At 38.4% G+C, this 143110-nt stretch overlaps 9 protein-coding genes and 1 long non-coding RNA gene across 17 annotated transcripts; 9 read left to right on the forward strand and 1 right to left on the reverse strand.

Annotated features, from left to right (window-relative positions):
* Nucleotides 1-3764: 3764 nt before the first annotated feature.
* LOC125023054 (alpha-N-acetylgalactosaminide alpha-2,6-sialyltransferase 1-like) lies at nucleotides 3765-34270 on the reverse strand. Of its 4 annotated transcripts, none has more exons than XM_047610131.1 (9): nucleotides 34086-34270; nucleotides 13915-14227; nucleotides 13566-13728; nucleotides 12961-13123; nucleotides 8557-8695; nucleotides 8375-8478; nucleotides 8053-8136; nucleotides 7723-7822; nucleotides 3765-4925 (listed from the first exon to the last, which is right to left on the reverse strand). In XM_047610131.1, exons 1-9 carry the CDS (start codon nucleotides 34184-34186, stop codon nucleotides 4722-4724), a joined length of 1371 nt encoding a protein of 456 aa, XP_047466087.1. In that variant the 5' UTR covers nucleotides 34187-34270; the 3' UTR covers nucleotides 3765-4721. The 4 variants fall into 4 exon arrangements, with proteins under 4 accessions (XP_047466087.1, XP_047466086.1, XP_047466089.1 ...); XM_047610130.1 differs by lacking the exon at nucleotides 34086-34270 and adding an exon at nucleotides 14361-14619; XM_047610132.1 differs by lacking the exons at nucleotides 3765-4925; nucleotides 7723-7822; nucleotides 8053-8136; ... (3 more) ...; nucleotides 13566-13728; nucleotides 13915-14227 and adding exons at nucleotides 27113-27596; nucleotides 28118-28217; nucleotides 28335-28418; ... (3 more) ...; nucleotides 33343-33505; nucleotides 33692-33941 and having other exon boundaries at nucleotides 34086-34267.
* LOC125023055 lies at nucleotides 16365-22810 on the forward strand. The gene is made up of 3 exons (XR_007114521.1): nucleotides 16365-17603; nucleotides 18599-19369; nucleotides 22043-22810. It is a non-coding gene; the product is annotated as an uncharacterized LOC125023055 (long non-coding RNA).
* Nucleotides 34271-43119: 8849 nt separating the features above from the next.
* Nucleotides 43120-54038, forward strand: LOC125021976 (alpha-N-acetylgalactosaminide alpha-2,6-sialyltransferase 1-like). Its single transcript, XM_047608203.1, has 9 exons — nucleotides 43120-43242; nucleotides 43335-43636; nucleotides 43822-43984; nucleotides 46686-46848; nucleotides 49874-50012; nucleotides 50090-50193; nucleotides 51354-51437; nucleotides 53051-53150; nucleotides 53388-54038. The coding sequence occupies exons 2-9, from the start codon at nucleotides 43508-43510 to the stop codon at nucleotides 53589-53591; spliced, it is 1086 nt and encodes a 361-aa protein (XP_047464159.1). The 5' UTR covers nucleotides 43120-43242; nucleotides 43335-43507; the 3' UTR covers nucleotides 53592-54038.
* Nucleotides 54039-57065: 3027 nt separating this feature from the next.
* LOC125022803 (alpha-N-acetylgalactosaminide alpha-2,6-sialyltransferase 1-like) lies at nucleotides 57066-60814 on the forward strand. Its single transcript, XM_047609745.1, has 4 exons — nucleotides 57066-57333; nucleotides 58321-58483; nucleotides 60075-60237; nucleotides 60658-60814. The coding sequence occupies exons 1-4, from the start codon at nucleotides 57244-57246 to the stop codon at nucleotides 60812-60814; spliced, it is 573 nt and encodes a 190-aa protein (XP_047465701.1). The 5' UTR covers nucleotides 57066-57243.
* A 2998-nt stretch (nucleotides 60815-63812) lies between these two features.
* On the forward strand, nucleotides 63813-64340 carry LOC125021978 (alpha-N-acetylgalactosaminide alpha-2,6-sialyltransferase 1-like). The gene is made up of 2 exons (XM_047608204.1): nucleotides 63813-63911; nucleotides 64054-64340. The coding sequence occupies exons 1-2, from the start codon at nucleotides 63819-63821 to the stop codon at nucleotides 64270-64272; spliced, it is 312 nt and encodes a 103-aa protein (XP_047464160.1). The 5' UTR covers nucleotides 63813-63818; the 3' UTR covers nucleotides 64273-64340.
* A 487-nt stretch (nucleotides 64341-64827) lies between these two features.
* On the forward strand, nucleotides 64828-91507 carry LOC125021970 (alpha-N-acetylgalactosaminide alpha-2,6-sialyltransferase 1-like). Of its 4 annotated transcripts, XR_007114393.1 has the most exons (11): nucleotides 64829-65172; nucleotides 65324-65627; nucleotides 66902-67064; nucleotides 68380-68542; nucleotides 68963-69101; nucleotides 69180-69283; nucleotides 71209-71292; nucleotides 72131-72230; nucleotides 72373-72697; nucleotides 90719-91225; nucleotides 91337-91507. XR_007114393.1 is itself a non-coding variant. In XM_047608195.1 (10 exons), the coding sequence occupies exons 1-10, from the start codon at nucleotides 65072-65074 to the stop codon at nucleotides 73310-73312; spliced, it is 1263 nt and encodes a 420-aa protein (XP_047464151.1). In that variant the 5' UTR covers nucleotides 64828-65071; the 3' UTR covers nucleotides 73313-73483. The 4 variants fall into 4 exon arrangements, 2 of the variants coding, with proteins under 2 accessions (XP_047464151.1, XP_047464150.1); XM_047608195.1 differs by lacking the exons at nucleotides 90719-91225; nucleotides 91337-91507 and adding an exon at nucleotides 73274-73483 and having other exon boundaries at nucleotides 64828-65172; nucleotides 72373-72438; XR_007114392.1 differs by having other exon boundaries at nucleotides 90719-91507.
* LOC125021974 (alpha-N-acetylgalactosaminide alpha-2,6-sialyltransferase 1-like) lies at nucleotides 73203-84418 on the forward strand. Of its 2 annotated transcripts, XM_047608200.1 has the most exons (10): nucleotides 73203-73392; nucleotides 74099-74324; nucleotides 74460-74646; nucleotides 74833-74995; nucleotides 75443-75605; nucleotides 79933-80071; nucleotides 80150-80253; nucleotides 81117-81200; nucleotides 81910-82009; nucleotides 83064-84418. In XM_047608200.1, the coding sequence occupies exons 2-10, from the start codon at nucleotides 74224-74226 to the stop codon at nucleotides 83265-83267; spliced, it is 1245 nt and encodes a 414-aa protein (XP_047464156.1). In that variant the 5' UTR covers nucleotides 73203-73392; nucleotides 74099-74223; the 3' UTR covers nucleotides 83268-84418. The 2 variants fall into 2 exon arrangements, with proteins under 2 accessions (XP_047464156.1, XP_047464157.1); XM_047608201.1 differs by lacking the exons at nucleotides 73203-73392; nucleotides 83064-84418 and adding an exon at nucleotides 82096-83004 and having other exon boundaries at nucleotides 73621-74324.
* Nucleotides 91255-101764, forward strand: LOC125021972 (alpha-N-acetylgalactosaminide alpha-2,6-sialyltransferase 1-like). Its single transcript, XM_047608198.1, has 10 exons — nucleotides 91255-91416; nucleotides 92133-92358; nucleotides 92494-92680; nucleotides 92867-93029; nucleotides 93475-93637; nucleotides 97275-97413; nucleotides 97492-97595; nucleotides 98462-98545; nucleotides 99247-99346; nucleotides 100401-101764. Exons 2-10 carry the CDS (start codon nucleotides 92258-92260, stop codon nucleotides 100602-100604), a joined length of 1245 nt encoding a protein of 414 aa, XP_047464154.1. The 5' UTR covers nucleotides 91255-91416; nucleotides 92133-92257; the 3' UTR covers nucleotides 100605-101764.
* A 7226-nt stretch (nucleotides 101765-108990) lies between these two features.
* LOC125021975 (alpha-N-acetylgalactosaminide alpha-2,6-sialyltransferase 1-like) lies at nucleotides 108991-118215 on the forward strand. Its single transcript, XM_047608202.1, has 9 exons — nucleotides 108991-109175; nucleotides 109311-109497; nucleotides 109684-109846; nucleotides 110292-110454; nucleotides 114830-114968; nucleotides 115047-115150; nucleotides 116019-116102; nucleotides 116776-116875; nucleotides 117897-118215. The coding sequence occupies exons 1-9, from the start codon at nucleotides 109075-109077 to the stop codon at nucleotides 118098-118100; spliced, it is 1245 nt and encodes a 414-aa protein (XP_047464158.1). The 5' UTR covers nucleotides 108991-109074; the 3' UTR covers nucleotides 118101-118215.
* An 8752-nt stretch (nucleotides 118216-126967) lies between these two features.
* Nucleotides 126968-139328, forward strand: LOC125021973 (alpha-N-acetylgalactosaminide alpha-2,6-sialyltransferase 1-like). Its single transcript, XM_047608199.1, has 12 exons — nucleotides 126968-127116; nucleotides 128003-128157; nucleotides 128270-128349; nucleotides 129063-129288; nucleotides 129420-129606; nucleotides 129793-129955; nucleotides 130401-130563; nucleotides 134937-135075; nucleotides 135154-135257; nucleotides 136125-136208; nucleotides 136930-137029; nucleotides 138086-139328. The coding sequence occupies exons 4-12, from the start codon at nucleotides 129188-129190 to the stop codon at nucleotides 138287-138289; spliced, it is 1245 nt and encodes a 414-aa protein (XP_047464155.1). The 5' UTR covers nucleotides 126968-127116; nucleotides 128003-128157; nucleotides 128270-128349; nucleotides 129063-129187; the 3' UTR covers nucleotides 138290-139328.
* The last annotated feature ends 3782 nt before the right edge of the window (nucleotides 139329-143110 follow it).

The following is a 143110-nucleotide window of genomic DNA, read 5'->3' on the forward strand; positions in this document are numbered from 1 at the left end:
TGTTTGAGGATAATAGGAGGGTTATTTATTTAAAACACTTCAAAAGCAACTGGTTTGTCAAATTGCTGTACATGGACATGAGAATGTATAAAAATGAACCCCTGGGAATGAGAAACAAGATTAAAATCATGACACAACAATAAAAACAATAAGAATTCATATGATCAATTGTCTCTCTCATATAGGGCATAAACTCAGCTGGTCATATGGAGGAGTCATAGAATGGGGGACTAACGATGTAATGCTCAAAACCTTATTAATAAAGTTAAAAGGCCGTGTTTTCTAATAGGAATAGTGACATGATGCCATGGGGGCTCTCAGGCACAGAGCAGCGATCTGATTTTAAACATCTGTATTAACTGTATAAACGTCATCACCAGAGTCTCCTCATTAACACCCTCTCTCCTCTCATTCACAGGACATCCTACAAACCCCACCACTGTTTAACGGAGATTTTGGCTTAAATAATGGAGAGAACATGACCTCAAAAGATATAAAACGTCCTGATCTCAGTCCTGATCTCAGAAATAAATTTCTTACCTTCACACAGTCAGCATTATCAGTCATCCAGCTCCAACAGGTTAACAATCCACTGATACTATTATTTATGCATTTCCCACTTCCTCTCATCTATTATTATATTTTCACTTCACAATTGCCAAAACAAAACTGGTTCTGGGGCTAAAATTTTCTATGCTTAGTCTATTCATTTCATTATTTTTTTAAATTTTTTTTTAAATTGCTGATGATGTCTTTTCTAATTTGCTTTTTCTTTGGAAGCTACTTCAACTTCTGCTAGAACAGGTTTGTTAAGAAAAACCACAAACAGGCCAAAAACAAAACAAAACACAACCCTATGACCACAGAATTTGTCACATGTGTCTTAACATATGTTAACAAAGAAAACACGACCTAACTTCTGGATTCCATTGCTGCCATTCTTTTTATATTAAAGTTGCTTCAGCTTTTCTGTCTCTGATTCAGATTTCTGATATTAGCTTTAAATATTTCTGTCGTGAAGACTTTTTCCACAAATTTTTCTCCAGAATATAGTTGTGGTTGCTGTAGAAAATGACCTTGGTTCTTAATGTACTTCTCATAGTAGTAGTTGGAGTATTTTCTGTAGTCTTCCGTCATGAAACCCGTATGCACTCACCTGAGGGGACGGACAGAGACAAAGAAAACATGGGGACAGGTGAAGGTTTAGAACTTCTTTCATTGTAATAAGAGTTCAATGTGCAGGTGGTTTTTTTCCTTGTAAAATGTGGATTACATTTCGATTACATTTCAACATATTGAAAGCAGCAGGTTGCCAAACCATCGAAGCCCTCGACACTGTGGATTTCATTTGATTGTTTGGGACCTGCAGAACAAGATCTGTGGTTGACTGTAAACAGTTTGTTGGGCATGTGTACGTGTTTTTTTTCTTCTTTTTTTTAAAGAAAATACCTGTTTGAAAATGTGTTAGTTTTTAGACAAAGGTAAAGTTAAATAATGATGACTCTTTAATTGATAGAGCAATAAAATAAAACAGTGCACATCTTTCTTATTTTATGATAGAAAAAGATTAGTTACCCTTTTAAACGGTAACTAATCGGGTATCGCCGTTTTGATAAAATTCCCCCCGTTTAGTTTGGCTGCATTTCTCCGTAAACTGGCTTCAGAATTCATTCTGCTGTTACCTTTATAGTGACTCATCAATAAATATTTAATGAGCCTGTTCCAGAAGCGCCCATGCCGCCCAAGCCATGCACTACCTCCACCGTGCTTCCCAGATGAGCCTGTATGTCCGGATCATGGAGCAGTTCCTTTCTTTCTCCACACTTTTGGCCTTTCCCCACTTTGGTAGAGATCAGTCATGGTCTCATCAGTCCATAAGATTGTGTTCCAGAACTTTTGTGGCTCATCTCTGTATTCTTTGCAAATTTTATTGGCCTTCTGATTCTTACTACTGATGGTTGGTTTGATTTTTTTGCTATGGCCTGTATCTCTGCTCTCGGAGTCTTCTTCGAACAGTGGATTGTGTACCCTCATCAGGTTGTTGGTGATGTCGCTTTCTGATGTTTTGGGGATTTTCTTCACGGCTCTCGCAATATTTCTGTTATCAGCTTAACCGTTGTTTTTCTTGGCTGACCTTCGACGTCTGTTGCTCAGTTCACCAGTGGTTTCTTTCTTATTCAGGACGTTACAAATTGTTGTTCTTGGCTATGCCCAATGTTTGTCCAATGGCTCTGATTATTTTCCTTCTTTTTTCAGCTTGAAAATGGGCTTGCTTTTTCCTATAGACCCGCCCCTGGTCTTCATGTTGGTTTATCCTCTTATTTATTTTCCTCCACTTTACAGGTTCAACTCAGGGGCCCTAAAGTTGACTAGTCATCCAGAGCTATTTAATGTTTGAACAATCCACCTTAAAGGCAACACCTGGTCAACAAGAAACGCCTGTCAGTCACATTTTTCTATAGTTTTGCTCACTTGAAAAATGGGTGGGTTCAAATAAGGGTGGTGTGTCCCGAGTTGTTTAACACACTGTAAATTTCCAGGAAATAAAGCTGGACATTCTGAACTCTTGTCTCATATTTTAACTTACTGATCCTTAAACCCAAATGTTTTTGATTGAACAACAGAAACAAGGGAATTTGCCTCACTGTTCCAATACTTTTGAGGAAAACTGTAAAATCTCCCATCAATTTCGAATACAGTCTTAATTTCTTTCATTCACACCTCGAGACTGGAGCCTCTGACTAGGACTGGGCAGTATGACCAAATATCTATATCACGGTATTTTTTATTTATTTATTTCCCCCCCACACATAATCAGATGTCCAGCATTTTCTACTGGTTGAGAGTGGAATTAATGCAGTAGATTGACTAAAGGGTGGACTATTTTACTGTGATGATGGGTAAATATTGTAGAATATTTCACAATAATGTCCACTGTAGAAAGAAAAAATAATAGACACTGATCCCCATCAAGCCCCACGTTTTGATATATAACTCGAAAGATTTAAGGGACAAAAACGGGGAGGAAACGAAAAAAAAAAAAAAATTAAAATGAAGAAGAAAAAATGTGGGATAACCAATTGGGCCTTGGGGCCTCGGGTGAAGCTCCGTAGCCCCTAATAATATTATCAAGATGAAAACTCAAACTCAAAATGAAAATGGGGAAATTAAGATATTAAACAGAGGTGCAGCAGAGATGGAAGATATCTACAGCCGATGAGTCGTCCATCCTGGAAAGCAAAGGAGCAGCATTTAGGTCCAACTATCATCACACCCGTCTGATATGATGCCACATCCTGTTTTTTTATAGATAATACTATACTACTATATACTACTAATAATAATAATACTACTTTATTGATTCCCCAATGGGTGAATTGAATTGAATCGAATATCGTCAGAATGCCTTTATTGGCACCAGTTTTCTGGTTCCAACAGAAACAAGTCAAGCAAGTGTCTGGCGGACTATACCCACAGAGTTTTCTTTTTAACGCTCAACTTCAAACCAGTCTCTTAAAAACTGAAGCTACTTGGATGAGTTTTTCAACAAAAAAAAAACACCTTTTGGATGCCTTCAGGTACTTTCTTGAAATTCTGCGCAACCTTTTAATCAGAGTTTAATTGTCTGAGAAAGCAAATGGTCTTCAACACATTGCACTCATAACGTGACATGGCTTTCCACAATTATCAAACAGGATAAAACTTTTGCAAACTGTTGTCGTGTGTTGATGTTTTATATCCAAAAAGTCACTGTGTCAAAAATGTCAAAATGTTCTGCAAAAACATCTTTATTAAATTCCTTCAAAGTCTTTGTACGCAAATATTACCAGTCTTACAACAACCATGCATATAGCCATACAACCATGATATTACTTCAAAAATAAAAGCCCACCAACTCATCAATCAGAAACCAGAAAAAAATAAGTAATTTGTAATAAATAATAATCTCCCCCCTCTACACCACAATGCACCTTATTTCTCAAGAGCAGACTCATGTGAATGGTGATTAGTGCATAAGTGTATAACACTTAAAAAGTGAAAAACCGCTTCCATAAAAAGGAAAGATATAGACAGTTCTATTCAACTGAATAGAATACATCCCCTCCACCACCTCCACCTCCACCTCCACACTCATCTGACCTAAAGACAGGCACCAATACTTTGGATAACATACGTACATCAATGCCTGGGGCACAAACAACAGTAAACAAAGGAACAAGGAAACCAAGGATCAGCGAGGAAAAAAGACCAACAAATAAAATTCACTAAGCAGCACTTCTCTCTGAAAGTGCAACACAATGATATACATCCAGGTGTAAACTCAGAAAGTGCCATGCATTTCCCACTTCCTCACATCTATTATTATATTTTCACTTCATAACTTGTCATACAAACTGGTTCTGTGGAATAGATGTCTAATGCTTTGCCTATTTATTTTTAATGCTATTTTCATTTACTTTTTTTTTGTTAAATTGCTGATGATATTTTTCCTAATTTGCTTTTGCTTTGGAAGCTACTTCAACTTCCTGCTAGAACAGGTCTGTTAAGAATAACCACAAACAGGCAAAAACTAAACAAAACACAACCCCTTTAACCACACAATTTGTCACATTGTGTCACATGTGACAAATGTGATATGACAGCCTCGCTTTGTCTGAACATATATTGACACAGAAAACACGACCTAACTTCTGGATTCCATTGCTGCCATTCTTGATGTATTAACGTTGCTTCAGCTTTTCTGTCCCTGATTCAGATTTCTGATATAGCTTAAGTATTTTCCTGTCGTGAAGACTTTTCCACAAATTCTTCTCCAGAATGTAGTCGTGGTTGCTGTAGAAAATGACCTTGGTTCTAATCTGCTTCTCAAAGTAGTAGTTGGAGTATTTGCTGTAGTCTTCCGTCATGAACCCGTATGCACTCACCTGAGGAGGACGGACAGAGACAAAGAAAACATGGAGGACAGGTGAAGGTTTAGACTTCTTTTCATTGTAATAATGAGTTCAATGTGCAGGTGGTTTTTCCTTGTAAAATGTGGATTACATTTCAACATTTTGAAAGCAGCAGGTTGCACAGCCATCGAAGCCCTCGGCACTGTGGATTTCATTTTGATTGTTGGGACCAGCAGAACAAGATCTGTGGTTGACTGTAAACAGCATTGCCATGACGACTCTAACTTTGGTTTCCTTTTATCTCCCATGATCAGCATAGAAACTGCAGGCAGGTAAAAACCACAGGAGTCCTACTTGACATGAGTTTGGCCCAACCTCAAAGTAAACATCTATGTTACAATCTCACGATCGAAGCTTTACGGCTACTACAGCTAGCAAATAAGTGAAGCATTCCACTTTAGTACAACTTCTACTTTAGCATTCTACTTTAATATTCTACTTTAGTGTTCCCCCCTGGTGGTCTTGCAAAGTCACATTTTCTACCACACCTTCATTGGGCTGCTGTGAAGGGGTGGTGAACACATCACCAGACAGCCGCCTTCTTTGCAAATCTACCTCATTAACTATTATAAGATGAGAAAGTAAACACTGAGCGGCACAAACACCTAAATGTGGAGCCAAATCCTATCAAATCCTGTATATACAGTGGGGGAAATAAGTATTTGATCCCCTGCTGAATTTGTAAGTTTGCCCACTTCCATAGAAATGATCAGACTCTGGTTTTTATGGTTGTTTACTGGTTATGGGTATAGACAGAATATCAATCGAAAATGCATAAAAAACACACAATCTAAAAGTTATAAATTGTTATGTAATTTATTAAGGGAAATAAGTATTTGATCCCCAACAATTCACTTAGAATTCAGGCTCCTACAGATTGGCTGGTGCGCATGTGGCACACAGCTGTGCTCAGTCAACTAATTACCAATACTCCTGATCTTAACTCGTCATGTATATAAAGCACACCTGCTCTAAGAATCAGTTTCTTACATTCCAACTTCTACAGCACCATGGGCAAGACCAAAGAGCTGTCAAAAGATGTCAGGGACAAGATTGTAGACCTGCACAAGGCTGGTATAGGTTACAAAACCATCAGCAAAAGGCTTGGTGAGAAGGTGACAACTATTGGTGCCATTATTCGCAAGTGAAAGACCCATAAAAGGACCATCAACTGTCCTCGGTCTGGAGCTCCCCGCAAAATCTCGCCTCATGGAGTGAGGATGATGATGAGAAAGGTGAGGGAGCAGCCTAAAACAACACGGCAGGAGCTTGTTAATGATCTGGAAGCAGTTGGGACCTCCGTCACCAAGAAAACAGTTGGCAACACACTGCGCCGTTATGGATTGAACTCTTGCAGTGCCCGCAAGGTCCCCCTGCTCAAGAAGGCACATGTACAGGCCCGCCTTAAGTTTGCCAGTGAACATCTAAATGACTCAGAGAAGGCTTGGGAGAAAGTGCTGTGGTCTGACGAAACCAAAGTTGAGCTATTTGGCATTAACTCGACCCGCCGTGTTTGGAGGATGAAAAAACGTGAGTATGACCCAAAGAACACCATACCCACGGTTAAGCATGGAGGTGGAAACATCATGTTTTGGGGCTGTTTTTCAGCAAAGGGTACAGGGCAACTTCACCGCATTATGGGGCCAATGAATGCAGCCATGTACTGTAACATCTTGGACAAAAACCTTCTTTCCTCAGCAAGAACACTGAAGATGCCTCGTGGGTGGGTTTTCCAACATGACAATGACCCAAAACATACTGCCAGGACAACAAAGGAGTGGCTCAAGAAGAAGCATATTAAGGTCATGGAGTGGCCTAGTCAGTCTCCAGACCTTAACCCGATCGAAAACCTGTGGAGGGAGCTGAAGCTCCGAGTTTCCAAGAGGCAGCCAAGAAACTTGAAGGATTTAGAGACTGTCTGTAAAGATGAATGGGCCAAAATCCCTCCTGCGCTGTGTGCAAACCTGGTGACCAACTACAAGAAACGTCTCATCGCTGTGCTTGCCAACAAAGGTTTCTCTACAAAGTACTGACTTGTGTTGTGCTTGGGGATCAAATACTTATTTCCCTTAATAAAATACATAACAATTTATAACTTTTAGATTGTGTGTTTTTTATGCATTTTCGTCTATACCCATAACCAGTAAACAACCATAAAAACCAGAGTCTGATCATTTCTATGGAAGTGGGCAAACTTACAAATTCAGCAGGGGATCAAATACTTATTTCCCCCACTGTAAACATCATGGGAACAAAGTACTTTGGCTGCACAATAGATAGGACTACATTTAGCAAATCATAGCAAAACTGTAAGTGAAGTAAGTATCATAATGATCTGTGACTAATCCATGTAAACCAGCCTCTAAAAAATGTAGTTTCAGTCTCGCAGAAGCTGAATCTTTTGTAACTTCATGAAGCTGATGACATGACATGAGTCACAACCAGTTTGATCACTTACTCTTTGTTGAAGTGCACCCGACTGTGACATTTAAATCCTGTAACTACCATGGGAATAATGTCATGTCATGCCATTATTAATCCTGTAACTACTATGGAAATAATGAAATGTCATGTCATTATTCCCATAGTAGTTACAGGATTAAAAATGTCACAGCCAGGTGCACTTCAACAAACACTAAGTGATCAAGCTGGTTGTGACTTCCACACTTTGTCGTCACTGGAAAATGTGAAAGGAAAAACCAAACCACAAGCACTAGTGGGTGATGTTGTGTTAGCTCAGATTTACTCATAGCTTGTAATATGGACTTACTATGTCACAGGTGTGCAGAGCCAGCAAAAGAGTGAAAGCCCCATTGGTTGGTCTGACTATCGGCCAGAATGAAGCATTAAGATTAGGAGACAACAGGAACCTGGTGGGAATGAAAACACAGAAAATGACCATGGACGTCCAAAAGTCAGATGATGTCATTTGAAACGATAGACGTCTATCGTCTCTCATATTATATTATACCAGAAAAATGTCTTTAAAGCCAATTAATTTTGACTTGGCACTTGAGTCACCTGTCACCATTATAGTTGAAGTGATAAGAGCATACTGTTTCCCACAGACAGTTTGGATGGTGTTTGGGAGGAGGCTGACCTGTTTCGTACGTATCGGAGGAAGTCTTGGTGCAGAACGTAGAAGCGGCTCTCGTTGTACTGCCCTGAGTAGTATGTTCTTGGCCTGGAGGGTCAAAATATGAAAGCAATTTGATAAAAAGATGTTCATTTATGTTTGTACAATGCTGAAGCAGGACTGGAAACACGTTGCAGGTTGCACATTGTGTAAGAGCTCGGCAGAGTTTGAACTGAAAGTCTATTGAACGACAGAGTCTGATGTTGTAATTCTGTTTTTAAATTCTACGGATATAATATATATTCAACACCAACTAAAGACCACAGGACACCAGTGTGATATTTACTGTGATTTGTGGTACGGGCCGGCACGGACACTTTCTCCTTTCAGAAGACCCTCCAGCCACTGGTAGTCCCTCAATCCTTCAGGAATCATGACGTACTTTATCCCCTGTCAAAGAGCAAGACAGACATGATCTTTGTTTTGAGCATAAACAACATCACGTCACCTTCATTTAAGTTTCATTACCTCATCATGAGGGGCAGCCGTGTAGCCATATTTCTTCAACAAGTATCGCGATGTGGTGATGGAGTGGGCCGTGTGAACGTACACATCTGTTCTGTTTCCTACGTCTTCCTCAAAACCCTTTGTCAAGGCCCCGTTCATCCTGCAGATGAAAAACAGAGGATTGTCAAGCATAACAGTAGATCTACACACCAGATGTGATGTAAATTGTTAACGCCCGCAATTTGATTTCATTTATATTTTTTTAAATTTCCACAATTAAAACACACATTGTTTTATGTTTATAATATGCATCGCCTGCGTTGTGCTTTTAATCACTGCTACGATTTTAATGGTGGATTTGGTTACACGTTTGTGAATTGTTTTTACACATTTGTGGATCGAAATACACATTTGCAAATACTTTTGCTACAAAAATGGCCCATAACCGTTAACAAACTGTAACACGCTTTGAATAAAAGGGCCATAACTTTTGTACACTTTTGTACAACGCGTCATAATTTTGGGCTCCTCAGAAAGATGACACTCAGAGGAATTATATTTTATAACCAAATTTACTATTAGAGTAACTGATAGTGTGAACAAAGTACAAATTTTTTTGAATAGTTTTTTTTTTGTTTGAAAAATGAATCTTTTTCATGAAAACGGCGTTAAAACAAGGCTGATTCATTGGCTTTTGAAGGCTGTTGACAGGACAAAGTAGCTCTGAATAGTTTCAATGAGGTGTCAATCAAAAGGTCAGAGTTCAGTGGCCATCTTATCAGTAAACTCCAGCAAAATGTATGTGTACTTTTTGATAAAACAGAAGACTGCGACGTATCTCGCAACGTTAAGATGCTAAATAAAATGAACTCATACCCACCGCAAGGAACAGGAATAACACACACCCATTAATGTTAAATCTGTGACTGTTTTTCCTCCAACTGTCAACTCTACTTTTGGAAAGATAACAGGTGCTCTTTTAAAGAAAAAAGAAAAAAAAAAACTTGCACAAGATGTGGTAACAAGGCCTAGAAGTGAACTGTTCCATCTCTGTTAGGACAAAACACATACCAGACACACACTACCAGCCAAAAGTCCGGACTCACCTTCTCATCCACATCAGTGAGCAAGTATGTACTTTTGACATTGCACAAACATAAAGTACTGACTTGTGTAACAACATGAGGAATGGATACAAAGCACAATCATTCAAGTCATTCATTGTTCATATGTGGTAGATAATCTTTGATCAAGTTTTGCTGGTGTTGTGAGTCATAGGACCTGACGAGTTATAATTATAAACAAGTCAAAGAATGTTCAGTTTCACCCTCCAGGCAGAGACAAATAACCGTCTCCAGTATCAATATATCATCATTTCATGGGTGGACTTTGGCAGACTGGTAGTGGTGGCGTAATCTTTGTGGAGCAGATGTAAGTTTTTGGTAGTAGTAGAAACATATTCTCATTATGCCATTGAAGAGCAGCATGTAATATGATGCCCATTTTATTATCATACTAGCCGATATGTTCAAGTGATTAGCACGTTGATTCATCCACGTTGATCGCAAGCTTCAGGTAACCTGCGTCTCCAGAGGCGATCCCAGTTTCCCAATCTGTATGCAAATAAACAGCGACATGATCCGGGGCACAGTAGAGTATCTTAACATCTCTAAAATTTTCTAAATGAATGAGGTAAAACCCCTCCTATTGGGTGGGAGGTCAAAAGAGAGACTCATGTCCGGGGGTTGACCTGGTCACTCTAAGACCTGGATACAGTGCTCCTGCAGCCAAGTTCTGAAGAAACTCTTGGGTGGCCAGATCTTGGTTTGTCTTCCAAACTGTTGGTTCATCTGTGTTTCTGCAGAGTGGATCCAACTGCTGAAGGACTACATTCGCACTTCCTGGTGATCTGGCAGTAGCTGTACCCTTCCTGGCTGAGAGTCTGTTTCTTCAGGCATGTTTCCTGTGTTAGGTTCCTTGTTTTAGCTGTTTTTGTCTCTGAAGAACTTTCAAATGTACTGGCTTTATATGGCCATGAAGCACGGCAACGGAAAAATGTGTCTTTTAATAAAAAAGCGCAGCCATCCTTGGTGGATCACTGAGTGATTCTTAATGTAATATTTTGAAAAATGCATGGGGTTTCCGAAAACCCTTTTCCACCACAGTAGATCCAGAGACAATAAAACTTGTTCTACACATCAGCATTTATGCGAGGACTTTGAGCTGGTTTTTACAGAGGGGTAGGCATAATAATCAGGCGTGAGTATGATGTTGAAACGGAAACCTATCCCTTTCTTATCAAATTGACAAAGAGAAGGTGAATCACTCAAATATCAAACGTGTCACTGAATTTTAGCTCGAACGGCACCAGAGACAAATGAATTAAAATAAAAATGGGATCCACTTTCCCATAAAGTCTGCTATAAAACATCCTACAGGAAAATTTCTTGATTCAAACTTTATCACAAGAGAAATTTGTTCTGGAGAATTTTGCTTTTGTTTGACACAGAGTCGTAAAGACAGAGGAAGAGGGTGAGATACTGCAGGTGTGTGACAGATACAACCCGTACAATGAGTCACTGTGTTGCCCAACGAAGCTAAAAATAAATAAATAAAAAAAAAGTTATTTAAACACCATGGACTTGGTTCCTGGTGTAGGCAAACACAACGCTAGACACATTTTGGTATGCACACACCTTAGCTGATGAGTGATGATGAGGCAAGTCTATGAATGGTCTGTCAATCAGTTAAAGAGGGTTGTAAGTGTATTCAATGACAAATGTTGAGCTTTTCAGCTGAAACCAATGAATCATGCCAAGAAATAAACAGCTGTTTAAGATCTTTTGAAAGAAAAAGGTGTGGATGCTCATGAGACTTGCAAGGAATTTTCAATAATACTAACTAATTTCCAACTAATGCAAACTAATATCCAAAGGTTTGCATGGAGTTTGCATGCTCTCCCTGTGTCTGCGTGGCACTCCCACCATCCAAAGCCATGTTGGTTAGGTTAACTGCTGATTTTAAACTGGTTGTAGGTATGAGTGTGGTTGTCTGTGTCTCTCTTAGCCCTGGGACAGACTGGTGACCTGTCCAATGACAGCTGGGACAGGCTCTAGCCCTCCATCCACCGTCCACAGGACAAGCAGTAACAGAGAGAATGAATGAATGAATGAATGAATGAATGAATGCACACATTAGTCCTGCATGGGAGGTGTGTCTGAATCACTCAAGTCATTAGTCGATGCAGCTTATGGTTTCCAGCCCAAATTTTATTTAAAAAACACCAACACGCACACAAAACCATGAAAATAATAGATCCAGATTTCGTTTCGTACTTTGATCCCTCAGATCAGTCGTACTAGTGTAAAAAAACAAAAAACAAAAACATACTAATAATAAAGTAGTCTAGTAATCCTCTGTATTCCCTCATTGAGTATAGCTCTGTTGGAATGTGTGACAGCTGTGCCCTTCCTCTGTACAGATGAACCTGCAGCAGGCTTCAAGCCCTTCACCATCTCTCACCTTCTTCCTTTCTCGGAAAGATACTGAATGCATCCAGTGCCCGTGTTTCTTCCCAGAATCTGCCTGTTTACTGATGGAAGGCTTAAGTTTCCACAACGAATCAAAGAAAGCAACCAGACTCGAGATGCAGCTACCAACCATCTCAAACATTACGGGTGGCTGGGACTCAGTGGGTGGAACGATTCGGTCCCCTGCACGTGAACCACATGCCGAAGCGTCCTTAACCTGTTATAGGGCTCTCTTTGAAATACATCACATTATCACATTAGACAACATTAGGCCACTTCTGCGTGGAGTGTTGCCTTGATCTTGGGTAAAAGCCCCAAATGCTTCTTGACCTCATTAAAATGTCGACTGAAGTTACCAAATATGGCTCCTTGTCCTTTAAAGGGTTAAACAAGACACTGAACCCTGTGTGTGAATAAAAGGGTAAATCCCAGTGGATGTGACACTGTGACTATGAGTACCAATGGTAGAAAAGTCCTACATCAGGACACCATGAAACCACTACACTTAGACCACACACACATCTTAGAAATCTGATCTTACAAATCAAAACTAGGCAGAAAACCACCCATTCCAGCTCACTTTCAACTCCCAGTTGTACATTTACTGGTTGAACAGGAAACCACTCATAACTATCATGTAGACATGTTTAATGAATCATTGATACATCATTATATCATCTCTTTAAGTATCTTTCTTTTCCAAGACAATACTTCCTGTTATTTTTGGGATCAAACCTCCACCATGGTTAAATATTGGTTAATACCAATAAGGGTGTGACTAATGCTGTAGCTGTGTCCTCATATTTAAAGTAGACCACATTAACTGATACACTTTACATGACACAAGATACTGACTGTTTCTCTCAACAGATTTTCTTCCCACACTCTTTCTTACCGGAAAACATAATCATGAGAGTCGATCTCTGCACCAGCTTTGGATGCATTGAGGATTCCTGCGGTACCCACCACGGCACAGCGCACACAGCCATCACCTCCTGGTTTTGGAAGGAGCAGAGGCTCTGTTGGCTTTGGAATCAGCTTCACTGAAGGCATCACATCTAAAAAGAAAAAGAAAACACATAGAAGAAAGTAAATAAAAGTAGAATGGGTTACATATCAGGGCGTTATCTGTTTAATCAGCTTATCTCAACTTGGCAGAGAATATTAATTAAGATATGTCCTTATGAAGAGATCAGTGTCGGCAAACGGGAAAAGTTTCCTTCCTTGAGACAGTGTCAAAACAAAAAATGTTACAGCCAGAATACAGAGTTTATGGTGTTTTCTAGTACAAGCTCCACTTTGCACATTACACAAACTTCAAAAGCCTTATTTATTGGACATAATACAATGGCTTGGTGCACATCTAGGAGGAAACAAGGGAGACAAGCAAAGCATTTACCATCCCGGGATGAGATCTGGTTTATTTATCTGGACCTATGTTCTTTATCATCAGTTTCAGCTCATAATACTGCTTTGTCACGGACACACATAGATACCTACCGTCGTACTTGTGCTCCATAAAACCAAAAGGATTGTTAAAATGTGAAAGTCGGTTCCATTCGCTCATGTTGATGTTGTCTTTGTGCAGAAACAAACGTATGTTGGGAAGAAAAGCCTTCTTGAAGCTCTCATCCTTTGAGTTTCTCAGAGACTGGGGACAGGTCTAAAAATGATAAAGTCTTAAATTATGAAATAAGATAAACCTTGACAGATGATAAAGAAGGAAAAAAAGAAAAAGGTGGACAAACAATTAGAGAAACAATAAACGCATGCAGTGACGCTAAAGCTGCTGATTCTTCTTTACATTAATGCATTTAAACAGATTCAGTTCTATCTTGTCTCAGCTTACTCTCTGTCCAGGACGGCCATCCTGGTTATAAACATCCTCAAAATCCCACTTTGGAAGCTTCTTGAAGGATTTCTTGTAGAGGATGGGCATTGGCGTCTCAGCTGCAGGTGCATTTGTAGAAGTTTTCATTTGATGTTTTTTTGGAGTTGTCACTGGGTTTCCTTTGGTTGAAGCAGCTTTTTTCATCTGGGGTGTTGTGGTTAACACAGCAGGACGTGGAGTCGAGTTCCCTTTGTTTCCAGAGAGTGTAACGATATTTTCATGTGACCTGTTTCCCTTTATGTGTCTGACTTTCCCTGACAAACTTGTCCAGCTGAAAAAAAGTGTAACATAAGAGACATTTTATAAATGTATGAAAAGAAAGTAGTTTCATAATGTATATGCAAAAAATATAAATGTTCCTTTCTGTGTGCTATTTCTGGGCAAAATACAAAAACACAACTTACCTGAAGTTTGTTACTGAACCTTCCCATGATAGAATAAAAAGAATAATGCTAAGTGATATCACAATTAACAGGAAAAATGTCCTGGTGACTCGGACTGCCATCGCTGAGAAGTGGAGCCTTTTTAGTTGAATGAACCAGAGTCAAGTATTTGGACAGGAGTGTCTTTCTCTCTGATCCATCTCGATCCATTTGATAACATAAGTGGGCAGGGTTATATGACATGAAGAAAGACATCAATCTCACACACCTAGTTTTACAGGTATCTGAGTTATTACACAGCAACCACAGAAGTTATCATGTGGGTTTTATACAGATTTAATTACTAGAACGTTGATGTTTTTATTTATAAAAACGTAATAAATGAAACTCTTTTTGATTCATGAACAAAACAAAAAAAAAAAAAACAGCCCTCCTTTGTACCTTTGACGCCATGTTTGTATCTAATTTGAATATTTCTATTAATCTTTAACTTGGTGTGTACCGTAGGGGGATGGGACAGGAGAAAAAGGGTGATATATTTATGCACCACTGAGAGCGGTTGCTGTACATCTGTGTTGAATACTGCCAACAAGTTCATGTGAGTATTTGGGGAAGTTCTTTCACCAAAAAGTACAAAAAAACAAAAACAAAAACAACCTGTATTGACATTTTTTAAATAGTAAAAAGATAAAAATCATAGACGTGTGCTGGGGGACATGTTTTCCATCTTTATTCATTCTTAACGTTTAAATTCACATATTTTTCACTGTAACATGATCATCAAACTGTAGACGGGTTGTAGCTCTTCTTGCTGTTTATCTACTGCCACCTGTGGACCATTGCACCGTAGGACCTTCATAAGTCTTAGGGGGCATTATGGTTGTCATGTCCCCTTCCTCACAGGCCTCCAAACAGCGTCTTTGTTCACCTGTCCTGACATTGTGCTCATGATTTGTTGTCATGTGTATGTTTTTTTTTTTAAATACCTGGTTTGGAACGTCAGCTTTCAGACAAAGTTGAAGTTAAATAATTTTACTTTTTAGCTGATTGGGCAATATAAATAAAAATCAATTTTATGACAGATATGAGTAGTTACCTTTTAAATTGTATACACATTTATTATATATGTGATATAGGGGCTCAGTTGTTTGTTTTCTCCTGTCCTGATGGTTCATCTCTGACAGTACTTTATCGCTGGTTTGACATGTCTGAACCTTTACGTTATTTACATGATAAAGATGTCGTGACTAAAAGGTCAAGATGATGAACAACATGCAATGTTTATGTTGTTAAAAAGGTTTAAAAAAAAAGTACATGAACAGAAATAAATCCTTCAAACAAAAATTGTTCACCCGTGTTCTGTTCACCCTTTCTGTTCCTGTATGGATGAGCAGTTTTGGAGCCAACTGTGTTGTGCACAGATTCTGTTGTTGTGTTACACTGACTCCTCCTTGTGGCCGAGCAGAAGTGAGTCCTCAGACTGTGAGGGCAAATACACTGTACACCGTAAAAATACATACTTAAGATATTTAAATATACGAAGCAAGATATATGGAGAAATGTATCAAAGAAAATAATGTTCTTCTTTGTTGATATCGCTGCAAACCCTTGGCCGTCTCTCAATGAACTTCATGATGTAGTCACCTGAAGTGGTTCTCACTTCACAGGTGTGTCTCGTTGTGGAATTTCTTGTCTTCTTAATGGGACCATCAGTTGTGTTGTGCAAAATTCAGGTTGGTGCACAGCTGACAGCCCTATTTGACAAATGTTGGAATTCATATTATGGCAAGAACCAATCACCTAAGTCAAGAGAAACAACAGTCCACCATTACTGTCGTCGTAAAACCCACCAAGCAACAGTTTTTGAAGACTACACGTATCATCGTTTGACGTGTATACACATCGGCGGTTTGACGCGCAGTTAATGACGTCACTGCTGTCACGTCATTACTACGTGTCAGACTGCGGCGGCGGTGATGATTTTGAAAATCAATATGTGTGTGTGTGTGTGTGTGTGTGTGTGTGTGTGTGTGTGTGTTTTAAAAAATGCTTCATATTTTCGACGCTTAACTTCAAAAACGTGCCTCGCGCTGCGTACAAACTGAAAACGCGTCTTTCAACGGAAAGCTTGTTTCCTTTTTCGAGCTTTCCTTTTTTCCTGAGAGCTCTCAGCGGTTGTACTTTTTATAAATCACATGATTTTGAGGAGAAGAAACCGACTGAAGGTAATTACGGGAGAGAAGACTGCGCCGTGCCGTTCTTGAGAAAGTCTACATGCAAGACGTCGTCAAGTTGTAAGTGAAAACTACAAACAATGTCGGGCATTTTTATTAACGGAAAATTCATCACTTTTCCCATCAATTTAAAATACAGTCTTAACTTCTGTCCCCAAGATGTTTCAAACATTCACACCTTGAGACCAGAGTGTTTGACTAGAGCTGCGTGGTATGAACAAAACTCTATATCACAGGATTTTTCTAAATTCTGATATTCAGTATTATCAAGATGAAATGAAGAAACAAGATTATTAAGATTTCAAGTTAGGAGCCGGACCTTTAATATACTAATTATTAATGTTAGTAGTAAAATCCACCAGTAATTAGTCTAACCTGCTTTTTTATTACAAATGTGGCAGGTGATTCAGGGGTTTTGGGTCCTTGAATAATCACACACTTCATTTTTTGTGTGTGTTTTTTAGTTGTAGTTTAGCATGGTTACTCTTCATATTTCATTAATATGTCTTTATGAACAGTTTATCATTAAAGAAAAGAAGTATTATTGTATAATATAACAAACTAAATGTAGCCATTATGCAGATTGTGACTTAATTAATTCAAATTAATCAATGCTCCAGCAAAATTTTACAACGATCAATGGAAGAAAACAGTGGAAAAGGTGAGCTGAAAACATACATTAATACATTTGTTTTACTTCAGTTACGTTAATGAAAATATGATAGAAGTGTTTTTGTGACAATGGGCCACTTAGACAAAGGGGCTTAAACCCCTGATCATAGCGTTAAAAAATAATTATGTTAAGCATGAAAAAACGTTAAATTAAACTTATATTCTGTAACTTAACTAGTATCTAAAATTGTGCAAAAAGTACAATATTTCCCTCAGAAATATTCCTCTGTATAGTCCAAGCGCCTCCAACCTGTATTTAAGTCCAGTCCCTGATGAAATGTGATGGTGTCACAGCTCTAAAGAGGCAGCAGGTGGTGCTATTAGCTTCAGGATCGGTCGATCTCAGATCAGAATCCAGGTAAGTCTATTAATTACGTGAATGCACTGAAATACGCACAGATACAACACGGTTTAATTTAATCATTACATTTTTCTTTTAAAAACGTACAACATGACAATGAAATATAGTTTTCTTGGTTCATCATGTTTTGCCTTTTACTGTGTGGGGACAACATGTGCTATGAAACTGGAATAATAATGACAATAATAACAAAAAATGTCACTAACTAAAAAATGAACAGCACTATGAAATTTGTTTGCAAGTTTATTTCCACATCTATAACATTCTAAAAATAATTTAGCTCAAATGAAAGGAGCATTTTCTTTCCATATTTGCATTTAAATTTCCCCACTGTCTTTCCTTTCACTATTTCATTTGTCAGTCAATCAGTCTTTATCCCTCCTATTATCCTTGGGGTCAAATTGACCCAAATCAATGTTCATCATTCAAAAAAACACAGTAGAGATAAGGTCAACTCACTGGTAGCAAGGGGCTATTTATGTAGTCAACAAATAAACAAAGTGCCTGACACAAAAACTTGGTCAACAAGTTTATGTAAATAATTTTCTTGAGGGTAAAATGTGTTAGTAATGTTTGAGGATAATAGGAGGGTTATTTATAAAGCACTTCAAAAGCAACATGGTTGGTCAAATTGCTGTACATGGACATGAGAATGTATAAAACATGAACATGAAGAATGAGAAACAAGATTAAAATCATGACACAAACAATAAAAACAATAAGAATCTCATATGATCAATTGTCTCTCTCATATAGGGCATAAGCTCAAGCTGGTCATATGGAGGAGTCATAAGAATGGGGACTAACGATGTAATGCTCAAAACCTTATTAATAAAAGTTAAAAGGCCGTGTTTTCTAATAGGAACAGCGACATGATGCCATGGGAGCTCTCAGGCACAGATCAGCGATCTGATGTAAACATCTGTATTAACTGTATAAACGTCATCACCAGAGTCTCCCTCATTAACACACCTCTCTCCTCTCATTCACAGAGACATCCTACACCACACCACTGTTTAACGGAGATCTGGCATAAAATAATGGAGAGAACATGACCTCAAAAGATATAAAACGTCCTGATCTCAGTCCTGATCTCAGAAATATTTCTTACCTTCACACAGTCAGCATTATCAGTCATCCAGCTCCAACAGGTTAACAATCCACTGATACTATTATCATGCATTTCCCACTTCCTCTCATCTATTATTATATTTTCACTTCACAACTTGCCATACAAACTGGTTCTGGGGCTAAGATGTCTAGTGCTTTGTCTATTCATTTCATTTATTTTTTAATTTTTTGTTAAATTGCTGATGATGTCTTTTCTAATTTGCTTTTTCTTTGGAAGCTACTTCAACTTCCTGCTAGAACAGGTTTGTTAAGAAAAACCACAAACAGGCAAAAACAAAACAAAACACAACCCCTATGACCACAGAATTTGTCACATGTGTCTAAACATATATTAACAAAGAAAACACGACCTAACTTCCGGATTTCATTGCTGCCATTCTTGATGTATTAATGTTGCTTCGGCTTTTCTGGCCCTGATTCAGATTTCTGATATAGCTTAAGTATTTTCCTGTCGTGAAGACTTTTCCACAAATTTTTCTCCAGAATATAGTCGTGGTTGCTGTAGAAAATGACCCTGGTTCTAATCTCCGTCTCAAAGTAGTAGTTGGAGTATTTGCTGTGGTCTTCCGTCATGAACCCGTATGCATTCACCTGAGGAGGACGGACAGAGACAAAGAAAACATGGAGGACAGGTGAAGGTTTAGACTTCTTTTCATTGTAATAATGAGTTCAATGTGCAGGTGGTTTTTCCTTGTAAAATGTGGATTACATTTTGATTATATTTCAACATTTTGAAAGCAGCAGGTTGCACAGCCATCAAAGCCCTCGACACTGTGGATTTCATTTTGATTGTTGGGACCAGCAGAACAAGATCTGTGGTTGACTGTAAACAGCATTGCCATGACGACTGTAACTTTGGTTTCCTTTTATCTCCCATGATCAGCATAGGCACTGCAGGCAGGTAAAAACCACAGGAGTCCTACTTGACATGAGTTTGGCCCAACCTCAAAGTAAACCTCTATGTTACAACCTCACGACTGAAGCCTTACGGCTACTACAGCTAGCAAATAAGTGAAGCATTCCACTTTCGTACAATTTCTACTTTAGTATTCTACTTTAGTGTTCCCCCCTGGTGGTCTTGCAAAGTCACATTTTCTCCCACACCTTCATTGGGCTGCTATGAAGGGGCGGTGAACACATCACCAGACAGCCGCCTTCTTTGCAAATCTACCTCATGAACTATTATAAGATGAGAAAGTAAACACTGAGCGGCACAAAAACCTAAATGTGGAGCCAAATCCTATCAAATCCTGTATATAAACATCATGGGAACAAAGTACTTTGGCTGCACAATAGATAGGACTACATTTAGCAAATCATAGCAAAACTGTAAGTGAAGTAAGTATCATAATGATCTGTGACTAATCCATTTAAACCAGCCTCTAAAAAATGTAGTTTCAGTCTTGTAGAAGTTGTTTTGATAACATGTCAAACTTTAAAGACATTTTTTGTAGCTTCATGACATTAATCCCATAGTAGTTACAGGATTAAAAATGTCACAGGTGCACTTCAACAAACACTAAGTGATCAAGCTGGTTGTGACTTCCACACTTTATCATTGTTGAAATGGTAAAACCAAACCACAAGGACTAGTGGGTGACGCTGTGTTAGCTCGGATTTACTCATAACTTGTAATATGGACTTACTATGTCACAGGTGTGCAGAGCCAGCAAAAGAGTGAAAGCCCCATTGGTTGGTCTGACTATCGGCCAGAATGAAGCATTAAGATTAGGAGACAACAGGAACCTGGTGGGAATGAAAACACAGAAAATGAGCATGGACGTCCAAAAGTCAGATGATGTCATTTGAAGCGATAGACGTCTATCGTCTCTCATATTATATTATTCCAGAAAAATGACTTTAAAGCCAATTAATTTTGACTTGGCACTTGACTCATCTGTCACCATTATAGTTGAAGTGATAAGAGCATACTGTTTCCCACAGACAGTTTGGATGGTGTTTGAGAGGAGGCTGACCTGTTTCGTACGTATCGCAGGAAGTCTTGGTGCAGAACGTAGAAGCGGCTCTCGTTGTACTGCCCTGAGTAGTATGTTCTTGGCCTGGAGGGATAATATATGAACTGTTGTATAAACTGTTGATGATGAAGGAACAAGGTGAGGAAAGATGTTCATTTATGTTTGTATAATGCTGAGGCAGGACTGGAAACACGTTGCAGGTTGCATATTGTGCAAGAGCTCGGCAGAGTTCATAGAAATTGCACTTGATGGAAGCAGGATGCAGACTGACACACACACACACACACACACACACACACACACACACACACACACACACAGTTATGGAAAAAATATGGAATATGGAAAAATATCAAGAACAGCCCAAGGTGTTGACCTGACCTCCAAATTCACTATATCCCAAACTGATCAAGTGTCTGTGGGACGATCCACTGAGGCCCCTCCCATCAACTCATATGACCCAAAGGCCCCCACTAATAACATTGTGTTTCCAGACACCACAGGACACCAGTGTGATATTTACAGTTTGTTGTGGTACGGGCCGGCACGGACACTTTCTCCTTTCAGAAGACCCTCCATCCACTGGAAGTCCCTCATTCCTTCAGGAATCATGACGTACTTTATCCCCTATCAAAGAACAAGACAGACATTATCTTTGTTTTGAGCATAAACAGCATCACTCCATCTTCATTTAAGTTTCACTACCTCATCATGAGGGGCAGCCGTGTAGCCGTACTTTTTGAACAAATAAAGCGATGTGGTGATGGAGTGGGCCGTGTGAACGTACACAGATGTTCTGTTTCCTACGTCTTCCTCAAAACCCTTGGTCAAGGCCCCGTTCATCCTGCAGATGAAAAACAGGATTGTCAAGCACGCACCTGTGGCAGAATATTCCTTTGCCTGATTGACACAATATTCAAGTGTACTGACTGATTCAGAACAACAGGTAACTATTACGAATTGAATTTTAAGCCTTATCCTGAACTGGTGCTTAAGGTTTCCTTGTGTTCAGACTTACATGTAGCGTCATCTGGCTAACAATACAACAACAAAAAGAGAGCATGGCAAAACAAAGAACACTGCATATGAGTTAGATAAGATGAACTTGTAGCCACTGCAGGGGAAGAATAGGGAAGAACAACGAAAAGTGGGTATGAGTAGTATTCCAACCTTTTTGCAAAAACGTTTATTCATGAACAGTGTGGAGTTCATGCATGGTCTGATCTTGGCTGGATAACGCAAGATTATCAGAGCATAAAGTCTTACCTACTTCCAATTCAAACAGCGTATAAAAATGACCAAACTGTGTTTTCTATCCTTTTTTCTAAGGGTATAATCAGGTGCTTCCAAACTGTGCCATTTGGAGACTCCGAAGGGACCTTTGGACATATTTTGGGCTCCACTGAAAGGTGACAAAGGAATCATATTTGGAATCAGACAAATAACTGTCTCCAGTATCAATATATTATCAATTATATTACTACTACTTTGGCAGACTGGTAGTGGTGGGGTAATCTTTATGGAGCAGATGTTGAACCAATATGGTAAGTTTTCGGTAGTAGTAGAAACATATTCTCATTGTGACATTGAAGAGCAGCATGTAATATAATTTCATTATCATACTAGCTGATACTTTCAAGTGATTACTACATTGATTCATCCACACACTGATCGCAAGTGACCAGCGTCAGGTAACTTGACTTGCGTCTCCAGATCCGATCCCAGTTTGTGCTGTGACTCGACCTCAGTACTTTGTCCCTTTTTATGCATCTCATGTGTTGGAAAGATAAAACAATGAAACCTTCTCCAGATTTTATGCTGTTTTTATGCTGACATGTTTAATGAAGACCATAGACAACTTTAAACCAACCACGAAGCGTATTATATGTATTAGACTGTCAAAGGGGATTAAATGTTAATCCAGTCAGTCAATGGAGACAATACTTCCGGTTGTTTATGAAATCAAGTCTCCATCATGTGGTTCAGTTGACTAATGATGTAGCTGTTACCTCATATTTAAAGAACATCTTAACTGATACACTTTACACGACACATGATACCGCCAATTTCTGTCAACAGATTTTATTCCCACACTCTTTCTTACCGGAAAACATAATCATGAGAGTCGATCTCTGCACCAGCTTTGGATGCATTGAGGATTCCTGCAGTACCCACCACGGCACAGCGCACACAGCCATCACCTCCTGGTTTTGGAAGGAGCAGAGGCTCTGTTGGCTTTGGAATCAGCTTCACTGAAGGCATCACATCTGCAAATAAAAAGAAAACAAATAGAAGAAACTAAATAAAAGTAGAATGGGTTACATATAAGGGTGTTATCTGTTTAATCAGCTCATCTCAACTTGGCAGAGAATATCAGTAGGTATGTCCTCGTAAAGAGATCAGTGTTGGGAATAACTGGGCAAACAATCAGATCGGGAAAAGTTTACTTCCTTGAGATAACATCAAGGCAAAAAATGTTACAGCCAGAATACAGAGTTTATGGTGTTTTCTAGTACGAGCTCCACTCTGCACATTACATGAACTTCAAAAGCCTTATTTATTGGACTTAATACAATGGTTTGGTGCACATCTAGGAGGAAACATTTACCATCCCGGGATGAGATCTGCTTTATTTATCTGGACATATGTTCTTTATCATCAGTTTCAGCTCATAATACTGCTTTGTCACAGACACACATAGATACTTACCGTCGTACTTGAACTCCATAAAACCAAAAGGATTGTTAAAATGTGAAAGTCGGTTCCATTCGCTCATGTTGATGTTGTCTTTGTGCAGAAATAAACGTATGTTGGGAAGAAAAGCCTTCTTGAAGCTCTCATCCTTTGAGTTTCTCAGAGACTGGGGACAGGTCTAAAAATGATAAAATCTTAAATTATGAAATAAGATAAACCTTGACAGATGATAAAGAAGGAAAAAAAGAAAAAGGTGGACAAACAATTAGAGAATCAATAAACGCATGCAGTGACGCTAAAGCTGCTGATTCTTCTTTACATTAATGCATTTAAACAGATTCAGTTCTATCTTGTCTCAGCTTACTCTCTGTCCAGGACGGCCATCCTGGTTATAAACATCCTCAAAATCCCACTTTGGAAGCTTCTTGAAGGATTTCTTGTAGAGGATGGGCATTGGCGTCTCAGCTGCAGGTGCATTTGTAGAAGTTTTCATTTGATGTTTCTTTGGAGTTGTCACTGAGTTTGCTTTGGTTGAAGCAACTTTTTTCTTCTGGGGTGTTGTGGTTAACACAACAGGACGGGGAGTCAAGTTCCCTTTTTTTCCAGAGAGTGTAACGATATTTTCATGTGACCTGTATCTTTTCATGTGTCTGACTTTCCCTGAAAAAGTTTCAAACCTGAAAATATGCAATATGTGCTATTATATGCAACAAATATAAAAGAACATTTTTTTTCTGTGTGCTATTTCTGGGCAAAATACAAAAATACAACTTACCGGATATTTTCTACTGAATGTTCCCATGATAGAAAAAAGAAAATACTGCCAAGTGACATCGCAATTAACAGGAAAAAAGTCTTGGTGACTCGGACTGCCATCACTGAGAAGTGGAGCCTTTTTGGTCAAGTAATATACTTGAGTCAAGTATTTGGACAGGAGTGTCTTTCTCTCCGATCCATCTAGATCCATTTGATAACATAAGTGGGCAGGGTTATATGACATGAAGAAAGACATCAATCTCACACACCTAGTTTTACAGGTATCTGGGTTATTACACAGCATGTTTTTATTTATAAAAACGTAATAAATAAAACTATTTTTGACTCAAGAACAAAACAAAAAAAACAGCCCTCCTTTGTACATTTGACGCCATGTTTGTATCCAATTTGAATATTTTTAGTACAATCTTTAACTTGGTGTGTACCGTAGGGGGATGGGACAGGAGAAAAAGGACGACGTATTTATGCACCACTGAGAGCAGTTGCTGTACATTTCTGTTGAATACTGCCAACAAGTTCATGTGAGTATTTGGGGAAGTTCTTTCACCAAATAGTACAAAAAAACAAAAACAAAAACAACCTGTATTGACATTTTTTAAATAGTAAAAAGATAAAAATCATAGACATGTGCTGGGGGACTTGTTTTCCATCTTAATTATTCTTAACGTTTAAATTCACATATTTTTCACTGTAACATGATCATCAAACTATAGACGGGTTGTAGCTCTTCTTGCTGTTTATCTACTGCCACCTGTGGACCATTGCACCGTAGGACCTTAATAAGTCTTAGGGGGCATTATGGTTGTCATGGCAACATATGTCAAAAAGGTAGCAGTTTAGGTGTCCCCTTCCTCACAGGCCTCCAAACAGCGTCTTTGTTTTTACCAATAAAATAAAACAGTGCACATCTTTCTATTTTATGATAGAAATGATTAGTCACCTTTTAAATGGTATATACATTTATTATATATGTCATATAGGGGCTCAGTTGTTTGTTTTCTACTGTCCTGATGGTTCATCGCCGTATGATAAAATTCCTCCCGTTTAGTTTGGCTGCATTTCTCCGTAAACTGGCAGACAAAATGCTTCTGTACACTTCAGAATTCATTTTGCTGTTACCATCATCAGTGACATCATCAATAAATATTAATGAGCCTGTTCCAGAAGCGTCCATGCACGCCCAAGCCATGACACTACCTCCACCGTGCTTCACAGATGAGCCGGTATGCTTCGGATCATGAGCAGTTCCTTTCTTTCTCCACACTTTGGCCTTTCCACCACTTTTGGTAGAGATTAATTGTGGTCTCATCAGTCCATAAGATTGTGTTTCAGAACTTTTGTGGCTCATCTCTGTACTTCTTTGCAAATTTCTATCTGGCCTTCTGATTCTTACTACTGATGAGTGGTTTGCATCTTTTGCTATGGCCTCTGTATCTCTGCTCTCGGAGTCTTCTTCGAACAGTGGATTGTGATACCATCATCAGGTTGTTGGTGATGTCGCTTTCTGATGTTTTGGGGATTTTCTTCACGGCTCTCGCAATATTTCTGTCATCAGCTACCGTTGTTTTTCTTGGCTGACCTTCGACGTCTGTTGCTCAGTTCACCAGTGGTTTCTTTCTTATTCAGGACGTTACAAATTGTTGTTCTTGCTATGCCCAATGTTTGTCCAATGGCTCTGATTGATTTTTCTTCTTTTCTCAGCTTGAAAATGACTTGCTTTTCTCCTATAGACAGCCCTCTGGTCTTCATGTTGGTTTATCCTCTTATTTATCTCCTCCATACTTTATAGGTTTCAACTCAGGCCATAAAGTAGACTAGTCATGCAGAGCTATTTAATGTTTGAACAATCAACCTTAAAGGCAACACCTGGTCAACAAGAAACGCCTGTCAGACACATTTTGCTATAGTTTTGCTCACTTGAAAAATGGGTGGGTTCAAACTAAGGGTGGTGTGTCCCGAGTTGTTTAACACACCTGTAAATACCAGAAAATAAAAGCTGACATTCTGAACTCTTGTCTCATACTCTAACTTACTGATCTTAAACCCAAATGTCTTGAGTGAACAACAGAAACAAGGGAATTTGCCTCACTGTTCCAATACTTTTGGAGGAGACTGTAAAATCTCCCATCAATTTAGAATACAGTCTTAATTTCTTTCATTCACACCTCGAGACTGGAGCCTCTGACTAGGACTGGTATGACCAAATATCTATATCACGGTATTTTTTATTTATTTATTTCCCCCCACACATAATCAGATGTCCAGCATTTTCTACTGGTTGAGAGTGGAATTAATGCAGTAGATTGACTAAGGATGGACTATTTTACTGTGATGATGGGTAAATATTGTAGAATAATCACACACTGTTAGTAAAACTGGTTCGCATGGCCCTGTGTTCCAGAAAATGGCTTAAACCCCTGAATATAGCGTTAGAACAACATGTTTGTTTTAAGCATGAAAAAATGTCAAACTTATATTCTGTAACTTAACTAGTATCTGAAATTGTAAAAAGTACAAAGTATCGTCCAAACGCCTCCAACCTGTATTTAAGTCCGGTTCCTGATGAAATGTGATGGTGTCACAGCTCTAAAGAGGCAGCAGGTGGTGCTATTAGCTTCAAGATCGTCAATCTCAGATAAGAATCCAGTTAAGTCTATTAATTACGTTGAGCTTTAACCGTACAGGAGTGAATGCACTGAAATACTAAATATCCACACAGATACAACACGGTTTAATTTAATCATTACATTTTTCTTTTAAAAACGTACAACATGACAATGAAATAATATTTTTCTTGGTTCATCATGTTTTGCCTTTTACTGTGTGGGGACAGCATGTGCTATGAAACTGTAATAATAATAATAATAATAATAATAATAATAATAATAATAATATGTCACTAACTAAAAAATTAACAACACGAACCAGCACTATGAAATTTTTTTGCAAGTTTATTTCTGCATCTATTCATCTATAACATTCTAAAAATAATTAAGCTCAAATGAAAGGAGCATTGTCTTTCCATATTTGCATTTAAATTTTCCCACTGCCTCTCCTTTCACTATTTCATTTGTTAGTCATTTTCATTTGTTTCATTTGTTAACAAAATTAGTCACATGTAATGTGACAGCCTTGCTTTGTCTTAACATATATTGACACAGAAAACACGACCTAACTTCTGGATTTCATTGCTGCCATTCTTGATGTATTAACGTTGCTTTGGCTTCTCTGACCCTGATTCAGATTTCTGATATAGCTTAAGTATTTTCCTGTCGTGAAGACTTTTCCACAAATTCTTCTCCAGAATGTAGTCGTGGTTGCTGTAGAAAATGACCCTGGTTCTAATCTGCTTCTCAAAGTAGTAGTTGGAGTATTTGCTGTAGTCTTCCGTCATGAACCCGTATGCACTCACCTGAGGAGGACGGACAGAGACAAAGAAAACATGGAGGACAGGTGAAGGTTTAGACTTCTTTTCATTGTAATAATGAGTTCAATGTGCAGGTGGTTTTTCCTTGTAAAATGTGGATTACATTTTGATTATATTTCAACATTTTGAAAGCAGCAGGTTGCACAGCCATCGAAGCCCTCGGCACTGTGGATTTCATTTTGATTGTTGGGACCAGCAGAACAAGATCTGTGGTTGACTGTAAACAGCATTGCCATGACAACTCTTTGGTTTCCTTTTATCTCCCATGATCAGCATAGGCACTGCAGGCAGGTAAAAACCACAAGAGTCCTACTTCACATGAGTTTGGCCCAACCTCAAAGTAAACATCTATGTTACAACCTCACGATTGAAGCCTTATGGCTACTACAGCTAGCAAGTAATTGAAGCATTCTACTTTCGTACAATTTCTGCTTTAGCATTCTACTTTAATATTCCACTTTAGTATTCTACTTTAGATTTACTCATAACTTGTAAAATGGACTTACCATGTCACAGGTGTGCAGAGCCAGCAAAAGAGTGAAAGCCCCATTGGTTGGTCTGACTATCGGCCAGAATGAAGCATTCAGATTACGAGACAACAGGAACCTGTTGGGAATGAAAACATAGCAAATGAGCATGGACATCTGTCACCATTATAGTTTAAGTGATTAGAGCATACTGCTTCCCACAGACAGTTTGGATGATGTTTGAGAGGAGGCTGACCTGTTTCGTACATATCGGAGGAAGTCTTGGTGCAGAACGTAGAAGCGGCTCTCATTGTACTGCCCTGAGTAGTATGTCCTTGGCCTGGAGCGATAATATATGAACTGTTGTATAAACTGAAGGAACAAGCTGAGGAAAGATGTTCATTTATGTCTGTACAATGCTGAGGCAAGACTGGAAACACGTAGCAGGTTGCATATTGTGCAAGAGCTTGGCAGAGTTTGAACTGAAAGTCTGTTGAACAGCACTAGAGTCTGACTTTGTAATTCTGTTTTTAAATTCTATGGATATAAAATATATTCAACATCAACTAAAGAATGTTTCCTTATATTTATTATCTTCTTAAATGTAAAAGCTAACATCATAAGAGGCAACACTAAATTTACTTTACACATTAACTCTCTACTGACTGGAGAAGTAAATAACATCGACCAGCTTGTGACAATTCAATGTTCTGCTGAGAAACTTTTGGACATGGCATTCATGTGGATGTTACTTGTACACAGGTACCACCCACCTAGACCAGACCTAGCACCCCCACCCCATAGAAATTGCACTCCTTGCAGCCATCCCCAGCAGTATGCAGACTGACACAGACACACAAAAACAGTTTAGGAACAACTAAAAAAAAAAAAAAAACATGAAGAGCAGCACAAGGTCAGCACCTTGTGCTGTTCTTCACTTGATCCCAAACTGATCAAGTGTCTGTGGGATGATCCACTGAGGTCCCTCCCATCTGACCCAAAGGCCCCCACTAATAACATAGTGTTTCCAGACACCAAAGGACACCCATGTGATATTCACATTTTTTTGTGGTACGGGCCGGCACGGACACTTTCTCCTTTCAGAAGACCCTCCAGCCACTGGAAGTCTCTCATTCCTTCAGGAATCATGACGTACTTTATCCGCTATCAAAGAACAAGACAGACATGATCTTTGTTTTGAGCATAAACAGCATCACACTCCATCTTCATTTAAGTTTTATTACCTCATCATGAGGGGCACCCGTGTAGCCATACTTCTTGAACAAATAAAGTGATGAGGTGATGGAGTGGGCCGTGTGGACGTACACAGATGTTCTGTTTCCTACGTCTTCCTCAAAACCTTTGGTCAAGGCCCCGTTCATCCTGCAGATGAAAAACAGAGGATTGTCAAGCACTCACCTCGTCTCATTTCGTCTTGTCTTCGTCCTCTAATCCGGGTCTCCGTCTCCCCAGCCACTTCCACCAGCTCCTCTCAGACAAAAGTTAATGACCATAGGTGAGGGTTGGAACATAGCCCGATGCTTAGCTCTCTCTTCACCACAACAGACCAGTTAAGTGCCCGCAACTCTGCGGACGAAGTCCATAAAAGTTATGAACAGAACCGGTGACAAAAGGCAGCCCTGGCAGAGTCCAATCCTCACTGGGCAGAAGTCCGACTTACAGCCGACTACACGGAACGAACTCGCGCTCCTTTGGCACAGGGACTGAATGGCCCTTAGGAAGGGGCCATCCACACCATACTCCCAGGTCTTCTCCAAATCCACAAAACACATGCGGACTGGTTGGGCAAACTCCCTTCTCCCCTCCAGCACCCTAGCGAGGGTAAAGAGCTGGTCCATGGTTCCACGCCCGGGACGAAAACCGCATTGTTCCTCCTCGATCTGAGATTCAACTATCAATCGGACCCTCTTTTCCAGTACCCAGGCATAGACTTTCCCAGGGAGACTGAGGAGTGTGACCCCCTGTAGTTGAAACACACCTTCTGACCCCTTCTTAAAAATGGGCGCTGAGGCACTGCCCCCGATGTCCATGCAATATTGTAGAGGCGTGTCAACGAAGACAGCCCTCCAACATCCAGACCCTTGAGATACCCAGGGCGGAGCTCATCCTCCCCTGGGGCTCCACCGCCAGGTAATTTCTTCACCACCTCAGCAACTTCTTCCCCAGAGATTGGACGGCCCAACCCCAGGCCCTCCGGCTGAGTTTCCCCTAAGGAATACATGTTGGTGGGATTGAGGAGCTCCTCAAAGTATTCCTTCCACTGCTGGACAATAGCCCAGGGTGATGTCTGCAGCTCCCCGCCCCCACTGAAAATGGTATGGGCAAGTTGCCATCTTCCTCCCCTGAGGAGCCGGACGGTTTACCAGAACCTCTTTGGAGCTGATTGATAGTCTTCTTCCATGGCCTTGCCGAACTCCTCCCACGCCCGAGTTTTTTCCTCAGCCACTGCCTTGGCCACAGACTGTTTGGTCATCTGGTACCGGTCAGCTGCTTCCGGAGACCCACAGACCAACCATGCCCTGTAGGCCTCGTTCTTCAGCCTGACGGCTCCCTTCACCTCTGGTGTCCACCAGCAAGTTCGGAGGTTACCACCACGATCAGCACCAGCAACCTTGTGGCCACAATTCCCAACGGCCACCTCGACAATGGCGGAGCAGAACATGGCCCATTCGGACTCAATGTCCCCCACCACCCCTGGGTTGTGGTTGAAGCTCTGTCGGAGGTGGGAGTTAAGGACCATCTTGACAGGTTCTCCCGCCAGGCGTTCCAAGCAGACCCTCACTATTCCGTTGGGCCTACCAGGTCTGCCATCCCCTGCCATCTGATCCAACTCACCACCAGGTGATGACCAGTTGACAGCTCTACTCCTCTCTTCACCCGAGTGTCCAGAACATACGGTCACAGGTCAGATGATATAACTACAAAGTCAATCATCGACCTATGACCTAGGCCGTCATGATGCCAAGAGCACCGATGAACAACCTTGTGTTCGAACATGGTGTTAGTCATGGACAGACTGCGGCTTGCACAGAAGTCCAATAACTGAACACCGCTCAGGTTCAGATCAGGCAGACCACTCCTCCCAGTCACACCCCTCCAGGTCACGCTGTCATTGTCCACAGTCCCCAGTCCCCAGTCGGGGCACCGTCCAGCACCCAACCTAAGGCCTCCAAAAAGGGGGGGTACTCTGAACTGCTGTTCGACACATAAGCGCAAACAACAGTCAGGACCCGTTTCCCGGCCCGAAGGGAAGGGATGTTGTATGTTGGGGTTCCAGGAGAACCCCAACATACAGACAGAGAGTCTTGGGGCAAGCAAAAAGCCTACCCCAGCCCTGCGCCTCTCAACCGGAGCAACTACAGCAAAGAAGAGAGTCTTTGGGTTCCAGAGCCGACACTATGTGTCGACGTGAGGCCGACTATATCTAGTCGATAACGCTCCACCTCTTCCAAAAGCTCTGGCTCCTTCCCCACCAGAGAGGTGATGTTCCATGTTCCAAAAGCTAATTTCCATAACCATAACCAACTCAGCTGAAAAAGTAGACTCAGCCCTCAGATACCTTGAGTTATTTAAACACCATGGACTTGCTTTCTGGTGTAGGAAAACACAACACTAGACAAAATCTTAGTATGCACACACCTTATCACAAGAGAAATTTGTTCTGGAGAATTTTGCTTTTGTTTAACACAGAGAGTCGTAAAGACAGAGGAAGCTGGCGAGGTACTGCAGGTGTGTGACAGCTACAACCCGTTCAATGAGTCACTGTGTTGCCCAACGAAGCTAAAAATAAATAAATAAATAAAAAGTTATTTAAACACCATGGACTTGGTTCCTGGTGTAGGCAAACACAACGCTAGACAAATTTTCAAGAGGGCTGTTGTGTAATGACAATAGAGAATACAGACTTAAATACAAGTGTATTGGGTTTCCAGATTTCATTTTGTACTTTGATCCCCCAGATCAGTCACACTAGTGTAAAAAAAAACAATGGAGTTGAAACTGTAATGGAAATGTACTAATAATAAACTAGTCTAGTAATCCTCTGTATTCCCTAGTTGAGTATAGCTCTGTGGGAATGTGTGATAGCAGTGCCCTTCCTCTGCATAGATGAACCTACAGCCCATTATACGGCTCTCTTTGAAATACAACATTAGCCCACTTCTGTGTGGAGTGTTGCCTTGATCTTAAGTAAAAGCACCAATGCCAATGAAGTTACCAAATATCGCTCCTTCTCCTTTAAAGGGTTAAACAAGACACTGAACCCTGTTTGCCAATGAAAGGTAAATCCCAGTGGATGTGACACTGTGAGTACCAATAGGTAGAAAAGAACAACCTACAGCAGGACACTATGAAGCCATTTAATAACTACACGTAGACATGTCTACTCTTAAGAAAATGACATCATTCACATTCAGTGTGCTCCCAGAACCACACACACATGTCTTAGGAAGAGTAAATAAATGCACCTTAGTTTGGTTTAAAATCAAAACTATGCAGAAAAACCAGCCATACCAGCTCGAATTTCAACTCCCAGCTGTATATTTACTAGTTGAACAGGAAATGACCCATTACTACCTTGTTGGTTTGATGAAGACCAAAGACAGCTTTCTGGGAAAATAACTTTAAACCAACCACAAAGCATGTCCCTGGGACTGTCCCTCCAGTTACTGATTAAACTACAAACTCTTCATCTGCACTGAATATAATTTATACATGATACTGACAATTTAATTGAAAATATTTTCTTCCCAAATTCTTTCTCACCGGAAAACATAATCGTGAGAGTCGATCTCTGCGCCAACTTTGGATCCATTGAGGATTCCTGCGGTACCCACCACGGCACAGCGCACACAGCCATCACCTCCTGGTTTTGGAAGGAGCAGAGGCTCTGTTGGCTTTGGAATCAGCTTCACTGAAGGCATCACATCTGCAAATAAAAATAAACAAATCGGGAAAAGTTTCCTTTCTTGAGACAGTGTCAAGACAAAAAATGTTGCAGCCAGAATACAGAGTTTATGGTGTTTTCTAGTACAAGCTCCCCTCTGCACATTACACAAACTTCAAAAGCCTTATTTATTGGACTTAATACAATGGCTTGGCGCACATCTAGGAGGAAACAAGGGAGACAAGCAAAGCATTTACCATCCCGGGATGAGATCTGCTTTATTTATCTGGACATATGTTCTTTATCATCAGTTTCAGCTCATAATACTCCTTTGTCACAGACACACATAAATACCTACCGTCGTACTTGTACTCCATAAAACCAAAAGGATTGTTAAAATGTGAAAGTCGGTTCCATTCGCTCATGTTGATGTTGTCTTTGTGCAGAAACAAACGTATGTTGGGAAGAAAAGCCTTCTTGAAGCTCTCATGCTTCGAGTTTCTCAGAGACTGGGGACAGGTCTAAAAATGATAAAATCTTAAATTATGAAATAAGATAAACCTTGACAGATGATAAAGAAGGAAAAATAGAAAAAGGTGGGCAAACAATTAGAGAAACAATAAATGCATGCAGTGACGCTAAAGCTGCTGATTCTTCTTTACATTAATGCATTTAAACAGATTCAGTTCTGTCTTGTCTCAGCTTACTCTCTGTCCAGGACGGCCATCCTGGTTATAAACATCCTCGAAATCCCACTTTGGAAGCTTCTTGAAGGATTTCTTGTAGAGGATGGGCATTGGCGTCTCAGCTGCAGGTGCATTTGTAGAAGTTTTCATTTGATGTTTCTTTGGAGTTGTCACTGAGTTTGCTTTGGTCAAGTTCCCTTTTTTTCCAGAGAGTGTAATGATATTTTCATGTGACCTGTATCCCTTCACATATGTGACTTTCCCTGAGAAACTTGTCCAAGTGAAAAAAAATGTAACATAAGAGACACTTTATAAATGTATGAAAAGAAATGAACAGAAGTAGCTTCATAATTTATATGCAAAAAATATAATATCTGTGTGCTATTTCTGGGCAAAATACAAAAACACAACTTACCTGAAGTTTGTTTCTGAACCTTCCCATGATAGAATAAAAAGAATAATGCCAAGTGATATCACACTTAACAGAGAAAATGTCCTGGTGACTCGGACTGCCATCGCTGAGAAGTGGAGCCTTTTTAGTTGAATGAACCAGAGTCAAGTATATAGACAGGAGTGACTTTCTCTCGTGAAATTCACTAACTTGATCCATTTGATAACATAAGTGGGCAGGGTTGTAAAGCCTGAAGCAAAGAACAAAGACATCAATCACACACACACCTAGTTTTACAGGTATCTGAGTTATTACACAGCGACAGGGGCATTATGCAGAAGTAATCATGTGGGTTTTATACAGATTTAATTACTACAATGTTAATGTTTTTATTTATAAAAACTTAATAAATAAAACTATTTTGACTCAAGAACAAAACAAAAAAAAAAAAACAGCTCTTCTTTGTACCTTTGAGGCCTTATTTGCATCCAATTTGAATATTTCTAGTACAGTCTTTAACTTGGTGTGTACCATAGGTGGATGGGACAGGAGAAAAAGGGTGATATATTTATGCACCACTGAGAGCGGTTGCTGTACAACTTTGTTGAATACTGACAACAAGTTCATGTGAGTATTTGGGGAAGTCCCTCTGTATGTGGGAGAGTGAAGTCTCAGATTGAGTGAATTAATTAGTCATGTCTGTGAAGGTTCTCAGTCATCCAGCTCATGGTAATCCTCATCTGAGTAGCTTCATCAGTTCTGAGAGACTGTTGCTATCTCAGTTCAAGATAGTAACGTCAAAGTCCTAGCCAAAGAGGACAGATGGTTTGAGGGAGGAGTAAAGGAAGCCATCTACGTCAAAGTGGAAAAACCTTCTTTAAACAGAGGTCTACAGGTTTGACTTCTGTCACCAAGAAGTTTCAACACTGTTCACGCCTTGAGACTAGAGGCTCCCACTGACAATGGCTTCAATAGAGTACCATTCATAGGGTAGGTAGCCTAGGTACACAGTCGCCCTCCTTAACGACAGGTAAGCCATTGTGGGAATTAGTGGCACCAGTTTCTGGTCAAGCAAGTTTCTGATGGGTTTTACCTGCAGAGTTTTCCCATCTAAAACTTCCCAACAGTCTCTCAGAACTGAAGAAGTTGCTTGGATGAGTGGGTGAAACATCTTCAAGAAATTCTACAAGTCCAGTTGCCTTTAATCAACGCCTTTTGAAAATGAATAATTCAAAAACACACACATATTGAAAGTTTTTAATTATACATTTTTTTTTTTAAAGCAGCGTTGATGTTTTTATTCATAAAAACATAATAAATAAAACTATTTTTGACTCAAGTACAAAACAAAAAAACAGCCCTCCTTTGTACCTTTGAGGCCGTGTTTGTATCCAATTCAAATATTTATAGTACCATCTTTATGCACCACTGAGAGCGGTTGCTGTACATCTGTGTTGTATACTGCAAGTTCATGTGAGTATTTGGGGAAGTCTCTCTGTATGTGGGAGAGTGGAGTCTCAGATGGAGTAAATTTATTATTTTTTTCACCAAAACAAAACAAACAACAAAAAATCTGAAAAAAAACTGTACTGATATTATTGTATTGTAATGTATGTATTGTAAAAACATAATTTACAATATAATTACATAATTTGTTCTCCATCTTTATTTATTCTTAACGTTTAAATTCACATATTTTTCACTGTAACGTGATCATCAAACTGTAGACGGGTTGTAGCTCTTCTTGCTGTTTATCTACTGCCACCTGTGGACCATTGCACCGTAGGACCGAAGTCTTAGGGGGCATTATGGTTGTCATGGCAACATAGGTTAAAAAGGTAGTAGTTTAGGTGTCCCCTTCTTCACAGGCCTCCAAACAGCGTCTTTGTTTACCTGTCCTGACATTGTGCTCATGATTTGTTGGCATGTGTACGTGTTTTTTTTAAATACCTGGTTTGGAAGGTGTCAATTTTCAGAGAAAGTTGAAGTTAAATAATTATGACTAATTGATAGAGCTATAAAAGAAAACAATGCACATCTTTCAATTTTATGACAGAAATGATTAGTTACCTTTTAAATTGTGTACACATTTATTATATATGTCATGTAGGGGCTCAGCTGTTTGTTTTCTCTTGTCCTGATGGTTCATCCCCTGGACTTTTACGTTATTTACATGATGAAGATGTCGTGACTAAAGAGTCAAGGTGATGAACAACATGCAACGTTTATGTTGTTAAAAAGATTTTTTAAAAAAAGGATATGAACAGAAATAAATCCTTCAAACAAAAATTGTTCACCTGTGTTGACTTCACCCTTTCTGTTCCTGTATGGATCAGCAGTTTTGGAGCCAACTGTGTTGTTAGCACGGGTTCTGTTGTTGTGTTACACTGACTCCTCCTTGTGGCCGAGCAGAAGTGAGTCCTCAGACTGTGAGTGCAAATATACTGTACATCACGTTGTGCAAAAGTCAGGTTGGTACACAGCTGACAGCCCTATTTGACAACTTTGAATTCATATTATGGCAAGAACCAATCAGCTAAGTCAAGAGAAACAACAGTCCATTGTTACATTCAGGGTTGAAGATCAGTCAGTCTGGAAAATTGCAAAAACTTTGAATGTGTCCCCAAGTGCAGCTGCAAAAACCATCAAGCACTAAAACGAACCTGAGGACCTCACATGAAGACCTCCCCAAGACAGGAATACCAAGAGTCACCTCTGCTGCTGAGGATAAGTTCATTAGAGTCACCAGTCTCAGAAATCACAAGATAACAGCAGCTCAGATTAGAGCCCAGAAAAACACAGAGTTCTAGTAGTAGACACATCTCTACATCAACTGTTCAGAGGAGACTGTGTGAATCAGGACGTCATGTTCAAATAGCTGCTAAGAAACCACTGCTAAGGAAAAACAACAAGCAGAAGAGATTTGTTTGGGCCCAGAAACTCAAGGAATGGACATTAGACCAGTGGAAATCTGTGCTTTGATCTGATGAGTCTAAATTTGAGATCTTTGGTTCCACCTGCTGTGTCTCTGGTGAACAGATTGGTCTCTACATACATGGTTCCCACTGTGAAGAATGGAAAAGGAGGAGTGATGGTGTGGGTGTGCTTTGCTGGTGACACTGTTTATGGGGATTTAATCAAAACTGAAGGCACACTGAAGCAGCATGGCTACCACAGCATCCTGCAGCGACATGCCACCAACTGTCAACTGATTTCTCCCTATAATGTGGGGTAAATGTCAATTTCTCTCTTTGACGTTTGTTAAGATTTTAGGAAAAGTAAAGTCATACCACCCTTCCAACCACCGTGAGTGCGTTGGAATCGGCAGACTGAGAGAGCACGGGGAGGAGTGCTTATTTCATATGCAAATGTCGCATGAGACAATAACAATAAAAAGCGCATGCCTCAGAGTCGGCAGTAACAGCAGCCTGAAGGAGGGGGAGGACTGTCTGTCGTCGTTCTGCAAAATGAACCAAAGAAAAAGGAGACGCACTTTTCACTTGAGGCAGACAGTAAGGCTAAGTGCAATATTTGCCAAAAGATAATTTCATTTAAGTCTGGCTCCACAAACAATTTGCACACGCATTTTAAAACTCAACACCCCACTGTTTAAATATCAGAGGTGAGGAGAGAGCATGACTCTGATGATGAAGTGGAGAGTGCCAACACTTCTGCCTCCACATCAGGCAGACATCATACCGGTGCCATAGTCACTCAAGCCACAGCTACAGCAGCAGCCTCTGTTACCACTGGGCCCACATCTTTGCCTGGTCAGGCACCCGGTAAAACAAGTCCTGCTGCTACCACAAAATCTAAACAAACATCTCAGTCATTACTTCACAGGTCCTGTCACCCCATTGAGACAGGGGAAGATAGATGAAGAGCTGGCAAAGATGATAGCCACTGACTTCCAGCCATTCAAAATTGTGGAAGACAGAGGTTTTAAAAACTCCTGCTATGCTCTCAACCCCTCCTACATTCCTCCATGTCGGAGGGTACTGACCCAGAAAGTCAGATATATATGAAAGAGAAGCAGCACCACTCAGGAGAAGGATGTCCAACGTGTCAGCAGTTTGCCTAACAACTGACTGTTGGACGTCAAGGGCTACAACTTCATTCATGTCTGTAACATGCCCCTTCATTGAAGATTTTCACATGTCCTCCTGCCTCCTGGACTGCTTTGAATTTAATGAGCGGCACACAGCAGACAACTTGGCACACAGGCTTCTCAGTGTTGCAGCAGAGTGGGAGGTTGATAAAAAAAGTGGTGTGCTGCTTAACAGACAATGCTGCAAACATCACAAAAGCCATTCAGATAACGAAAACTGAAGGAAACACAGCTCCAAATGAAGATGGACGAACTATGACCCAAACAGGACTGTGTCACAAAATGGAACTCAACATATTACATGTTGCAGAGTTTCCTCACCAACAAGAACCCCATTGTCTCCACCCTGGCCATCACCAATGCACCTGTCCACCCTTTACCTCCAGAAGAATGGACTACATTGCAGGAGATATGCACCCTCTTGAAGCCATTTGAAGAGGTCACTCTTGAACTCTGTGCAGAAAGGTATGTAGTTCAACTGGTCAGCGGTAGTTTTCTATAGCATGCATGCAAATTAGGTGATACTAAATTATGAATATTTGATACATAAAAGATACTGTGTACTACATCATAGTATTTATTGTTGTTGGTACAACTTATAATTATATCATTATAATAACATTTATCTTTTTTCTCACTAGCTACGTGACTGCCTCCAAAGTGATACTGCTGGCCAGGGGACTGTAGAGAGCCACGGTTGATTTCCAGAGGAGGGCAACAACACAGGCAGCAAAAGACATGGTCAACTCGCTTTCTTCTGGCATGTCAGCCTAGATTCTATAGAATGGAATCCAACCACATCCTTGCGGATGCTGCAGCGCTTGACCCAAGATTCAAAAGGATGGCATTCATGGATGGCAGAACTGCAGAAGAGGCTTTTCAAAGAGTATCGACTGCAGCAGCAAGACTCGCATTTAGCAGCAAGCGAACCCATCCAGCAATTGGTCCAAGAGGAAGGAGCAGGCAGTGCTGCTCTGGAATCAGTTGTTTGGGGCTATTTCCATGAGGAAGTAAGGATGGCAAAAAATCATCACAATTTTTTCTCTAAATCTTATCAGTCTAATATCACAATCTCATAATAAAATTGTTTTATCTCCCACCTCTATGAGCAGGTAGCTGGAACAGTGGCAACTCGGAACCCCACAGCAGACGCTGTAATGGAGGTGCAGGCGTACCTAGAGGAGCTTCTTGTTCCAAAACATGAAGATCCTCTCAAGTGGTGGAAAAGTTGGGTGCCTGTGTACCCCAGGCTTAGCAAACTCATGGCTAAGGAGCTTTGCGTTGTGGCCACATCAGTTCCACCTGAGAGAATTTTCTCTAAAACTGGACAAATAATCACAGAGAGGAGAAGTCGCCTCAAGCCTGCAAAAGTGAGATCACTTGTCTTCCTCAATGCAAATTTGCCAAAGGACAACAAGGAGAGGCCATAAAGCATGTGACTGCTTTATTATTTTGGGGATGTCATTGATTTTGTTTACACTTTATTTTGTTATTGGGGTTATGGTTCAGAGTAAAGGGACTGATCTCCTGTTTTTGTAGGTCAGGTATAGGCTACTATTCACTCAAGGATAGTTCAGGAGTCCTCCTCAGGGTTTAGCTCTATTTTTATTTTATTTAAATTTTTTACAAAGCAACTGTATGCACCTCTGGACAGTTGACTAGTCCATTGAACAGTTTGTATTAGTAGTGCCAGTGGGCTGTATGCACAAAACGAATTAACCCCAGGCTGGCTTCTTAAAAGTGAATAAATATAAAAATGAGCCAGTCTTTTGAATGGCTCTTTGAAATGAACAGATCCCAAAGATCCAGCTCCCTTCAAAGAGCCATAAATCCCATCTGTATTCCCCTGACAAAGGGGACTAGCTTCCTTTTATACCCTCCTGTGCTCCAAGTGCTTAACAGGACTGATCTATGTACAGGGGATAGATTCTAATTAAACACTTAATATTTACACCCCAAGAACCCCACCTAAACAAAAAGACAACATTAATTATATACAAAAATATATACACTCATCAACATAGCACTAGCATAAATCATCCCCACGAAATACTCAAATTAACACTGATTATAATGCTTTGCTCCCCGTCTTGTGGAAATGGTTTAACCCTGGAGTTTAAAATCAGGTGATCGGTCACGACCAATTCTTTTGCGCCACACTGAGGAGACGACTGAGGAAGGTAAGTACTGACGCTGAATGAAAATGTAATTAACAAATTTAAACCCACAAACCACCATACATTTAATTTAACGCAGGAAATACCAAACTATACTGATAAAGTTTCCATTTCCTTACACAGGCAGGATGACCAGTCCCCCTGTTCTCTCAATTTCATCTATATCTGAACCTCAAATGTTAATTTACAGTAAACCCAATAAAACAAATTAACATGTGTGGAAACATTAATTTATTCACTAGGTATGCTTTTTATACATGTGAAGGAATGAGACCTGTGGTCTCCATTGCACATTAATGTATGTTTGAAGTTAACCAACCTTATGCTAGCCTTATACTAGCTAGTTACTAGCTACCATCATATGCACTGCGAAACTCATGTGTACATGTAATTTATGTTGATGTAGATAGCTAAATTTAGTTGACACGTAACTATGCCTGGGTTACTAAAGTTATTATGGCTAGCATGCTAATGTTCTAATGATAATAGGCCTACTAAATAACAGTAAGACTAGTTTAATTTTCACCATTTCTTCGCCTTGTTTTCATATTGTGCAACCGGAAGTTTTCAAAGTAAGAGCATGTATGAGGACGGCGCTGTGAAACAAGTTGATGGACATGGATCACTAGGTTGTTTATCGAAACAATTAAAGAGTGTCTCAGGGAAGACGACGTGACTGCGGATAAATCAAGCCACATATTTCAGGTAAAAACTAAAAGTAACCACATATAATCAGGGAATAGTTGTCTACTAGTCAACATTGCTCTGACGTGTGTGCAGAGAGAGGACAACCCTAGTTTTGCCAAAAAAAAAACAAGTCAGAACAGTTCATAAGACATTTTAGTCCGGGCTAGAGAAACCACAGATAGAAGTCAGGTACTTGGTTGAACTTCGTACGTGCTCTTACTTTGAAAACTGCAACTTCCGGTTGCAAAAAGAAAAACGGGCGCTTTTTTGTTTCCGTCTTCTAACGATTTTAATTTTAGAAACAGAAAATGAAATAGACCGGGTTTTATTTTTTATCCATTCTCCACTCTGATTAACAACAATGTCTTAAATTTCAAATAATTGAACATTTCAAATGAAAATGAAATAACCTTTTTTTTCCCCCATATCCAATGACCAAAACATACACGGACCTCAAAAGAGAGAGGAATGTGTAGACTGATGAGGGAGAAGAATGGAAGAGGTTCAGAGATGAACGCAAAGAGTATACTGGGGAAATGCTCTAGTTCCTGAACCTACACTGTTGGCCCGGATTTTATATCTAATTTAAGATTGAATTGCAATAAACTTAAAAATCTAAGTTAGATGCAATTACTATAAAATACTGAGTAAACAGTAATTGGCGAATATACGAATAATTTTAAGTCAAACGACCTTTACATTTATACGTTTATGTCAGACCACACCTCTTTTTCCAGTCCACTGAGTACTGGACCATCTGCTTTTAAAACTATAAGTAAGTTGTCTTTATTTTTTACTTTCTATATGGCTACACATACTAATTCAAGCACATGTACGATCTGATAATACGATAATAAATAAATAAATAAATACTGTGAGATTTTGTTTCGTGACGATTTCTTGTGGCCTGATGCACGTCGGGAACGTCAACGGTTATAACCGCGATGGCGTCGGAGGCAAAGTTCAACCCAGACAGCCGGGCTTTCCGACAGTTAACTTAACCGTTACTGTTGCAGGAAGTACTGCCGAAGAGCTGGACTATTTGTTTTTAATCAGTGGGGCTTAGCCGTTTAACGTTAACGGGTTCGACGGACATTTTAAGGAGCTAACGTTAGCCGGCTGTCCACTAAAGTTACTTTCACTTGGCGGGGGAAGTGGTTGTTTGGTAGCAGCGGAAATGTCCGATTTTCAACGCTCAGCTTTAGTCTGATATCCGTGATAGAGCTAGCTTTCTCACTTTTATAGCTTTTTGTGAGCACTAACATATCACTGCAACCGCTTTCACCGTCTTACCAACACCGGGATCTCGACTGAGAGGTGACGGGTTTCAGCGAGGCGGGCTCTCTGCCTACAGAGATGGAGATGCCGTCCAGTCGCTTTACTTCGCCTTTTTTTTTCTTCGAATTTGAAGCTAAAACTTTTTAAATAAAATGAAACACAAAAGCAGTGCCACTTTGTTTTTTCTTTGTCCTCACCATTTAAAGGTTCCCACAGCACCTTGTAGACATAAACTGGACTAACTGGGGAAATAATTGAATATTTCAAGTGAGTTTGAATTAAGTCAACTTGGACTTAAGTGCGTTGAACTTAAAGATATTAAGTGTAATAGTTGTACAAAATAACTGACATTGTAAACGATTTAAAGTTAAGTCAGCTTGGAATTTAGTGTATTTAACTTACAGATAAGTGCAATAGCTGTGCAAAGCAGTTGACCTTGCAAAAAATGTGTTGAGTCAGCTTGACATTTAGAGTACTGAACTTAAAACAGAAATTCCAGTACCTTCAAGCTTGTAAGTTAGATGTACTTAAGTTTTCGTTATACATTACTTCAAATTTTAAGGCAAACTGTTTCCTAAAAATTTAAGTAAATTCAACGTATCCAGGCTTAGAGTGTACATTATAAACAATGTCATAACTGAAATATGTTTCTTGACTTTGGGTTTTGAGGTTTGTGTAATAAACCAGATACCTGTAAAGTCAGGTGTGTGTCATTGATGTCATTTTATTGTTTATTGCTCCATGTCATGCAACCCTGCCTACTTATGTTATCAAATGGAATCGAGTTAGTAAATTTCAAAAGAGAATACTAAAAAGTCCACTTCTCAGCGATGGCAGTCCAAGCCACCAGGAGTTTTTTTCTGTTAATTGCGATATCACTTAGCAGTATTTTCTTCTTTCTATCATGGGAACATTCAGTAGAAAACGTCCGGTAAGTTGAGTTTTTGTATTTTGCCCCAAAATAGCACGCAGAAAAAATGTTTATATTTGTTGGATATAATATCGCATATTGCATATTTTCAGCTGGAAAACTTTCACTGGGAAAGTCAGACACATGAAGGGAAACATCTCGCATGAAAATAACGCAACACTCTCTGGAAACAAAGGGAACTCGACTCCATGTCCTGCTGTGTTAACCACAATACAACACAAAAGTTGTTTCAACAAATCCAGTGACAACTCCAAAAAAACATCAAATGAAAACTTCTACAAATGCACCTGCAGCTGAGACGCCAATGCCCGTCCTCTACAAGAAATCCTTCAAGAAGCTTCCAAAGTGGGATTTTGAGGATGTTTATAACCAGGATGGCCGTCCTGGACAGAGAGTAAGCTGAGACAAGATAGAACTGAATCTGTTTAAATGCATTAATGTAAAGAAGAACCAGCAGCTTTAGCGTCACTGCATGCATTCATTGTTTTTCTAATTGTTTGTCCACCTTTTTCTTTTTTCCTTCTTTATCATCTGTCAAGGTTTATCTTATTTCATAATTTAAGATTTTATCATTTTTAGACCTGTCCCCAGTCTCTGAGAAACTCAAAGGATGAGAGCTTCAAGAAGGCTTTTCTTCCCAACATACGTTTGTTTCTGCACAAAGACAACATCAACATGAGCGAATGGAACCGACTTTCACATTTTAACAATCCTTTTGGTTTTATGGAGTACAAGTATGACGGTAGGTATTTGTGTCTGTGCCAAGGCAGTATTATATGTAGAAGACTAATGAGTAACAGACGTGAAGCAACACTGGAAACTAATTTATTGTTGAATTGATGTTCCTCGTTCTTTAGCCACACTTAACCCAGAAAGCCAAATGACAAATGTGAAAATTTGACACTAGTAAGTCTTTTATGTTCAGATTTAAATGTTTTCTGTAAAATACTGGCAAATGCTTACCTGTTTGTAGTACTCAACCATTTGGTAACAACTATCAACGTTTTCCTTTTAATTTTATAGTTCAGTACCAAAATGAAATGAAACTTGACGAATTTCTCATAGAAGTGCATACAGATAGAAGGAACACTATTAAAAAGTAAACCTAAGTATCGTAATGCTGATTTCTTGGGCTATGGATGTTATGTCGGTTACAGTTTTGAATCTTCTTTAATCATCACAAAACAGGATGATAAATCCACAATTGTGTCCCTCCAATAAACGTGATATACTGTCCCTCCCTGAACAAAGACAGATAGTAACTAAGGCTATCAGACATCTGCTGAAATGATATAAATATAAATAACGTGCAGAAGCTGATAAAGGAATAAATATATAATAAACTCAAGTCCTAAAATAATATTGCACAACCTATTTGTGCACAAACTATTATAATAAAATGATATCCTCAAAATATATATTTTTTAAACACTAACCTGTGCAGTAACTGAGGTTACAGTATAAATATAATTTCCATACATGCATTTTTACACAATTAAAACACATCATGCACTGATTTATCAAACTATCGGATCTATTTCCACGTATGCCTATAAGAGTGCGTGCAGGCATGAGGTGGCGTAGTAACAGTACAACATCATCAGCTAATACTACCTCACCCCCAAAATGTCACAAAAGGTACAATCCCCCAAATTAAATGATTATCTCATTGAACTCTGCACCACATCAACAGCACGGATCATTATAAACACAGTCTGAAATATATATAATGTCCAGTTGTGTAGTATATCCAGACTGAATGCAAACTTTATAGGGAAAATATGAAGTCGAACATAGTTCGACTACCCATTCTAGTTCATTATAACATGCATAATATCATCATACTCAGAAATAGATGACTTCAGTATAACTTTATCTTTAGCACATTTCCTCCTGTTTTATTTATTTATTTTTTTTTTCTAAAATGGGCATCGGATGATTTGACTGCGTTAATTTGTCAGCGGAAAACACTACATTACCCATCAATGAACAGTCACGACTAAACCCCTTCATGTTTGTAAACAAACGGCAGGCGTGACTTATCCGGAGACATAACACTATAGCTAAACGGCGGTCAGCATATTTCAATGGACTGTTTTGGCAAGAATGGACGATGAAAACGCATATTTTAGAGAATATACTAATACACTCATGCAGTGAAATACTGAGTGTTTTAAAAAGTTGACTGAATAAATACACCTACCCCTCTGAATGGACGATTTGACCAAAGGAGGACCAGAGAAGACAAAGATATTATAAGTGGAACTACGGTGGACGGTAACATAGTAAATGCAACTTCTACCTGGACACTGGAACACGCAACTAATATGCGTTAGCCCGCGGTTAGCATTAGCATTCTCAAGAGGATGATGATTAAAAAAAAAACTTTCCTAGTACGTGACTAATCTAATAAAAACATGAAAATGCGTTTCAGCCAAACATGCCTACGTCAGAGCAAGAGCAAAATGTTAATCAGTCAGCTCAGTTCATTGTTAAATGTTAAATAGGTAATCAAAGACAGCTGCTGAGCGCGAGCAGTTAGATGGTCACATGATTAACATGACCTACTAATGACAGCAGAGAAAAGGTCAAACACATGGCAGACTCTGTAAGGCAGAAGGGAAATCTGCACCACTCAATTTAACACAATAAATTTAACAAATAATCCAAAAACTAAATACACATACGTACTATATACACTCATCAGTCAGCGTATACTGTAAATCCAAAATGACTCTCTTTGCAGGAGTCTTTTGGGAACTGTCTCCACCCCTGATTGAGTTTTCAATATTCTCTATACCTGATATCTTTAAAGAATTACAACTGCCATGATTTGCATCTTTATAATGAACAGCCATAAGATGTTAGGGATTGCCAGGTCTTACTGGATGCTTCTGCTCAGTCAATCTTGACTAGCCACATACTAATAAAGGCTTTGGCTTTTTTATTATTACCGTCCTGACTGCCTCAGATCTCTTCCTATAAGTTCAACTCTAATCCCAAAACTGAAGCGCCCTTTCCCGAGTAGCACTCCATGCATTTAGTTTTTTTTTACTGTAAATCTGTAGGTATTTTGGATAGATTACACCTTAATGTGTAAACTGCTTCAGTATTAACTGAACTACTTATTTGTGTAGGTCCATAAATTCTGTGTTATTGGCCTAAATTAACTGAATAAATTAATTGATTTGTGGTTTATTTGACAGCGTTTTGTCGTCTCATTTTAAATATGTAGCTGTCCACTATTTTACAGTAGTAGTAGACTTTTTTTCTGAATTAGACTCTGGGTCCATTCAAAAAGGGACCAACAAATACACACCTAAAAGTTACAGCAGACAGTCACACCAGTGTTCGATCTGTATTCCTTCTATGATTCAAATGCGTGCATCTCTGTCCTTAAAGGACTTTCCTTCGTCCTTCATGTGTTTTCTTTTTATTTGCAGATGTGATGCCTTCACTGAAGCTGATTCCAAAGCCAACAGAGCCTCTGCTCCATCCAAAACCAGGAGGTGATGGCTGTGTGCGCTGTGTCGTGGTGGGTACCGCAGGAATCCTCAGTGGCTCCAAAGCCGGCGCAGAGATCGACTCTCATGATTATGTTTTCCGGTAAGAAAGAACGTGGGAAGATAATCAGTTATTGTTTTTTTGTCAAGCTCCACTGACTATACTGTAAGGGTTCAAAGCCAAACGACTGATTGAAACTGTCAGTAATATCAGTATCATATCTGTCAGTGAAAATGTATTAAATCGTAATAAAATACCAACACATATTCTCCAGTGCAAGCAGTAACCAACCCCTTGACTGTACCTCTTTAATTCAACATGGAATCTAGAAGTTTAGTCTCTTCACTTAAAAACAAAATCACTATTCCATACAAACAGTGCGTTCGGACTGATTTCATGGTGTTGCGCTTATACTTTTGTATAGTTTGGTGCTGCATTAACATACATGAGCTGGACACAAGCCTTTACCATAAACATGATTTTTTTCAGGTTTTATTAAAGGTAAGTGTGGACATTGTCGTCACTGCAGCAGTATGATAAATGCCAACTACTTTACTGACATTACATCTGGTCGTAAGTTTGACATATTAAATTATTAAATTCATTTATAAATTGCAATACCTCATGCGTTGTTTGCAGGCATGAATGTCCATGTGGCCATTTTTAAGTTGGGAGAACAAAGCATAAACTGAAGGCAAGATTGGCTGAGCATCCAATAAGAACTGGCAATCCTCAATGTCCTACGGCTGTTCATTATAAAGATGCAAATATTTATTTAGTTATTGGATTGTTTGTTAAATTTATGGTGTTAAATTGAGTGGTGCAGATTTCCCTTCTGCTGTACTGAGTCTGCCATGTGTTTGACCTTTTCTCTGCTGTCATTGGTAGGTCATGTTAATCACATGGTCGCCTACCTGCTCACACTGAGCAGCTGTCTTTGATTACCTATTTAACATTTAACAATGAACTGAGCTGACTGATGAACATTATGCTCTTGCTCTGACGGAGGCATGTTTGCCTGAAACGCGTTGGCATGTTTTTATTAGATTAGTCACGTACTAGGAAAGTTTTTTTTTTTAATCATCATCCTCTTGAGAATGCTAATGCTAATCGCGGGCTAACGCATATTAGTTGCGTGTTCCAGTGTCCAGGTAGAAGTTGCATTTACTATGTTACCGTCCACCGTAGTTCCACTTATAATATCTTTGTCTTCTCTGGTCCTCCTTTGGTCAAATCGTCCATTCAGAGGGGTAGGTGTATTTATTCAGTAAACTTTTTGAGAGTCTCAGACCTGTTCCTATAAGTTTAACCCCGATCCCTATATTGAAGAGCACCAGAAGGACACAATTTTTTCAACAAGTAACACTCCATACATTTTGTTTTTTGACTGATGATTTATTTTCCGTTTGGTGTCTTTTCATACCACATTATGTCTTCTTAATCCTGCTTGCTGTTTGGACTCAAAGTCCACTGCACCTGTACCTCATATTCCACAGTTGTTTTCACTTCATCTTCCTGGTGTTTTGTTATTAATAGACACATACAATCAGTTGTTAGCAGTAACCAGAATACACCTCCTAGACATGTCCCATTATGTTACAATTTCATGCAAAAATAGATGGATGTATGAAGTCAATGAATTAATCAATAATGACACATTTTAGTGTGTGTGCACTACCCCCTTTGAAAATCAAATTTTACTGGATGTACTGTAATATCTTGCTATTTTTATTTGGGTCACCAATTTTATATAAAATGGTATTAATAGCCAGATTTCCATCCATGGCCTACCTCTACACCACTCCACACTGCCCACTTTAAATCGCAGGTGCAAATCAGGATGTTTTGACTAGAGTGACGAGTTTCGTTCACTGGTTGTTGGAACATAACTTTACTGTGTAGCCCGCTGTTGCTACTAGCAACAAGCGTGGGTGTGGCTAAAGCCTGCAAAACCAGGGGGAGGGGCTTATTCCTCTAAAAAAAAAAAAAAAAGGTGGTTCGGTGCGGAGTGCTTTAGAGGTAGGCCGTGTAAGTTAATGGGGCTATATATACTCAAATCATTAACTTATTACTGTGCCTTATTTTTCATAATAACTAACAGCACAGCAGAAATAAACCCGTTTATAGTCTGGTATAAAACGTTTATTGTTTGAGGCTGAATTTTTATATAGCGTTACAATTTAACACTTTACACAGTTTTACCGCCTTGTGACCTTACCAGAAAAAAAGGTCCATGTCCAAAAACTGCAATAAGAACTTCAGACTCTCCTTCTGAGGATGTTTCACTTTCCTGCATCCCTCTGGGAGTTACAAGTTGCTTGATTTCATTCTGACCAGTTTCCACAGAGAAGAACATCTTTATCTTTTTCCTTGGTTGTCAAAGGAATAAAATCACAATCAATCACAAATCACAAAAAACAGTTTGACAGGACTCTAGTATAAACTCACTAACCACTGTGTTTTCTCCACAGTGAAGTGCAGAAGGAGAAGGGGCCAATGTTTTTATTTTCTTGAAAAAGAGTGCATATATGGCTTTGAATACACATACATATAGCCTTAAAATAGCCTGCTAAGCTCAATAATACAAGCACAAAAACAAATGAAATAGCTATTTTTTTATTTTGTTTTTAGTAAAAACTACTTTATGTAATTGACCTATTAGAAATTTCAAACATTGTGTATAGAGTGGTTTGTTACAAAGAGATTTGCCACATGCACCAACAGAGCCACAATGATGGCCAAGTCAAGAGGAAAAAAATGCCCAAATGGACAAAAATGTCCCTAATGATGCCTGAAGGTTTTAAGTATGTATCAAGGATCAAAGTTACTGCCAAGATGTTGACAGCCACTGCCAACACACTGACCTTTGAAATCTGCTTAGATGCTTTATATAGGAAAACGACAAGCTTAATATCAGTGTACAGACAATGTTATATATTGGTTTCCTGTAGCCTATTGTGTGGATTTATTGTCAACACCATTTCTTCTAGGTGCTGGGGTTCACAGTCTTATACAAGATGTAAAGAGAAATGGTAGTGCTGGCCCAGAAGTATTATGTAAATAAAGCAAATGAAAACCACCAATCAACACCTGCAAATCCTCTTGTTTTAAATTGTTTGTGAGGCAGGATGAATGGGGCCTTGACCAAGGGTTTTGAGGAAGACGTAGGAAACAGAACATCTGTGTACGTTCACACGGCCCACTCCATCACTACATCGCTATATTTGTTCAGGAAATACGGCTACACATCTGCCCCTCATGATGAGGTAATGAAACTTATACAAAGGTGGTGTGATATTGTTTATACTCGCAATAAAGATAACGTCTGTCAAATTTTTGATAGGGGATAAAGTACGTCTTGATTCCTGAAGGAATGAGAGACTTCCAGTGGCTGGAGGGTCTTCTGAAAGGAGAAAGTGTTCGCGCCGGCCCGTACCACAAAAAACTGTAAATATCATTGCTTTGCATATTTTTAGTAAAAGATTTAGTAAAATAATACACATTGTTCATTTGAAAAGAAAAAAAAATAATGGACACTGAAAGTCTGTTTTATCATTGAATTTCAAAACAAAATACAAAATTGAAACACATGTATGGCTAAGCAAATGTACAATGTTTTCCTGATTTCTTATTTTTTGCATATTTGTCACACCTAAATCTTTCATGTCATCAAACAAATTTAAAAGCAGTTGAAGTTCTTTGTTTCATAAACGAATCACATGATGGGATTCAGTGTGAATGGTGTGTGTGGTGTTCATTGTTTATTTGCAGAGTAGGTTTGTTGTTGCTGTTGGTGTGAGCTGCTTTGAGAGTTAGTAGTGTTACAATCCCTTGTGCCAAGATCCGAGGCAAAACGCATTTTTAAGCCCAGTCCAACTGAAAAAATGACCAGCAGGCTAGCAGTCAGCTACTACTATCAACCAAAAAGAAGACACCAGCTAACTAGCCTAGCCAACAGCAGTAGGTAAGACGTGATGTGATATGCGACTACATGCAAACCAACACTTCTCTCCTCTACAAAACACGAGGAAATACTTATTTAGAAACCCAGTCCAACTGAAAAAAAAGGCTGACCAGCAGGCTAGCCATCAGCTACCACTATCAACCAACAAGAAGACACCAGCTAACTAGTCTAGCCAACAGCAGTAGGCAGTATGCGGCACATCACTGAGGTTTTTAAGTGGGCACCTCTCTTCACGGATGTTTTGTTAAGTTAGACCCACGACACCTCCAAGAAGGCTTAACAGTCAGTTCCCCCCCCAATGCTGCTCCCACACAACCGTGTGACTTTCAACCGAGAGGTTAGCTTAGCCCTACTACTAAAATTCGTCAGCTAGCCTTACCTTTAGCATCCTCCCCAGCTAGAATGTTTCCTCCTCAGCCACTGACTTGCTCGCTCTGGTGCCACGGACATGTTATTTATTGCGACCCTCTGTTCTCTCCTGTGAATGTCCAGATCGTACAGGAGCCAATGGTCTTGAAAGCTGAAGAACAATGTGCCACCTGCGACATGTTTCCATTCCTGCCTCAGCCTTGTACAAACATAAACAAACATCTTTCATCAGCTTGTTCTTTCATTTTCAACAGTTGTTTTTTTAACCCTCCAGGCCGAGGACATACTACTCAGGGCAGTACAACGAGAGCCGCTTCTACGTTCTACATCAAGACTTCCTCCGCTACGTACGAAACAGGTCAGCCTCCTATAAAACACCTATCTAAACTTTGTATAGTTTAAACTGTATGCTTTAATAAACATATCTGTTATGGTAAGAAAAGTGGCACAAGTCATTTGTCTTTTACAAAATTATTTTCATTAAATGTAAGTTTTTTTCATGTAATAACTCTCCATTACTCGACCTTTTCAACATGTTACGGCTATGTAGCAGTAGGTCCTAAATACAGGGAACAAAAAAAATAAATAATTTAATAAAAACTTACAAAATGATTGGCAGGATAATCTGAACACACGAATTCAAAAAAAGGAACATGAGGAAGTTATAGTGTAAAAGAAGTGCAGAAGTGTGCCACCTGGAAAAAGTTGCCACCTGGATGTAGCTCGTAAATAGGTTTGAGCCTCCTATCGGATAATTATTGCATAGGTGATTATCGTTCAGCTGACAACAAGTTATTTAACTCCAGCTGATGCAATTAGTAGATTCCCATTTCTTAAACAACCTGTAGTCGTGGAAAATATGTAAGTCTGTTTGAGAAAGTTCAGACTATTGGCATGCATCAAGCAGGGAAAACGTCTAAGGAAAATGAAGCAGAAACTACTAAAGTTGGGTTAATGACTGTCCAATGCTTCATTAAAAACTGGAAGGATAGTGGAAACCATCATCTTCGAGGAAGAAATGTGGTGTGAAAAAAATCCTGATTGTGATTGATCACTAAAACGTTCGGTGAAATCAAATAGAAGAAAACAGTAGAACTCAGGGCTATGTTTAATGGTGAAAGTAGTCAGTCCTGAAGTCACCCCCCTCCATGCAGCCACCATGCCACCTTGTGACTTTAAACTGAGAGATTAACTTAGCCCTACTACTAACTACTAAAACTACTCACTTAGCCTTACCTTTAGCATGCTTCCCAGCCAGGATGTTTCCTCCTCAGCCACAGCCACTCACTTACTTGCTTTGCTGCCAGGGACATGTTGTTTGCTGCGACCCTCTGTTCTCTTCTGCGAATCCCTAGCTCGCACAGGAGAGCAATGGTGGATGTTGCCACAAATCCACAGCAACCCACCTCCACCGGCCCCACGCAGGCGCTCCACCCTCACTGCTCAGCTTCTGCTGCCATCTCTGCATATCTAGCTCTCTTGCACTCATTAGCCTCCTCAACTCCTGTCTTCCCATGGGACAGTAAGTTCAGTAAAATACACTACCTCTACTTCCGACCACAAGAGCAGGTCCGGTCTGAATCAGGTGCTCACTGTCTGCACTGGATTTCTTCTTCCCTGATTGCATGGGAATATTCCTTGATGACAATATCAGGATTCATCGGGCTTAAATAGTGAAAGAGTGGTTCAGGGAGCATGAGTCCAGGACTTAACCCCTTTGAGAACCTTGGGATGTGCCGGAGAAGGCTTTGTGAAGTGGTCAGACTTTCCCATCAGTACAAGATCTTGGTGAAAAATTAATGCAACACTGGATGGAAATAAACTGGTTGTGACTTATTTTTGGCCAGGCATTGTAATTAACGATGAACCTCAACAAACGTTGTTACCATAGTTTAAACTACACTCTCCTGGGCTGGTATTTAAAGTATAATCTATGTGTACTTTCATTTGCTGTTTTTTCATTGCCAACAGGTTCCTGTTGTCTCCTAATCTTAATGCTTCCTTCTGGCCAATAGTCAGACCAACCAATGGGGCTTTCACTCTCTTCCTAGCTCTGCACACCTGTGACATAGTAAGTGAATGTAGTAAACACTGATACTGATAAAGACTAAGGCAGCTGTAGGTCTGCCATTTAGGTATGAGAGCTTTTTTTTTTTGACCCATTTAAGGAGTTGCAGTGTTTCACCCAGATTTATGTCAAACTGCAATATCTTTTTCTGTTAATTGGTTTAATTGGTTTAATCCATATTCTAAGTCTAAACCTTCACCTGTCCTCCTTGTTTTCTTTCTCTCTATCTGTCTTCCTCAGGTGAGTGCATACGGATTCATGACAGAAGACTACAGCAAATACTCCAACTACTACTTTGAGAAGGAGATTAAAACCAAGGTCATTTTCTACAGCAACCACGACTACAATCTGGAGAAGAATTTGTGGAAAAGTCTTCACGACAGGAAAATACTTAAGCTATATCAGAAATCTGAATCAGGGACAGAAAAGCCGAAGCAACGTTAATACATCAAGAACTGAACATGTGTTAAAGAGTTATGATGATATTGTGCATGTAATAATGAAATTCATCTAGGGCACTAAACAGACTAGAGCCGCCTGTGATTTCTGTTCATCTAGCAAGTCCATTCAATCTGCTGAAGAATCTCTGCTCTGGAGAGTGTCTGTCTGTTGTTGGACAGTCTTATACTCTGTACTGTTGAGCTATTTAATACAGGGGATAGTACACCAGTGACTTCTTAATGTAATTAATGAACTTATCTATAATACTACATAAGCAGTAGCTAATCATTTCCAAGAGACAAGCTACTGCAGACTTGCACATTGTGTCTTTACCTGGTTCAAATTTTTTTAATCAAATATTTTCAATCAAATGTTTTAATCAAATATTTGAAATAGGGAAGTTTCATCAGAACCAAAAAGAAAACATGTAATTATCTGTAAAAATAAAAATAAACAATTAAATAAAGTGTGAAAACTGCCCTAAAGAGTGCCACGTTTTTCAGGCCAAAGACCCACAAACTGACAGTATGCCTTAATGCTTCATAGCATACTTTCAACAAGGTGTTGGAAACATTCCTCAGAGATTTCGGTCCATATTGACAAGATAGCGTCACACAGCTGCTGCAGATTTGTTGGCTGCACATCTACATATGATGCAAATCTCCCATTCCACCACATGCCAGAGGTGCTCTATTGGATTGAGATCTGGTGACTGTGGAGACCATGGGAGTACAGTGAACTCATTGTCATGTTCTCGATCACCTCTCCATGCCTAAATGCATTGAACTGCAGTCATGTGATCGGCTGATTAGCCATTTGTGTTAACAAGCAGTTGAACAGGTGTACCCAATAAAGTGGCCAGTGAGTGTAATCTTCATGATTTGGACATGCTCCCATCTTAGTTTTAAATTAAACAGCTAAAACGCAGTTGAAGAGCAGACTTTCATGTTTAATACAAGCTGTTGAACAAAAATGTCCTATTCCAGCGTCTCTTCAATCCGAGCCCCAGCCTGGAGAGGGTAGTACTTCTCTGGAAGACCTCCTGCCTAGTTCCTCCACCCAAGATGCTGTCCAGTGGCCCTTACATCCCATGTGATGAAGGTGCTGGGTGATGGGTGGTGCTGTGATGAGGTTGGTGGTTGCCCACCTAAGGCCACAGGTGAGATCCCCTACAGTTTGCCTGCCAGCTGTTTCGGGGGATGAATGACACTGCTGCAGCTCACCCACTCACCTGGATGGTGGTGGGGGCTTAGTGCAAATCACATTCTTTGATTTCTCCAGTGCCTTCAAAACCATCCAGCCTTTGTTGAAGGTTCAATTCGGAACACCATCGAATTACAGCTGAGAGTCAGCATGTTGAGGCCATAATGAGTATACAATATGTATCTTGAACATATTTGATAAAGAGCTAAAATACCAAAACGTGTGTCCTGTCCAAATACATATGGACCTAACTGTGCTTTGTAATTGTGCATTCAATACTCCGTCCATCTGTTTTCTCCTGCCTGTCCAGGTCCAGGTCCTTGCAATGTTGCTGAGGCGCGTCAGCCAGGAAAGCCCCACATCATCCAGAGCCTTAAGATACCCAGGGCAGACCTCATGCTCTCCTCCTGCTGCCGTGGAGTTGTTTCACTACCTTTGCAACCTCTGCCCCAGAGATTGGACTGTCCAAACGCCTCTGGCTCCATTTCCTCTACGGAGTAAGTGTTGATGGGATTGAGGAGCTCAAAGTAGTCCTTCCCCCACCTGATGATATCCCCAGTTGACATCAGCAAAACTATTAGTTTTCACTCTTTGCGTGGAAGGTGAACAGATGACAGATGTCTCCTAACTAAAGTATTACATTTAGGACGTGAATCAAAACAATCACATGTATTTTGAACAGAATCTTAGTTAAATAGTCTATATATCAAACCGTTAGCACGCATGTTGGAGCTCGATTGAATCCAGTGCACTAGCATGAGGAGCTAGCCAGCTTTAGCTTCAATTAAGTAAAATTCTCCATTGTGGTGACCCACAGTAGTTAGCATAGTAAAGACATTCACCCAGATCCAGAGGCCCTGTACCTTTAAGAACCTTAAAGAGTTGGAGTTTATGGTTGCTTAGCAACCAGAGCATTTATGCCGGTTTAATAGCAAACTTACCTTGTTCAGTGTATGAATTGTGAGGACAGTAAACGGACTCAATTCACCTCAGTCTCCGGTGTGATCATTGTTATTTACATCTCCACATCAGGGTAAAAAGCTCCCACCGATCTTTAAGTCTCTCCAGCAAACAAATTCCCTAAATCGTGCAGGCAGGTACCTAACTAAATCACGCTAACTTAAAACATTGTAGCTTACTAGACTAAGTTTTAGTGGTGACTTTCTTTTTCACTCCGTCTCTCTCCTCTCAGCTCCACCCACTTGGAAACCAGGTAAGTTACATCACTAACTAGCTAATCAAACAGATTGACACCTGACCGTAAATAATGATTGTAAACGTAAAGAGCAAGATAATAAGTGTATATGACTTTCTGTGTCACCAACTCAACTCAAAATCATCGTCAGGAGTCCAACATCACCAACTGGCTAATCATTAGCTTGGTGTGTCCTTTACAGAGCCCGTCTGTCATCATTTATTATTATTTGAAGAAACGGTTTAACAAAGACCACACCTTAAATGATGGAAATAAGTCGTGAGACAGGTAGATGGAAAAATAGAAAATAAAAAGGGGTCGAGAGGAAGGGATGAAGGGATGAGAAGGACTCCAAATACTCACATGAACTCAACACTGATGTACAGCAACACTCTCACTGGTGCATAAACATGGCGAGATCTCTTTGTTTTGTTTCGCCACTATTTTTTTTCCTGTCCCATCCACCTATGGTACACAACAAGTTAAAGACTGGACTGGAAATATTCAAATTGGATACAAATAAGGTCTCAAAGATACAAAGAAGGGCTGCTTTTTGTAAGCTTGGTTTTGTACTTGAGTCAAACAGTTTAATTTATTATGTTTCTATAAATAAAAACATCAATGTTGTAGTAATTAAATCTGTATAAAACCCACATGATTACTTCTGCATAATATGTCTGTTGCTGTGTAATAAACCAGTTACCTGTAAAACTAGGTGTGTGATTGATGTCATTTCATTGTTCTTTGCTTCAGGCTATGCAACCCTGCCCATGTATGTTATCAAATGGATCAAGTTGGTAAATTTCAGGAGAGAAAGACACTCCTGTCCAAATACTTGACTCTGGTTCATTCAACTAAAAAGGCTCCACTTCTCAGCGATGGCAGTCCGAGTCACCAGGACATTTTCTCTGTTAAGTGTGGTATCACTTGGCATTATTTTTTTTATTCTACAATGGAAACGTTCAGTAACAAACTTCAGGTAAGTCGTGTTTTTGTATTTTGCCCAGAAATAGCACACAGAAAGGAACATTTATTTTTTTTGCATATAAATTATGAAGCCGTGTCTGTTCATTTAATTTTTTCACCTGGACAAGTTTGTCAGGAAATGTCAGACATGTAAAGGGAAACAGGTCACATGAAAATATCGTTACACTCTCCGGAAAAAAAGGGAACTCGACTCCACGTCCTGCCGTGTTCACCACAACACTCCGGGTGAAAATAACCACTCCTACAAATGCAGCAGCAGCTGAGACACCAATGCCCGTCCTCTACAACAAATCCTTCAAGAAGCTTCCAAAGTGGGATTTTGAGGATGTTTATAACCAGGATGGCCGTCCTGGACAGAGAGTAAGCGGAGACAAGATAGAACTGAATCTGTTTAAATGCATTACAGTTTTTCTCAGCTTTGGTACATTTCTCACATCACTATTAACATCTGCACAACAGTTAGTTCAAGCTCCACAACATTGTCATTTGTGCAATCATCACAGTAGCAGTGTCATTCCTTCCAACAGATTGCAAATGCTTTGGATGTGCATCAATTGCTGCCATACAATTCTCTGCTGTTTTATGAAATCATTTGTTTATGTTATGTCAGACAAAAATAACTATATTTGTCAATGTTGAATAGCCATTCCCTATAAAACTAATGGTCTTCATTTCATTGCTTGAGTTATTAAATACAAAAATGGTTAGTTGTCTAAATCTGTCAAAAAAATATGCTTTTGTTTATAATTTTTTCCCCTAAAAATATCTCCTAAATGAGGACGAATGTCTCCTAAAAAAAGAGGACAGGTACATAGGTGGATTCCTGATGGAATTAGGCTGGTCGAAGGGTGCACCTAAACGTGAGAGAACCACCGTAAATTCAGTTATTCAAACATTTTGTCTGGAGAACAGGTTTGTACATATATTGTACAGTAATTCAACTCGAAACAATTTGCACATCACTACTGTCATTGTGTCATACATGAAGCTTGCAGTGGGACTTGTCACTTTTTACATTTAGACTTGCAGCTTTACTGCAGCCCAGATTTAGTTTATTGTATTGTACAGTAGTGTTACAGTAAAGATCTGCCATATTTACAGCACTGCAACTCGCAGAGTTGTTGTTGCTGTTATGGGTTCATGTAGTATATCTCAGGTTTACTGTACATTACTGTAATTTTAGCCATTAGTGCAAAAAAATGCAAATGCAAATAGTGATGTGAGAAATGTATGAAAGCAACTGAGTGTCACCTGCATGTATTCATTGTTTGCATTTTTCTATTTTTCCTTCTTTATCATCTGTCAAGGTTTAGCTTATTTCATAATTTAAGATTTTATCATTTTTAGACCTGTCCCCAGTCTCTGAGAAACTCGAAGGACGAGAGCTTCAAGAAGGCTTTTCTTCCCAACATACGTTTGTTTCTGCACAAAGACAACATCAACATGAGTGAATGGAACCGACTTTCACATTTTAACAATCCTTTTGGTTTTATGGAGTTGGAGTACGACGGTAGGTATTTATGTGTGTCTGTGCTTGGGCAGTATTACATGTAGAGGACTAATGAGTAACAGACATGGAGCAACACTGGAAACTAATTCATGTTCCTCGTTCTCTAGATATACTGTAAGTCAAATGATAAATGTGAAAATTTGACACCAGTAAATCTTATATGTTTTCTGCAAAATATTGGCATAAGGATTAGAGAGAGAGAGATTATTCTCTCAGGACTTATTAATAACGGATTGAACGCATTAATTATGAGCATAGATGGGATTTAAACATACTGTAAATGCCAGGAGAGAAGAACCAGACCCTGCCTCCTGTCTTCAGATCCAGAGAAACTTTTAACAGAGTGGTAAAGGTGTACCTGTTTGTTCTACTCAACCGTTTTGGATTTTTTTTTTGTTTTTTGTAACTGGGTGTAGCTTTTGTACAAAGAACCATATGCAGACATAATCACTATCGTCATTTTCCGTTTAACTTTGGTGCATTTAAATAACCCTTTATTACCAAACTTTAGTCTTGCCATGCCCAACCCCAGCCCCCATAAATAACAGCTCCTCAAATTGACGCCAAAGCAAGCACAGCTCCCCCTGGTGTCTGGCTGCTGTATAGGTCATAAGCTCTGCCCCCTTCATGTTAGTGGATGGGACTTGGGCCAAAATAAAACATTAAAGTACATGTCAAATATTTATTTTTCAGGGATCTTTTCGGTCATATCGGGTAGTTAATATAATGTTATTTGAAGATATAGAAACAGGATGTGACATGACGGCACCATGAGTATCATAACCCTGATTTCTTTGCGTGGCATTCTCCACACTCTCTGGGCTGTGGGTGTTATGCCGGTTACAGTTTTGAATCTTCTTTAATCATTCCCAATACGACAGGATGGTAAACACACACTTTATTCCTCCATTAAATTGTCCCTCCCTGAACAAAGACGGACAGGAAATCCTGTCTTTGTGTCAACTAATAAAGGGTATCACATAACGACTGAAATGGTAAATACAACTTGTTTAAGAAATAAATATACTGTATAATAAACTTAAGTCCTAAAATAATATTGCGCGATCTAAAACACAACACACACTATTATAATTAGATTATAACCTTACAATAATCCAAAACCTAATGTGTGCTGCCACTGAGGTTACAGTTTATGTAACCTAATAAAATTTCCACACATGCATTTCTGTACAAATGAAACACATGTCATTATGCACTAATTTACAAAACTACGCTAGTTACACGATATTGATATAAGTTATAGGAGACACCGTATTCTAACATTTTAACACTTTAATTAGCTACCCAAAGTCAAACTAACACTTCAAGAGCTTCTAAAAAGTGCGGCAACTATTGTTACCAGTGGGATTAAACGGGTTAATGTTCAGAATTGACCAGAGTTTGTTCAAAGTCCTTGCCTACGTCAGATTACATCTCAGTCCAGCTCCCTTGTTCAGAGAGGGGTTTTCCAGTTTATCATGTGGCTTATTTTAAATCATCTGTCCTCTCTGGTTTAAATACGTACACCTGTGTCCTCAACAGAGTGTCCTTATCCTTCATGTGTTTTTTTTTTTTTTTTTTTAATGTGCAGATGTGATGCCTTCACTGAAGCTGATTCCAAAGCCAACAGAGCCTCTGCTCCTTTCAAAACCAGGAGGTGATGGCTGTGTGCGCTGTGCCGTGGTTGGTACCGCAGGAATCCTCAGTGGCTCCAAAGTCGGTGCAGAGATCGACTCTCATGATTATGTTTTCCGGTGAGAAAGCGCACTATTTGAAAACAGTGTGAGTTTGACCAGTTCATTCTTTAGGTCATCAACATACTGAAAGCGTAAAAAAAAAATACACCATGCTGTCCATTGTTTATCTCGTAGTGTACTGTACTTAAATGTGTAATGATGACGTTGTCGATGCGATGACCTGTGAGAGGGAGGATAAAACAGTCATGCAGCCTCACAGCAGGAGGTCAGACCTGGGGCTTCTGGTGATGTGAAAACACACCAAAAGCTTTTCGATGTGAAAGGGGTATTGGTCTGGATGCTGGGGCTCAGTCTTCCAAAATATGTAAATAGGGATGGTAGTGCTTGCTCAGAAGCATTATGTAAGTGAAGGAAATGAAAACGCAAACACAAATCAACATTTGAAAAGCCTCTTGTTTTGAATTGTTTGTGAGGCAGGATGAACGGGGCCTTGACCAAGGGTTATGAGGAAGACGTAGGAAACAGAACATCTGTGTACGTTCACACGGCCCACTCCATCACCACATCGCTTATTTTACTGACGGAGTACGGCTACACGTCTGCCCCTCATGATGAGGTATTGAAACCTGTGTGACGATGGTGTGATGTTGTTTATGCTCAAAACAAAGACAACGTCTGTCTTGTTCTTTGACAGGGGATAAAGCACGTCTTGATTCCTGAAGGAATGAGGGACTTCCAGTGGCTGGAGGGTCTTCTGAAAGGACAAAGTGTTCGCGCCGGCCCGTACCACAAACAAATGTATGTAATGTAGGTATCATTTACGTATTTTTTTGCATATTTTTAGCAAAATATCTAATATTAATAATATCAACACCTCTCTGGAATGGGTGATTTAAAACTCTTCTCTTAGTCCTCTTAAAGAAGAAACCGGCTGATGGCCTCCTCTAGAGCCTCTACTTGTTGTTATTGGTACCTCAAATACTGTCAGGTGCCAGAGTATTCTTGGCAAGACTCTGTGCTGGTAGATCCAGGCTATGAATTTTCCAGGGAGGCCAGATTTGTCAGTCACTGTGAGCCAGGTGGACAGGTCGAGTCCTTCAGGGAGCTGTCAAAGGAACTTCTGAAAGCTCTTGACCGGTTTCTCGGCTACTGATGGAATCATGGTCTCTTCTGGGGCAAAGTGAAACCGGTCGTATAGTTTACCCTTTTTCAGGACCAGAGACTTGGACTTAGTGGACTTAGAGCTCATTCTTGCCAAGAAGATGAGCCCTTGGGTCCTGTGCAATCCACTTCAGTAGACGTATCAATCCAGTCAATGGCCAGGGAGAAGAGTGTTACAGAGATGGTAAAGTCTGTAATTATCCCCTTCTCAAGGCAATGCCAGGCAGATGTTACTTGGCCTGAAGAGACTGTGACTTAGCAATAATCACATCAATATTTGGTGTTCCTACCCTTTGCCTTCAAACCAGCACCAATCCTTATAGGTACACTTGAACAAAGTCAGGGACTTTGTAGAAGCAGTCGTCGGCCAAAGAAAATTAGTGCAGCAGATGAAAAACACATCATTCAGATGATACCCAGTAGAGCCATCAGCTCAGAACTGGCAGAAACCAGTGGGACCCAGGTACAGCCTCCTCTGGCCAGGAGTGGTCTTCATGGAATCCATCCCTCTGACATGGAAACAAGGCCAAGAGACTCAACTATGCATGAAAACATGGGAACTGGGATGTAGAAAAATGGCATCAGGTGCTGATGAGTCAAAATCTGAAATATTTGGCTGTAGCAGAAGGCAGTTTCTTCACCGAAGGGCTGGAGACAGCTACAATAACGAGTGTCTGCAGGCAACAGTGAAGCATGGTGGAGGCTCCTTGCAAAGTTGGGGCTGCATTTCTGCAAATAGTCTGGTATTTGATCAGAATTAATGGTGTCCTCAATGCTGACAAATACAGACAGATACTTATCCATCATGCAATAGCATCAGGGAGGCGTAAATGATTGGCCCCAAATTTATTCTGAAGGACCTTAAACATACAGCCAAGGTCGTTAAGAACTATATTCAGGGTAAAGAAGAACAAGAAGTCCTGAAGTGGTGGCATGCCTCCCTCAGAGCCCTGATCTCAACATCATCAAGTGTGTCTGGGATTACATAAGATAGTACTTCATTGATCCCCATTGGGGAAATTCAGATGTTATAGCAGCACAACAGGGACCAGAAAGAAATTAAAGAAATTAAATAGGACAACCTTCTCCAAGATGTTTGGAACAACCTACCAGGCAGGTTCCTTCAAAAACTGTGTTCAAGTACTGATAAGAATTGATGCTTTCTTGAAGGCAAAGGGTGGTCTCACCAGAGTTCTCATGTTCATTCACTGCATTTTGTTAATTGATGAAAATATTAACACTTCTATTTTTGAAAAGATTCTTACTTTACAGCATTTTTGACACCTGCCTAAAGCTTTTGAACAGTATTGTATGTATATGACTAAGCAAATATAAAGTTTAATAGTACACTTTTGTTCTCCAATCTGTTATGTTGGTTGACTCACTAATGCTGTTCATCAGCTGCCAACAATCTTGACAGTAAATAAGTCAAAGAGAAACCTACGACATGTTTCCAGTCAAGCCTCAGCCTCGTGCAAACATAAATTATCATCTTTCCTCAGCTTGTTCCTTTATTATCAACAGTTGCTTTCATATTTTATCCCTCCAGGCCCAGGACATACTACTCAGGACAGTACAACGAGAGCCGTTTCTACGTTCTGCACCAAGACTTCCTCCGATACGTAAGAAACAGGTCAGCCTCCTCTCAAAACTCCTATCACCTATCTAAACTTTGTATGGTTTAAACTCTATGCTTTTATAAATGAATCTGATATGGTAAGAAAAGTGGCATTCTTTTTCAAATTAATTTTCATTATATGTATGACGTCCTTTTCTTTTTCAATGTCTTATGGTTATGTAGCAGCAGGACCTGAACGCAGGGAACAAAGGAAATGAACAAAGCTACTTTAGCTAATGCGAGCCAATGAAAACTTACATATTCATATACAGTCTGTGGAGCAGAGAGACAGCAGGAAGTTTAAACCTAAAACCTAAATTCAACAGGAAAACTGATTACAAAATAAAACAGGAAAAAAAGGTGGCCCATGACACAATGGAACGTTAAAACCTTATACCATTAATATGTTTTTGTTTTTATATAATTTTGAAGTCAGGTCATCTAAAGAGTATTTTATGATGGACCTCAACAAACGATTTCATCATCAATCATAGTAATATAGCAATATACACATAATATACACAGCTGTAGTTTAAACTATACCATCTAAATCCAGGACTTTATATAATTTTACAAAAACTAAGAAGATTATTCAAAGGCCTGCTGTGAAACAGAGATGTATCACCATCTATCATTTATCTAACACACAGTTACAAAAAGCATTTAATCCTATCAAGCTGTCTATTGATTAGAAGTCTGTAAGATTAAAATGTCCAATTGTAACAAATGCTGAACACAACAGAAAAAAAGGGAATTTTTTTCAGGAAAATTATAACAAAGCTTCGATTTGTCAGTATGAATCTAAGTCTAATCTATGTGTATGTTCACTTGATGTGTTTTCATTGCCAACAGGTTCTTAATGTCTCCTAATCTAAACGCTTCATTCTGGCCAATAGTCAGACCAAGCAATGGGGCTTTCACTCTCTTCCTGGCTCTGCACACCTGTGACGTAGTAAGTTAATGTAGTAAACATACTGGTTTAGGTCAAAACTGCAGTATGTTTTTCTGTTAGGTTTAATTGGTTTAATCCATATTCTGAGCCTAAACTTTCACCTGTCCTCCATGATTTCTTTGTCTCTGGCCTTCATCCTCAGGTGAGTGCATACGGATTCATGACGGAAGACTACAGCAAATACTCCAACTACTACTATGAGAAGCAGATTAGAACCAATGTTGTTTTCTACAGCAACCACGACTACATTCTGGAGAAGAATTTGTGGAAAAGTCTTCACGACAGGAAAATACTTAAGCTATATCAGAAATCTGAATCAGGGACAGAAAAGCCAAAGAAACTAAAATACATCAAGAATTGAACATGTGTTAAAGCAAATCCTTGACTATAAAGTAATGTCATTGTTTCTGGGTGGGGGCTGCTTTTTGTTTTGTACTGTACTAGTTTTATTTATTACATTTTTATAAATAAAAGCATTAACGTTGTAGTAATTAAATCTGTATAAAACCCACATGATTACTTCTGCATAATATGTCTGTTGCTGTGTAAAAACCCAGTTACCTGTAAAACTAGGTGTGTGATTGATGTCATTTCATTGTTGTTACCACCAGGCTCTGAGGTGGCAACAAGGAGCGAGGCACACAGACAGATTGAGCTCAAAAGTAGCTTTTGTTTAACATAGCTAAATAAACTTATTTACAAATGAATGAGGTATGTAGGAAAGTAAAGTGTCAGTCATGTCAGCAGTGTGTGGTTGCGTGGTCAATGTGGTGAGGTGTGTGTTGTATGGTGCAACAAACCAAACAAAAGAAGCCACAACGGCAGGTCTGGAGCCTGCTGGGAGAGAGCTGCAAGAGAGAGAGAGAAGCTAAACAGAAGGCAGTCTTTTATGCCCTCTAGATAGACCAGCCCACATGGGTAGGCAGAAGTACGGCCCTCCCACTCTACCCCTTAACCACTCCCGTACCTGCAACTGACAGCAGAGGTAAACAGGTGGCAGACTGGGAGGGGTTGTCACATTGTTCTTTGCTTCAGGCTTTACAACCCTGCCCACTTATGTTATCAAATGGATCAAGTTAGTGAATTTCAGGAGAGAAAGATACTCCTGTCCAAATACTTGACTCTGGTTCATTCAACTAAAAAGGCTCCACTTCTCAGCGATGGCAGTCCGAGTCACCAGGACATTTTCTCTGTTAATTGTGATATCACTTAGCATTATTTTTTTTATTCTACAATGGAAACGTTCAGTAACAAACTTCAGGTAAGTTGTGTTTTTGTATTTTGCCCAGAAATAGCAAAAAGAAAGGAACACTTATATTTTTTGCATATAAATTATGAAGCTACTTCTGTTCATTTCTTTTCATACATTTATAATGTGTCTCTTATGTTACACTTTTTTTCACTTGGACAAGTTTCTCAGGGAAAGTCAGACACATGAAGGGAAACAGGTCACATGAAAATATCATTACACTCTCTGGAAACAAAGGGAACTCGACTCCACGTCCTGCTGTGTTAACCACAACACCCCAGATGAAAAAAGCTGCTTCAACCAAAGGAAACCCAGTGACAACTCCAAAGAAACAACAAATGAAAACTTCTACAAATGCAGCAGCAGCTGAGACGCCAATGCCCGTCCTCTACAAGAAATCTTTCAAGAAGCTTCCAAAGTGGGATTTTGAGGATGTTTATAACCAGGATGGCCGTCCTGGACAGAGAGTAAGCTGAGACATGACACAACCGAATCCGGTTTAAATGCATTACAGTTTTTCTCAGTCACTTTGGTACATTTCTCACATCACCATTAACAGCTGCACAACAGTTAGTTCAAGCTCCACAACATTTATTCATTTGTGCACATCATAGTAGCAGGTTGTCATTCCTTCCAACTAATTGCAAATGCTTTGGATGTGCATCAATTGCTGCCATACAGTTCTCTGCTGTTTTCTGAAATAATTTGTTTATGTTATGTCAGACAAAAATAACTACTTATCAGTGTTGAATAGTCATTCCCTATAAAACTAATAATCCTCATTTCGTTTCTTGAGTTATTAAATACAAAAATTGTTAGTTGTTTATACTTTTTTTTTCCCTAAAAATGTTTCCTAAATTGGACAATTTCCCTCAGTTGAACCTCAGCTTTCACTGATGAGCTGAATCCCTTAAATATAATGAACCAATCAGGACATGGCATGAACCATTTCTACAATAATGTGACACAGAAATGGAAGATCAGCCTCGCAGAGGAGCAGTGAGGACGTGGGGAGGAAGGGGAAAGAGAAGAGGGGCAAACAGGGCAAGAGGAAGAAGAGGGCAGGTACATAGGTGGATTCCTGATGGAATTAGGCTGGTCGAAGGGTGCACCTAAACGTGAGAGAACCACCGTAAATTCAGTTATTCAAACATTTTGTCTGGAGAACAGGTTTGTACATATATTGTACAGTAATTCAACTCGAAACAATTTGCACATCACTACTGTCATTGTGTCATACATGAAGCTTGCAGTGGGACTTGTCACTTTTTACATTTAGACTTGCAGCTTTACTGCAGCCCAGATTTAGTTTATTGTATTGTACAGTAGTGTTACAGTAAAGATCTGCCATATTTACAGCACTGCAACTCGCAGAGTTGTTGTTGCTGTTATGGGTTCATGCAGTATATCTCATGTTTACTGTACATTACTGTAATTTTAGCCATTTGTGCAAATGGTGATTGCAAATCGTGCTATAAGGTTGAGAGAGATACAAAGTGCTGCTATAGAGAATGACACCATCTTTGGGCTGTGTAAATAGTAAATAGTGCTGTCTGGAGCATTTTCAGTTAATGTCATCTGAAATATATTAACTTGCAAATGCAAACAGTGATGTGAGAAATGTACGAAAGCAACTGAGTGTCACCTGCATGTATTTATTGTTTGCATTTTTCTTTTTTTCCTTCTTTATCATCTGACAAGGTTTAGCTTATTTCATAATTTAAGATTTTATCATTTTTAGACCTCTCCCCAGTCTCTAAGAAACTCGAAGGACGAGAGCTTCAAGAAGGCTTTTCTTCCCAACATACGTTTGTTTCTGCACAAAGACAACATCAACATGAGCGAATGGAACCGACTTTCACATTTTAACAATCCTTTTGGTTTTATGGAGTTGGAGTACGATGGTAGGTATTTATGTGTGTCTGTGCTGGGACAGTATTACATGTAGAGGACTAATGAGTAACAAACAGGGAACAACACTGAAACTAATTCATGTTCCTCGTTCTCTAGATATATTTAATCCATTTTTTTGTAACTGCGTGTAGCTTTTGTACAAAGAATAATCACTATCGACATTTTCTGTTTAATTTTGGTGCATTTAAATAACCCTTTATTACCGAACTTCATGCCCAACCTCAGCCCGTCCTCCATCCTGACCCCATAAATAACAGCTCCTCAAAAGTGACGCCAAAGCAAGCACAGCTCCCCCTGGTGTCTGGCTGCTGTATAGGTCATAAGCTCTGCCCCCTTCATGTTAGTGGATGGGACTTAGGCCAAAATAAAACATTAAAGTACATGTCAAATATTTATTTTTCAGGGATCTTTTCTGTCATATCAGGTAGTTAAGATAATGTTATTTGAGGACATAGAAACAGGATGTGACATGACGGCACCATGAGTATCATAACCCTGATTTCTTTGCGTGGCATTCTCCACACTCTCTGGGCTGTGGGTGTTATGCAGGTTACAGTTTTGAATCTTCTTTAATCATTCCCAATACGACAGGATGGTAAACACACACTTTATTCCTCCATTAAATTGTCCCTCCCTGAACAAAGACGGACAGGAAATCCTGTCTTTGTGTCAACTAATAAAGGGTATCACATAACGACTGAAATGGTAAATACAACTTGTTTAAGAAATAAATATACTGTATAATAAACTTAAGTCCTAAAATAATATTGCGCGATCTAAAACACAACACACACTATTATAATTAGATTATAACCTTACAATAATCCAAAACCTAATGTGTGCTGCCACTGAGGTTACAGTTTATGTAACCTAATATAATTTCCACACATGCATTTCTGTACAAATGAAACACATGTCATTATGCACTAATTTACAAAACTACGCCTAGTGATGTGACCGTTAACACTAGTTACATGATATTGATATAAGTTATAGGAGACACCGTATTCTAACATTTTAACACTTTAATTAGCTACCCAAAGTCAAACTAACACTTCAAGAGCTTCAACTATTGTTACCAGTGGGATTAAACGGGTTAATGTTCAGAATTGACCAGAGTTTGTTCAAAGTCCTTGCCTACGTCAGATTACATCTCAGTCCAACTCCCTTGTTCAGAGAGGGGTTTTCCAGTTTATCATGTGGCTTATTTTAAATCATCTGTCCTCTCTGGTTTAAATACGTACACCTGTGTCCTCAACAGAGTGTCCTTATCCTCATGTGTTTTTTTTTTTTTTTAATGTGCAGATGTGATGCCTTCAGTGAAGCTGATTCCAAAGCCAACAGAGCCTCTGCTCCATCCAAAACCAGGAGGTGATGGCTGTGTGCGCTGTGCCGTGGTTGGTACCGCAGGAATCCTCAGTGGCTCCAAAGTCGGTGCAGAGATTGACTCTCATGATTATGTTTTCCGGTGAGAAAGCGCACTATTTGAAAACAGTGTGAGTTTGACCAGTCCATTCTTTAGGTCATCAACATACTGAAAGCGTAAAAAAAAAATACACCATGCTGTCCATTGTTTATCTCGTAGTGTACTGTACTTAAATGTGTAATGATGACGTTGTCGATGCGATGACCTGTGAGAGGGAGGATAAAACAGTCACGCAGCCTCACAGCAGGAGGTCAGACCTGGGGCTTCTGGTGATGTGAAAACACACCAAAAGCTTTTCGATGTGAAAGGGGTATTGGTCTGGATGCTGGGGCTCAGTCTTCCAAAATATGTAAATAGGGATGGTAGTGCTTGCTCAGAAGCATTATGTAAGTGAAGGAAATGAAAACACAAACACAAATCAACATTTGAAAAGCCTCTTGTTTTGAATTGTTTGTGAGGCAGGATGAACGGGGCCTTGACCAAGGGTTATGAGGAAGACGTAGGAAACAGAACATCTGTGTACGTTCACACGGCCCACTCCATCACCACATCGCTTATTTTACTGACGGAGTACGGCTACACGTCTGCCCCTCATGATGAGGTATTGAAACTTGTGTGACGATGGTGTGATGTTGTTTATGCTCAAAACAAAGACAACGTCTGTCTTGTTCTTTGACAGGGGATAAAGTACGTCTTGATTCCTGAAGGAATGAGGGACTTCCAGTGGCTGGAGGGTCTTCTGAAAGGACAAAGTGTTCGCGCCGGCCCGTACCACAAACAAATGTAAGTATCATTTACGTATTTTTTTGCATATTTTTAGCAGAATATCTAATATTAATAATATCAACACCTCTCTGGAATGGGTGATTTAAAACTCTTCTGTTAGTCCTCTTAAAGGAGAAACCGGCTGATGGCCTCCTCTAGAGCCTCTACTTGTTGTTATTGGTACCTCAAAGACTGTCAGGTGCCAGAGTATTCTTGGCAAGACTCTGTGCTGGTAGATCCAGGCTATGAATTTTCCAGGGAGGCCAGATTTGTCAGTCGCTGTGAGCCAGGTGGACAGGTGGAGTCCTTCAGGGAGCTGTCAAAGGAACTTCTGAAAGCTCTTGACCGGTTTCTCGGCTACTGATGGAATCATGGTCTCTTCTGGGGCAAAGCGAAACCGGTCGTATAGTTTACCCTTTTTCAGGACCAGAGACTTGGACTTAGTGGACTTAAAGCTCATTCTTGCCAAGAAGATGAGCCCTTGGGTCCTGTGCAATCCACTTCAGTAGACGTATCAATCCAGTCAATGGCCAGGGAGAAGAGTGTTACAGAGATGGTAAAGTCTGTAATTATCCCCTTCTCAAGGCAATGCCAGGCAGATGTTACTTGGCCTGAAGAGACTGTGACTTAGCAATAATCACATCAATATTTGGTGTTCCTACCCTTTGCCTTCAAACCAGCACCAATCCTTATAGGTACACTTGAACAAAGTCAGGGACTTTGTAGAAGCAGTCGTCGGCCAAAGAAAATTAGTGCAGCAGATGAAAAACACATCATTCAGATGATACCCAGTAGAGCCATCAGCTCAGAACTGGCAGAAACCAGTGGGACCCAGGTACAGCCTCCTCTGGCCAGGAGTGGTCTTCATGGAATCCATCCCTCTGACATGGAAACAAGGCCAAGAGACTCAACTATGCATGAAAACATGGGAACTGGGATGTAGAAAATGGCATCAGGTGCTGATGAGTCAAAATCTTAAATATTTGGCTGTAGCAGAAGGCAGTTTCTTCACCGAAGGGCTGGAGACAGCTACAATAACGAGTGTCTGCAGGCAACAGTGAAGCATGGTGGAGGCTCCTTGCAAAGTTGGGGCTGCATTTCTGCAAATAGTTTGGTATTTGATCAGAATTAATGGTGTCCTCAATGCTGACAAATACAGACAGATACTTATCCATCATGCAATAGCATCAGGGAGGCGTAAATGATTGGCCCCAAATTTATTCTGAAGGACCTTAAACATACAGCCAAGGTCGTTAAGAACTATATTCAGCGTAAAGAAGAACAAGAAGTCCTGAAGTGGTGGCATGCCTCCCTCAGAGCCCTGATCTCAACATCATCAAGTGTGTCTGGGATTACATAAGATAGTACTTCATTGATCCCCATTGGGGAAATTCAGATGTTATAGCAGCACAACAGGGACCAGAAAGAAATTAAAGAAATTAAATAGGACAACCTTCTCCAAGATGTTTGGAACAACCTACCAGGCAGGTTCCTTCAAAAACTGTGTTCAAGTACTGATAAGAATTGATGCTTTCTTGAAGGCAAAGGGTGGTCTCACCAAATACTGATTTGATTTAGAGTTCTCATGTTCATTCACTGCACTTTGTTAATTGATGAAAATATTAACACTTCTATTTTTGAAAAGATTCTTACTTTACAGCATTTTGACACCTGCCTAAAGCTTTTGCACAGTATTGTATGTATATGACTAAGCAAATATAAAGTTTAATAGTACACTTTTGTTCTCCAATCTGTTATGTTGGTTGACTCACTAATGCTGTTCATCAGCTGCCAACAATCTTGACAGTAAATAAGTCAAAGAACAATGTGAAACCTACGACATGTTTCCAGTCAAGCCTCAGCCTTGTGCAAACATAAATTATCATCTTTCCTCAGCTTGTTCCTTTATTATCAACAGTTGCTTTCATATTTTATCCCTCCAGGCCCAGGACATACTACTCAGGACAGTACAACGAGAGCCGTTTCTACGTTCTGCACCAAGACTTCCTCCGCTACGTAAGAAACAGGTCAGCCTCCTCTCAAAACTCCTATCACCTATCTAAACTTTGTATGGTTTAAACTCTATGCTTTTATAAATGTATCTGATATGGTAAGAAAAGTGGCATTCTTTTTCAAATTAATTTTCATTATATGTATAACGTCCTTTTCTTTTTCAATGTCTTATGGTTATGTAGCAGCAGGACCTGAACGCAGGGAACAAAGGAAATGAACAAAGCTACTTTAGCTAATGCGAGCCAATGAAAACTTACATATTCATATACAGTCTGTGGAGCAGAGAGACAGCAGGAAGTTTAAACCTAAAACCTAAATTCAACAGGAAAACTGATTACAAAATAAAACAGGAAAAAAAAGGTGGCCCATGACACAATGGAACGTTAAAACCTTATACCATTAATATGTTTTTGTTTTTATATAATTTTGAAGTCAGGTCATCTAAAGAGTATTTTATGATGGACCTCAACAAACGATTTCATCATCAATCATAGTAATATAGCAATATACACATAATATACACAGCTGTAGTTTAAACTATACCATCTAAATCCAGGACTTTATATAATTTTACAAAAACTAAGAAGATTATTCAAAGGCCTGCTGTGAAACAGACATGTATCACCATCTATCATTTATCTAACACACAGTTACAAAAAGCATTTAATCCTATCAAGCTGTCTATTGATTAGAAGTCTGTAAGATTAAAATGTCCAATTGTAACAAATGCTGAACACAACAGAAAAAAAGGGAATTTTTTTCAGGAAAATTATAACAAAGCTTCGATTTGTCAGTATGAATCTAAGTCTAATCTATGTGTATGTTCACTTGATGTGTTTTCATTGCCAACAGGTTCTTAATGTCTCCTAATCTAAACGCTTCATTCTGGCCAATAGTCAGACCAAGCAATGGGGCTTTCACTCTCTTCCTGGCTCTGCACACCTGTGACATAGTAAGTTAATGTAGTAAACATACTGGTTTAGGTCAAAACTGCAGTATGTTTTTCTGTTAGATTTAATTGGTTTAATCCATATTCTGAGCCTAAACCTTCCCCTGTCCTCCATGTTTTCTTTGTCTCTGTCCTTCATCCTCAGGTGAATGCATACGGGTTCATGACGGAAGACTACAGCAAATACTCCAACTACTACTATGAGAAGCAGGTTAGAACCAATGTTGTTTTCTACATCAACCACGACTACATTCTGGAGAAGAATTTGTGGAAAAGTCTTCACGACAGGAAAATACTTAAGCTATATCAGAAATCTGAATCAGGGACAGAAAATCCAAAGAAACTAAATTACATCAAGAATTGAACATGTGTTAAAGCAAATCCTTGACTATAAAGTAATGTCATTGTTTCGGGGTGGGGGCGCCTGGTCAGGTCTAAGTTGGTGGTACGGCCCCTCGTGTTGACAGCAGGTGCAGAGCAGTGGAGAGCGACAATCTGTCCAAAAACAAAACTCTACAGTAGACTACTATGTATTTAAAATGTCTCCACAAAGCACTGTCATATAACCCACACATGAGGTCATTTATTCTACTATTAGAACCGTCATTTCGCAGACTAAATTTTCAGTTATGTGTTAAATAATTAAGTTAACCCTTATGCCTTCTCAACTTTACTACCCTCTGGACACCTTTGTGGCAAAAATGTACACACATAAAGAAACAGCCATAAAAAGCCTCATACATTTATTTATTTTTTTTTTGATACATTATTCCATATATCTTGCTTCGTATATTTTGATGTCTTCAGTATGTATCTTTACAGTGTACGGTATATATTGCACTCACAGTCTGAGGACTCAACTCTCCTCGGCCACAAGGAGGGGTCAGTGTAACACAACAACAGAACCCGTGCTGACAACACAGTTGGCTCCAAAACTGCTCATCCATACATAAACAGAAAGGGTGAAGAGAACACGGGTGAACAGTTTTTGTTTGAAGGATTTATTTCTGTTCATGTACTTTTTTTTTTTTTTACCTTTTTAACAGCATAAACATTGCATGTTGTTCATCATCTTGACCTTTTAGTCATGACATCTTCATCATGTAAATAACGTAAAGGTCCAGGGGATGAACCATCAGGACAGGAGAAAACAAACAACTAAAAGGTAACTAATAATTTCTGTCATACAATAGAAAGATGTGCTTTTTTGTATTTAATTGCTCTATCAATTAAAAAATGAAATTATTTAACTTTAACTTTGTCTGAAAACTGACATGTTCCAGAACAGGTATATATATATAAAAAAAACACGTACACATGCCAACAAATCACGAGCACAATGTCAGGACAGGTAAACAAAGACGCTGTTTGGAGGCCTGTGAGGAAGGAGACACCCAGACTGCTACCTTTTTGACATATGTTGTGACATATATGTACCCTAAGACTCCCCTAAGGCGTGAACGGTGGGTGCTGAAACTTCTTGGCGACAGAAGTCGAGCCTGTAGACCTCTTTGCCAGTATTCAACACATTAGTACAGCAAACGCTCTCAGTGGTGCATAAATACGTCGTCCTTTTTCTCCTGTCCCATCCCCCTATGGTACACACCAAGTTAAAAATTTAAATATTCAAATTGGATACAAATAAGGCCTCAAAGGTACAAAGGAGGGATGCTTTTTGTAAGCTTTGAACTTGAATCAAAAAGAGTTTCCTTTATTACATTTTTATAAATAAAAACATCAACGTTGTAGTAATTAAATCTGTATAAAACCCACATGATTACTTCTGCATAATATGTCTGTTGCTGTGTAAAAACCCAGATACCTGTAAAACTAGGTGTTTGTGTGATTGATGTCTTTGTTCTTTGCTTCAGGCTTTACAACCCTGCCCACTTATGTTATCAAATAGGTCAAGTTAGTGAATTTCAGGAGTGAAAGACACTCGTGTCCAAATACTTGACTCTGGTTCATTCAACTAAAAAAGCTCCACTTCTCAGCGATGGCAGTCCCAGTCACCAGGACATTTTCTCTGTTAAGTGTGATATCACTTGGCATTATTCTTTTTTTTCTATCATGGGAAGGTTCAGAAACAAACTTCAGGTAAGTTGTGTTTTTGTATTTTGCCCAGAAATAGCACACAGATATTATATTTTTTGCATATAAATTATGAAGCTACTTCTGTTCATTTCTTTTCATACATTTATAAAATGTCTCTTATGTTACACTTTTTTTCAGCTGGACAAGTTTGTCAGGGAACTGGACTCCACGTCCTGCCGTATTAATCCCACCACCCATGAAAGCTTCTACAAATGCACCTGCAGCTGAGACGCCAATGCCCGTCCTCTCCAAGAAATCCTTCAAGAAGCTTCCAAAGTGGGATTTTGAGGATGTTTATAACCAGGATGGCCGTCCTGGACAGAGAGTAAGCTGAGACAAGATAGAACTGAATCTGTTTAAATGCATTAATGTAAAGAAGAATCAGCAGCTTTAGCGTCACTGCATGCATTTATTGTTTCTCTTATTGTTTGTCCACCTTTTTCTTTTTTTCCTTCTTTATCATCTGTCAAGGTTTATCTTCTTTCATAATTTAAGATTTTATGATTTTTAGACCTGTCCCCAGTCTCTGCGAAACTCAAAGGATGAGAGCTTCAAGAAGGTTTTTCTTCCCAACATACGTTTGTTTCTGCACAAAGACAACATCAACATGAGCGAATGGAACCGACTTTCACATTTTAACAATCCTTTTGGTTTTATGGAGTACGAGTACGACGGTAGGTATTTATGTGTGTCTGTGACAAAGGAGTATTATGAGCTGAAAACTGATGATAAAGAACATAGGTCCAGATAAATAAAGCAGATCTCATCCCAGGGATGTTAATGTTTCCTCCTAGATGTGCACCAAGCCATTGTATTATGTCCAATAAATAAGGCTTTTGAAGTTCATGTAATGTGCAGAGTGGAGCTCGTACTAGAAAACACCATAAACTCTGTATTCTGGCTGTAACATTTTTTTTGTCTTGATGTTATCTCAAGGAAGTAAACTTTTCCCGATCTGATTGTTTGCCCAGTTATTCCCAACACTGATCTCTTCATAAGGACATATCTTAACTAATATTCTCTGCCAAGTTGAGATAAGCTGATGAAACAGATAACGCCCTGATATGTAACCCATTCTACTTTTATTTAGTTTCTTCTATGTGTTTTCTTTTTATTTGCAGATGTGATGACTTCAGTGAAGCTGATTCCAAAGCCAACAGAGCCTCTGCTCCTTCCAAAACCAGGAGGTGATGGCTGTGTGCGCTGTGCCGTGGTGGGTACCGCAGGAATCCTCAATGCATCCAAAGCTGGTGCAGAGATCAACTCTCATGATTATGTTTTCCGGTAAGAAAGAGTGTGGGAAGAAAATCTGTTGAGAGAAATTTTAAGTATCTTGTGTCATGTAAAGTGTATCAGTTAAGATGTATTAAATATGAGCATTAGTCACACCCTTATTGGTATTAACCAATATTGAACCACGGTGGAGGTTTGATTCCAAAAATAACAGGAAGTATTGTCTCCATTGACTGGCTGGATTAACATTTAATGATCTTTGACAGTCTACGTACATATAATATATACTTGGAAAAGAAAGATACTTAAAGAGATCATATAATCATGTATCACGCTCCTGCTCAAGAATCCATTAACTTTGTTTTCAAAATCTACTCTCAGGAATGGTTGTATGTCTCAGTGTTAGCCCTGCAATAGGCTGGCGACTTGTCCAGGGTGTACCCCAGCTCTCGCCCGATGCCAATTGGAATAGGCTCCAGCAACCCCCGCGACCCTAGTGCAGGATTAAGTGGTACAGAAGATGAGATGAGATGAGATCTGCTCTCAGGTCCTTTAACAGATCCACTAACTAGCAAATTTCTAACCACTCTTCCACCAAAAATCCTTGAGTTGCTTCTCTTGGAGACAGTCCTGGAAGGAGGACTTTGATCTTTGAGTGGTGATTGGTGATGATTGGTGATGGTGTGCTTAGGATCTATGTCTTATTCAAATGTGCTTGAATTTTCAGACAGATTATATTCAAGCTCTCTGATGTGATGCAGAGTTTGTAGTTTAATCAGTGGCAGGAGAGACAGTCCCAGGGACACGCTTTGTGGTTGGTTTAAAGTTGTTTTCCCAGAAAGCTGTCTTCATTAAACATGTCTACATGATAGTAGTGAGTGGTTTCCTGTTCAACCAGTAAATGTACAACTGGGAGTTGAAAGTGAGCTGGAATGGGTGGTTTTCTGCCTAGTTTTGATTTGTAAGATCAGATTTCTAAGATGTGTGTGTGGTCTAAGTGTAGTGGTTTCATGGTGTCCTGATGTAGGACTTTTCTACCCTTGGTACTCATAGTCACAGTGTCACATCCACTGGGATTTACCCTTTTATTCACACACAGGGTTCAGTGTCTTGTTTAACCCTTTAAGGGACAAGGAGCCATATTTGGTAACTTCAGTCGACATTTTAATGAGGTCAAGAAGCATTTGGGGCTTTTACCCAAGATCAAGGCAACACTCCACGCAGAAGTGGCCTAATGTTGTCTAATGTTATAATGTGATGTATTTCAAAGAGAGCCCTATAACAGGTTAAGGACGCTTCGGCATGTGGTTCACGTGCAGGGGACCGAATCGTTCCACCCACTGAGTCCCAGCCACCCGTAATGTTTGAGATGGTTGGTAGCTGCATCTCGAGTCTGGTTGCTTTCTTTGATTCGTTGTGGAAACTTAAGCCTTCCATCAGTAAACAGGCAGATTCTGGGAAGAAACACGGGCACTGGATGCATTCAGTATCTTTCCGAGAAAGGAAGAAGGTGAGAGATGGTGAAGGGCTTGAAGCCTGCTGCAGGTTCATCTGTACAGAGGAAGGGCACAGCTGTCACACATTCCCACAGAGCTATACTCAACGAGGGAATACAGAGGATTACTAGACTACTTTATTATTAGTACGTTTTTGTTTTTTGTTTTTTTACACTAGTGTGACTGATCTGAGGGACCAAAGTACGAAACGAAATCTGGATCTATTATTTTCATGGTTTTGTGTGCGTGTTGGTGGTTTTTAAATAAAATTTGGTCTGGAAACCATAAGCTGCATCGACTAATGACTTGAGTGATTCAGACACACCTCCCATGCAGGACTAATGTGTGCATTCATTCATTCATTCATTCATTCTCTCTGTTACTGCTTGTCCTGTGGACGGTGGATGGAGGGCTAGAGCCTGTCCCAGCTGTCATTGGACAGGTCACCAGTCTGTCCCAGGGCTAAGAGAGACACAGACAACCACACTCATACCTACAACCAGTTTAAAATCAGCAGTTAACCTAACCAACATGGCTTTGGATGGTGGGAGTGCCACGCAGACACAGGGAGAGCATGCAAACTCCATGCAAACCTTTGGATATTAGTTTGCATTAGTTGGAAATTAGTTAGTATTATTGAAAATTTCTTGCAAGTCTCATGAGCGTCCACACCTTTTTCTTTCAGAAGATCTTAAACAGCTGTTTATTTCTTGGCATGATTCATTAGTTTCAGCTGAAAAACTCAACATTTTTCATTGAATACACTTCTATTGTCATTACACAACAAGCCTCTTGAACTGACTGACAGACCATTCATAGACTTGCCTCATCATCACTCATCAGCTAAGGTGTGTGCATACCAAAATGTGTCTAGCGTTGTGTTTTGCTACACCGGGAACCAAGTCCATGGTGTTTAAGCAAATTTTTGTTTTTTCAGCTTCGTTGGGCAACACAGTGACTCATTGTATGGCTCTCTGTGTCAAACAAAAGCAAAATTCTCCAGAACAAATTTCTCTTGTGATAAAGTTTAAATCAAGATTTGGAAGAGGAAAGCTGCCATCACAATACAAATTATTCTCACTTGACCTACAGAAAAAAAAAAACTATTATTATTTTCAAAGCCTGTGAGATAAAGTAGCTCCTTGAAGACAAAAGCTTTATCTTAATCTTTTGTTTGCACAGCGTATACAATATTAATCTTATGTTTATTAGGATTAACAAAACACAGATTTACTCATGAGTCAACATTATGCTGTGAACATTCACCTACTGAAATCATTTCTTATTCCCTCCCTATGAGAAATTTTCCTGTTGGATGTTTTATAGCAAACTTCATGGGAAAGTGGATCCCATTTTTATTTTAATTCATTTGTCTCTGCTGCCGTTCGAGCTAAAATTCAGTGACACATTTAATAGTTGAGTCATTTTACTGATTCGCCTTCTTCCTGTGAGTGTGATAAAAGAGGGGCCGGTTAACATCTTACATGTATGTAAAAACCAGTTCAAAGCCCTCACATGAATGCTGATATGTAGAACAGGTTTTATTGCCTCTGGATGTACATGTCACAAGACGTACACAATAGAACATATTAATGATGACTGTGTGACAACCTGGCACGAAAAAAGAACAGAATGTTGAGTCCTTCAGTACATGTACTTGTGGTTAGGTGTGAGTGAATGCTTCCCCGCCTTCCCTCGTGAACTATTAATTACCTAACGAACTTTCTCACCTCAAGAAGAAAAACAAATTTCTCACTTCTCACGGAGTATGCAACAAGCTTTAAACCTGAAGGCAAGGCCAGAAACAACCTCTATTTTTTGTTTCTTTTATTTTGTTGCTTTCCAGAGGGGCCTTTCTTTAGCAGTAATTTCTGATTCCTTCAGATTAATTTCCAAACCAACCAGGTAAAACATGAAACCCCTCCAGTGAGGGTCCAGTGCCCCTGATACCTTCAGCCAACTGGACACCCTACAAAGAAAAGTCAGTTCAACCACTTATATCCACAAAGACATTCTTTCAGTCGCTTGAAGCCAGTGGAAGCATAGAATGTAAATGTAAATATAAATGTACTTTATTTATAAAGCACTTTACAACAACCCACAGGTGAACCAAAGGGCCTTACAAGGGGTCATACAACAATTAAAAACACACCGGAAAACTAGTACATGAGTTAAAGAAAATAAACTGATCAATCAAAAAAAAAAGAGGATAAAATAGTAAAATAAAATAAGATAAAAATCAAAAGCAAAAAAATGAAAAAATAATAAAATTAAAAAATATAAATGAAAAATGAATTAATTAAATACACGATATTTACAAAAATGATAAAATTACAGATTATTGTTGAGACTTGGAATGCCTGACAGGCCAGACAAATCGTGCTCTGTATCCGTTCCAGATGTTGTTACACAAGTCTGTACTTTATGTTTTGCGCAATGTCGAATGCCAAAAGTACTTAATTGGTAGTGTGTGTCTGGTATGTGTTTTGCCCTAACAGAGATGGAACAGTTGTCTTCTGTTCATTGTTACCACACCTTGTGCAAGTTTTCTTTTTCTTTCTTTTATTGACAGTTGGAGGAAAACATAATCACTGATAATGGGCAGGTGTTATTCCTGTTCCTTGCAGTGGCTACAAATTCATCTTTTCTAACTCATACCTAACACTCCTTGTTTTGTTATGCCCACCTTTTGTTGTTGTATTGTTAGGCAGATGACGCCACATGCAACTCTGAACACAGGGAAACCTTAAGCACCAGTTCAGGACAAGGCTTAAAATAAAATTTGTGATAGTTATCCGTTGTCAGTCAGTACACTTGAGTACTAGCAAATAAATATTCTGCCACAGGTGCGTGCTTGACAATCCTCTGTTTTTTATTTGCAGGATGAACGGGGCCTTGACCAAGGGTTTTGAGGAGGACGTAGGAAACAGAACAGATGTGTACGTTCACACGGCCCACTCCATCACCGCATCGCTATACTTGTTGGAGAAGTACGGCTACACGGGTGCCCCTCATGATGAGGTAGTGAAACTTAAATGAAGGTGGCGTGATGTTGCTTATGCTCAAAACAAAAATAATGTCTGTCTTGTTCTTTGATAGGGGATAAAGTACGTCATGATTCTTGAAGGATTGAAAGACTACCAGTGGCTGGAGGGTCTTCTGAAAGGAGAAAGTGTCCGTGCCGGCCCGTACCACAAAACAGAGTAAATATCACACTGGTTCTGTGTGTGTCTGTGTGAGTCTGTATCCTGTTGCCATCAAGGAGTGTCATTGCTATGAGGTGGGGGTGCTTGGTCTGGTCTAGGTGGGTGGTACACGTGTACAAGTAACATCCACAAGTATGCCAGGTTCAAATGTTTGTCACAAGTTGGTGGATGTTATTTACTTCTCTTGTCAGTGGTTTTAATGTTGTGGCTGATTGGTGTAAAGTACAGGTGTGAGCATACTAGAGTTGAGCTGGATACTCGGCTGAAACGAGTGTCCGGTACGGATCGAGCACTTTTGCAGAGTACGAGTATTATAGAGTAATACGAGTCAATACCTTTGCTCAGATTGAATGAAAATCCTCATTGGTTATCTGACTGTGCCTGTGTTCTGTGATAGGCGCCGCAGCGCCCCCTTCCCTAACCATACACGTGTTGCTGTGTCCCACTCTAGTCACTCTGACACACAACAGCTATCTGTCTCTCAGGTTCGCGATCTTTCCCGTTAACGTTTAGAGTTTCTTCAGCTTCAGGTTTATTTTTACTCCAGTTTGTACTTACTTATCAACCATAGGAGTTCTGGTACACGTGGGTTCGTTCGGACGTGGTGCAAATTAATGCGACTGGCGTTGCTTATCTGCCTGTGAGATTTTTTTCCTTTTTCTTTTTTTAGCCGCCGGCTGGCTAAAACCATTTTTTTGGCATCACGCAGAGTGTCTGACACTTTCTTGTTGTATTTCATTAAAAATAAAGGTAGCAGTCGTATAAATTGGTGTAAATTGGTATAAATTAAGCTACACTTTCCTCACCTTGTTCCTTCATTATCAACAGTTTATACAACAGTTCATATATTATCCCTCCAGGCCAAGACCATACTACTCAGGGCAGTACAATGAGAGCCGCTTCTACGTTCTGCACCAAGACTTCCTCCGATACGTACGAAACAGGTCAGCCTCCTCTCATACACCATCCAAACTGTCTGTGGGAAACAGTATGCTCTTATCACTTAAACTATAATGGTGACAGATGAGTCAATTGCCAAATCAAAATTAATTGGCTTTAAAGTAATTTTTCTGGAACAATATTCAGTGGTTTCAGCTGAATTTCCTTTTGTATATTTTAATGCAGTATTTTTTTAATAAGTAATAATAATACTGCTCTCTACTTGACAAACAACATTGTGCAGGTGTCACTAGGCTCTGGCTAACTGATGATATTTGTCATTATTCTCAGAATTTGTAGAAATCAGTCAGTAAATGTAATCATCAGTTGTAGTCCACTGTAAAATAGTCTAAAATGAAACACAAATACAATAGTAAAATCCTGCATGAGACTTGATAACATGATAATAGTAATAATAATAATAATAATAATAATAATAATAATAGTAATAATAATAATATTTAACGATATAATGGTTACAGTGGAGTATTTCAATATTTACAGTACATTTTCATGATTATACTCAAATATTTAAATGCAGGACTAACTGCAGGCTGACCCTACGTATAGACTGTATGACTATTAATAAAGTACATCAAATGTCTGTAACACGCAATCACCAAAAATCCTGGTGTGTAGACGTCTATCGTTTCAAATGACATCATCTGAATTCTGGACGTCCATGCTCATTTGCTGTGTTTTCATTCCTAACAGGTTCCTGTTGTCTCGTACTCTGAATGCTTCATACTGGTGGAAAGTCAGACCAACCAATGGGGCTTTCACTCTTTTTCTGGCTCTGCACACCTGTGACATAGTAAGTCCATATTACAAGTTATGAGTAAATCTGAGCTAACACAACATCACCTACTAGTGCTTGTGGTTTGGTTTTTGCCTTCACAGTTTCCAGTGACGACAAAGTGGGGAAGTCACAACCAGCTTGATCACTTAGTGTTTGTTGAAGTGCACCTGTGACATTTTTAATCCTGTAACTACTATGGGATTAATGTTGTGAAGCTACAAAAAAATGCTTTTAAAGTTTGACATGTTATCAAAACAACTTCTACAAGACTGAAACTACATTTTTAGAGGCTGGTTTACATGGATTAGTCACAGATCATTATGATACTTACTTCACTACAATTTTGCTATGATTTGCTAAATGTAGTCCTATCTATTGTGCAGCCAAAGTACTTTGTTCCCATGATGTTTATATACAGGATTTGACAGGATTTGCCTCCACATTTAGGTTTTTGTGCCGCTCAGTGTTTACTTTCTCATCTTATCATAGTTCATGAGGTAGATTTGCAAAGAAGGCGGCTGTCTGGTGATGTGTTCACCACCCCTTCACAGCAGCCCAATGAAGGTGTGGTAGAAAATGTGACACCACCAGAAGGGAACAATAAAGTGGAATGCTAAAGTAGAAGTTGTACTAAAGTGGAATGCTTCACTTATTTGCTAGCTGTAGTAGCCGTAAGGCTTCAGTCATGAGGTTGTAACATAGAGGTTTACTTTGAGGTTGGGCCAAACTCATGTCAAGTAGGACTCCTGTGGTTTTTACCTGCCTGCAGTTTCTATGCTGATCATGGGAGATAAAAGGAAACCAAAGTTAGAGTCGTCATGGCAATGCTGTTTACAGTCAACCACAGATCTTGTTCTGCTGGTCCCAACAATCAAAATGAAATCCACAGTGTCGAGGGCTTTGATGGCTGTGCAACCTGCTGCTTTCAAAATGTTGAAATATAATCAAAATGTAATCCACATTTTACAAGGAAAAACCACCTGCACATTGAACTCATTATTACAATTAAAAGAAGTCTAAACCTTCACCTGTCCGTCATGTTTTCTTTGTCTCTGTCCGTCCTCCTCAGGTGAATGCATACGGGTTCATGACGGAAGACCACAGCAAATACTCCAACTACTACTATCAGAAGTACATTAAAACCAAGGTCATTTTCGGCAGAATCCATGACTATATTCTGGAGAAGAATGTGTGGAAAAGTCTTCACGACAGGAAAATACTTAAGCTATATCAGAAATCTGAATCAGGGACAGAAAAGCCGAAGCAACATTAATACATCAAGAATGGCAGCAATGGAATCCAGAAGTTAGGTCGTGTTTTCTTTGTTAACATATGTTAAGACAAAGCGAGGCTGTCACATCACATATGGCAAATTGTGTGGTTATAGGGGTTGTGTTTTGTTTTGTTTTGTTTTTGCCTGTTCGTGGTTTGGTTTGTGACCTGTTCTGGCAGGAAGTTGAAGTAGCTTCCAAAGCAAAAGCAAATTAGGAAAAACATCATAAAAAAAAAAAAAAAAATAGACAAAGCACTAGACATCTTTGCCCCAGAACCAGTTTGTATGTCAAGTTGTGAAGTGAAAATATAATAACAGACCAGATGTGAGGAAGTGGGAAATGCATGGCACTTTCTGAGTGTACACCTGGATGTATATCATTGTGTTGCACTTTCTGAGAGAAATGCTGCCTAGTCAATTTTATTTGTCGGTCTTTTTGCCTTGCTGATCCTTACTTGTTTATTTTTGTTTGTGCCCCAGGCAATGATGTTTGTATGCTATTTATAAGTATTGGTGCCTGTCTTTAGGTTTTAGGTTTAGGTTAGGTGTCGTTGTAAGGGGGCGTTCATGGGTCAAGTGGAATTTTTATATGGTTTATGAAGTACTGAAATTGTGCCAAAAGGTATGTGCCAAACTGAGGTTCCTGTTGTTCGTTCAAGTTATTGGTACATTTTTGTTTGTGGGTTTTCTAATATTTTTATTTTTTTTTGGAACGTGTCATTTTACCAACACCCATAACTTTGAGTGTGGTTTATAAATAAAGAACGCAAACTCTTTAATCATCGTAGCCGTTGAATAGAACTGTCTACATCTTGCCTTTTTATGGAAGTGGTTTTCACTTTTCAAGTGTTATACACATTTACCTCCTCTTTGTCTCATCGTCATTCACATGAAATAACAAAGAAATGTATCAAAGATAATAATACTCTTTAGAAATAAGGTGCATTGTTGTGAAGGAGAGATTATTATTTATATGAGATTATTATTTATTATTATACATTACTTTTTTTTCTGGTTTCTGATTGATGAGTTGGTTGGCTTTTATGTTTGAAGTAATATGGTTATATGGCTATATGCATGGTTGTTGTAAGACTGGTAATATTTGCAATCAAGACGTTGAAGGAATTTAATAAAGATGTTTTTGAAGACCATTTTGACGTCACGGTGACTTTCTGGATATAAAACATCAACACATGACAGTTTGCAAACATTTTATCCTGTTGGATATTTGTGGAAAGCCATGTCATGCTATAAGTGTAATGTGTTGAGGTATGGCCAAAACCATTTGTTTTGTGATGGATAGTTGGACCCGAATGCTGCTCCTTTTGAGGATTTGTGTTGAGAGCAGGAATGTCATATAGTCTGAAACCTACAAAATGAGTAGTTGTGTTGTAAACTGTCAGGACAGTACAGAGCAGACTCTGACTTCCATTCATTTTTTTCTACTGCATGGAGGCATAAAAAAATAAATACAATAATGTACATTGTTTACAGCAGTACTGAGGGATGACTCATCTGCTGTAGATATCTTCCATCTCACCTCTGTTTAAATCCCTTAGTTTAGACCATGCTGAAGTAGAATACTAAAATAGAATGATAAAGTAGAATGTTAAAGCAGAATACTAAAGTACAATGGTTAAGTAGAAAGGTTATGTCGAATACAAAAGTAGAATGCTAAAGTAGAATGCTAAAGCTGAATACAAAAATAGAATACTAAAGTAAAATTTTAAATTAGAAAGGTAACGTAGAATAGTAAACTAGAATGCTAAAGCAGAATACAAAAGTAGAATACTAAAGTAAAATTTTATGTTAAAGTTGAAAAGTAAACTAGAATGCTAAAGTAAAATTTTAAAGTAGAAAGGTAACGTAGAATGTCAAAGTAGAGTGCTAAACTAAAATGTTAAATTAGAATGTTAATGATGATGATGTTTTCTTTTAAAAATGTACAACACGACAATGAAATATAGTTTTCTTGGTTCATCATTTTTACCTTTTACTGTGTGGGGACAACACGTTCTACGAAACTAGCATTAAAAAAAAAAAACATTTGGGCAGAATGAACTTTGTTTTGTTCTTGTTCTGTTAATCCCCTTTCAATATTTAATTTGTCAGTTAGTCCGTCAGTCTTTATTTATAAAGCACTTAAAAAACATTGAAGAATTAGAAACAAAATTAAAATCATAAAATGCTCAAACAATAAAAACAATAAGAATCAACATCTCAAACCGAGTCAAAAAGCCAAAGAGAAAAAAATGTTTTTTAAGAGAGAATTTAAAAAGAAGAAGCGAATCGACCTGCTTGATGTGCACAGACAGACAGCAACAAATAAAAGAATTTCAAAATTAATCTGGAAATGAACTGGACTTAAAAAATGCCCATTTTTAAGTCCAGGTACAAAACGGACTTAACATATTGGAGATCACTGTGGAGTCTTAGACCAAGGTTAGTCGCTCTCTGTGTCAAATATTGATTTAAATCCCTCATCAACATGGACCTTGGAGGCATCACTAGGCCCAGAAAACATGACCTGACCTCGGTCTTTTTATCATTTAAGGGTTGAAAATGTAATGACTAGCCATGGCTTGTTTTCTGGAAAGTGCTCTAGCAGACGGTTTGCAGAGAAATCATGTGTTTGTTTAAGTGGCACATAAGTTTGATATTTAAACACTCTCAGGCTTCATATGACCAGTTACCTGGACCAGTTATCTGGTCATATGGACGCGGGTCGACGCGACTTTGACGTGAACAAGAATGTCAGGTCGACCCGGGTTTTGATGTATCTGCCTGTTACATTCTGATTTTGTCACTCCGCGGCCTGACAGACTGTAGAAGCTTAAGCTCAAAAACAAGTTTCGGTTTACTCCCATAAAGACAGATCTCCGAGGGCAGAGATTTTTATCCATTTATTTATTTATTCATTTATTTATTTTTTCAAATCAAACAAATGTGTTGTTACATGATCGTTAATGGAAGCGTATATGTGAATTAGAATTAGGAAATTAGGATTTTAGCCTCTACAGTCAGCCTTCCAGGGACAAAATAAACCAAAATAGGTGGTTAAACCCAGAGATATCCAAAAGCATAATATGTAGGTCAATAAAGACAGACACCCCAACCTAACAGACGACATCATTCTATGTCCCAGGTTTTCCTTTTTGACTTAACAGACCCTGCAGACTCAATCCACGCTGCCTCACCTTGAGAGAGGCAAATCTATCAAGTACTTTTTTGTGCTTGACTTAACAACTGCTCCAGTGTCAACTGTGGACACTGATTGATTGACAACCTGCACTATTAACTTGCCAGAAAGAGAGAGAAAAAAAAAATAACACCGGCTAGAAAACTCCTACTGAACAATAACAACAACAGTAAAAGATGTAATGTGTAAAATGCTTCATGAAGGAGGGAAGGGTGAAGAGAGAGAAGGATCACACCACTGCAAGACAAGGAGGAGGAGCTGGTGCGGAATTTCCCATATAGATCTATATAGCACCGTCTGTTTCAGACCATAAATGGTTCACATTCCTCTGGCACGCAGCAGTGAAATACCGCAGCAAAGATCACACAAAAAATGTTAATTACAGTGACACAATGCCATGGGAATAGCTACTGACACACGAGAAAGTACATGAGACATGAATGATCACAAAGATCGTGAATGCAAAACCGGTTTTTGGCAGCGTGCTTCTATCAGCCTGTATTTCCAGTTACTTTGCGGTATTCTGTTGTGGAAGACACATTCAGAACAATGTTTCTTATTTTGGTTTTGGTTTTGGTTGGATTGTTTAATTTGTTGCATGTGAGATAATGAGGATTGAACTTCAACAGTCACAAGCTGTGAAGTTTATATGTGTGAAAGACCATGCTATAGTTCCGAGAGCCATTCAGTTGTGCAGAAATGGAGAAATGCATGTCACCAACAGGGAAAACATGAGAACATCTAGTACAAAGGCAACCGATCGTATGAACTACAAACCTGTGTCAGCGTGGTCTAAACTAAGGGACTTAACAGCATTCTACTTTCGTATTCTAGTGTAGTATTGTACTTTAACATTCTACTTTAACATTCTACTTTAACATTCTACTTTAACATTCTACTTTAACATTCTACTTTAACATTCTAATTTAACATTCTAGTTTAACATTCTACTTTAAATTAAACTGTGTTGTATCTGTGTAAAACTCAACCCAATAGACTTACCTGGATTCTGATCTGAGATCGACCGATCTTGAAGCTAATAGCACCACCTGCTGCCTCTTTAGAGCTGTGACACCATCACATTTCATCAGGGACTGGACTTAAATACAGGTTGGAGGCGCTTAGACGATACAGAGGAATATTTCTGAGGGAAATATTGCACTTTTTGCCCCACTTAATTTATTTTACTATTTACACAATATAAGTTTAATTAAACATTTCTGCCAAAATTAACAAACATGATATGAAGAGTAACAATGCAACTAAAAAAAGATATACATTATCATTGTATAGACATTGATTATTGTTGTTTGTTGAGGACCCAAATCCTCTGAATCGCCTGCTACATTTGAAATCAGAAAGCAGTTTAGTTTAATTACCAGATGATTTTATTACTAAAATCAATAATTTGTATCTTAAAGGTCCAGCTTCTAACTTTTAATCCATTTTTGCCTTGTGAACTTATACTTTCTATTGGTTTACCTTTTTAATATTGGTGAAATCATACCTGATCTCTTCCCCTATCTGCTACACCAGTGTTTTCCAATCTTTCTTGAGCCATGGCACATATTTTACATTAGAAAAATCCCACGACACACCTCCAAATAAAAATGACACAAAAAGTAGAATGAAATAATGATCATGTACCCATGTACCCATTGCTTGGAGCCATGGCTCACCACACACCAAGCATAACAGAGTCGACTTTGGTTCCCCCGGTGAAAGTAATTCCATAACCTTCATTGTATTGTCTTGAGCTCACATTTTTTGCTTTCTTCTGACCACTTTTCAGGCCAGGATCTTCATCTGGGTCAGAATTTTTCTCCAGGCCCCAGTTTGGATTGAGTACTTTTTCTTTTACAGTATTTATCCATAGCTATCACCTGTGTCTCACTCCAAGCACCATGACCTATTTTATTGTTTGAATGGCAGCAGGTAGATAGACAGGTTAGTTATCTAAATTCTGCCGTCTAGTGGAAGATGATTTAATTGTTCTGCCTCTCACTATATGACAATAGTATAACATATGTGAACGAACATTAATTATTTACAGTATTGAATGGCTCTTGGATCTATGGCATGGGCTTTCACACATATTAACCTCGCAGCTTGTGATTGTTGAAATCCAACCCTCATTATCTCATACGCAGCAAATTAAATAGAACAAATGTAATAAGATTCAGAACTGGTTCAGTGCCTCATTATTATTATTATTATTATTATTATTATTATTATTATTATTATTATTATTATCAACATAATTTAAGGTCAATAACAACTAACAAGTATTTATTCTCGCAAACTCTATTTCAATTTTATCCGGCATAATTTGAACCTTATTAACTTATTATTAACTATTTGGCTCCCAACTGACTCCTCAGATTTTTTGTTGATTAAATTAATTTATTACCAAATTATGTGTAAAGGGAATTACGGATTACGGACAAAACGGCGCAGAGTTGCCGGTGTTGAACACGGTGCTGCCAAGCGAACAGCTGATCAATGGGCTAGACAGCTGACTAACAGCTGACGTCGGACAATATTAATAAATAAATATGTAATATACATTTTTTAACAGAAAATGTCTCTGCTGTTTGGTTACATAGGAAAATTATTCTGGATCAGGTGGAAGAAGTGACGGCGCTCCGCATCCAAAATGCCGGATTGCATAAAGCCGGGTTGCAGATCTCGAGCAGTACACCAGGGTAAATGACCTGAGGCAGAAAATAAATATAAAAAATATTAAAACAAGCTAACAACTATTAAAATAAAATCTAAGAAAGAATATCATAAAATATTAGATGATAATAAAGACATGTGTTAAAGGTATTTGGACAATTCTAAGTAGCATTATAAAAAATGGTCCAAGACAGGAGAGTTGCCTAAAATATTTTATGATTGACGATATTGGGAAAAAAATGTCACGAACGAGGTGGTTGATTGTTATAGATTCCTTGTTAATGTTGGGCCTGAGCGGTGGTTTTATGGAAAGAAATCTTAGCTCCGTGTTCGACACAGCAGTAGAGAGAGAAGATTTTTAAAATTGTCCTAAAAAATAAGAAAAAAAAGAAAGAAATCAACAGATTGCGATGATATGACTATAGTGAAGAATGTAATTAAGGGAATTTCAAAACCTCTAATACACATCTATAATTTATCATTTTAAACGGGTACAGTCCCCAATAAAATGAAAATAGCCAAAATAATTCCATTGCATAACTCTGGAAACAAACACCTCTTCACGAACTACAAACCTGTCTCATTACTCCCACAATTCTCCAAAACATTAGAAAAAAAAACAACTTTTCAATAACGGCTGGATAAATTCTTGGACAAACACAAATTAAATGAAGCTTAATGAAAGTCAATATGGTTTCACGTCAAACAGATCAACATCACTGGCATTAGCAGAGTCAATAGTATCTGCATATATGTGTATGAATGTATGTATGTATGTACATTCTTGATGTATTAACGTTGCTTCGGCTTTTCTGTCCCTGATTTAGATTTCTGATATAGCTTAAATATTTTCCTGTCATGAAGACTTTTCCACAACTTCTTCTCCAGATTATAGTCGTGGTTGATGTAGAAAATGACCCTGGTTCTAATCTGCTTCTCAAAGTAGTAGTTGGAGTATTTGCTGTAGTCTTCCGTCATGAATCCGTATGCACTCACCTGAGGAGGACGGACAGAGAAAAAGAAAACATGGAGGACAGGTGAAGGTTTAGACTTCTTTTCATTGTAATAATGAGTTCAATGCGCAGGTGTTTTTTTTCCTAAATCTGTGTGAAACAGTGGAACTCCCTATATTTATCCAAAGAAAAACAAACAAAAAAAAAAAACGCTCTTAAATGGAGTGGCAAACCTAAAGCTGCCTTGGTCTTTATCAGCATCCATGTTTACTACATTAACTTACCATGTCACAGGTGTGCAGAGCCAGGAAGAGAGTGAAAGCCCCATTGGTTGGTCTGACTATCGGCCAGAATGAACTGTTTACATTGGGAGACAACAGGAACCTGTTGGCCGTGAAAACACAGCAAGTGAACATACACAAAATACAGTATGAAAATACAACCAACAACTCCAAAACTGACAAGTAAATTGAAGCTTTGTAGTAAATTTCCTGAAAAAAAAATCTATTGATTGTTTTTTTCCGTTTCTTACTTCATGATTGACATGGATTTTGTTTTTAGGGAAACAAAAAGAAGAAATTTGATGTATCAATCTAGGACAGTAGGAACAAGATGAGCAGGTGCAGAGCAGTGGAGAGCGACAATCTGTCCAAAAACAAAACTCTACAGTAGACTACTATGTATTTAAAATGTCTCCACAAAGCACTGTCATATAACCCACACATGAGGTCATTTATTCTACTATTAGAACCGTCATTTCGCAGACTAAATTTTCAGTTATGTGTTAAATAATTAAGTTAACCCTTATGCCTTCTCAACTTTACTACCCTCTGGACACCTTTGTGGCAAAAATGTACACACATAAAGAAACAGCCATAAAAAGCCTCATACATTCATTTTTTTTTTTTTTGATACATTATTCCATATATCTTGCTTCGTATATTTTGATGTCTTCAGTATATATCTTTACAGTGTACGGTATATATTGCACTCACAGTCTGAGGACTCAACTCTCCTCGGCCACAAGGAGGAGTCAGTGTAACACAACAACAGAACCCGTGCTGACAAGACAGTTGGCTCCAAAACTGCTCATCCATACATAAACAGAAAGGGTGAAGAGAACACGGGTGAACAGTTTTTGTTTGAAGGATTTATTTCTGTTCATGTACTTTTTTTTTTTTTTTTTACCTTTTTAACAACATAAACATTGCATGTTGTTCATCATCTTGACCTTTTAGTCATGACATCTTCATCATGTAAATAACGTAAAGGTCCAGGGGATGAACCATCAGGACAGGAGAAAACAAACAACTAAAAGGTAACTAATAATTTCTGTCATACAATAGAAAGATGTGCTTTTTTGTATTTAATTGCTCTATCAATTAAAAAATGAAATTATTTAACTTTAACTTTGTCTGAAAACTGACATGTTCCAGAACAGGTATATATATATAAAAAAAACACGTACACATGCCAACAAATCACGAGCACAATGTCAGGACAGGTAAACAAAGACGCTGTTTGGAGGCCTGTGAGGAAGGAGACACCCAGACTGCTACCTTTTTGACATATGTTGCCATGACAACCATAATGTCCCCTAAGACTCCCCTAAGGCGTGAACAGTGCTGAAACTTCTTGGCGACAGAAGTCGAGCCTGTAGACCTCTTTGCCAGTATTCAACACATTAGTACAGCAACCGCTCTCAGTGGTGCATAAATAGGTCGTCCTTTTTCTCCTGTCCCATCCCCCTATGGTACACACCAAGTTAAAAATTGTACTTGAAATATTCAAATTGGATACAAATAAGGCCTCAAAGGTACAAAGGAGGGATGCTTTTTGTAAGCTTTGAACTTGAATCAAAAAGAGTTTCCTTTATTACATTTTTATAAATAAAAACATCAATGTTGTAGTAATTAAATCTGTATAAAACCCACATGATTACTTCTGCATAATATGTCTGTTGCTGTGTAATAACCCAGATACCTGTAAAACTAGGTGTGTGTGTGTGATTGATGTCTTTGTTCTTTGCTTCAGGCTTTACAACCCTGCCCACTTATGTTATCAAATGGATCAAGTTAGTGAATTTCAGGAGTGAAAGACACTCCTGTCCAAATACTTGACTCTGGTTCATTGAACTAAAAAGGCTCCACTTCTCAGCGATGGCAGTCCGAGTCACCAGGAAATTTTCTCTGTTAAGTGTGATATCACTTGGCATTATTCTTTTTTTTCTATCATGGGAAGGTTCAGAAACAAACTTCAGGTAAGTTGTGTTTTTGTATTTTGCCCAGAAATAGCACACAGATATTATATTTTTTGCATATAAATTATGAAGCTACTTCTGTTCATTTCTTTTCATACATTTATAAAATGTCTCTTATGTTACACTTTTTTTCAGCTGGACAAGTTTGTCAGGGAACTTGACTCCACGTCCTGCCATATTAACCATACCACCCATGAAAACTTCTACAAATGCACCTGCAGCTGAGACGCCAATGCCCATCCTCTCCAAGAAATCCTTCAAGAAGCTTCCAAAGTGGGATTTTGAGGATGTTTATAACCAGGATGGCCGTCCTGGACAGAGAGTAAGCGGAGACAAGATAGAACTGAATCTGTTTCAATGCATTCATGTAAAGAAGAATCAGCAGCTTTAGCGTCACTGCATGCATTTATTGTTTCTCTTATTGTTTGTCCACCTTTTTCTTTTTTTCCTTCTTTATCATCTGTCAAGGTTTATCTTCTTTCATAATTTAAGATTTTATGATTTTTAGACCTGTCCCCAGTCTCTGCGAAACTCAAAGGATGAGAGCTTCAAGAAGGCTTTTCTTCCCAACATACGTTTGTTTCTGCACAAAGACAACATCAACATGAGCGAATGGAACCGACTTTCACATTTTAACAATCCTTTTGGTTTTATGGAGTACGAGTACGACGGTAGGTATCTATGTGTGTCCGTGACAAAGGAGTATTATGAGCTGAAACTGATGATAAAGAACATAGGTCCAGATAAATAAAGCAGATCTCATCCCAGGGATGTTAATGTTTCCTCCTAGATGTGCACCAAGCCATTGTATTAAGTCCAATAAATAAGGCTTTTGAAGTTCATGTAATGTGCAGAGGGGAGCTTGTACTAGAAAACACCATAAACTCTGTATTCTGGCTGTAACATTTTTTTGTCTTGATGTTATCTCAAGGAAGTAAACTTTTCCCGATCTGATTGTTTGCCCAGTTATTCCCAACACTGATCTCTTCATAAGGACATATCTTGATTAATATTCTCTGCCAAGTTGAGATAAGCTGATGAAACAGATAACGCCCTGATATGTAACCCATTCTACTTTTATTTAGTTTCTTCTATGTGTTTTCTTTTTATTTGCAGATGTGATGACTTCAGTGAAGCTGATTCCAAAGCCAACAGAGCCTCTGCTCCTTCCAAAACCAGGAGGTGATGGCTGTGTGCGCTGTGCCGTGGTGGGTACTGCAGGAATCCTCAATGCATCCAAAGCTGGTGCAGAGATCGACTCTCATGATTATGTTTTCCGGTAAGAAAGAGTGTGGGAAGAAAATCTGTTGAGAGAAATTTTAAGTATCTTGTGTCATGTAAAATGTATCAGTTAAGATGTACTAAATATGAGCATTAGTCACACCCTTATTGGTATTAACCAATATTGAACCACGGTGGAGGTTTGATTCCAAAAATAACAGGAAGTATTGTCTCCATTGACTGGCTGGATTAACATTTAATGATCTTTGACAGTCTACGTACATATAATATATACTTGGAAAAGAAAGATACTTAAAGAGATCATATAATCATGTATCACGCTCCTGCTCAAGAATCCATGCAACTTTGTTTTCAAAATCTACTCTCAGGAATGGTTGTATGTCTCAGTGTTAGCCCTGCAATAGGCTGGCGACTTGTCCAGGGTGTACCCCAGCTCTCGCCCGATGCCAATTGGAATAGGCTCCAGCAACCCCCGCGACCCTAGTGCAGGATTAAGTGGTACAGAAGATGAGATGAGATGAGATCTGCTCTCAGGTCCTTTAACAGATCCACTAACTAGCAAATTTCTAACCACTCTTCCACCAAAAATCCTTGAGTTGCTTCTCTTGGAGACAGTCCTGGAAGGAGGACTTTGATCTTTGAGTGGTGATTGGTGATGATTGGTGATGGTGTGCTTAGGATCTATGTCTTATTCAAATGTGCTTGAATTTTCAGACAGATTATATTCAAGCTCTCTGATGTGATGCAGAGTTTGTAGTTTAATCAGTGGCAGGAGAGACAGTCCCAGGGACACGCTTTGTGGTTGGTTTAAAGTTGTTTTCCCAGAAAGCTGTCTTTGGTCTTCATTAAACATGTCTACATGATAGTAGTGAGTGGTTTCCTGTTCAACCAGTAAATGTACAACTGGGAGTTGAAAGTGAGCTGGAATGGGTGGTTTTCTGCCTAGTTTTGATTTGTAAGATCAGATTTCTAAGATGTGTGTGTGGTCTAAGTGTAGTGGTTTCATGGTGTCCTGATGTAGGACTTTTCTACCCTTGGTACTCATAGTCACAGTGTCACATCCACTGGGATTTACCCTTTTATTCACACACAGGGTTCAGTGTCTTGTTTAACCCTTTAAAGGACAAGGAGCCATATTTGGTAACTTCAGTCGACATTTTAATGAGGTCAAGAAGCATTTGGGGCTTTTACCCAAGATCAAGGCAACACTCCACGCAGAAGTGGCCTAATGTTTTCTAATGTGATAATGTGATGTATTTCAAAGAGAGCCCTATAACGGGTTAAGGACGCTTCGGCATGTGGTTCACGTGCAGGGGACCGAATCGTTCCACCCACTGAGTCCCAGCCACCCGTAATGTTTGAGATGGTTGGTAGCTGCATCTCGAGTCTGGTTGCTTTCTTTGATTCGTTGTGGAAACTTAAGCCTTCCATCAGTAAACAGGCAGATTCTGGGAAGAAACACGGGCACTGGATGCATTCAGTATCTTTCCGAGAAAGGAAGAAGGTGAGAGATGGTGAAGGGCTTGAAGCCTGCTGCAGGTTCATCTGTACAGAGGAAGGGCACAGCTGTCACACATTCCCACAGAGCTATACTCAATGAGGGAAAACAGAGGATTACTAGACTACTTTATTATTAGTACATTTTTTTTTTTGTTTTTGTTTTGCACTAGTGTGACTGATCTGAGGGATCAAAGTACGAAACGAAATCTGGATCTATTATTTTCATGGTTTTGTGTGCGTGTTGGTGGTTTTTAAATAAAATTTGGTCTGGAAACCATAAGCTGCATCGACTAATGACTTGAGTGATTCAGACACACCTCCCATGCAGGACTAATGTGTGCATTCATTCATTCATTCATTCATTCATTCATTCATTCATTCATTCATTCTCTCTGTTACTGCTTGTCCTGTGGATGGAGGGCTAGAGCCTGTCCCAGCTGTCATTGGACAGGTCACCAGTCTGTCCCAGGGCTAAGAGAGACACAGACAACCACACTCATACCTACAACCAGTTTAAAATCAGCAGTTAACCTAACCAACATGGCTTTGGATGGTGGGAGTGCCACGCAGACACAGGGAGAGCATGCAAACTCCATGCAAACCTTTGGATATTAGTTTGCATTAGTTGGAAATTAGTTAGTATTATTGAAAATTCCTTGCAAGTCTCATGAGCGTCCACACCTTTTTCTTTCAGAAGATCTTAAACAGCGGTTTATTTCTTGGCATGATTCATTAGTTTCAGCTGAAAAACTCAACATTTTTCATTGAATACACTTCTATTGTCATTACACAACAAGCCTCTTGAACTGATTGACAGACCATTCATAGACTTGCCTCATCATCACTCATCAGCTAAGGTGTGTGCATACCAAAATATGATGACTGTGTGACAACCTTGCACGAAAAAAGAACAGAACGTTGAGTCCTTCAGTACATGTACTTGTGGTTAGGTGTTAGTGAATGCTTCCTCGCCTTCCCTCGTGAACTATGAATTACCTAACGAACTTTCTCACCTCAAGAAGAAAAACTAATTTCTCACTTCTCACGGAGTATGCAACAAGCTTTAAAGCTGAAGGCAAGGCCAGAAACAACCTCTATTTTTTGTTTCTTTTATTTTGTTGCTTTCCAGAGGGGCCTTTCTTTAGCAGTAATTTCTGGTTCCTTCAGATTAATTTCCAAACCAACCAGGTAAAACATGAAACCCCTCCAGTGAGGGTCCAGTGCACCTGATACCTTGAGCCAACTGGACACCCTACAAAGAAAAGTCAATTCAACCACTTATATCCACAAAGACATTCTTTCAGTCGCTTGAAGCCAGTGGAAGCATAGAATGTAAATGTAAATATAAATGTACTTTATTTATAAAGCACTTTACAACAACCCACAGGTGAACCAAAGGGCCTTACAAGGGGTCATACAACAATTAAAAACACACCGGAAAACAAGTACATGAGTTAAAGAAAATAAACCGATCAATCAAAAAAAAAAAGAGGATAAAATAGTAAAATAAAATAAGATAAAAGTCAAAAGCAAAAAAATGAAAAAATAATAAAATTAAAAAATATAAATGAAAAATTAAAATAGAAAAATACTATATACACGATATTTACAAAAATGATAAAATTACAGATTATTGTTGAGACTTGGAATGCCTGACAGGCCAGACAAATCGTGCTCTGTATCCGTTCCAGATGTTGTTACACAAGTCTGTACTTTATCCTTTGCGCAATGTCGAATGCCAAAAGTACTTAATTGGTAGTGTGTGTCTGGTATGTGTTTTGCCCTAACAGAGATGGAACAGTTGTCTTCTGTTCATTGTTACCACACCTTGTGCAAGTTTTCTTTTTCTTTCTTATATTGACAGTTGGAGGAAAACATAATCACTGATAATGGGCAGGTGTTATTCCTGTTCCTTGCAGTGGCTACAAGTTCATCTTTTTTAACTCATACCTAACACTCCTTGTTTTGTTATGCCCACCTTTTGTTGTTGTATTGTTAGGCAGATGACGCCACATGCAACTCTGAACACAGGGAAACCTTAAGCACCAGTTCAGGACAAGGCTTAAAATAAAATTTGTGATAGTTATCCGTTGTCAGTCAGTACACTTGAGTACTAGCAAATAAATATTCTGCCACAGGTGCGTGCTTGACAATCCTCTGTTTTTTATTTGCAGGATGAACGGGGCCTTGACCAAGGGTTTTGAGGAGGACGTAGGAAACAGAACAGATGTGTACGTTCACACAGCCCACTCCATCACCTCATCGCGATACTTGTTGAAGAAGTACGGCTACACGGGTGCCCCTCATGATGAGGTAGTGAAACTTAAATGAAGGTGGCGTGATGTTGCTTATGCTCAAAACAAAAATAATGTCTGTCTTGTTCTTTGATAGGGGATAAAGTACGTCATGATTCCTGAAGGATTGAGAGACTTCCGGTGGCTGGAGGGTCTTCTGAAAGGAGAAAGCGTCCGTCCCGGCCCGTACCACAAATCAGAGTAAATATCACACTGGTTCTGTGTGTGTCTGTGTGAGTCTGCATCCTGTTGCCATCAAGGAGTGTCATTGCTATGAGGTGGGGGTGCTTGGTCTGGTCTAGGTGGGTGGTACACGTGTACAAGTAACATCCACAAGTATGCCAGGTTCAAATGTTTGTCACAAGTTGGTGGATGTTATTTACTTCTCTTGTCAGTGGTTTTAATGTTGTGGCTGATTGGTGTAAAGTACAGGTGTGAGCATACTAGAGTTGAGCTGGATACTCGGCTGAAACGAGTATCCGGTACGGATCGAGCACTTTTGCAGAGTACGAGTATTATAGAGTAATACGAGTCAATACCTTTGCTCAGATTGAATGAAAATCCTCATTGGTTATCTGACTGTGTCTGTGTTCTGTGATAGGCGCCGCAGCGCGCCCCTTCCCTAACCACATACACGTGTTGCTGTGTCCCACTCTAGTCACTCTGACACACAACAGCTATCTGTCTCTCAGGTTCGCGATCTTTCCCGTTAACGTTTAGAGTTTCTTCAGCTTCAGGTTTGTTTTTACTCCAGTTTGTACTTACTTATCAACCATAGGAGTTCTGGTACACGTGGGTTCGTTCGGACGTGGTGCAAATTAATGCGACTGGCGTTGCTTATCTGCCTGTGAGATTTTTTTTCTTTTTCTTTTTTTAGCCGCCGGCTGGCTAAAACCATTTTTTTGGCATCACGCAGAGTGTCTGACACTTTCTTGTTGTATTTCATTAAAAATAAAGGTAGCAGTCGTATAAATTGGTGTAAATTGGTATAAATTAAGCTACACTTTCCTCACCTTGTTCCTTCATTATCAACAGTTTATACAACAGTTCATATATTATCCCTCCAGGCCAAGGAAATACTACTCAGGGCAGTACAACGAGAGCCGCTTCTACGTTCTGCACCAGGACTTCCTCCGATACACGCGAAACAGGTCAGCCTCCTCTCATACATCATCCAAACTGTCTGTGGGAAACAGTATGCTCTTATCACTTAAACTATAATGGTGACAGATGAGTCAATTGCCAAATCAAAATTAATTGGCTTTAAAGTAATTTTTCTGGAACAATATTCAGTGGTTTCAGCTGAATTTCCTTTTGTATATTTTAATGCAGTATTTTTTTAATAAGTAATAATAATACTGCTCTCTACTTGACAAACAACATTGTGCAGGTGTCACTAGGCTCTGGCTAACTGATGATATTTGTCATTATTCTCAGAATTTGTAGAAATCAGTCAGTAAATGTAATCATCAGTTGTAGTCCACTGTAAAATAGTCTAAAATGAAACACAAATACAATAGTAAAATCCTGCATGAGACTTGATAACATGATAATAGTATATATAATAATAATAATATAATAATAGTAATAATATAATATTTAACGATATAATGGTTACAGTGGAGTATTTCAATATTTACAGTACATTTTCATGATTATACTCAAATATTTAAATGCAGGACTAACTGCAGGCTGACCCTACGTATAGACTGTATGACTATTAATAAAGTACATCAAATGTCTGTAACACGCAATCACCAAAAATCCTGGTGTGTAGACATCTATCGTTTCAAATGACATCATCTGAATTCTGGACGTCCATGCTCATTTGCTGTGTTTTCATTCCTAACAGGTTCCTGTTGTCTCGTAATCTGAATGCTTCATACTGGTCGATAGTCAGACCAACCAATGGGGCTTTCACTCTTTTTCTGGCTCTGCACACCTGTGACATAGTAAGTCCATATTACAAGTTATGAGTAAATCTGAGCTAACACAACATCACCCACTAGTGCTTGTGGTTTGGTTTTTGCCTTCACAGTTTCCAGTGACGACAAAGTGGGGAAGTCACAACCAGCTTGATCACTTAGTGTTTGTTGAAGTTGAAGTGACATTTTTAATCCTGTAACTACTATGGGATTAATGTCATGAAGCTACAAAAAAAATGCTTTTAAAGTTTGACATGTTATCAAAACAACTTCTGCAAGACTGAAACTACATTTTTTAGAGGCTGGTTTACATGGATTAGTCACAGATCATTATGATACTTACTTCACTACAATTTTGCTATGATTTGCTAAATGTAGTCCTATCTATTGTGCAGCCAAAGTACTTTGTTCCCATGATGTTTATATACAGGATTTGATAGGATTTGCCTCCACATTTAGGTTTTTGTGCCGCTCAGTGTTTACTTTCTCATCCTATAATAGTTAATGAGGTAGATTTGCAAAGAAGGCGGCTGTCTGGTGATGTGTTCACCGCCCCTTCACAGTAGCCAACTGAAGGTGTGGTAGAAAATGTGACACCACCAGAAGGGAACAATAAAGTGGAATGCTAAAGTAGAAGTTGTACTAAAGTGGAATGCTTCACTTATTTGCTAGCTGTAGTAGCCGTAAGGCTACAGTCGTGAGGTTGTAACATAGAGGTTTACTTTGAGGTTGGGCCAAACTCATGTCAAGTAGGACTCCTGTGGTTTTTACCTGCCTGCAGTTTCTATGCTGATCATGGGAGATAAAAGGAAACCAAAGTTAGAGTCGTCATGGCAATGCTGTTTACAGTCAACCACAGATCTTGTTCTGCTGGTCCCAACAATCAAAATGAAATCCACAGTGTCGAGGGCTTTGATGGCTGTGCAACCTGCTGCTTTCAAAATGTTGAAATGTAATCAAAATGTAATCCACATTTTACAAGGAAAAACCACCTGCACATTGAACTCATTATTACAATGAAAAGAAGTCTAAACCTTTACCTGTCCTCCATGTTTTCTTTGTCTCTGTCCGTCCTCCTCAGGTGAATGCATACGGGTTCATGACGGAAGACCACAGCAAATACTCCAACTACTACTATGAGAAGTACATTAAAACCAAGGTCATTTTCTACAGCAACCACGACTATATTCTGGAGAAGAATTTGTGGAAAAGTCTTCACGACAGGAAAATACTTAAGCTATATCAGAAATCTGAATCAGGGCCAGAAAAGCCGAAGCAACGTTAATACATCAAGAATGGCAGCAATGGAATCCAGAAGTTAGGTCGTGTTTTCTTTGTTAACATATGTTAAGACAAAGCGAGGCTGTCACATCACATATGGCAAATTGTGTGGTTAGGGGGGTTGTGTTTTGTTTTGTTTTGTTTTTGCCTGTTTGTGGTTTTGTTTGTGACCTGTTCTGGCAGGAAGTTGAAGTAGCTTCCAAAGCAAAAGCAAATTAGGAAAAACATCATCAGGAATTTAACAAAAAAAAAAAAAATAGACAAAGCACTAGACATCTTTGCCCCAGAACCAGTTTGTATGTCAAGTTGTGAAGTGAAAATATAATAACAGACCAGATGTGAGGAAGTGGGAAATGCATGGCACTTTCTGAGTGTACACCTGGATGTATATCATTGTGTTGCACTTTCTGAGAGAAATGCTGCCTAGTCAATTTTATTTGTCGGTCTTTTTGCCTTGCTGATCCTTACTTGTTTATTTTTGTTTGTGCCCCAGGCAATGATGTTTGTATGCTATTTATAAGTATTGATGCCTGTCTTTAGGTTTTAGGTTTAGGTTAGGTGTCGTTGTAAGGGGGCGTTCATGGGTCAAGTGGAATGTTTATATGGTTTATGAAGTACTGAAATTGTGCCAAAAGGTATGTGCCAAACTGAGGTTCCTGTTGTTCGTTCAAGTTATTGGTACATTTTTGTTTGTGGGTTTTCTAATATTTTTATTTTTTTTTGGAACGTGTCATTTTACCAACACCCATAACTTTGAGTGTGGTTTATAAATAAAGAACGCAAACTCTTTAATCATCGTAGCCGTTGAATAGAACTGTCTACATCTTGCCTTTTTATGGAAGTGGTTTTCACTTTTCAAGTGTTATACACATTTACCTCCTCTTTGTCTCATCGTCATTCACATGAAATAACAAAGAAATGTATCAAAGATAATAATACTCTTTAGAAATAAGGTGCATTGTTGTGAAGGAGAGATTATTATTTATATGAGATTATTATTTATTATTATACATTACTTTTTTTTCTGGTTTCTGATTGATGAGTTGGTGGGCTTTTATGTTTGAAGTAATATGGTTATATGGCTATATGCATGGTTGTTGTAAGACTGGTAATATTTGCAATCAAGACGTTGAAGGAATTTAATAAAGATGTTTTTGAAGACCATTTGGACGTCACAGTGACTTTCTGGATATTAAACATCAACACACGACAGTTTGCAAACATTTTATCCTGTTGGATATTTGTGGAAAGCCATGTCATGCTATAAGTGTAATGTGTTGAGGTATGGCCAAAACCATTTGTTTTGTGATGGATAGTTGGACCGGAATGCTGCTCCTTTTGAGGATTTGTGTTGAGATCAGGAATGTCATATAGTTTGAAACCTACAAAATGAGTAGTTGTGTTGTAAACTGTCAGGACAGTACAGAGCAGACTCTGACTTCCATTCATTTTTTTCTACTGCATGGAGGCATAAAAAAATAAATACAATAATGTACATTGTTTACAGCAGTACTGAGGGATGACTCATCTGCTGTAGATATCTTCCATCTCACCTCTGTTTAAATCCCTTAGTTTAGACCATGCTGAAGTAGAATACTAAAATAATATGATAAAGTAGAATGTTGAAGCAGAATACTAAAGTACAATGGTTAAGTAGAAAGGTTATGTCGAATACAAAAGTAGAATGCTAAAGTAGAATGCTAAAGCTGAATACAAAAATAGAATACTAAAGTAAAATTCTAAAATAGAATGTTAAAGTTGCAAAGTAAACTAGAATACTAAAGTAAAATTTTAAAGTAGAAAGGTAACGTAGAATGTTAAGTAGAATGTTAAAGTAGAATGTTAAACTAGAATGTTAAATTACAATGCTAAAGTAGAATGTTAAAGTAGAATGTTAAATTAGAATTTAAAGTAGAATGTCAAAGTAGAATGTTAAACTAGAATGTTAAATTAGAATGCTAAAGTAGAATGTTAAAGTAGAATGTTAACGTAGAGTGCTAAACTAGAATGTTAAATTAGAATGTTAAAGTAGAATACTAAATTAGAATACTAAAGTAGAATGTTAAAGTAGAATGTTAAAGTAGAATATTAAAGTACAATACTAAACTAGAATACTAGAGTAAAATTTTAAAGTAGAAAGGTAACGTATAATTTTAAAGTAGAGTGCTAAACTAGAATGTTAAATTAGAATGCTAAAGTAGAATGTTAAAGTAGAATGTTAAAGTAGAGTGCTAAACTAGAATGTTAAATTAGAATGTTGAAGTAGAATGTCAAAGTAGAAATGTAACGTAGAATGTTAAAGTAGAGTGCTAAACTAGAATGTTAAATTAGAATACTAAATTAGAATACTAAAGTAGAATACTAAAGTAGAATGTTAAATTAGAATACTAAACTAGAATACAAAAGTAGAATGCTGTTAAGTCCCTTAGTTTAGACCACGCTGACACAGGTTTGTAGTTCATACGATCGGTTGCCTTAGTACTAGATGTTCTCATGTTTTCCCTGTTGGTGACATGCATTTCTCCATTTCTGCACGACTGAAAGGCTCTTGGAACTATAGCATGGTCTTTCACACATATAAACTTCACAGCTTGTGACTGTTGAAGTTCAATCCTCATTAACATTAATGCAACAAATTAAACAATCCAACCAAAACCAAAACCAAAATAAGAAACATTGTTCTGAATGTGTCTTCCACAATTACTTTGCAGAATACCGCAAAGTAACTGGAAATACAGGCTGATAGAAGCACGCTGCCAAAAACCGGTTCGTTGAAACAAGTTTTGCATTCACGATCTTCGTGATCATACATGTCTCATGTACTTTCTCGTGTGTCAGTAGCTATTCTTGGCATTGTGTCACTGTAATTAACATTTTTTTGTGTGATCTTTGCTGCGGTATTTCACTGCTGCGTGCCAGAGGAATGTGAACCATTTATGGTCTGAAACAGACGGTGCTATATAGATCTATATGGGAAATTCCGCAACAGCTCCTCCTCCTTGTCTTGCAGTGGTGTGATCCTTCTCTCTCTTCACCCTTCCCTCCTCCATGAAGCATTTTACACATTACATCTTTTACTGTTGTTGTTATTGTTCAGTAGGAGTTTTCTAGCCAGTGTTATTTTTTTTTTCTCTCTCTTTCTGGCAAGTTAATAGTGCAGGTTGTCAATCAATCAGTGTCCACAGTTGACACTGGAGCAGTTGTTAAGTCAAGCACAAAAAAGTACTTGATAGATTTTCCTCTCTCAAGGTGAGGCAGCGTGGATTGAGTCTGCAGGGTCTGTTAAGTCCAAATAAAAATGACACAAAAAGTAGAATGAAATAATGATCATGTACCCATGTACCCATTGCTTGGAGCCATGGCTCACCACACACCAAGCATAACAGAGTCGACTTTGGTTCCCCCGGTGAAAGTAATTCCATAACCTTCATTGTATTGTCTTGAGCTCACATTTTTTGCTTTCTTCTGACCACTTTTCAGGCCAGGATCTTCATCTGGGTCAGAATTTTTCTCCAGGACCCAGTCCGCATTGAGTACTTTTTCTTTTACAGTATTTATCCATCGCTATCACCGCTGTCTCACTCCAAGCACCATGACTTATTTTATTGTTTGAATGGCAGCAGGTAGATAGAAAGGTTAGTTATCTAAATTCTGCCGTCTAGTGGAAGATGATTTAATTGTTCTGCCTCTCACTATATGACAATGGTATAACATATGTGAACGAACATTAATTATTTACAGTATTGAATGGCTCTTGGATCTATGGCATGGGCTTTCACACATATTAACCTCGCAGCTTGTGATTGTCGAAGTCCAACCCTCATTATCTCATACGCAGCAAATTAAATAGAACAAATGTAATAAAATTCAGAACTTGTTCAGTGCCTCATTATTATTATTATTATTATTCGTATTATTATGATTATTATTATTATCAATAATAATAATAATAATAATAATAATAATAATTTTACTCTGATAAATGTTTGGCTTTATATGGCTCTGTCTCAATGACTTACTACTTTAACAGTGGTGAATGGATGTTTAGTGTCACATATAAACTCTTACGTTTTTTACGTTAGTTGCGTGTTTCAGCTGTGTCAAAGCGGACTTGCATTTATATCTTTGTAGGAGAGGCTTCACTTGGTAAAGACAGACCAGACTTTGTCCCTCCTGTGTCCTCCTTTGGTCAAATCGTCCATCTAGCGAGAGTATAGGGGTCAGTGAACGTAGTTGTGTATTAGTATATTCTCTGAAATATGAATTCCTCGTCCATTTTTGCCAAAAGAGTCCATTGAAATATGCTAATCCCCGTTTACAGGCTATAGTGTTTGAGATGTGTTGCATCCAGTTAAGCCCCGCCCCTTAAAAAACGTCACATTGTTTACTAACCATGAAGGGTCTATACACTCACTCATATCCATAACTAATGCGCATCCCATTCCCAAATATTTTTTACACAGAACAACCCCATAAAGTGAAAGACATCTCTACTTGACATGTGTTCTGCTCTCTGCCTTTGAGAACAAACAGCTTCCTCTCAGTTTATACAACAACTTCTGGATACATTGTGAGTTAATTGAATTTGAACATCTGACAAGTTATGAATAATTTGTTTGTGGCTTCCGACAATCAACTTTATTGATTATTCTGATTTCTAGTGATTTTTAGTGATTGTTTTGTGTGTTTTCCCCCAGACCTCCACACAGTAAGTAACGTATGGTAGTATGAGGGAATAATAAATATTTGTAGCGAATTTATGTTAAGAATTTCTTTGGCTTTATATCAGATTGCAATAGACTTTGGTATTTTCTTTTTAATATAATTAATACGCGGTTTCCAACATAATTTATGGTCAATAACAACTAACAAGTATTTATTCTCGTTAACTCTATTTCAATTTTATCCGGCATAATTTGAACCTTATTAACTTATTAACTATTTGGCTCCCAACTGGCTCCTCAGATTTTTTTGTTGATTAAATTAATTTATTACCAAATTATGTGTAAAGGGAATTACGGATTACGGACAAAACGGCGCAGAGTTGCCGGCGTTGAACACGGTGCTGCCAAGCGAACAGCTGATCAATGGGCTAGACAGCTGACTAACAGCTGACGTCGGGCAATATTAATAAATAAATATAAATATACATTTTTATAAATATGTAATATACATTTTTTAACAGAAGAAGTCTCTGCTGTTTGGTTACATAGGAAAATTATTCTGGATCAGGTGGAAGAAGTGACGGCGCTCCGCATCCAAAATGCCGGATTGCATAAAGCCGGGTTGCAGATCTCGAGCAGTACACCAGGGTAAATGACCTGAGGCAGAAAATAAATATAAAAAATATTAAAACAAGCTAACAACTATTAAAATAAAATCTAAGAAAGAATATCATAAAATATTAGATGATAATAAAGACACGGTGGTTTTATGGAAAGAAATCTTAGCTCCGTGTTCGACACAGCAGTAGAGAGAGACGTTTTTGAAATTGTCCCAAAAAATAAGAAAGAAAAAAGAAAGAAATCAACCGATTGCGATGATATGACTATAGTGAAGAATGTAATTAAGGGAATTTCAAAACCTCTAATACACATCTATAATTTATCATTTTAAACGGGTACAGACCCCAATAAAATGAAAATAGCCAAAATAATTCCATTGCATAACTCTGGAAACAAACACCTCTTCACAAACTACAAACCTGTCTCATTACTCCCACAATTCTCCAAAACATTAGAAAAAAAAAACTTTTCAATAACGGCTGGATAAATTCTTGGACAAACACAAATTAAATGAAGCTTAATGAAAGCCAATATGGTTTCACATCAAACAGATCAACATCACTGGCATTAGCAGAGTCAATAGAAGAAATTAATTGGTCCTAAAACAGTATACAATTAGAATATTCATAGACATTAAAAAAGCTTTTGATACAATAAACCACGATATTTTACTCGAATTAGAGCAGTGTGGTATCAGGGGAAAGGTATTAGACTAGATGAGGAGTTATTTGAATGACAGGAAACAGTCGGTGAAGATGGGTGACTACTATTCAACATGTTTGGGAATTCCTTGTGGCGTTATTATTCATTATTTACATCAATGGTTTATGCAAAGTGTCAACAATGTTAAAAGTGGTTTTATTTGCAGATGATACCAACATTTTCTGTTGCGGCAATGATCCGCAACTCCTAATGCAAGAGATTAACATTGAAAGTTCAGGCAACCACACGTCATGTATATATATATACACACACACACACACACACAATCAAAAAAGTGTCAAGAAGCATAGCAGTATTAAATAAAGCAAAAACACGTCCCGGATTACAAATCACTCCGCATTCTCTGTTCTCTGTTCAATAATTCTACCATCCATAAGTTACTGTGCAAAGGTTTGGGGAAACACTTACATCGGTACAATAAATCCACCAACCATTCTGTAAAAGAAAGCAATAACAATGATTCATAAGTCAGGTTACAAAGATCACACAAACACTTTCTCTTTTACAATGAAAGCTGCTAGAGGGGCTCAGAATTACAGACAACAATGATTCACTGAGAGATAAGGGAGTTATAATTTAAAGGGTAGGTTTAATTTCAAGAGGGTGCGCCCTACTACGAGAAGTTTTTTTTTATATATATCGGTGTGTGGTGTCAAATTATGGGATGGGTTGAGGGAAACCACAAAGAATGTCCAAACTTACATCACTTCAAAAAACACTTACAAAAAATGTTTCTCACAAAATATAGGGATAAGAGTTATTGACTGTCACCAGGTATTCTTTGTTGTTTACATTGTGGTTTCTTTAGCTAATTATTAGTTACTTACATATTATTTATATATAAAAAGTATATGTGTGTATTTAAGAATACTTGTACATTTGAATATGTAAATATTAACATATATGTATCTGCATATATGTGTATGAATGTATGTATGTATGTACATTCTTGATGTATTAAGGTTGCTTCGGCTTTTCTGTCCCTGATTTAGATTTCTGATATAGCTTAAATATTTTCCTGTCATGAAGACTTTTCCACAACTTCTTCTCCAGAATGTAGTCGTGGTTGATGTAGAAAACAACATTGGTTCTAATCTGCTTGTCAAAGTAGTAGTTGGAGTATTTGCTGTAGTCTTCCGTCATGAATCCGTATGCACTCACCTGAGGATGAAGGACAGAGACAAAGAAAACATGGAGGACAGGTGAAGGTTTAGACTTCTTTTCATTGTAATAATGACTTCAATGCGCAGGTGTTTTTTTCCTTAATCTGTGTGAAACAGTGGAACTCCCTATATTTATCCAAAGAAAAGCAAACAAAAAAAAAAAAAAACGCTCTTAAATGGAGTGGCAAACCTAAAGCTGCCTTGGTCTTTATCAGCATCCATGTTTACTACATTAACTTACCATGTCACAGGTGTGCAGAGCCAGGAAGAGAGTGAAAGCCCCATTGGTTGGTCTGACTATCGGCCAGAATGAACTGTGTACATTCGGAGACAACAGGAACCTGTTGGCAGTGAAAACACAGCAAGCGAACATACACAAAATACAGTATGAAAATACAACCAACAACTCCAAAACTGACAAGTAAATTGAAGCTTTGTAGTAAATTTCCTGAAAAAAAAATCTATTGATTGTTTTTTTCCGTTTCTTACTTCATGATTGACATGGATTTTGTTTTTAGGGAAACAAAAAGAAGAAATTTGATGTATCAATCTAGGACAGTAGGAACAAGATGAGCAGGTGCAGAGCAGTGGAGAGCGACAATCTGTCCAAAAACAAAACTCTACAGTAGACTACTATGTATTTAAAATGTCTCCACAAAGCACTGTCATATAACCCACACATGAGGTCATTTATTCTACTATTAGAACCGTCATTTCGCAGACTAAATTTTCAGTTATGTGTTAAATAATTAAGTTAACCCTTATGCCTTCTCAACTTTACTACCCTCTGGACACCTTTGTGGCAAAAATGTACACACATAAAGAAACAGCCATAAAAAGCCTCATACATTTATTTATTTTTTTGATACATTATTCCATATATCTTGCTTCGTATATTTTGATGTCTTCAGTATATATCTTTACAGTGTACGGTATATATTGCACTCACAGTCTGAGGACTCAACTCTCCTCGGCCACAAGGAGGAGTCAGTGTAACACAACAACAGAACCCGTGCTGACAAGACAGTTGGCTCCAAAACTGCTCATCCATACATAAACAGAAAGGGTGAAGAGAACAAGGGTGAACAGTTTTTGTTTGAAGGATTTATTTCTGTTCATGTACAGATACCTGTAAAACTAGGTGTGTGTGTGATTGATGTCTTTGTTCTTTGCTTCAGGCTTTACAACCCTGCCCACTTATGTTATCAAATAGATCAAGTTAGTGAATTTCAGGAATGAAAGACACTCCTGTCCAAATAGTTGACTCTGGTTCATTGAACTAAAAAGGCTCCACTTCTCAGCGATGGCAGTCCGAGTCACCAAGACATTTTCTCTGTTAAGTGTGATATCACTTGGCATTATTCTTTTTATTCTATCATGGGAAGGTTCAGAAACAAACTTCAGGTAAGTTGTGTTTTTGTATTTTGCCCAGAAATAGCACACAGATATTATATTTTTTGCATATAAATTATGAAGCTACTTCTGTTCATTTCTTTTCATACATTTATAAAATGTCTCTTATGTTACACTTTTTTTCAGCTGGCCAAGTTTGTCAGGGAACTGGATTCCACGTCCTGCCGTATTAATCCCACCACCCATGAAAACTTCTACAAATGCACCTGCAGCTGAGACGCCAATGCCCGTCCTCTCCAAGAAATCCTTCAAGAAGCTTCCAAAGTGGGATTTTGAGGATGTTTATAACCAGGATGGCCGTCCTGGACAGAGAGTAAGCTGAGACAAGATAGAACTGAATCTGTTTAAATGCATTAATGTAAAGAAGAATCAGCAGCTTTAGCGTCACTGCATGCATTTATTGTTTCTCTTATTGTTTGTGCACCTTTTTCTTTTTTTCCTTCTTTATCATCTGTCAAGGTTTATCTTATTTCATAATTTAAGATTTTATCATTTTTAGACCTGTCCCCAGTCTCTGCGAAACTCAAAGGATGAGAGCTTCAAGAAGACTTTTCTTCCCAACATACGTTTGTTTCTGCACAAAGACAACATCAACATGAGCGAATGGAACCGACTTTCACATTTTAACAATCCTTTTGGTTTTATGGAGTACAAGTACGACGGTAGGTATTTATGTGTGTCCGTGACAAAGGAATATTATGAGCTGAAACTGATGATAAAGAACATAGGTCCAGATAAATAAAGCAGATCTCATCCCAGGGATGTTAATGTTTCCTCCTAGATGTGCACCAAGCCATTGTATTAAGTCCAATAAATAAGGCTTTTGAAGTTCATGTAATGTGCAGAGTGGAGCTCGTACTAGAAAACACCATAAACTCTGTATTCTGGCTGTAACATTTTTTTGTCTTGATGTTATCTCAAGGAAGTAAACTTTTCCCGATCTGATTGTTTGCCCAGTTATTCCCAACACTGATCTCTTCATAAGGACATATCTTAATTAATATTCTCTGCCAAGTTGAGATAAGCTGATGAAACAGATAACGCCCTGATATGTAACCCATTCTACTTTTATTTAGTTTCTTCTATGTGTTTTCGTTTTATTTGCAGATGTGATGACTTCAGTGAAGCTGATTCCAAAGCCAACAGAGCCTCTGCTCCTTCCAAAACCAGGAGGTGATGGCTGTGTGCGCTGTGCCGTGGTGGGTACCGCAGGAATCCTCAATGCATCCAAAGCTGGTGCAGAGATCGACTCTCATGATTATGTTTTCCGGTAAGAAAGAGTGTGGGAAGAAAATCTGTTGAGAGAAATTTTAAGTATCTTGTGTCATGTAAAGTGTATCAGTTAAGATGTACTAAATATGAGCATTAGTCACACCCTTATTGGTATTAACCAATATTGAACCACGGTGGAGGTTTGATTCCAAAAATAACAGGAAGTATTGTCTCCATTGACTGGCTGGATTAACATTTAATGATCTTTGACAGTCTACGTACATATAATATATACTTGGAAAAGAAAGATACTTAAAGAGATCATATAATCATGTATCACGCTCCTGCTCAAGAATCCATATAACTTTGTTTTCAAAATCTACTCTCAGGAATGGTTGTATGTCTCAGTGTTAGCCCTGCAATAGGCTGGCGACTTGTCCAGGGTGTACCCCAGCTCTCGCCCGATGCCAATTGGAATAGGCTCCAGCAACCCCCGCGACCCTAGTGCAGGATTAAGTGGTACAGAAGATGAGATGAGATGAGATCTGCTCTCAGGTCCTTTAACAGATCCACTAACTAGCAAATTTCTAACCACTCTTCCACCAAAAATCCTTGAGTTGCTTCTCTTGGAGACAGTCCTGGAAGGAGGACTTTGATCTTTGAGTGGTGATTGGTGATGATTGGTGATGGTGTGCTTAGGATCTATGTCTTATTCAAATGTGCTTGAATTTTCAGACAGATTATATTCAAGCTCTCTGATGTGATGCAGAGTTTGTAGTTTAATCAGTGGCAGGAGAGACAGTCCCAGGGACACGCTTTGTGGTTGGTTTAAAGTTGTTTTCCCAGAAAGCTGTCTTTGGTCTTCATTAAACATGTCTACATGATAGTAGTGAGTGGTTTCCTGTTCAACCAGTAAATGTACAACTGGGAGTTGAAAGTGAGCTGGAATGGGTGGTTTTCTGCCTAGTTTTGATTTGTAAGATCAGATTTCTAAGATGTGTGTGTGGTCTAAGTGTAGTCATTAAGTGGTTTCATGGTGTCCTGATGTAGGACTTTTCTACCCTTGGTACTCATAGTCACAGTGTCACATCCACTGGGATTTACCCTTTTATTCACACACAGGGTTCAGTGTCTTGTTTAACCCTTTAAAGGACAAGGAGCCATATTTGGTAACTTCAGTCGACATTTTAATGAGGTCAAGAAGCATTTGGGGCTTTTACCCAAGATCAAGGCAACACTCCACGCAGAAGTGGCCTAATGTTGTCTAATGTTATAATGTGATGTATTTCAAAGAGAGCCCTATAACGGGTTAAGGACGCTTCAGCATGTGGTTCACGTGCAGGGGACCGAATCGTTCCACCCACCGAGTCCCAGCCACCCGTAATGTTTGAGATGGTTGGTAGCTGCATCTCGAGTCTGGTTGCTTTCTTTGATTCGTTGTGTAAACTTAAGCCTTCCATCAGTAAACAGGCAGATTCTGGGAAGAAACACGGGCACTGGATGCATTCAGTATCTTTCCGAGAAAGGAAGAAGGTGAGAGATGGTGAAGGGCTTGAAGCCTGCTGCAGGTTCATCTGTACAGAGGAAGGGCACAGCTGTCACACATTCCCACAGAGCTATACTCAACGAGGGAAAACAGAGGATTACTAGACTACTTTATTATTAGTACGTTTTTGTTTTTTTGTTGTTTTTTTTGCACTAGTGTGACTGATCTGAGGGACCAAAGTACGAAACGAAATCTGGATCTATTATTTTCATGGTTTTGTGTGCGTGTTGGTGTTTTTTAAATAAAATTTGGTCTGGAAACCATAAGCTGCATCGACTAATGACTTGAGTGATTCAGACACACCTCCCATGCAGGACTAATGTGTGCATTCATTCATTCATTCATTCATTCATTCATTCATTCATTCATTCTCTCTGTTACTGCTTGTCCTGTGGACGGTGGATGGAGGGCTAGAGCCTGTCCCAGCTGTCATTGGACAGGTCACCAGTCTGTCCCAGGGCTAAGAGAGACACAGACAACCACACTCATACCTACAACCAGTTTAAAATCAGCAGTTAACCTAACCAACATGGCTTTGGATGGTGGGAGTGCCACGCAGACACAGGGAGAGCATGCAAACTCCATGCAAACCTTTGGATATTAGTTTGCATTAGTTGGAAATTAGTTAATATTATTGAAAATTCCTTGCAAGTCTCATGAGCATCCACACCTTTTTCTTTCAAAAGATCTTAAACAGCTGTTTATTTCTTGGCATGATTCATTAGTTTCAGCTGAAAAACTCAACATTTTTCATTGAATACACTTCTATTGTCATTACACAACAAGCCTCTTGAACTGACTGACAGACCATTCATAGACTTGCCTCATCATCACTCATCAGCTAAGGTGTGTGCATACCAAAATGTGTCTAGCGTTGTGTTTTGCTACACCGGGAACCAAGTCCATGGTGTTTAAGCAAATTTTTGTTTTTTTAGCTTCGTTGGGCAACACAGTGACTCATTGTTCGGCTCTCTGTGTCAAACAAAAGCAAAATTCTCCAGAACAAATTTCTCTTGTGATAAAGTTTGAATCAAGATTTGGAAGAGGAAAGCTGCCATCACAATACAAATTATTCTCACTTGACCTACAGAAAAAAAAAACTATTATTATTTTCAAAGCCTGTGAGATAAAGTAGCTCCTTGAAGACAAAAGCTTTATCTTAATCTTTTGTTTGCACAGCGTATACAATATTAATCTTATGTTTATTAGGATTAACAAAACACAGATTTACTCATGAGTCAACATTATGCTGTGAACATTCACCTACTGCAATCATTTCTTATTCCCTCCCTATGAGAAATTTTCCTGTTGGATGTTTTATAGCAAACTTTATGGGAAAGTGGATCCCATTTTTATTTTAATTCATTTGTCTCTGGTGCCGTTCGAGCTAAAATTCAGTGACACATTTAATAGTTGAGTCATTTTACTGATTTGCCTTCTTCCTGTGAGTGTGATAAAAGAGGGGCCGGTTAACATCTTACATGTATGTAAAAACCAGTTCAAAGCCCTCACATGAATGCTGATATGTAGAACAGGTTTTATTGCCTCTGGATGTACATGTCACAAGACGTACACAATAGAACATATTAATGATGACTGTGTGACAACCTGGCACGAAAAAAGAACAGAATGTTGAGTCCTTCAGTACATGTACTTGTGATTAGGTGTGAGTGAATGCTTCCCCGCCTTCCCTCGTGAACTATTAATTACCTAACGAACTTTCTCACCTCAAGAAGAAAAACAAATTTCTCACTTCTCACGGAGTATGCAACAAGCTTTAAAGCTGAAGGCAAGGCCAGAAACAACCTCTATTTTTTGTTTCTTTTTTTTTCTTTCTTTCCAGAGGGGCCTTTCTTTAGCAGTAATTTCTGGTTCCTTCAGATTAATTTCCAAACCAACCAGGTAAAACATGAAACCCCTCCAGTGAGGGTCCAGTGCACCTGATACCTTCAGCCAACTGGACACCCTACAAAGAAAAGTCAGTTCAACCACTTATATCCACAAAGACATTCTTTCAGTCGCTTGAAGCCAGTGGAAGCATAGAATGTAAATGTAAATATAAATGTACTTTATTTATAAAGCACTTTACAACAACCCACAGGTGAACCAAAGGGCCTTACAAGGGGTCATACAACAATTAAAAACACACCGGAAAACAAGTACATGAGTTAAAGAAAATAAACCGATCAATCAAAAAAAAAAGAGGATAAAATAGTAAAATAAAATAAGATAAAAGTCAAAAGCAAAAAAATGAAAAAATAATAAAATTAAAAAATATAAATGAAAAATTAAAATAGAAAAATACTATATACACGATATTTACAAAAATGATAAAATTACAGATTATTGTTGAGACTTGGAATGCCTGACAGGCCAGACAAATCATGCTCTGTATCCGTTCCAGATGTTGTTACACAAGTCTGTACTTTATCTTTTGCGCAATGTCGAATGCCAAAAGTACTTAATTGGTAGTGTGTGTCTGGTATGTGTTTTGCCCTAACAGTGATGGAACAGTTGTCTTCTGTTCATTGTTACCACACCTTGTGCAAGTTTTCTTTTTCTTTCTTATATTGACAGTTGGAGGAAAACATAATCACTGATAATGGGCAGGTGTTATTCCTGTTCCTTGCAGTGGCTACAAGTTCATCTTTTTTAACTCATACCTAACACTCCTTGTTTTGTTATGCCCACCTTTTGTTGTTGTATTGTTAGGCAGATGACGCCACATGCAACTCTGAACACAGGGAAACCTTAAGCACCAGTTCAGGACAAGGCTTAAAATAAAATTTGTGATAGTTACCCGTTGTCAGTCAGTACACTTGAGTACTAGCAAATAAATATTCTGCCACAGGTGTGTGCTTGACAATCCTCTGTTTTTTATTTGCAGGATGAACGGGGCCTTGACCAAGGGTTTTGAGGAGGACGTAGGAAACAGAACAGATGTGTACGTTCACACAGCCCACTCCATCACCGCATCGCGATACTTGTTGAAGAAGTACGGCTACACGGGTGCCCCTCATGATGAGGTAGTGAAACTTAAATGAAGGTGGCGTGATGTTGCTTATGCTCAAAACAAAAATAATGTCTGTCTTGTTCTTTGATAGGGGATAAAGTACGTCATGATTGCTGAAGGATTGAAAGACTTCCGGTGGCTGGAGGGTCTTCTGAAAGGAGAAAGTGTCCGTGCCGGCCCGTACCGCAAATCAGAGTAAATATCACACTGGTTCTGTGTGTGTCTGTGTGAGTCTGCATCCTGTTGCCATCAAGGAGTGTCATTGCTATGAGGTGGGGGTGCTTGGTCTGGTCTAGGTGGGTGGTACACATGTACAAGTAACATCCACAAGTATGCCAGGTTCAAATGTTTGTCACAAGTTGGTGGATGTTATTTACTTCTCTTGTCAGTGGTTTTAATGTTGTGGCTGATTGGTGTAAAGTACAGGTGTGAGCATACTAGAGTTGAGCTGGATACTCGGCTGAAACGAGTATCCGGTACGGATCGAGCACTTTTGCCGAGTACGAGTATTATAGAGTAATACGAGTCAATACCTTTGCTCAGATTGAATGAAAATCCTCATTGGTTATCTGACTGTGCCTGTGTTCTGTGATAGGCGCCGCAGCGCCCCCCTTCCCTAACCACATACACGTGTTGCTGTGTCCCACTCTAGTCACTCTGACACACAACAGCTATCTGTCTCTCAGGTTCGCGATCTTTCCCGTTAACGTTTAGAGTTTCTTCAGCTTCAGGTTTGTTTTTACTCCAGTTTGTACTTACTTATCAACCATATGAGTTCTGGAACACGTGGGTTCGTTCGGACGTTGTGCAAATTAATGCGACTGGCGTTGCTTATCTGCCTGTGAGATTTTTTTTCCTTTTTCTTTTTTTAGCCGCCTGCTGGCTAAAACCATTTTTTTTGGCATCACGCAGAGTGTCTGACACTTTCTTGTTGTATTTCATTAAAAATAAAGGTAGCAGTCGTATAAATTGGTGTAAATTGGTATAAATTAAGCTACACTTTCCTCACCTTGTTCCTTCATTATCAACAGTTTATACAACAGTTCATATATTATCCCTCCAGGCCAAGACCATACTACTCAGGGCAGTACAATGAGAGCCGCTTCTACGTTCTGCACCAAGACTTCCTCCGATACGTACGAAACAGGTCAGCCTCCTCTCATACACCATCCAAACTGTCTGTGGGAAACAGTATGCTCTTATCACTTCAACTATAATGGTGACAGATGAGTCAATTGCCAAATCAAAATTAATTGGCTTTAAAGTAATTTTTCTGGAACAATATTCAGTGGTTTCAGCTGAATTTCCTTTTGTATATTTTAATGCAGTATTTTTTTAATAAGTAATAATAATACTGCTCTCTACTTGACAAACAACATTGTGCAGGTGTCACTAGGCTCTGGCTAACTGATGATATTTGTCATTATTCTCAGAATTTGTAGAAATCAGTCAGTAAATGTAATCATCAGTTGTAGTCCACTGTAAAATAGTCTAAAATGAAACACAAATACAATAGTAAAATCCTGCATGAGACTTGATAACATGATAATAGTAATAATAATAATATTTAACGATATAATGGTTACAGTGGAGTATTTCAATATTTACAGTACATTTTCATGATTATACTCAAATATTTAAATGCAGGACTAACTGCAGGCTGACCCTACGTATAGACTGTATGACTATTAATAAAGTACATCAAATGTCTGTAACACGCAATCACCAAAAATCCTGGTGTGTAGACGTCTATCGTTTCAAATGACATCATCTGAATTCTGGACGTCCATGCTCATTTGCTGTGTTTTCATTCCTAACAGGTTCCTGTTGTCTCGTAATCTGAATGCTTCATACTGGTGGACAGTCAGACCAACCAATGGGGCTTTCACTCTTTTGCTGGCTCTGCACACCTGTGACATAGTAAGTCCATATTCACCTACTAGTGCTTGTGGTTTGGTTTTTGCCTTCACAGTTTCCAGTGACGACAAAGTGGGGAAGTCACAACCAGCTTGATCACTTAGTGTTTGTTGAAGTGCACCTGTGACATTTTTAATCCTGTAACTACTATGGGATTAATGTTGTGAAGCTACAAAAAAATGCTTTTAAAGTTTGACATGTTATCAAAACAACTTCTACAAGACTGAAACTACATTGTTTAGAGGCTGGTTTACATGGATTAGTCACAGATCATTATGATACTTACTTCACTACAATTTTGCTATGATTTGCTAAATGTAGTCCTATCTATTGTGCAGCCAAAGTACTTTGTTCCCATGATGTTTATATACAGGATTTGATAGGATTTGCCTCCACATTTAGGTTTTTGTGCCGCTCAGTGTTTACTTTCTCATCTTATCATAGTTCATGAGGTAGATTTGCAAAGAAGGCGGCTGTCTGGTGATGTGTTCACCGCCCCTTCACAGCAGCCAACTGAAGGTGTGGTAGAAAATGTGACACCACCAGAAGGGAACAATAAAGTGGAACACTAAAGTAGAAGTTGTACTAAAGTGGAATGCTTCACTTATTTGCTAGCTGTAGTAGCCGTAAGGCTTCAGTCGTGAGGTTGTAACATAGAGGTTTACTTTGAGGTTGGGCCAAACTCATGTCAAGTAGGACTCCTGTGGTTTTTACCTGCCTGCAGTTTCTATGCTGATCATGGGAGATAAAAGGAAACCAAAGTTAGAGTCGTCATGGCAATGCTGTTTACTGTCAACCACAGATCTTGTTCTGCTGGTCCCAACAATCAAAATGAAATCCACAGTGTCGAGAGCTTTGATGGCTGTGCAACCTGCTGCTTTCAAAATGTTGAAATGTAATCGAAACATAATCCACATTTTACAAGGAAAAACCACCTGCACATTGAACTCATTATTACAATGAAAAGAAGTCTAAACCTTCACCTGTCCTCCATGTTTTCTTTGTCTCTGTCCGTCCTCCTCAGGTGAGTGCATACGGGTTCATGACGGAAGACCACAGCAAATACTCCAACTACTACTATGAGAAGTACATTAAAACCAAGGTCATTTTCTACAGCTACCACGACTATATTCTGGAGAAGAATGTGTGGAAAAGTCTTCACGACAGGAAAATACTTAAGCTATATCAGAAATCTGAATCAGGGCCAGAAAAGCCGAAGCAACCTTAATACATCAAGAATGGCAGCAATGGAATCCAGAAGTTAGGTCATGTTTTCTGTGTTAACATATGTTAAGACAAAGCGAGGCTGTCACATCACATATGGCAAATTGTGTGGTTAGGGGGAAAAAAAAAAAAAATAGACAAAGCACTAGACATCTTTGCCCCAGAACCAGTTTGTATGTCAAGTTGTGAAGTGAAAATATAATAATAGACCAGATGTGAGGAAGTGGGAAATGCATGGCACTTTCTGAGTTTACACCTGGATGTATATCATTGTGTTGCACTTTCTGAGAGAAATGCTGCCTAGTCAATTTTATTTGTCGGTCTTTTTGCCTTGCTGATCCTTACTTGTTTATTTTTGTTTGTGCCCCAGGCAATGATGTTTGTATGCTATTTATAAGTATTGGTGCCTGTCTTTAGGTTTTAGGTTTAGGTTAGGTGTCGTTGTAAGGGGGCGTTCATGGGTCAAGTGGAATTTTTATATGGTTTATGAAGTACTGAAATTGTGCCAAAAGGTATGTGCCAAACTGAGGTTCCTGTTGTTCGTTCAAGTTATTGGTACATTTTTGTTTGTGGGTTTTCTAATATTTTTATTTTTTTTTGGAACGTGTCATTTTACCAACACCCATAACTTTGAGTGTGGTTTATAAATAAAGAACGCAAACTCTTTAATCATCGTAGCCGTTGAATAGAACTGTCTACATCTTGCCTTTTTATGGAAGTGGTTTTCACTTTTCAAGTGTTATACACATTTACCTCCTCTTTGTCTCATCGTCATTCACATGAAATAACAAAGAAATGTATCAAAGATAATAATACTCTTTAGAAATAAGGCGCATTGTTGTGAAGGAGAGATTATTATTTATATGAGATTATTATTTATTATTATACATTACTTTTTTTTCTGGTTTCTGATTGATGAGTTGGTGGGCTTTTATGTTTGAAGTAATATGGTTATATGGCTATATGCATGGTTGTTGTAAGACTGGTAATATTTGCAATCAAGACGTTGAAGGGAAATTTAATAAAGATGTTTTTGAAGACCATTTTGACGTCACGGTGACTTTCTGGATATAAAACATCAACACATGACAGTTTGCAAACAGTTTATCCTGTTGGATATTTGTGGAAAGCCATGTCATGCTATAAGTGTAATGTGTTGAGGTATGGCCAAAACCATTTGTTTTGTGATGGATAGTTGGACCCGAATGCTGCTCCTTTTGAGGATTTGTGTTGAGAGCAGGAATGTCATATAGTTTGAAACCTACAAAATGAGTAGTTGTGTTGTAAACTGTCAGGACAGTACAGAGCAGACTCGACTTCCATTCATTTTTTTCTACTGCATGGAGGCATAAAAAAATAAATACAATAATGTACATTGTTTACAGCAGTACTGAGGGATGACTCATCTGCTGTAGATATCTTCCATCTCACCTCTGTTTAAATCCCTTAGTTTAGACCATGCTGAAGTAGAATACTAAAATAATATGATAAAGTAGAATGTTGAAGCAGAATACTAAAGTACAATGGTTAAGTAGAAAGGTTATGTCGAATACAAAAGTAGAATGCTAAAGCTGAATACAAAAATAGAATACTAAAGTAAAATTCTAAAATAGAATGTTAAAGTTGCAAAGTAAACTAGAATACTAGAGTAAAATTTTAAAGTAGAAAGGTAACGTAGAATGTTAAAGTAGAATGTTAAAGTAGAATGTTAAACTAGAATGTTAAATTAGAATGCTAAAGTAGAATGTTAAAGTAGAATGTTAAATTAGAATGTTAAAGTAGAATGTCAAAGTAGAATGTTAAACTAGAATGTTAAATTAGAATGCTAAAGTAGAATGTTAAAGTAGAATGTTAACGTAGAGTGCTAAACTAGAATGTTAAATTAGAATGTTGAAGTAGAATGTCAAAGTAGAATGTTAAATTAGAATGTTAAAGTAGAATGTTAAATTAGAATGTTAAAGTAGAATGTTAAAGTAGAGTGCTAAACTAGAATGTTAAATTAGAATACTAAATTAGAATACTAAAGTAGAATTTTAAAGTAGAATACTAAATTAGAATACTAAAGTAGAATGTTAAAGTAGAATGTCAAAGTAGAAATGTAACGTAGAATGTTAAAGTAGAGTGCTAAACTAGAATGTTAAATTAGAATACTAAATTAGAATACTAAAGTAGAATACTAAAGTAGAATGTTAAAGTAGAGTGCTAAACTAGAATGTTAAATTAGAATGTTAAATTAGAATACTAAACTAGAATACAAAAGTAGAATGCTGTTAAGTCCCTTAGTTTAGACCACGCCGACACAGGTTTGTAGTTCATACGATCGGTTGCCTTAGTACTAGATGTTCTCATGTTTTCCCTGTTGGTGACATGCATTTCTCCATTTCTGCACGACTGAATGGCTCTCGGAACTATAGCATGGTCTTTCACACATATAAACTTCACAGCTTGTGACTGTTGAAGTTCAATCCTCATTATCTCACATGCAACAAATTAAACAATCCAACCAAAACCAAAACCAAAATAAGAAACATTGTTCTGAATGTGTCTTCCACAACAGAATACCGCAAAGTAACTGGAAATACAGGCTGATAGAAGCACGCTGCCAAAAACCGGTTTTGCATTCACGATCTTTGTGATCATACATGTCTCATGTACTTTCTCGTGTGTCAGTAGCTATTCCCATGGCATTGTGTCACTGTAATTAACATTTTTTTGTGTGAACCATTTATGGTCTGAAACAGACGGTGCTATATAGATCTATATGGGAAATTCCGCACCAGCTCCTCCTCCTTGTCTTGCAGTGGTGTGATCCTTCTCTCTCTTCACCCTTCCCTCCTCCATGAAGCATTTTACACATTACATCTTTTACTGTTGTTGTTATTGTTCAGTAGAAGTTTTCTAGCCGGTGTTATTTTTTTTTTCTCTCTCTTTCTGGCAAGTTAATAGTGCAGGTTGTCAATCAATCAGTGTCCACAGTTGACACTGGAGCAGTTGTTAAGTCAAGCACAAAAAAGTACTTGATAGATTTGCCTCTCTCAAGGTGAGGCAGCGTGAATTGAGTCTGCAGGGTCTGTTAAGTCAAAAAGGAAAACCTGGGACATAGAATGATGTCGTCTGTTAGGCTGGGGTGTCTGTCTTTATTGACCTACATATTATGCTTTTGGATATCTCTGGGTTTAACCACCTATTTTGGTTTATTTTGTCCCTGGAAGGCTGACTGTAGAGGCTAAAATCCTAATTTCCTAATTCTAATTCACATATACGCTTCCATTAACGATCATGTAACAACACATTTGTTTGATTTGAAAAAATAAATAAATGAATAAATAAATAAATAAATGGATAAAAATCTCTGCCCTCGGAGATCGGTCTTTATGGGAGTAAACCGAAACTTGTTTTTGAGCTTAAGCTTCTACAGTCTGTCAGGTGGCCAAGTGACAAAATCAGAATGTAACAGGCAGATACATCAACATCAGAGAGAAAAACCTGGGTCGACCTGACATTCTTGAGCAAACAGGGTCGTACCTGTGAGTTTTAAACATGCTGCGGTGACACCACTGACTTCGACTGTACTTTCCCAACTGAAGTCTTTCTTAGATGAACACGACATTCTTGAGATGTTTCCATCTGTTAATGTTTGATGGCGCTGAGAGTGTTTAAATATCAAACTTATGTGTCACTTAAACAAACACATGATTTCTCTGCAAACCGTCTGCTAGAGCACTTTCCAGAAAACAAGCCATGGCTAGTCATTACATTTTCAACCCTTAAATGATAAAAAGACCGAGGTCAGGTCATGTTTTCTGGGCCTAGTGATGCCTCCAAGGTCCATGTTGATCTGGGGGATTTAAATCAATATTTGACACAGAGAGCGACTAACCTTGGTCTAAGACTCCACAGTGATCTCCAATATGTTAAGTCCGTTTTGTAACTGGACTTAAAAATGGGCAATTTTTAAGTCCAGTTCATTTCCAGATTAATTTTGAAATTATTAATAATTATAATTTTGAGTTTGAGATGTTGGTTCTTATTGTTTTTACTGTTTGAGCGTTTTATGATTTTAATTTTGTTTCTAATTCTTCTGTGTTTTTTAAGTGCTTTATAAATAAAGACTGACGGACTAACTGACAAATTAAATATTGAAAGGGGAATAACAGAACAAGAAATAAAACAAAGTTCATTCTGCCCAAATGTTTTTTTTTTAATGCTAGTTTCGTAGAACATGTTGTCCCCACACAGTAAAAGGTAAAAATGATGAACCAAGAAAACTATATTTCATTGTCGTGTTGTACATTTTTAAAAGAAAACATCATCATCATTAAATTAAACCGTGTTGTATCTGTGTAAAACTCAACCCAATAGACTTACCTGGATTCTGATCTGAGATCGACCGATCTTGAAGCTAATAGCACCACCTGCTGCCTCTTTAGAGCTGTGACACCATCACATTTCATCAGGGACTGGACTTAAATACAGGCTGGAGGCGCTTGGACTATACAGAGGAATATTTCTGAGGGAAATATTGCACTTTTTGCCCCACTTAATTTATTTTACTATTTACACAATATAAGTTTAATTAAACATTTCTGCCAAAATTAACAAACATGATATGAAGAGTAACAATGCAACTAAAAAAAGATATATATTATCAATGTATAAACATTGATTATTGTTGTTTGTCGAGGACCCAAAACCTCTGAATCGCCTGCTACATTTGAAATCAGAAAGCAGTTTAGTTTAATTACCAGATGATTTTATTACTAAAATCAATCATTTGTATCTTAAAGGTCCAGCTTCTAACTTTTAATCCATTTTTGCCTTGTGAACTTATACTTTCTATTGGTTTACCTTTTTAATATTGGTGAAATCATACCTGATCTCTTCCCCTATCTGCTACACCAGTGTTTTCCAATCTTTCTTGAGCCATGGCACATATTTTACATTAGAAAAATCCCACAACACACCTCCAAATAAAAATGACACAAAAAGTAGAATGAAATAATGATCATGTACCCATGTGCCCATTGCTTGGAGCCATGGCTCACCACACACCAAGCATAACAGAGTCGACTTTGGTTCCCCCGGTGAAAGTAATTCCATAACTTTCATTGTATTGTCTTGAGCTCACATTTTTTGCTTTCTTCTGACCACTTTTCAGGCTAGGATCTTCATCTGGGTCAGAATTTTTCTCCAGGACCCAGTCCGCATTGAGTACTTTTTCTTTTACAGTATTTATCCATCGCTATCACCGCTGTCTCACTCCAAGCACCATGACTTATTTTATTGTTTGAATGGCAGCAGGTAGATAGACAGGTTAGTTATCTAAATTCTGCCGTCTAGTGGAAGATGATTTAATTGTTCTGCCTCTCACTATATGACAATAGTATAACATATGTGAACGAACATTAATTATTTACAGTATTGAATGGCTCTTGGATCTATGGCATGGGCTTTCACACACATTAACCTCGCAGCTTGTGATTGTTGAAGTCCAACCCTCATTATCTCATATGCAGCAAATTAAATAGAACAAATGTAATAAGATTTAGAACTTGTTCAATGCCTCATAATTATTATTATTAGTATTATTATGATTATTATTATCAATAATAATAATAATAATAATTTTACTCTGATAAATGTTTGGCTTTATATGGCTCTGCCTCAATGACTTACTACTTTAACAGTGGTGAATGGATGTTTTAGTGTCACATATAAACTCTTACGTTTTTTACGTTAGTTGCGTGTTTCAGCTGTGTCAAAGCGGACTTGCATTTATATCTTTGTAGGAGAGGCTTCACTTGGTAAAGACAGACCAGACTTTGTCCCTCCTGTGTCCTCCTTTGGTCAAATCGTCCATCTAGCGAGAGTATAGGGGTCAGTGAACGTAGTTGTGTATTAGTATATTCTCTGAAATATGAATTCCTCGTCCATTTTTGCCAAAAGAGTCCATTGAAATATGCTAATCCCCGTTTACAGGCTATAGTGTTTGAGATGTGTTGCATCCAGTTAAGCCCCGCCCTTAAAAACGTCACATTGTTTACTAACCATGAAGGGTCTATACACTCACTCATATCCATAACTAATGCGCATCCCATTCCCAAATACTTTTTACACAGAACAACCCCATAAAGTGAAAGACATCTCTGCTTGACATCTGTTCTGCTCTCTGCCTTTGAGAACAAACAGCTTCCTCTCAGTTTATACAACAACTTCTGGATGCATTGTGAGTTAATTGAATTTGAACATCTGACAAGTTATGAATAATTTGTTTGTGGCTTCCGACAATCAACTTTATTGATTATTCTGATTTCTAGTGATTTTTAGTGATTGTTTTGTGTGTTTTCCCCCAGACCTCCACACAGTAAGTAACGTATGGTAGTATGAGGGAATAATATAATATTTGTAGCGAATTTATGTTAAGAATTTCTTTGGCTTTATATCAGATTGCAATAGACTTTGGTATTTTCTTTTTAATATAATTAATACTCGGTTTCCAACATAATTTATGGTCAATAACAACTAACAAGTATTTATTCTCGTTAACTCTATTTCAATTTTATCCGGCATAATTTGAACCTTATTAACTTATTATTAACTATTTGGCTCCCAACTGGCTCCTCAGATTTTTTTGTTGATTAAATTAATTTATTACCAAATTATGTGTAAAGGGAATTACGGATTACGGACAAAACGGCGCAGAGTTGCCGGTGTTGAACATGTTGCTGCCAAGCGAACAGCTGATCAATGGGCTAGACAGCTGACTAACAGCTGACGTCGGACAATATTAATAAATAAATATAAATATACATTTTTATAAATATGTAATATACATTTTTTAACAGAAGAAGTCTCTGCTGTTTGGTTACATAGGAAAATTATTCTGGATCAGGTGGAAGAAGTGACGGCGCTCCGCATCCAAAATGCCGGATTGCATAAAGCCGGGTTGCAGATCTCGAGCAGTACACCAGGGTAAATGACCTGAGGCAGAAAATAAATATAAAAAATATCAAAACAAGCTAACAACTATTAAAATAAAATCTAAGAAAGAATATCATAAAATATTAGATGATAATAAAGACATGTGTTAAAGGTATTTGGACAATTCTAAGTAGCATTATAAAAATGGTCCAAGACAGGAGAGTTGCCTAAAATATTTTATGATTGACGATATTCGGAAAAAATGTCACGAACGAGGTGGTTGATTGTTATAGATTCCTTGTTAATGTTGAGCGGTGGTTTTATGGAAAGAAATCTTAGCTCCGTGTTCGACACAGCAGTAGAGAGAGACGTTTTTGAAATTGTCCCAAAAGATAAGAAAGAAAAAAGAAAGAAATCAACCGATTGCGATGATATGACTATAGTGAAGAATGTAATTAAGGGAATTTCAAAACCTCTAATACACATCTATAATTTATCATTTTAAACGGGTACAGTCCCCAATAAAATGAAAATAGCCAAAATAATTCCATTGCATAACTCTGGAAACAAACACCTCTTCACAAACTACAAACCTGTCTCATTACTCCCACAATTCTCCAAAACATTAGAAAAAAAAAAACTTTTCAATAACGGCTGGATAAATTCTTGGACAAACACAAATTAAATGAAGCTTAATGAAAGCCAATATGGTTTCACATCAAACAGATCAACATCACTGGCATTAGCAGAGTCAATAGAAGAAATTAATTGGACCTAAAACAGTATACAATTAGAATATTCATAGACATTAAAAAAGCTTTTGATACAATAAACCATGATATTTTACTCGAATTAGAGCAGTGTGGTATCAGGGGAAAGGTATTAGACTAGATGAGGAGTTATTTGAATGACAGGAAACAGTCGGTGAAGATGGGTGTCTACTATTCAACATGTTTGGGAATTCCTTGTGGCGTTATTATTCATTATTTACATCAATGGTTTATGCAAAGTGTCAACAATGTTAAAAGTGGTTTTATTTGCAGATGATACCAATATTTTCTGTTGCGGCAATGATCCGCAACTCCTAATGCAAGAGATTAACATTGAAAGTTCAGGCAACCACACGTCATGTATATATATATACACACACACACACACACACAATCAAAAAAGTGTCAAGAAGCATAGCAGTATTAAATAAAGCAAAACACGTCCCGGATTACAAATCACTCCGCATTCTCTGTTCTCTGTTCAATAATTCTACCATCCATAAGTTACTGTGCAAAGGTTTGGGGAAACACTTACATCGGTACAATAAATCCACCAACCATTCTGTAAAAGAAAGCAATAACAATGATTCATAAGTCAGGTTACAAAGATCACACAAACACTTTCTCTTTTACAATGAAAGCTGCTAGAGGGGCTCAGAATTACAGACAACAATGATTCACTGAGAGATAAGGGAGTTATAATTTAAAGGGTAGGTTTAATTTCAAGAGGGTGCGCGCTACTACGAGAAGTTTTTTTTTATATATATCGGTGTGTGGTGTCAAATTATGGGATGGGTTGAGGGAAACCACAAAGAATGTCCAAACTTACATCACTTCAAAAAACACTTACAAAAAATGTTTCTCACAAAATATAGGGATAAGAGTTATTGACTGTCACCAGGTATTCTTTGTTGTTTACATTGTGGTTTCTTTAGCTAATTATTAGTTACTTACATATTATTTATATATAAAAAGTATATGTGTGTATTTAAGAATACTTGTACATTTGAATATGTAAATATTAACATATATGTATCTGCATATATGTGTATGAATGTATGTATGTATGTACATTCTTGATGTATTAACGTTGCTTCGGCTTTTCTGTCCCTGATTTAGATTTCTGAAATAGCTTAAATATTTTCCTGTCATGAAGACTTTTCCACAACTTCTTCTCCAGATTGTAGTCGTGGCTGATGTAGAAAACAACATTGGTTCTAATCTGCTTCTCAAAGTAGTAGTTGGAGTATTTGCTGTAGTCTTCCGTCATGAATCCGTATGCACTCACCTGAGGAGGACGGACAGAGACAAAGAAAACATGGAGGACAGGTGAAGGTTTAGACTTCTTTTCATTGTAATAATGAGTTCAATGCGCAGGTGTTTTTTTTCCTAAATCTGTGTGAAACAGTGGAACTCCCTATATTTATCCAAAGAAAAACAAAAAAAAAACGCTCTTAAATGGAGTGGCAAACCTAAAGCTGCCTTGGTCTTTATCAGCATCCATGTTTACTACATTAACTTACCATGTCACAGGTGTGCAGAGCCAGGAAGAGAGTGAAAGCCCCATTGGTTGGTCTGACTATCGGCCAGAATGAACTGTTTACATTGGGAGACAACAGGAACCTGTTGGCAGTGAAAACACAGCAAGTGAACATACACAAAATACAGTATGAAAATACAACCAACAACTCCAAAACTGACAAGTTAATTGAAGCTTTGTAGTAAATTTACTGAAAAAAAAAAATCTATTGATTGTTTTTTTCCGTTTCTTACTTCATGATTGACATGGATTTTGTTTTTAGGGAAACAAAAAGAAGAAATTTAATGTATCAATCTAGGACAGTAGGAACAAGATGAGCAGGTGCAGAGCAGTGGAGAGCGACAATCTGTCCAAAAACAAAACTCTACAGTAGACTACTATGTATTTAAAATGTCTCCACAAAGCACTGTCATATAACCCACACATGAGGTCATTTATTCTACTATTAGAACCGTCATTTCGCAGACTAAATTTTCAGTTATGTGTTAAATAATTAAGTTAACCCTTATGCCTTCTCAACTTTACTACCCTCTGGACACCTTTGTGGCAAAACTGTACACACATAAAGAAACAGCCATAAAAAGCCTCATACATTTATTTATTTATTTTTTTTGATACATTATTCCATATATCTTGCTTCGTATATTTTGATGTCTTCAGTATGTATCTTTACAGGGTACGGTATATATTGCACTCACAGTCTGAGGACTCAACTCTCCTCGGCCACAAGGAGGAGTCAGTGTAACACAACAACAGAACCCGTGCTGACAAGACAGTTGGCTCCAAAACTGCTGATCCATACATAAACAGAAAGGGTGAAGAGAACACGGGTGAACAGTTTTTGTTTGAAGGATTTATTTCTGTTCATGTACTTTTTTTTTTTTTTTTTTACCTTTTTAACAACATAAACATTGCATGTTGTTCATCATCTTGACCTTTTAGTCATGACATCTTCATCATGTAAATAACGTAAAGGTCCAGGGGATGAACCATCAGGACAGGAGAAAACAAACAACTAAAAGGTAACTAATAATTTCTGTCATACAATAGAAAGATGTGCTTTTTTGTATTTAATTGCTCTATCAATTAAAAAATGAAATTATTTAACTTTAACTTTGTCTGAAAACTGACATGTTCCAGAACAGGTATATATATATAAAAAAAACACGTACACATGCCAACAAATCATGAGCACAGTGTCAGGACAGGTAAACAAAGACGCTGTTTGGAGGCCTGTGAGGAAGGAGACACCCAGACTGCTACCTTTTTGACATATGTTGCCATGACAACCATAATGTCCCCTAAGACTCCCCTAAGGCGTGAACAGTGCTGAAACTTCTTGGCGACAGAAGTCGAGCCTGTAGACCTCTTTGCCAGTATTCAACACATTAGTACAGCAAACGCTCTCAGTGGTGCATAAATACGTCGTCCTTTTTCTCCTGTCCCATCCCCCTATGGTACACACCAAGTTAAAAATTGTACTTGAAATATTCAAATTGGATACAAATAAGGCCTCAAAGGTACAAAGGAGGGATGCTTTTTGTAAGCTTTGAACTTGAATCAAAAGAGTTTCCTTTATTACATTTTTATAAATAAAAACATCAACGTTGTAGTAATTAAATCTGTATAAAACCCACATGATTACTTCTGCATAATATGTCTGTTGCTGTGTAATAACCCAGATACCTGTAAAACTAGGTGTGTGTGTGATTGATGTCTTTGTTCTTTGCTTCAGGCTTTACAACCCTGCCCACTTATGTTATCAAATAGATCAAGTTAGTGAATTTCAGGAGTGAAAGACACTCCTGTCCAAATACTTGACTCTGGTTCATTGAACTAAAAAGGCTCCACTTCTCAGCGATGGCAGTCCGAGTCACCAGGACATTTTCTCTGTTAAGTGTGATATCACTTGGCATTATTCTTTTTTTTCTATCATGGGAAGGTTCAGAAACAAACTTCAGGTAAGTTGTGTTTTTGTATTTTGCCCAGAAATAGCACACAGATATTATATTTTTTGCATATAAATTATGAAGCTACTTCTGTTCATTTCTTTTCATACATTTATAAAATGTCATGTTACACTTTTTTTCAGCTGGACAAGTTTGTCAGGGAACTGGACTCCACGTCCTGCCGTATTAATCCCACCACCCATGAAAGCTTCTACAAATGCACCTGCAGCTGAGACGCCAATGCCCGTCCTCTCCAAGAAATCCTTCAAGAAGCTTCCAAAGTGGGATTTTGAGGATGTTTATAACCAGGATGGCCGTCCTGGACAGAGAGTAAGCTGAGACAAGATAGAACTGAATCTGTTTAAATGCATTAATGTAAAGAAGAATCAGCAGCTTTAGCGTCACTGCATGCGTTTATTGTTTCTCTTATTGTTTGTCCACCTTTTTCTTTTTTTCCTTCTTTATCATCTGTCAAGGTTTATCTTCTTTCATAATTTAAGACTTTATCATTTTTAGACCTGTCCCCAGTCTCTGAGAAACTCAAAGGATGAGAGCTTCAAGAAGACTTTTCTTCCCAACATACGTTTGTTTCTGCACAAAGACAACATCAACATGAGCGAATGGAACCGACTTTCACATTTTAACAATCCTTTTGGTTTTATGGAGTACAAGTACGACGGTAGGTATTTATGTGTGTCTGTGACAAAGGAGTATTATGAGCTGAAACTGATGATAAAGAACATAGGTCCAGATAAATAAAGCAGATCTCATCCCAGGGATGTTAATGTTTCCTCCTAGATGTGCACCAAGCCATTGTATTAAGTCCAATAAATAAGGCTTTTGAAGTTCATGTAATGTGCAGAGTGGAGCTCGTACTAGAAAACACCATAAACTCTGTATTCTGGCTGTAACATTTTTTTGTCTTGATGTTATCTCAAGGAAGTAAACTTTTCCCGATCTGATTGTTTGCCCAGTTATTCCCAACACTGAGCTCTTCATAAGGACATATCTTAATTAATATTCTCTGCCAAGTTGAGATAAGCTGATGAAACAGATAACGCCCTGATATGTAACCCATTCTACTTTTATTTAGTTTCTTCTATGTGTTTTCGTTTTATTTGCAGATGTGATGACTTCAGTGAAGCTGATTCCAAAGCCAACAGAGCCTCTGCTCCTTCCAAAACCAGGAGGTGATGGCTGTGTGCGCTGTGCCGTGGTGGGTACCGCAGGAATCCTCAATGCATCCAAAGCTGGTGCAGAGATCGACTCTCATGATTATGTTTTCCGGTAAGAAAGAGTGTGGAAGAAAATCTGTTGAGAGAAATTTTAAGTATCTTGTGTCATGTAAAGTGTATCAGTTAAGATGTACTAAATATGAGCATTAGTCACACCCTTATTGGTATTAACCAATATTGAACCACGGTGGAGGTTTGATTCCAAAAATAACAGGAAGTATTGTCTCCATTGACTGGCTGGATTAACATTTAATGATCTTTGACAGTCTACGTACATATAATATATACTTGGAAAAGAAAGATACTTAAAGAGATCATATAATCATGTATCACGCTCCTGCTCAAGAATCCATGCAACTTTGTTTTCAAAATCTACTCTCAGGAATGGTTGTATGTCTCAGTGTTAGCCCTGCAATAGGCTGGCGACTTGTCCAGGGTGTACCCCAGCTCTCGCCCGATGCCAATTGGAATAGGCTCCAGCAACCCCCGCGACCCTAGTGCAGGATTAAGTGGTACAGAAGATGAGATGAGATGAGATCTGCTCTCAGGTCCTTTAACAGATCCACTAACTAGCAAATTTCTAACCACTCTTCACCAAAAATCCTTGAGTTGCTTCTCTTGGAGACAGTCCTGGAAGGAGGACTTTGATCTTTGAGTGGTGATTGGTGATGATTGGTGATGGTGTGCTTAGGATCTATGTCTTATTCAAATGTGCTTGAATTTTCAGACAGATTATATTCAAGCTCTCTGATGTGATGCAGAGTTTGTAGTTTAATCAGTGGCAGGAGAGACAGTCCCAGGGACACGCTTTGTGGTTGGTTTAAAGTTGTTTTCCCAGAAAGCTGTCTTTGGTCTTCATTAAACATGTCTACATGATAGTAGTGAGTGGTTTCCTGTTCAACCAGTAAATGTACAACTGGGAGTTGAAAGTGAGCTGGAATGGGTGGTTTTTCTGCCTAGTTTTGATTTGTAAGATCAGATTTCTAAGATGTGTGTGTGGTCTAAGTGTAGTGGTTTCATGGTGTCCTGATGTAGGACTTTTCTACCATTGGTACTCATAGTCACAGTGTCACATCCACTGGGATTTACCCTTTTATTCACACACAGGGTTCAGTGTCTTGTTTAACCCTTTAAAGGACAAGGAGCCATATTTGGTAACTTCAGTCGACATTTTAATGAGGTCAAGAAGCATTTTGGGCTTTTACCCAAGATCAAGGCAACACTCCACGCAGAAGTGGCCTAATGTTGTCTAATGTGATAATGTGATGTATTTCAAAGAGAGCCCTATAACAGGTTAAGGACGCTTCGGCATGTGGTTCACGTGCAGGGGACCGAATCGTTCCACCCACTGAGTCCCAGCCACCGTAATGTTTGAGATGGTTGGTAGCTGCATCTCGAGTCTGGTTGCTTTCTTTGATTCGTTGTGGAAACTTAAGCCTTCCATCAGTAAACAGGCAGATTCTGGGAAGAAACACGGGCACTGGATGCATTCAGTATCTTTCCGAGAAAGGAAGAAGGTGAGAGATGGTGAGGGCTTGAAGCCTGCTGCAGGTTCATCTGTACAGAGGAAGGGCACAGCTGTCACACATTCCCACAGAGCTATACTCAACGAGGGAAAACAGAGGATTACTAGACTACTTTATTATTAGTACGTTTTTGTTTTTTTGTTGTTTTTTTTTGCACTAGTGTGACTGATCTGAGGGACCAAAGTACGAAACGAAATCTGGATCTATTATTTTCATGGTTTTGTGTGCGTGTTGGTGTTTTTTAAATAAAATTTGGTCTGGAAACCATAAGCTGCATCGACTAATGACTTGAGTGATTCAGACACACCTCCCATGCAGGACTAATGTGTGCATTCATTCATTCATTCATTCATTCATTCATTCATTCATTCATTCATTCATTCTCTCTGTTACTGCTTGTCCTGTGGACAGTGGATGGAGGGCTAGAGCCTGTCCCAGCTGTCATTGGACAGGTCACCAGTCTGTCCCAGGGCTAAGAGAGACACAGACAACCACACTCATACCTACAACCAGTTTAAAATCAGCAGTTAACCTAACCAACATGGCTTTGGATGGTGGGAGTGCCACGCAGACACAGGGAGAGCATGCAAACTCCATGCAAACCTTTGGATATTAGTTTGCATTAGTTGGAAATTAGTTAGTATTATTGAAAATTCCATGCAAGTCTCATGAGCATCCACACCTTTTTCTTTCAAAAGATCTTAAACAGCGGTTTATTTCTTGGCATGATTCATTAGTTTCAGCTGAAAAACTCAACATTTTTCATTGAATACACTTCTATTGTCATTACACAACAAGCCTCTTGAACTGACTGACAGACCATTCATAGACTTGCCTCATCATCACTCATCAGCTAAGGTGTGTGCATACCAAAATGTGTCTAGCGTTGTGTTTTGCTACACCGGGAACCAAGTCCATGGTGTTTAAGCAAATTTTTGTTTTTTTAGCTTCGTTGGGCAACACAGTGACTCATTGTTCGGCTCTCTGTGTCAAACAAAAGCAAAATTCTCCAGAACAAATTTCTCTTGTGATAAAGTTTGAATCAAGATTTGGAAGAGGAAAGCTGCCATCACAATACAAATTATTCTCACTTGACCTACAGAAAAAAAAAACTATTATTATTTTCAAAGCCTGTGAGATAAAGTAGCTCCTTGAAGACAAAAGCTTTATCTTAATCTTTTGTTTGCACAGCGTATACAATATTAATCTTATGTTTATTAGGATTAACAAAACACAGATTTACTCATGAGTCAACATTATGCTGTGAACATTCACCTACTGCAATCATTTCTTATTCCCTCCCTATGAGAAATTTTCCTGTTGGATGTTTTATAGCAAACTTTATGGGAAAGTGGATCCCATTTTTATTTTAATTCATTTGTCTCTGGTGCCGTTCGAGCTAAAATTCAGTGACACATTTAATAGTTGAGTCATTTTACTGATTTGCCTTCTTCCTGTGAGTGTGATAAAAGAGGGGCCGGTTAACATCTTACATGTATGTAAAAACCAGTTCAAAGCCCTCACATGAATGCTGATATGTAGAACAGGTTTTATTGCCTCTGGATGTACATGTCACAAGACGTACACAATAGAACATATTAATGATGACTGTGTGACAACCTGGCACGAAAAAAGAACAGAATGTTGAGTCCTTCAGTACATGTACTTGTGGTTAGGTGTGAGTGAATGCTTCCCCGCCTTCCCTCGTGAACTGTTAATTACCTAACGAACTTTCTCACCTCAAGAAGAAAAACAAATTTCTCACTTCTCACGGAGTATGCAACAAGCTTTAAAGCTGAAGGCAAGGCCAGAAACAACCTCTATTTTTTGTTTCTTTTTTTTTCTTTCTTTCCAGAGGGGCCTTTCTTTAGCAGTAATTTCTGATTCCTTCAGATTAATTTCCAAACCAACCAGGTAAAACATGAAACCCCCTCCAGTGAGGGTCTAGTGCACCTGATACCTTCAGCCAACTGGACACCCTACAAAGAAAAGTCAATTCAACCACTTATATCCACAAAGACATTCTTTCAGTCGCTTGAAGCCAGTGGAAGCATAGAATGTAAATGTAAATATAAATGTACTTTATTTATAAAGCACTTTACAACAACCCACAGGTGAACCAAAGGGCCTTACAAGGGGTCATACAACAATTAAAAACACACCGGAAAACAAGTACATGAGTTAAAGAAAATAAACCGATCAATCAAAAAAAAAAGAGGATAAAATAGTAAAATAAAATAAGATAAAAGTCAAAAGCAAAAAAATGAAAAAATAATAAAATTAAAAAATATAAATGAAAAATTAAAATAGAAAAATACTATATACACGATATTTACAAAAATGATAAAATTACAGATTATTGTTGAGACTTGGAATGCCTGACAGGCCAGACAAATCATGCTCTGTATCCGTTCCAGATGTTGTTACACAAGTCTGTACTTTATCTTTTGCGCAATGTCGAATGCCAAAAGTACTTAATTGGTAGTGTGTGTCTGGTATGTGTTTTGCCCTAACAGAGATGGAACAGTTGTCTTCTGTTCATTGTTACCACACCTTGTGCAAGTTTTCTTTTTCTTTCTTATATTGACAGTTGGAGGAAAACATAATCACTGATAATGGGCAGGTGTTATTCCTGTTCCTTGCAGTGGCTACAAGTTCATCTTTTTTAACTCATACCTAACACTCCTTGTTTTGTTATGCCACCTTTTGTTGTTGTATTGTTAGGCAGATGACGCCACATGCAACTCTGAACACAGGGAAACCTTAAGCACCAGTTCAGGACAAGGCTTAAAATAAAATTTGTGATAGTTACCCGTTGTCAGTCAGTACACTTGAGTACTAGCAAATAAATATTCTGCCACAGGTGCGTGCTTGACAATCCTCTGTTTTTTATTTGCAGGATGAACGGGGCCTTGACCAAGGGTTTTGAGGAGGACGTAGGAAACAGAACAGATGTGTACGTTCACACAGCCCACTCCATCACCGCATCGCGATACTTGTTGAAGAAGTACGGCTACACGGGTGCCCCTCATGATGAGGTAGTGAAACTTAAATGAAGGTGGCGTGATGTTGCTTATGCTCAAAACAAAAAAAATGTCTGTCTTGTTCTTTGATAGGGGATAAAGTACGTCATGATTGCTGAAGGATTGAAAGACTTCCGGTGGCTGGAGGGTCTTCTGAAAGGAGAAAGTGTCCGTGCCGGCCCGTACCGCAAATCAGAGTAAATATCACACTGGTTCTGTGTGTGTCTGTGTGAGTCTGCATCCTGTTGCCATCAAGGAGTGTCATTGCTATGAGGTGGGGGTGCTTGGTCTGGTCTAGGTGGGTGGTACACGTGTACAAGTAACATCCACAAGTATGCCAGGTTCAAATGTTTGTCACAAGTTGGTGGATGTTATTTACTTCTCTTGTCAGTGGTTTTAATGTTGTGGCTGATTGGTGTAAAGTACAGGTGTGAGCATACTAGAGTTGAGCTGGATACTCGGCTGAAACCAGTATCCGGTACGGATCGAGCACTTTTGCCGAGTACGAGTATTATAGAGTAATACGAGTCAATACCTTTGCTCAGATTGAATGAAAATCCTCATTGGTTATCTGACTGTGTCTGTGTTCTGTGATAGGCGCCGCAGCGCGCCCTTCCCTAACCACATACACGTGTTGCTGTGTCCCACTCTAGTCACTCTGACACACAACAGCTATTTGTCTCTCAGGTTCGCGATCTTTCCCGTTAACGTTTAGAGTTTCTTCAGCTTCAGGTTTGTTTTTACTCCAGTTTGTACTTACTTATCAACCATAGGAGTTCTGGAACACGTGGGTTCGTTCGGACGTTGTGCAAATTAATGCGACTGGCGTTGCTTATCTGCCTGTGAGATTTTTTTCCTTTTTCTTTTTTTAGCCACCGGCTGGCTAAAACCATTTTTTTTTGGCATCACGCAGAGTGTCTGACACTTTCTTGTTGTATTTCATTAAAAATAAAGGTAGCAGTCGTATAAATTGGTGTAAATTGGTATAAATTAAGCTACACTTTCCTCACCTTGTTCCTTCATTATCAACAGTTTATACAACAGTTCATATATTATCCCTCCAGGCCAAGACCATACTACTCAGGGCAGTACAACGAGAGCCGCTTCTACGTTCTGCACCAAGACTTCCTCCGATACGTACGAAACAGGTCAGCCTCCTCTCAAACATCATCCAAACTGTCTGTGGGAAACAGTATGCTCTTATCACTTCAACTATAATGGTGACAGATGAGTCAATTGCCAAATCAAAATTAATTGGCTTTAAAGTAATTTTTCTGGAACAATATTCAGTGGTTTCAGCTGAATTTCCTTTTGTATATTTTAATGCAGTATTTTTTTAATAAGTAATAATAATACTGCTCTCTACTTGACAAACAACATTGTGCAGGTGTCACTAGGCTCTGGCTAACTGATGATATTTGTCATTATTCTCAGAATTTGTAGAAATCAGTCAGTAAATGTAATCATCAGTTGTAGTCCACTGTAAAATAGTCTAAAATGAAACACAAATACAATAGTAAAATCCTGCATGAGACTTGATAACATGATAATAGTAATAATAATAATAATAATAATAATAATAATAATAATAATAATAATAATAATAATAATAATATTTAACGATATAATGGTTACAGTGGAGTATTTCAATATTTACAGTACATTTTCATGATTATACTCAAATATTTAAATGCAGGACTAACTGCAGGCTGACCCTACGTATAGACTGTATGACTATTAATAAAGTACATCAAATGTCTGTAACACGCAATCACCAAAAATCCTGGTGTGTAGACGTCTATCGTTTCAAATGACATCATCTGAATTCTGGACGTCCATGCTCATTTGCTGTGTTTTCATTCCTAACAGGTTCCTGTTGTCTCGTAATCTGAATGCTTCATACTGGTGGACAGTCAGACCAACCAATGGGGCTTTCACTCTTTTGCTGGCTCTGCACACCTGTGACATAGTAAGTCCATATTACAAGTTATGAGTAAATCTGAGCTAACACAACATCACCTACTAGTCCTTGTGGTTTGTTTTTTTCCTTTCACATTTTCCAGTGACGACAAAGTGGGGAAGTCACAACCAGCTTGATCACTTAGTGTTTGTTGAAGTGCACCTGTGACATTTTTAATCCTGAAACTACTATGGGATTAATGTTGTGAAGCTACAAAAAAATGCTTTTAAAGTTTGACATGTTATCAAAACAACTTCTGCAAGACTGAAACTACATTTTTTAGAGGCTGGTTTACATGGATTAGTCACAGATCATTATGATACTTACTTCACTACAATTTTGCTATGATTTGCTAAATGTAGTCCTATCTATTGTGCAGCCAAAGTACTTTGTTCCCATGATGTTTATATGCAGGATTTGATAGGATTTGGCTCCACATTTAGGTTTTTGTGCCGCTCAGTGTTTACTTTCTCATCTTATAATAGTTAATGAGGTAGATTTGCAAAGAAGGCGGCTATCTGGTGATGTGTTCACCACCCCTTCACAGCAGCCAACTGAAGGTGTGGTAGAAAATGTGACACCACCAGAAGGGAACAATAAAGTGGAATGCTAAAGTAGAAGTTGTACTAAAGTGGAATGCTTCACTTATTTGCTAGCTGTAGTAGCCGTAAGGCTTCAGTCATGAGGTTGTAACATAGAGGTTTACTTTGAGGTTGGGCCAAACTCATGTCAAGTAGGACTCCTGTGGTTTTTACCTGCCTGCAGTTTCTATGCTGATCATGGGAGATAAAAGGAAACCAAAGTTACAGTCGTCATGGCAATGCTGTTTACAGTCAACCACAGATCTTGTTCTGCTGGTCCCAACAATCAAAATGAAATCCACAGTGTCGAGGGCTTTGATGGCTGTGCAACCTGCTGCTTTCAAAATGTTGAAATATAATCAAAATGTAATCCACATTTTACAAGGAAAAACCACCTGCACATTGAACTCATTATTACAATGAAAAGAAGTCTAAACCTTCACCTGTCCTCCATGTTTTCTTTGTCTCTGTCCGTCCTCCTCAGGTGAGTGCATACGGGTTCATGACGGAAGACCACAGCAAATACTCCAACTACTACTATGAGAAGTACATTAAAACCAAGGTCATTTTCTACAGCTACCACGACTATATTCTGGAGAAGAATTTGTGGAAAAGTCTTCACGACAGGAAAATACTTAAGCTATATCAGAAATCTGACTCAGGGCCAGAAAAGCCGAAGCAACCTTAATACATCAAGAATGGCAGCAATGGAATCCAGAAGTTAGGTCGTGTTTTCTTTGTTAACATATGTTTAGACAAAGCGAGGCTGTCACATCACATATGGCAAATTGTGTGGTTAGGGGGAAAAAAAAAAAAAAATAGACAAAGCACTAGACATCTTTGCCCCAGAACCAGTTTGTATGTCAAGTTGTGAAGTGAAAATATAATAACAGACCAGATGTGAGGAAGTGGGAAATGCATGGCACTTTCTGAGTTTACACCTGGATCTATATCATTGTGTTGCACTTTCTGAGAGAAATGCTGCCTAGTCAATTTTATTTGTCGGTCTTTTTGCCTTGCTGATCCTTACTTGTTTATTTTTGTTTGTGCCCCAGGCAATGATGTTTGTATGCTATTTATAAGTATTGATGCCTGTCTTTAGGTTTTAGGTTTAGGTTAGGTGTCGTTGTAAGGGGGCGTTCATGGGTCAAGTGGAATTTTTATATGGTTTATGAAGTACTGAAATTGTGCCAAAAGGTATGTGCCAAACTGGGGTTCCTGTTGTTCGTTCAAGTTATTGGTACATTTTTGTTTGTGGGTTTTCTAATATTTTTATTTTTTTTTGGAACGTGTCATTTTACCAACACCCATAACTTTGAGTGTGGTTTATAAATAAAGAACGCAAACTCTTTAATCATCGTAGCCATTGAATAGAACTGTCTACATCTTGCCTTTTTATGGAAGTGGTTTTCACTTTTCAAGTGTTTATACACATTTACCTCCTCTTTGTCTCATCGTCATTCACATGAAATAACAAAGAAATGTATCAAAGATAATAATACTCTTTAGAAATAAGGCGCATTGTTGTGAAGGAGAGATTATTATTTATATGAGATTATTATTTATTATTATACATTACTTTTTTTTCTGGTTTCTGATTGATGAGTTGGTGGGCTTTTATGTTTGAAGTAATATGGTTATATGGCTATATGCATGGTTGTTGTAAGACTGGTAATATTTGCAATCAAGACGTTGAAGGAATTTAATAAAGATGTTTTTGAAGACCATTTTGACGTCACGGTGACTTTCTGGATATAAAACATCAACACACGACAGTTTGCAAACAGTTTATCCTGTTGGATATTTGTGGAAAGCCATGTCATGCTATAAGTGTAATGTGTTGAGGTATGGCCAAAACCATTTGTTTTGTGATGGATAGTTGGACCCGAATGCTGCTCCTTTTGAGGATTTGTGTTGAGAGCAGGAATGTCATATAGTTTGAAACCTACAAAATGAGTAGTTGTGTTGTAAACTGTCAGGACAGTACAGAGCAGACTCTGACTTCCATTCATTTTTTTCTACTGCATGGAGGCATAAAAAAATAAATACAATAATGTACATTGTTTACAGCAGTACTGAGGGATGACTCATCTGCTGTAGATATCTTCCATCTCACCTCTGTTTAAATCCCTTAGTTTAGACCATGCTGAAGTAGAATACTAAAATAATATGATAAAGTAGAATGTTGAAGCAGAATACTAAAGTACAATGGTTAAGTAGAAAGGTTATGTCGAATACAAAAGTAGAATGCTAAAGTAGAATGCTAAAGCTGAATACAAAAATAGAATACTAAAGTAAAATTCTAAAATAGAATGTTAAAGTTGCAAAGTAAACTAGAATACTAGAGTAAAATTTTAAAGTAGAAAGGTAACGTAGAATGTTAAAGTAGAATGTTAAAGTAGAATGTTAAACTAGAATGTTAAATTAGAATGCTAAAGTAGAATGTTAAAGTAGAATGTTAAATTAGAATGTTAAAGTAGAATGTCAAAGTAGAATGTTAAACTAGAATGTTAAATTAGAATGCTAAAGTAGAATGTTAAAGTAGAATGTTAACGTAGAGTGCTAAACTAGAATGTTAAATTAGAATGTTGAAGTAGAATGTCAAAGTAGAATGTTAAATTAGAATGTTAAAGTAGAATGTTAAAGTAGAATACTAAATTAGAATACTAAAGTAGAATGTTAAAGTAGAATGTTAAAGTAGAATGTTAAATTAGAGTGCTAAAGTAGAATGTTAAAGTAGAAAGGTAACGTATAATTTTAAAGTAGAGTGCTAAACTAGAATGTTAAATTAGAATGCTAAAGTAGAATGTTAAAGTAGAATACTAAATTAGAATGCTAAAGTAGAATGTTAAAGTAGAATGTTAAAGTAGAGTGCTAAACTAGAATGTTAAATTAGAATGTTGAAGTAGAATGTCAAAGTAGAAATGTAACGTAGAATGTTAAAGTAGAGTGCTAAACTAGAATGTTAAATTAGAATACTAAATTAGAATACTAAAGTAGAATACTAAAGTAGAATGTTAAAGTAGAATACTAAACTAGAATACAAAAGTAGAATGCTGTTAAGTCCCTTAGTTTAGACCACGCCGACACAGGTTTGTAGTTCATATGATCGGTTGCCTTAGTACTAGATGTTCTCATGTTTTCCCTGTTGGTGACATGCATTTCTCCATTTCTGCACGACTGAAAGGCTCTTGGAACTATAGCATGGTCTTTCACACATATAAACTTCACAGCTTGTGACTGTTGAAGTTCAATCCTCATTATCTCACATGCAACAAATTAAACAATCCAACCAAAACCAAAACCAAAATAAGAAACATTGTTCTGAATGTGTCTTCCACAACAGAATACCGCAAAGTAACTGGAAATACAGGCTGATAGAAGCACGCTGCCAAAAACCGGTTTTGCATTCACGATCTTTGTGATCATTCATGTCTCATGTACTTTCTCGTGTGTCAGTAGCTATTCCCATGGCATTGTGTCACTGTAATTAACATTTTTTTGTGTGAACCATTTATGGTCTGAAACAGACGGTGCTATATAGATCTATATGGGAAATTCCGCACCAGCTCCTCCTCCTTGTCTTGCAGTGGTGTGATCCTTCTCTCTCTTCACCCTTCCCTCCTCCATGAAGCATTTTACACATTACATCTTTTACTGTTGTTGTTATTGTTCAGTAGGAGTTTTCTAGCCGGTGTTATTTTTTTTTTCTCTCTCTTTCTGGCAAGTTAATAGTGCAGGTTGTCAATCAATCAGTGTCCACAGTTGACACTGGAGCAGTTGTTAAGTCAAGCACAAAAAAGTACTTGATAGATTTGCCTCTCTCAAGGTGAGGCAGCGTGGATTGAGTCTGCAGGGTCTGTTAAGTCAAAAAGGAAAACCTGGGACATAGAATGATGTCGTCTGTTAGGTTGGGGTGTCTGTCTTTATTGACCTACATATTATGCTTTTGGATATCTCTGGGTTTAACCACCTATTTTGGTTTATTTTGTCCCTGGAAGGCTGACTGTAGAGGCTAAAATCCTAATTTCCTAATTCTAATTCACATATACGCTTCCATTAACGATCATGTAACAACACATTTGTTTGATTTGAAAAAATAAATAAATGAATAAATAAATAAATAAATGGATAAAAATCTCTGCCCTCGGAGATCGGTCTTTATGGGAGTAAACCGAAACTTGTTTTTGAGCTTAAGCTTCTACAGTCTGTCAGGTGGCCAAGTGACAAAATCAGAATGTAACAGGCAGATACATTCAGAACACCTTCACTGACATCTTGAGCAAACAGGGTCGTACCTGTGAGTTTTAAACATGCTGCGGTGACACCACTGACTTCGACTGTACTTTCCCAACTGAAGTCTTTCTTAGATGAACACGACATTCTTGACATGTTTCCATCTGTTAATGTTTGATGGCGCTGAGAGTGTTTAAATATCAAACTTATGTGTCACTTAAACAAACACATGATTTCTCTGCAAACCGTCTGCTAGAGCACTTTCCAGAAAACAAGCCATGGCTAGTCATTACATTTTCAACCCTTAAATGATAAAAAGACCGAGGTCAGGTCATGTTTTCTGGGCCTAGTGATGCCTCCAAGGTCCATGTTGATGAGGGATTTAAATCAATATTTGACACAGAGAGCGACTAACCTTGGTCTAAGACTCCACAGTGATCTCCAATATGTTAAGTCCGTTTTGTAACTGGACTTAAAAATGGGCAATTTTTAAGTCCAGTTCATTTCCAGATTAATTTTGAAATTATTAATAATTATAATTTTGAGTTTGAGATGTTGGTTCTTATTGTTTTTACTGTTTGAGCATTTTATGATTTTAATTTTGTTTCTAATTCTTCTGTGTTTTTTAAGTGCTTTATAAATAAAGACTGACGGACTAACTGACAAATTAAATATTGAAAGGGGAATAACAGAACAAGAAATAAAACAAAGTTCATTCTGCCCAAATGTTTTTTTTTAATGCTAGTTTCGTAGAACATGTTGTCCCCACACAGTAAAAGGTAAAAATGATGAACCAAGAAAACTATATTTCATTGTCGTGTTGTACATTTTTAAAAGAAAACATCATCATCATTAAATTAAACCGTGTTGTATCTGTGTAAAACTCAACCCAATAGACTTACCTGGATTCTGATCTGAGATCGACCGATCTTGAAGCTAATAGCACCACCTGCTGCCTCTTTAGAGCTGTGACACCATCACATTTCATCAGGGACTGGACTTAAATACAGGCTGGAGGCGCTTGGACTATACAGAGGAATATTTCTGAGGGAAATATTGCACTTTTTGCCCCACTTAATTTATTTTACTATTTACACAATATAAGTTTAATTAAACATTTCTGCCAAAATTAACAAACATGATATGAAGAGTAACAATGCAACTAAAAAAAGATATATATTATCAATGTATAAACATTGATTATTGTTGTTTGTCGAGGACCCAAAACCTCTGAATCGCCTGCTACATTGAAATCAGAAAGCAGTTTAGTTTA

This window comes from Mugil cephalus, chromosome 16 (genome assembly GCF_022458985.1).
Source record: "Mugil cephalus isolate CIBA_MC_2020 chromosome 16, CIBA_Mcephalus_1.1, whole genome shotgun sequence".
NCBI classification, from domain to species: domain Eukaryota; kingdom Metazoa; phylum Chordata; class Actinopteri; order Mugiliformes; family Mugilidae; genus Mugil; species Mugil cephalus.

Bases quoted from the DNA above. Each gene is read 5' to 3' on its own strand.
- LOC125023054 (XM_047610131.1), bottom strand. From the start codon at position 34,186: ATGGCAGTCCGAGTCACCAGGACATTTTCTCTGTTAAGTGTGATATCA. The intron at 8,479-8,556 runs GTAATGAAACTT...GCTCTTTGACAG, and splicing joins CGGCTGCCCCTCATGATGAG to GGGATAAAGTACGTCATGAT. The intron at 7,823-8,052 runs GTCAGCCTCCTC...CATTCCCACCAG, and splicing joins CTCCGATACGTACGAAACAG to GTTCCTGTTGTCTCCTAATC.
- LOC125021976 (XM_047608203.1), top strand. From the start codon at position 43,508: ATGAAAACTTCTACAAATGCACCTGCAGCTGAGACGCCAATGCCCGTC. The intron at 50,194-51,353 runs GTAAATATCATT...TTAACCCTCCAG, and splicing joins GGCCCGTACCACAAAAAACT to GCCGAGGACATACTACTCAG. The intron at 53,151-53,387 runs GTAAGTGAATGT...TGTCTTCCTCAG, and splicing joins CTCTGCACACCTGTGACATA to GTGAGTGCATACGGATTCAT.
- LOC125022803 (XM_047609745.1), top strand. From the start codon at position 57,244: ATGCCCGTCCTCTACAACAAATCCTTCAAGAAGCTTCCAAAGTGGGAT. The intron at 58,484-60,074 runs GTAGGTATTTAT...TTTAATGTGCAG, and splicing joins TATGGAGTTGGAGTACGACG to ATGTGATGCCTTCACTGAAG. The intron at 60,238-60,657 runs GTGAGAAAGCGC...TTTGTGAGGCAG, and splicing joins TCTCATGATTATGTTTTCCG to GATGAACGGGGCCTTGACCA.
- LOC125021978 (XM_047608204.1), top strand. From the start codon at position 63,819: ATGTCTCCTAATCTAAACGCTTCATTCTGGCCAATAGTCAGACCAAGC. The intron at 63,912-64,053 runs GTAAGTTAATGT...CTTCATCCTCAG, and splicing joins CTCTGCACACCTGTGACGTA to GTGAGTGCATACGGATTCAT.
- LOC125021970 (XM_047608194.1), top strand. From the start codon at position 65,072: ATGGCAGTCCGAGTCACCAGGACATTTTCTCTGTTAATTGTGATATCA. The intron at 67,065-68,379 runs GTAGGTATTTAT...TTTAATGTGCAG, and splicing joins TATGGAGTTGGAGTACGATG to ATGTGATGCCTTCAGTGAAG. The intron at 72,231-72,372 runs GTAAGTTAATGT...CTTCATCCTCAG, and splicing joins CTCTGCACACCTGTGACATA to GTGAATGCATACGGGTTCAT.
- LOC125021974 (XM_047608200.1), top strand. From the start codon at position 74,224: ATGGCAGTCCCAGTCACCAGGACATTTTCTCTGTTAAGTGTGATATCA. The intron at 74,996-75,442 runs GTAGGTATTTAT...TTTTATTTGCAG, and splicing joins TATGGAGTACGAGTACGACG to ATGTGATGACTTCAGTGAAG. The intron at 80,072-80,149 runs GTAGTGAAACTT...GTTCTTTGATAG, and splicing joins CGGGTGCCCCTCATGATGAG to GGGATAAAGTACGTCATGAT.
- LOC125021972 (XM_047608198.1), top strand. From the start codon at position 92,258: ATGGCAGTCCGAGTCACCAGGAAATTTTCTCTGTTAAGTGTGATATCA. The intron at 92,359-92,493 runs GTAAGTTGTGTT...ACTTTTTTTCAG, and splicing joins GGTTCAGAAACAAACTTCAG to CTGGACAAGTTTGTCAGGGA. The intron at 98,546-99,246 runs GTCAGCCTCCTC...CATTCCTAACAG, and splicing joins CTCCGATACACGCGAAACAG to GTTCCTGTTGTCTCGTAATC.
- LOC125021975 (XM_047608202.1), top strand. From the start codon at position 109,075: ATGGCAGTCCGAGTCACCAAGACATTTTCTCTGTTAAGTGTGATATCA. The intron at 116,103-116,775 runs GTCAGCCTCCTC...CATTCCTAACAG, and splicing joins CTCCGATACGTACGAAACAG to GTTCCTGTTGTCTCGTAATC. The intron at 116,876-117,896 runs GTAAGTCCATAT...CGTCCTCCTCAG, and splicing joins CTCTGCACACCTGTGACATA to GTGAGTGCATACGGGTTCAT.
- LOC125021973 (XM_047608199.1), top strand. From the start codon at position 129,188: ATGGCAGTCCGAGTCACCAGGACATTTTCTCTGTTAAGTGTGATATCA. The intron at 129,956-130,400 runs GTAGGTATTTAT...TTTTATTTGCAG, and splicing joins TATGGAGTACAAGTACGACG to ATGTGATGACTTCAGTGAAG. The intron at 135,258-136,124 runs GTAAATATCACA...TTATCCCTCCAG, and splicing joins GGCCCGTACCGCAAATCAGA to GCCAAGACCATACTACTCAG.